General features: G+C 35.6%; 3 protein-coding genes across 9 annotated transcripts in view; 2 read left to right on the top strand and 1 right to left on the bottom strand.

The window, feature by feature from the left end:
* The window catches only part of LOC136026411 (calcitonin gene-related peptide type 1 receptor-like), a 213497-nt gene extending 209828 nt beyond the window's left edge, over window positions 1–3669 (top strand). For both annotated transcript variants that reach the window (XM_065702979.1, XM_065702978.1), the window contains 2 exons: window positions 615–701; window positions 3306–3669. In XM_065702979.1, coding sequence (XP_065559051.1) covers window positions 615–701; window positions 3306–3362 — 144 coding nt within the window. In that variant the 3' untranslated portion in view covers window positions 3363–3669. The remainder of the gene's footprint in view (window positions 1–614; window positions 702–3305) is intronic.
* Window positions 3670–24701: 21032 nt separating this feature from the next.
* LOC136026402 (breast cancer type 2 susceptibility protein-like) lies at window positions 24702–101787 on the top strand. 6 transcript variants are annotated; one of them, XM_065702963.1, is made up of 16 exons: window positions 24702–24825; window positions 33039–33229; window positions 35514–36207; window positions 39600–39710; window positions 43990–47355; window positions 48854–49142; window positions 52581–52796; window positions 54284–54434; window positions 59371–59532; window positions 61744–62025; window positions 69639–69830; window positions 72002–72120; window positions 74276–74505; window positions 76943–77187; window positions 90490–90652; window positions 101622–101787. In XM_065702963.1, the coding sequence occupies exons 2-15, from the start codon at window positions 33044–33046 to the stop codon at window positions 90649–90651; spliced, it is 6405 nt and encodes a 2134-aa protein (XP_065559035.1). In that variant the 5' UTR covers window positions 24702–24825; window positions 33039–33043; the 3' UTR covers window position 90652; window positions 101622–101787. The 6 variants fall into 6 exon arrangements, with proteins under 6 accessions (XP_065559035.1, XP_065559032.1, XP_065559037.1 ...); XM_065702960.1 differs by having other exon boundaries at window positions 35514–36306; XM_065702965.1 differs by having other exon boundaries at window positions 24709–24804.
* On the bottom strand, window positions 99677–122534 carry LOC136026403 (uncharacterized). The gene is made up of 5 exons (XM_065702967.1): window positions 121994–122534; window positions 113574–113831; window positions 103175–103414; window positions 101290–101659; window positions 99677–99937 (listed from the first exon to the last, which is right to left on the bottom strand). Exons 1-5 carry the CDS (start codon window positions 122486–122488, stop codon window positions 99762–99764), a joined length of 1539 nt encoding a protein of 512 aa, XP_065559039.1. The 5' UTR covers window positions 122489–122534; the 3' UTR covers window positions 99677–99761.
* Between the last annotated feature and the right edge of the window lie 21645 nt (window positions 122535–144179).

The raw sequence follows: 144179 nt of genomic DNA, 5'->3' as shown, positions 1-144179 counted from the left end.
AGTAGCAATGTGCAGAAATTGCCTTTTGGTCAGTTGAGCACCCCCCTCGTCATGCCCTGAAAGTTCCAAATTTATACCTTATGCCATTCGTGAGATATTACTGATTCGCTCTTTTGACAAACTGCATCACATAGCGTTTTTTTTTTTTATTTAATTGAACATTCCCCTCAACATTCCCCTGGAAGCCTCGCCATAGCATCCCATCCAAGAGTCATATTATAGAACTTTAAACTACACTGAAAAATGGCCGTCTCAAAGTTTTGATCAGATGTCATTAGTGGGAGAGTAGCAAAAAGGATATTGGGAGGGGGCTGCTTGCCCTTCAAATCACTCTTTGAATCTTAAAAAGGACAATAGAACTTTGAACTAGCAATCGAATGAGCCTTTTTTTTTTATTTCTGTGAAAACTCCTTCCACAGAAAGTGCCTTGGTGAAAATAAATTAGGTAAATCATGGAGCCTTCTTGAATATGTCAATGTCTGCCAGACGACTGACATTGACAAAAATGACACCCCAGGTGTAATTTTGCCGCTATTTAAGAAAAGAATCGACCAATATCTTATACAGTTTCAAAATTTACTTAAAATAGGATATAAGCAAATACTCTTTTTTAGGTTATTCAAGCTTTTAAGAAGAAGTGGACACAGACCGTAAGAAAAAGGAAAGAATCTTCAGTCTCTGGTAGATCCTTCAGCATGAAAGTATGTTTTTTTTTCTTCTTAAATAAATTATCTGAATTTACGCTTTAGGTTGTTTTTTTCTTTTGTGCACATATTGTTTGTGCCTGACACCCAGAAATGACTCGCTATTACTGAGAAAAAAAAATAAGGAAATACAGATTGGGAAATTTCCGCAAAACTTTACATTCGCTTGTTGACTAAAATGTAAATAAAAATGAACTTATTTTTCACATATATTTTCTAAACTGTGAAATCCAATTTACATCATTTTGGGCACCTAAACCAGTTTTTTTCTAAAATAATTCTCATTTGCGTCATAAATCACCGAAAACAGAAATATATTTCAATTCAGAAACAAGTCCAAAACTTAACACAAAGGCAAATTATCAATGAATTCAAAAACTGAGGCAACACTTCAAGTGCTTATGATTTCGTGGCCAAAGGAGATTTTCCTACTTATTCCACTTTATGTTAGCAATAAGTCGATATCAGTGGAATTTTTACGCGAGACTCTTACTTGAATGTTCGGCATTTTTATCTTGCTTGTATTTAACTATTTTACTCAGTCAATATTCCAGCCCACTGGATTATCACACTACCTTGAATACAATGGAAGGTTCGACCCCAGACGTCGAAAATGAAAAATACTCTGTTCAAAACACAAGTCTTGCAAAATTTGTCGCGGAGAATAGGCTATCGGAGAAAACAATAATATCATTAGTGAACAAGTGGTACTTATGTGTAGATTTCACCATGAAAATTTCAATATGACCCTGAAAAATTAATCACAGGTGATGAAATCACATCTGCAGCAGAGAATCGTTCAGCATTGTAGATTTATTACTGGATGAATGCTTTGCCAACTCCAGCTTCAACTCTCAAATATGCCAAGTATGCTCGGAGTGCTTATTCTTTCGGAGTCCAAGTCATATACCCTTGTTTTCAATACTTTTAGTAATAAAGTCAAATGCAAAATTCGACTCCGATTCTGCTGCACAGATTGCAATATTTGTCTATTTCTTCTTTTTCTTCTACATTTAACTGTTGCCCTTGGCCTATGTGATAACAACTTAATTTGTTTATTTGTGTAGTTCAAACACTATAGGAATCAAGTAGAAGGCATGCATTATCATGCACCAACAAGTTTACAAAAGTAGCAGAAGAAGTGTAGTAAGAGCAGAAATACATTCAAAAGTTAACTGAAAGGGTTCACAAATTGGGGGAGGGAAAAATTATTTAAAGTTATAAGAAATCATATGGAATAAGAGGATTAAACATAAGAAAAACATGTAGAAACTCATAATAAATTTTGACTCTTTTCTGGATAGAGCCAGGTTCAGAACCCCACTCTATCGTGTGTGCCTGATGAACAGCTCTTACTTATGTTATTCTCATAAGAAGTTGTATGGCCTCGTAATTAAAATGGGTCAGGTAAAATTACTTGCCAAGCCCTTTTCAGGCCCAAATTAATTAGATGCTTGTTCACATTTTGACATATACGCTAGCTTCTTGTCGTTGCTCTCTTACGAAGTGTATATCATGCATCAACTCAATTTGCTCTTAAATTATTTTTGACATTTTTCGGGACTCCCTTCTCCTTTCAACAATAAATTATTGATCATTATTGGAATCAACAGGCTTTCAAATTAGTCTTTCCACCTCGTGTTTCTTAAATATTTTTTCTTCAAAAGAGATTTGACTCTTGCGCTTTTGTTTCAAAATACGTGTCCTTGTGTAGGCGGATACAAGTCTTAGAGGCATCGAAAAGGATCTAGATAACTGACTATTGTTTACTCCCGAGAGTCTTAAAACTATGGATTTTTCTTTACGAGCTATGAATATTTGAAAATAAGGCCTTTTCAACTTAAGCTATGGAAAAACTGCTTGATTTATAAATGTTTAATAGGTTTTGAAGTTATTAAGAATTTATCAGAATAAGATTTTCATTTTACTGACAGAAAAATCATTTTACTAACAGTATTTAGAAACCTAATAATTCTAATTTCGGACATAAATGAGCTCGATGGTAAAACAGCACCTCTTTTATTAATAAGAAACTTTCTTGGTAGTTTTGATGAACAAGTGTTATAAAGCTGCGTAAAAAAGAAAAATTACATAAGTCAGTAATGTGATTTTGACTTTTTTGTGCACAGTAAACATGCCCTCATGTTCTGTCTACAATAACGGTTTCCACCTCAATCATTAATCAAAAGTTTTAATTTTAAGCCAGTTAACAGTGCTAGATCAGTGGAGTAATTTTATCAAAATCCTGGGAGGGGGAGGGAGGCAAAGCTGGGGCCAATTTTCCTAAATCAAATGAAAATTATACTGAAAACTAAAAAATGAATCTTATAGTACCATAAAGGTAAAGATACAGTCTACTATAGAAAACTGACCCGTTTCTGTAGATGCTTGAAAAATACATGCTTATCTTAGTTTTAACAAGATTTTAGAAGAAACTAAATTTCAGCTGGGGGGTAAACCAGGGTCGTTTTAGGGAACCGAGGTCGGGGAGAGGCTGTTTCCCCCTGCCCTGTGGCAAGTTACGCCCATGTCCTAGATATTTACCTTTTAGTACAAAAAGTAAATTTGGATTTGTTTATTTATTGTTGTTGTTTCTTTTAGGTTACGCAGCGACCTGGAAACTCAACTAGAACATCATGGGACCAGGCAGTAGATTGAGAACATGGCAAGACATTTTTTTGTAAGATGTTTACAGCAGAGGCCTTTTCAGCAATTCGTGAACAAATTCCTCAGGGATTATATAAATGCTTGACAGTCTTTTACCCCTAATTGCCTACGATCATAAGTGGAATGAAAAAGCGGCAAGAATAAGCCCAATTATATTCTGTACTAAGTCAGTATTTACTTTAATAATGAAGTCATTTCATTTTTGTTGCTACAGACTGTATTATAATGTTTTTAAATGTAAAATTTATATTCTATAGCCCAAGTCTCAATACTTTTCGTGTGTTTACAGCTTTATATGTGAAAGCATTGCATTTTTAATTTTTGAATAAAAAAATGCTACAATTTGAATAAAAAAACATCGCATTTTTAATAAAGAGGCGAAATGGTGTGTTTTCCAGTAAAAAATATGGTGTCTCTGATAGTCAGGGACACCATAATAAGAATTAAGAAGTAATGCTTAGAAAGAAAAAAGAAAATCATAATCAGGGACCAAAATTTAACATAGTATGGGAAGTATGGGGCCTAGAAGTGGCAAATTCATTAGAAACTCTACAGCTACAATATTATAAACGAATGCTAGGTCTGCACGCCACAACTCACACACTTTTCATCAAGGGAGATTTGGGACTTTTCTCAATGAGAAAACATAGACAGATCCAACTAATTAAGTTTTGGCTGAAAATACTGCAATGTCCCTCCTTAAGACTCATCAGAGCAGCGTATGATGAATTACTTACCCTGGGACAAAAATCGTCATGGCCCTTCCATGTCAAAAAACTACTGGACAGCACAGGTCTATCGTATACATGGAATGGAGGAGAGGGCCCAATCTCAGATCAAAAAGCCTTTCTGTCAGAGTTCCAAATAAGGCTGGAAGACCAAGAAATTCAGAAATGGTGGAATGACCTTAGCCAGTCGGAAAGCTTAAGATCTTACTATAAGGTGAAATAAAGTTATGGTGAAGAGTTATATTTTAAATTAGGGATTCCAAAAGAATCCCTGAGGTCTTGGATGCAGGTGCGAGCAAACTGTCTCCCTCTTCACAGTTGGAAAAATTTGGAAAAATAGGTGTCCCCCGGAAATGCGGTATACTTGTCCAATTTGCGGTGATCTTGATGGGCTAGACCATTTTCTTTTCAGGTGTCAGGGGTTAAATGAGCTAAGAGGGAGCTTTCTTGGGATGGATAGTCGTGAGCACCTTCTTGGAACTTTGAAGTCGACGTCGAAAATAAATATAGTAGCAGTGGCAAATTTTGTCCGGAAGGGTCTTGTTATTCGAAAGTCGATTGTTACATAATTTAGTTTGTTTGTTGTTATATATGTATGTATACGGCCTGAAAAATTGCTTTAAATACAGTCATTCATTCATTCATTCATTCATAAAATGAAACCCAGTCCTAGTGATTAATATAATATAGAAAATATCTATCAACTACCAATTCTAAGAAAATGTAAGACAAGGAAAAAAACAAAAAAAAATCCAATAGAGCAATAACAAAGAAGTTTCATAACCTTACCATAGACGTTAGATCCTCCTGTGCCTCTGGAGGCACACAGGGCATCAACGAAGAGACACCAGTCGTCCCTCAAATGGGCTGCTGCCATAATGTCTACCCAATGGGGTTTTATGGACGTATTCGCGTTGAGAAGGTCCTTCTGGTATATTCAGCGTAATGTGTTCGTTACTGGTGGATGGAATTCTGTGTTTGGTCGTCTTTCATTCATATAACATGTCCCAAGTATTTCGATCTTCGTGTCCAGAGCATGTCGATGACCAGAGGCTACCCAATAATTTGGCTTCCTGTCTGGTTCGAAACGCGTTGGGTCCAGTTTATGTTGACGGTTTTTCGAAGACAATTGTTCTAAAAGGCTTGGAGTTTCTTCTGTTGCTGCTGATTTAGCTTCCAGCATTTGCTTCCATACGCCAAAACTTGGAGGACTGTTGAAGACTCGAAGTTTTAGCCGGTTTGACAACTTCTATGAGCAACGAGTCCGTCTGAGCCTGGTAAACGAGCCACTAGCCTGTCCAATACGAGAGTGGGTCTATTTTTCAATTGCCCCTGTGTTCTCAACTGTGTTTCCCATTTATTTAAACTGAGCAACCTGTTCTACATACTCTTTGGCATACTTCATGTTGAGGGGGGTTCCGTGACAGCCATAATTTTAGTTTTTGATACATTTATCTTGAAACCAAACCGTAGTGAATTTTCTGTTACAACATCTAAGAACTGTTAGAGTTTCTGCTTGCCTGACTCGAAGAGACTAATGTCGTCTGCGAAGTCTATATCTGCAATCCTCTTTTCGTTTCTGATTGAGATTCTGTAAATTTTGCATCCGCGGAGGATGTAATATATCACCAGTACTAAGAGAAAAGGGTCAGAAAACATCCATTTTTAATCCAATGATGATCCTGAAATATCTCTATTAGCCTTCACTCAGCTGTGCGCAACACTCCGTGCTCTGGTACAGGGCCATAATAAGCCTTACGAGTTTTTTCAAGGACATCGTAGTACTTGAGGATCTGCCAGTGTGTATCTCGATGGACATAATCGACTACTTTCTCGAAGTCTATGAAAATTAGGTGTAGCTTCTGTCTCTTCTAACGTCATTCATAATGCAAAAATGAGATCTGCACAGGAGCAGCTTGGACGGAAATCGTGTTGTTAGTCCCTTAAATGCTTGTCAATCATTGCCTGGATGTGGTGTAGAATTATGAGGACAAGAAGCTTTTCCAGAATAGAGAGTAAACTGATTCCTCTCCAGTCTTCGCACAGCATGACATCACTTCTTTTGAATAGTTTCACAAGGATACTGTACATCCACTCTTTTGGGACAACCTCAGCGACCCATATCGTACTAAAAAGTAGAATACAGGTTTTGACACAGGATCTAACCCAAGTTTTGGCATTTCAGCGGAAATTCTATCGTTTCCTAGAACTCTTTCGTTCTTCAGCTTCTTTGACACTGAAGTAATTTTAGTTTATGTAGGAGGATCTGTGTTGATTTCAAGAATAGGCAGAGGAGTCTCCGGTATATCGGAGGGATTTATTGTATCAGGATGGTTTAAGACACTTTGTAAATGGTTGGCCCAGACTTCTTCTATCTCTTTCTCTTCTGTGACTTTTCTTGCATTTCCGTCCTTGACAGGACCATCAGTTTTTCACCACTTGCCGATCATCTCATTGGTGATCCTGTTGACCGTCTTGGAATCTCCCTTTTTGCTGCCGTCTCTGCTTCTGCTGACTTGCTCAATTAAAATAATTTTCTCCTGACATCTGGTTCAGCAAGCTTATCAGAGTCACATAGGGGTGTCAAGGGCTATATCTTCTTTTTCGGGGTCTTTGTTTTGAGCACAATCTTAGCGATACAGAGACTGTGGTCTGAGTCAGCATCAGCTTTTATGAGTGTCCTTACGTCTCGGAAACTTGAGCACCATTTTCTGTTTATAATTAAGTGGCCGATCTGATTTTTTGTTGTACTCTCAGAGGAGGTCCAAGTGTGAATGTGGATATTCTTGTGACGAAACTGTGTTCCACCAATCAGGAGACCATTTGTGGAAGCGGAATATATATGTAGGGCTCCATTTTCATTCCGGTCGCCAAGACCATGTGAGAAAAGCACTTACGGGTAGTAAATCTATCGTTGCCTACTCTATCGTTGAAGTCTCCGGCAAATATGACAATTTCATGACACGGTAAAAGTTCCTAGACAGCCAAAATTAAACACGATAATACGCTTAAGATAAATAAAGAGCATCATGACAAGTTTCAATATAATATTTATTTCTAGTTTGATGTTCCAGAACCATTCTGATTTCTTAGAAAGTTTTATTTGGTTAAACGCAACAATCAATGTAAGATTAGAACAAAACCACTAAATGAGTAAAAACTAAAGTTTTCAAGATATTTATCATAAGTTTATTTTGACATAGGTATCCAAACATATTCCAAGGCTGTTCAAAATGAGCCCTTTTACAAAAAATCTCTGTTCAAAAGACCGAAAAATTAGAAAATTGTGTTTTTTTTGTCGCTAAGAAAAAGCTGGAGTTCTATTACAAGGAAGATAGTCTGATGATAATATGATTATTTACTAATCAGTCACGCGATGAATTGCTTTTGCTGATGATTAATTTCGTCAACTTTCTTTAAATAGAGGAACCTTCACTGGAAATATCATGAAGAATATCTAATACCCAGTTTTTTTTTATTTTATTTTTTATTTATTTTTTTTAAACCTAGAGCAGTAACGGATATTAAAAAAATTTCATTTGTAGGACAGACATTTGCACATGTCTTCAATGATACCAAGAAAAAATAGTGGGTCAATTAAAGATTCCAGCGTTATGCCACAAAACTAGTAGAATATTATAATATTTATTTTGGAATTTGACACACCTAACTCAGTTAGACAGATATAATGCAACAATTTTTTCAAGGAAAAGAATAATGCAAAACTGGTTAAAGTTCTATCAATATGTGTTACGAACAACCAGTTAAAGTATTATGATCAAACAGTTCGTGGTAACGAACTGTAGTAAGGAGCGACCCGGCTCAATAGTAACCGAAACTCTGAGAGGCGGAATTTTAATATCAATAGTCAAGGAGGCACACTCGTGCCTCTATAAAGAGGCGACCCACGACAATGTTAAGCGATCTTCGGTTCCAGTGGTCGCAGAGGGATGGGGAGGGATGCATTTCGTAGCCCGAGCTCCAACTAAGAAACCTGCCAAATTTCATCCCCCTCCAGCTTTTCCTTCATGGGGAAAATCTGGCCGAAAGTTTCGACCCGTCAACCCCAGCCCCCCTTTAACGTTGTCTGATCGGGCTGAAATTCACAAGTTAAAGTCCCCTAGGGCCCAGGAGCTTATCCGCGAAATTTCAGCTCGATCCGATAACTCCTTCCCTGTTTTCCAGAAACCACGCATAGCCACTTAATGTTCATTTTCTTTTTTTTCCTAGACGCCTACAGGTCACAGCCGACATCGGATCTGGGTGTAAGAAGACTCATTCGATGCGGAATTCTCCGAGTAATTTTCCTGGAAAGTTTCGTAGGAAAATCTTAACCCCCCGAAAGTTTCGACCCCCCAACCCCACCCCCCTTTTAACGTTGTCCGATCGGGCTGAAATTCACAAGTTAAGGTCCCCTACGGCCCAGGAGCTTATCCGCGAAATTTCAGCTCGATCCGATAACTCCTTCCCTGTTTTCCAGAAACCACGCATTAGCTACTTAATTAACGCATTTCTCTCCATAAGAGCCCATGTTAATTTGAAATTTTTAAAACTTATTTAGAAGTTATATTTACACACATGCAAGTGATTAGCTCAGTCGGTAGAGCGTGGGACTTTTAATCCTATGGTCAAGGGTTCAAGTCCCTTACGGGCGGTTTTTTTTAACAACATCAAAATAAAAGTGTATAATTTTGATAACACCTGGACAGCTTATCAATTGGGAGATAACAGAATATTAGCTTCTTATGAGCAAAAGAAACATTTCGGTCATTCTATCTAAATTTTTTTTCTATTTTATACAATGATTTAAAAGCGGGGGGGGGCGGCAGCCACCCAAGTTCCTCTCCTAATTCCTGTACGAGGAGTACCGGAATTATTAAATTACATCCACCATGGATTGTAGAAAAACGTACAGAAATAATATGAAAAAAACTTCGTTTTCTTAAAGAGTTAAAGAGGCTGCGTCCCAAAGTCGAACCTTAAAACGTACAGGAATTAGAAGAGGCAGTTGGGGGGCTGCCGCCCCCCAAACCCCCAGCTTTTAAAGACTCTTTTGTACAGGTTTTTGTTTTTTTGCTAACCCCCCGCTCTTGGCTTCGGAAAGGCCCTCTTTTAATTAACAAAAAATTGAAATGAATGAATAATGGAATAACTTCGAAAAATGTTAAACACAAGAGGACAGAAGAACCATTGCGCCGAAACTAGTAATTAGCAACAATGAAGTCCCCCCACAAAAAAAACCTGTACAAAAGAGTCTTTAAAAGCTGGGGGTTTCGGGGGCGGCAGCCCCCCAACTGCCTCTTCTAATTCCTGTACGTTTTAAGGTTCGAGTTTGGGACGCAGCCTCTTTAACTCTTTAAGAAAACGAAGTTTTTTTCATATTATTACATCAAAAGAATTGCGTTTTAATGCTGATTTTGAATACATAAGTTTCATCAAGTTTAGTCGTACCGATCAAAAGCTACGAGCCTGAGAAAATTTACCTTAATTAGAAAATAGGGGCAAATACCCCCTAAAAGTCATATAATCTTAACGAAAATCACACCATTAGATTCAGCGTATCAGAAAACCCTACTGTAAAAGTGATAAGCTCCTATCTACAAATAATATGAAAAAAACTTCGTTTTCTTAAAGAGTTAAAGAGGCTGCGTCCGATCGGACAACGTTAAAGGGGGGCTGGGGTTGACGGGTCGAAACTTTCGGCCAGATTTTCCCCGTGAAGGAAAAGTTGGAGGGGGATGAAATTTGGCAGGTTTCTTAGTTGGAGCTCGGGCTACGAAATGCATCCCTCTCTATCCCTCTGCGACCACTGGAACCGAAGATCGCATAACATTGTCGTGGGTCGCCTCTTTATAGAGGCACGAGTGTGCCTCCTTGAAATGTGGAATTTTGTTGTTTTTTTGCCAGAAGCAAGATCGGGGATGCGTATTTCTTTTTTGTTTTTTTTGTTTTTTTTCTTTTTTTTTTCCGGGGGTAATCGTATCGACCCAGTGGTCATAGAATGTCGCAAGAGGGCAAATTCTAACGGAAATTGAAAGTTCTAGTGCCGTTTTTAAGTGACCAAAAACTTGGAGTGCACCTAGGCCTTCTCCCACGTCCATTTTTTCCGAAGTCCCCAGATCAAAATTTCGCGATAGCCATTCTGTGCATTATAGTCAAAAAAACGTAATAACTAATTCTTGAGGGGACGACTTAATCCCCCACAATCCCCAGGGGAGGGGTTGCAAGCTTCAAAGTTTAGCCATTGTTTACATATAGGTATGGTTATTGGGAAGTGTGGAGACGTTTCCAGGGGGACTTTTTCGCGGTGGGGAAGGGGGTCAGAGACAGGGGGTATGTGGGAGGATCTTTCCATGGAGGAATTTATCATGAGGGAAGAGGATTTCCATGAAGGGGGTGCAGAATTTTCTAGCATTATTTAAAAAAACAATAAATGAGAAAATAAATAAATAAAATGTGTTTTCAACTGGAAGCATGGAGCAGTATTAAAACGAACAGAAATTATTACGTATATAAGGGGTTTTGGCTCCTCCTCACTACCTCGATTCTTACGCTAAAGTATTTTTAGTAATTTCAACTATTTATTCTACGGCCTTTGTGATTCAGGGGTTGGTCTTAAAGAATTGGTACGAAATTCAAGCTTTAGTGTAAAGAGCAAGGTATTGGCGAGGGGCGAAACCCCTCATATTCTTAATAAAAATACATAAATATAGAAGTTCACTACATAAATTAATTCCTAAGTTATGTATATTTATTATTGATAAAAACGTTCGTAAAAAAAGTTCTAGTTGCCTTTTTAAGTAACCAAAATATGTCCGATCAAAACTAAGAAAAAGCCATTTAGCCAAAAAAAAGTTAATATGCGAATTTCGTTTTAATTATTCATATACGGTGAGCCAAAATCAAAACATGGATAAATTAAAAACGCTCAGAATTGAAATAAAAAACAAGTTTATTTCAGCTGAAAGTAAGGAGGACATTAAAACTTAAAACAAACAGAAATTATTCCGCATATGGAAGGGGTTGTCCCCTCCTTGACGCCTCGCTTTTTACGCTATTGTTTTAAAAAGTAGAGTTGTTAGAAAGAGTCAAACTTTAGCGTAAAGAGCGAGGCGTCGAGGATATAGCAAGTAAAAAGATGGATGTATATAGTCTCTTTGATTTAGTTTGACATGCCAGCAACATACCCTGAGGGTTCCACCATAGTAAATATAACTATTCTCGGGATACCCCAGGACGTCAGGGACATCCCCCTCAGTTTACCCTATTAGTTTTAACTTAATACTTTGTTCCTTTCCTGAAATATTGTTTATATGTCATTTTAATGGCCTATATGCACTTAAACTCTTGATTTAGTTCAACTTCCCTGTCAACATTCCCTGAAATTTGCAACTTGATGTCCCTAGCCATAACTCTTAGCAGTAATAGTAGTCTTAGTAGTAGCAGCAGTAGTAGTAGCAGCAGTAGTAATAGCAGTGGTTGCGACAGTAGAAGTAGTAGTAGTGGCAGTTGTAATAGTAGTAGTAGTAGTAGTAGTAGTAGTAGTAGTAGTATTAGCATTAGTATTAGTATTAGTATTAGAATTAGTAGTAGTAGTAGTAGTAGTAGTAGTAGTAGTAGTAGTAGTAGTAGTAGTAGTAGTAGTAGTAGTAGTAGTAGCAGAAATAGTAGGAGTGGTAGTGGTAATAATAGTAGTAGTAGCAGCCGTAATAGCAGTAAATAGCGACGAAGACCATACTGCCTTTCCATTATAAGAAAAACAACAAGTAAAACCATAAGGAATTTTTTAAGACAGAACTTCCTCAAACCTCAAATGAATATTTCAACCACATAGTCAAGGGATGTCTTCAGCAAAACAAATGTAAATATAAAAAATGACTTACAGAAAAATATTTTCTTTAAAATTAAACTTTGAGAATTCAGAGCGCCCCAGGATTATTGTTTCGAAACAGTGAATAAGTCTTTGAGACAGAATCAACCAGATCAAAATAAATTTGAAAATAAGTACTGGAGGTAATTTCAATGCGTTGTAAGGATTTTTTTAAGGCAAGAGAAGCTATCAAGATTTTGCATGGTTTCGGGAAGGGAATTCCAAAGTATGCTATGTGCGAAATTTGGAGAGCAGAGCTCGTGTTGAGGTTAAGTTTGAGAGGTTATTGAGTAAAAATCTGAGACGGGAAGTTTTTTTTTTAATTATGATGGTGTTCCAATATTTCTAGAAATATTGCGTGTGCATTTTGAACCTCTACTCCGCTTGAAAACCCCAATGACGGTCCCCCACATCACATCTTGTTGATAAATATGAGAGTAAAATATTTCAAATAATTTACTATTAACAGAACAAATGGTTATAGATCTATACGATTAACAATGTGAATGATCCTTGCCCTTTTTGCGCATACAAACAACACTACCTTCACCAATCAAAGAAGGGACATAATGATGGGTTACAATTACTCAACATAATAACGTAAGATGCTCTAGTAATTTTGTTGTACCACATAGAAGGTGCTCTGGCAACAAACGGTCTGAACTTGGGGTCTTCTCACACTTAACTGATCTAATTTGAATCAAAACCGAAGACGGAGAAAAATAAACAACGTTTGTATATAAGTTCAGCTGAGAAAAATGCTTGTATAACAATTCATGATAACTCAATTCAGTTGATGACGGGCTGGACAAAAAATTGAAGTAAAGTATTGATATTTTTGTTTTTGCGGGATTTGGTCTGATAAATCAGCTGATGACTGTGTTAATCTATTAACCTCATTATAAAGTGGCTTTGGATTATTCCTAATCTTGGTTGATATATCTTTTACTTGTTGTTTCCTCCATGTTGTTAGAAACTTTATATATATATTTTTTTTGTTGGTTTAACTATCTGGAAAAAAGGGTCATTTCTCGGTTTGTCACACTGATCCCAAACATGATACCAGAGCCGTACAAGTATGGTATTTGATACAAATAGCTAAAAGAAATCACCAATGCGACAGCACAAACATAGAAACGAACATACACCACAAAAAAAAATACAAATTATAAAAATATTAAATAATAATATATAATAAATAATATACAAAATACAATAAACAATATATAAAAGACAGAAGGAGAAAGGAAGACTGATTTCCTACTTTAGTAATTAATATGTATAAGTACTTGAACGAGGTCTTCACCCTACTCATCCGTTCAATTACATAGGTCAAGCAGTAAAGCCATGCACAATCAACCGAAAAGAATAGTCAATGGACAGTCAGTCGTGTCGTAAGTAAATATTTCATCATATACCGAATATTTAAAAGTATAAATCAAAAAAAATAATTCAAAGGTGATCACCCAACAGAAGGACCCAATAGGAGAAAACACACTATCCTATAGGTTTTCGACACTTTAATATTTGACAGCCGTATACGGGCTGTCAAAAATACCTAACCCATGAATGACTGAGTAAATTAATTTGGAACTTTAAGGAAATGATAAGGGAGATGATCAGTTTCACCTAAAAGGTAATATTTTTACGTCGCTACTACTACTACTACTACAACTACCACTACTACTACTGCTTCCACTACTACTTCTACAACAACAGTAGTATATTAGATATTGTGGGGAAATTTGAACTAAATAAAACGACACTAAGCGAATGAAAATTCTCAAAAGAGTGTATCTCAGAGATGTATTTGATGGCTAAGTTTGAGCTTTCAGGAAATCCTTAAAGGGGAAGATTAATTGACCAAAGTTTAATATGTGCATGCTATTACTAATGGTACTACTGTTGAAACATTTACTAATACTCCTATTGTTGTTACGTAAACTACTAGCTCGATTACAGCTAATTGTGAAACTAAGAGCATTAAGATGAAAATCCAAAACGTATTTAAATATACAGGTTATATATAGGATATATCAGCAATGTCATAGAAACGGCTGATTATATTAAATTCAAATTTCAGGACTTGATGTGAATGGTGTTCAAATCATCAAAAGGCAGTGCATGTACTAATAATGCTTCCACTGTAGTTACTGTAACTAATAACACTAAGGGTATCAAGGTGAAATGTTAGTGAACGTTCAGGGGAAGTTTCAACAAAACAAAAGAATTATACGAATGCAGGTTCTCAAACGGGCATATAAGCAATATTATAGGCAGTGCTGCTAGAGATATCATTAAAGGTTTTAAAGAAGCTAATTCAACTCAAGGTTAAAAGTTCAAAACCCATTTTTAAGAGTGGAAAGAGATTGGAGGGCAATCAGCCCTCCTCAAAAGTCCAATCATTTCCCAAGAACATTCGATCAAAATTTTGAGGCAGCCATTTTGTCCATCATAGTAGAACAAATCCAGCTTCTTCTTTTCTAGGGATATAGAGTATGTCAACTCCCCACTGTCCATATTGCCTTAAAGCAAAATTTTGCCTTGAAAAGAAATCAAAAGGCACTGTGTTTATGGTTGCCAATAAGAAACCTCAGCAATAAATCGAGAACGACTGAAGGTGTTAATTTGAAACTTTCAGGAGTACTACTATTAATATTTCTGCTCTTACAATTCAAATAAATCAAAAGAGTGCAATAATATCTAGTTCGTGAAAGAATATGGATAGCGTTTCTTGGGAATGATATTAAGTTTAGTTCTACGGGTCAACTTGAGGATGTATAAAATAAAGTTAAATAATACTTTCTGCGTCAGGATTAAAAGTTCTCGAACAAGATTCTTCAGCATACAAATAGCAAGCCAAACTATGGTCTCCTATAGAAAAAACCGAAAAGAGATTATTTTTTGCCATGAAAAAGACTATGTCAATAAAAAACAAACAGAAATTAATTTAATAAGCCTTTTCCACAAAATCAGTTTCTTAAAGAAATTAAAGAGCTCTATTAATAGAGAAATGAGCAGAAATAAGGTCAAATAACCTTTTGAGTGTAAAACTACTATAACTCACCATCAAGAAAAACTAAACTCTAAACAAACAGAAATTACAATAAATAACCGATTGAAACTCAAAACGAGCAAAAACTGATATGAGTAGGACTGACAACCCCCCAGCCCTTCTCAAGACCAGAAGATAATTTACACTTTACTGAAAACAATATTCTACTAACACTGGAAGAAATTATATAAGTTTTGAAGAGATCTCATTCGATTTGAAATCGAAATTCTTGTTTTTTTTAGGGCCATATCAAGAAAACTGCGTTCGACTTTTCACCAGTGCGTTTTCCAGTCGAGCCAGTTTCCTGGATATGACCTCTGTGGAAAATATACCTTTCCCTCATTGATTTCTCTTAAAATAAGTGCTGATCCACGTCGGTAACCATATTTATCTCTTCTTTACTGTTTTTAAGAGTTAAATTCATCACCGAATAAGAAATTGGAAAATAATGTCCCAAATCTAACCCAAATTTATTATCTGTTTTTTTTACATACAATATCCAACAACGTCAATACATCTCTTGCCAGGTACATTTTACAATAATCCTCTCCATTTTTGCACCCTCCGTTGGCCAAACCTATCATAAAAAATTCACTGTCGGCAGTGGTGCATTGACAGTCTTGAAGTGAATCATAAAACGTTTCGATGGGCGGTATTTTTTCCTCTCATAGTCTCGAGGTGGAGTTGCAGTACTCATACGGATATATACCCTTACACGTAATCAAATTTTTCATCATCTGGAAATCGCTGTTTAAGGAAGAGAAAACTATTAAAATCTTCGCTTTTTAGTACTTGATTTAACTGACTTAGTGATTTGGGAAAAAACTATATAAATCTAGGAACATATCTTATTCAACCACGTATTACTATTATTTATTGCTTTCCATTTGAAATCTTAGACTACCAGTTTCGCATGTGATTTGGGTATGATGTTTAAGAAAAAGAACCATCTACCCATGTGCCATCTACAAATTCACATTTCTGTAAACGTGCCAACGCTGGTACTATGCATTTCAAATCATAGTTGAAACTATGGATATAAGCCGGTTAAACCTATTGCTGCTTAACGTTTGATTTACAAGATTTATTTGCCAGTCCACGAAAGCTGCTCATCCTAATAAAACTAGATTTTTTAAATGATTTAGGTTGCAGACTGGCGTTTCCCCACTACCCTCAACAGATTTCTCCTTACAGACCCATCACATTTCCTTATTTTTAATAGCCAACTCGACCTCTAGTGATAGAACCATTGGGCATATACATTGTCCAGCCGTGACATGGACTTATTTTTAATTTTAGTAAGTGCAGCTATGGCGTACGACCACAGTAAATGCTACGACCACACAATGTTCTCCCCGATGTTTCAAAAACCTCTACAAATTGTTTTGTATTACTAGAATTTTTTTTTGTGCATGCGCATAGGAGATTACAATGGCTTCATGTTCTTTAAAACGGTTCAAGTACTATGGATTATATACATCCGTGAGTTTAGCTACTATGTCCGGGGCCACCTTATCGCTCTGCAAGAGCAAATTCTGAAAATTCTCAAAACGTAAGATAGCATTTTCATCCGAAATCGTCTTCCAAGATTGGTACCCCTTTCGCTTATGGTGCCTTAAAAGTTGCTTTAATTTTAAATCAGTGTGAAATCTGGACAGAAATATTGGAAAATAATGACGTGAACTTTCTTTCTTCCCTTGTCATAAAACCTGACTAACATTTGCTATTGGAAAAAATGTCCAACTGAATCAGGATCTGTGGCAGGCTCATAGAAGAGCCATACCCAGTGCTTCACTAATTCAATGCACAGAGCCCTCACTGAATGAATTACACCTTTTTTATCTTTATGTTCGCCCTCTTAAAATTCTGTGTCGTAGTGTAACACTGTAACACCAATCTTTAGATGTTCACTAGCCCTCTCAAAAATTTCTATTCCATTAAGCATTACGGAATGTTAACCCTTTAAACATTTAAGATCTACTTTAGGAAATTTTGCCCCCTCTCCACCCCCATCAATTGCCAATGTGTCCAAAACTGTCTGATTAGCGTCTCTTTGCAGGGGCTTATGGCCTGCGACAAGGACTGCCTACTTAAAGCACTTTAGGCCCGTCTCGAAACAAAAGCGTTGTACACACTTGACAACCCTTCAAATTTGCATTATAGTTTTTTAATTCTTCTTCCCCCTTCCACCTCTTAAAACAAATTCCTTTTTAAATTTTGTTATATTTACATCTAATTTCTCGATAAATAAAACCACTGATTCACTCCCCATTTTAATATAATTGTCTACTTAATTGAAAATGCTGCCTACAAAGTCCAAAAAACACCCTCCAGATTGTGTAAGTCCGGATGAAGTGTCTATATTTCCGTTCATATATATAATCTGGGTCCACCTCTCCAGACTTTTCATTTAGATAAAAAATTGCGCTACGGATATCTTAACACTATCTCTCCCTCCCACCTCCCGAATTTGTATTTCAGGAAGGGCTCGAATCTTGGACCGCTAGTAGTGGACTAGGCTAATTGGATTTGTCATAATACTACCAGGTGCAAGAGGAGTGAAGAGGTCTCAAAACTCAGCCCGAAACATTACGTAAGTTAGAATTAGCTGTGTAAACTTCGGGCAATACATGGCGTGAATGAACTCCGCTTTGTACTACTCCTCCTTTTCTCCTCCTCAGGGTCATTGTGGGGGTTGAGCACCTCTTTGGTCCTTTAGGAGTCTCTCAAGAGCGTTTGGCTTAAGATGTTCTTGCGTGTGATTCAAAACTTCCGTGTCAAGGCCAGGATCTCTCAAAAGGGCGTCTAGATGAAAAATGGAGGAACTACATTATCAGGTTTCACCCCCTCCCTAATAAATTTACACCATCCAGAAATGTGTTGGTGTTAATGTGACAAGAGTCTCCATGCCATCATTGTACGGTCCTTGAGTTGTTTGCGGTGATCGTAGAGTGGTGATAACTAGGTGAACCTAAAAATTAATAGCAATTGGTTTCCCCTTTGAAACATTTATGGTTTCGTTCTGAAAAAGAATATAGCAGGCTGAATTATAATATATTATTAATCTGTAAATTGAATATGTTATTAAGCTGAAAACAAAACCTATGGCCCTAATTTTGAAGACCAGCAGAGTCCTTTGTTATTAAGCTAAACAAAAACTATTGCCCTACTTCAAGGAGCAAACTCCATCGCAGAACAATTGAAGTTTCCTGATTATTAGAATAAAAACAAGACCTAAATCCCAATTTTCGCGGGCCAAACCCCTCCCTTTCACCGGCATCGGACAAGGTGTAAAACAGTTCCTCATTATTAACCCTTTGGAAATTCGTCTCAAATAATTAAACTTGTGGGAGGTATGGGGCGTTGATTTGTTCTTCTTTAAAGAAATCGGTTATTGAATGGTTAATCTCTTCCTTGTCGTTCTGGGTAAACTTTGCTACCATTTTAAGGGAGACCCGTAAAAATAATAACAACTTATTTTCCCTTGAACAACTTAACATTTCATCTCGTAAAAAGAGTATTATTATTAAGCTGAGGGCATAGGGATCTCACCCTTGAGTTGTCAAAAATATTAACACCATATTTTCATTTGAATGTATAGATAACCGCTAAAAGCATATATTATTTTTGTTGTGGTGGAAAAATAATTTCTTTGAGCACCAGGGGCACCAACAATAGGATCAAAATATGGGCTTTGTTTAATTGTCTGTAACTTTAGTTGGTTCATAGAACATCGAACGAGGGCCCTTTGAAACCCTATTATCCAAACAAATTTACTAATTTTTACCCCTCTTGTCTTGCGTAAAAACTAAAACCTTCTTGCCAAAACACAAAATAAGCCGTCAATTCTTTCGAAAATTATCGCTATCTATTATTTGTCATGTAATTTTACTTACAACAGGGTTTGCAATATTGGTGTCGCCTTTCACAGTTGTCAGTAAAGGCCCGGCAGCTTCGTCACTTTTGTTGAGGAAGAGTTTCTTTCATGTTTGCCACTTTGGAATCGGTCCAGTCAAGTTTCTGCATCATGGCTTCGTAGGGCAGAGGGCGTGGTATTCTCACCATGGGCTACATCATCGCACAGCCTGGGAGGGACCCATTGCTTAGGGTTTTTCAGAAATAGAAAATTTTAGTTTTCCAAATAAATAATTCCCTTTGCCCTCATACCCCCCCCAGGACTGCTTACCCTATCCCCTTTTTTACATCATTGTCTAATATTTAAGCTTGGGAACCGTATTGTTAAACTTCTCGTAATAAGTTCGTATACTTTTTCTAATAAGTTGAAGCTAGTTTCATCCTATTCCCCCTATTGAATTCGTCTTTAATACGATTTACATAGCCAAAAATATGGTACTTTATGGCTTCAAAAATGAGTACATATCCCCTCTTACGTACATTATGTAGGATGGAGGGGCCTTACGCAATAATTTATTATTATACACAAAATGACCCTTTTTCCCTATGTATATTTACCATAAGAAAAAAAATGTATTCAACCCTTCATTTAACACATTAATAAGCTACATTTTTTGTAAGCAGTTCACACAAGATTCAGCTTGTTAAAAGCATCTAATTTACCTCACAAAACAGAAAGGACCCTTTTGTTCAAATTAGCTAACGCCAGGGCAGATATGTAAAATTTTGACAGGGTACCATTTGCGATAATTAAGCTTGAAACATATACCTGTTAGTGAAATTTGAACGATATTTTCGCTGGATGCATGTACTTTCTGGCATGATTCATTTACTGGCTTTATCTGACATTTTAATAAGGTAATTTTTAAAGTAGAGCATATTTGGCGTGATTATTATACCCAATAATTCTTTTTATTGGGGGAAGTCTTAATTGTTTTCTTGTTGTTTACATACAGAGAATTATATCAGCTTCAATATCAGTATACTCACCCCTCATGTTTGTTGTTCTTTTTTTGGTGGGTGAAGCTTTCAAGCCCTAAGTTTTCAAGTACTTCGTGTAATTGGAAGCTTACCTGTTGATATGATTTGATAACATCCTTTTTAAAAATATTCTTCCACAAACCATCTTAAAAGCTAGACTGGTGAAATTGCATGTTTGCATGCGGGTTTTATAGGCTAAAGGGAACAATAGGAAATACCCTTTCTGTTACACGCTATAAAAATAACAAACTCTTGCATAAGGATGTTTGTTGCTGTTGAAAATTAATAAATGTCTAGCTGAGGTAACGGGACACCTTTGTTGCTGTTGAAAATCAATAGATTTTCTCGTTACGTGGTCTAGAGACCACGTAACGAGACTTCTTTGGGTCTTAGCAGAAATGAAAATAAAATTTGAAAATCAATCGATTTGTAGACCACGTAACGGCACACCCTTGTGTGTTAGGAAAATTTGGTAATTCAAACAAAGACTTGTGTAAGCTTCCGCCAAATAGCCTATTTCATCTGCATAAGTAAAAGCATTGGACTAAGATCAATTTCTTATAGGTGCAATTTCTTGAGGGGAAGACACCTCGACTGGCACTTTGCCCTGAGGGTATTCCTCCCTGACCCTGTATGTTATTACACGTTTGGATAGGTAGACAATTAACTATTGTAACAAGCACCTGTGACTTGAAGAAACTCTGCCAAATAGCCAGTTGCTTATAAAAAGTGCCGACACCTGGATTTGAAGGGATAGGGCTCTGCTTCAATAGATTGGGTTTACACTACTTTATTTAAGAAAAGAATCGACTAATATCTTAAATAGTTCTAAAATTTACTCAAGATTTGATATAAACAAATATTCTTTTTTATGTTATTTAAGCTTTTAAGAAGAAGTGGAAATTGACATAAAGGAAAAGGAAAGGATATTCAGTCTGTCTCTGATAGATCCTTCAGCATAAAACTATATATATTTTTTTTTCTCAAATTAACCATCTGAAATCACACTTAAGGTTTTTTTATGTTTTTTGAAAATATTGTTTGTGCCTCACACCCAAAAAACACTAGCAATTGCTCACCAAAAATAAGAAAATATAGAGTGGAAGATTTCACCATAACTTTACGTGAACTCGTTGGCTAAAATGTGAATAAAATGAACATTTTTTTCAACAATATTTTCTAGACTGTGAAAACCATTTTACACTGTTTTGGGCACCTAAGTGAGTTTTATTTTTCTAGAATAGTTCACGTTAATATTATAAATCACTGAAACACGGAAGCAGATCTTAATTTCCAAAAGCAAATTATCAATAAATTCAAAAACTTAGGCAATACTTCAGGTACTTATTATTTTTTCGTGGCCAAATAAGGTTTTCCTATTCATTTCACTTTACCTTAGCGATAAGCCGATATAAATGAACCTTTTATGCAAGACTCTTGCTTCTATATTCTACATTTTTTCTTGCTTGCATTTAACTATTTTACTCAGTCATTATTCCAGCCAACTGAACTATCCCAGCACCTGTAATACTCTGGTACGTTTGACCCTAGGACATACTCTCTATCGGTTTAATACTTGAATGTAACATTTGGTTTGATAACCTTCCATAGTTCATGTATTCATTTAAATGGTTGTTGCTCATGGGTAGTTAATTTCATTAAGTTTCTTTAAAGTTTTGAATGACGTGTTCTAAGACATCGAAGATCTCTCATTGCTAAACTGGTGGGCTTTAAAGCTCGATTAGACTTCAAAATGGAAAATCCTTCATTCAAAACATTGTGAAATTTGTCGCGTAGAGCAGGCTCCAGGAGAGAAAAATAAAATCATCAGTGAACAAATGATACTTGCATGTAGATTGAATATCTTTATTTACAGAATAAAGTGACTTGATAATCAAAGGTTTTGTACACTTTTAACGATTTATTTTCCGAAAAGTTTCCCTTTTCATACATCCAGAGTAGAAGAAAAGGCGTCCAATATGAAAATGTCAATTTTACCCAAAAATAGGCAAAGGTGACATAAATCACATCTGCAGCATGAAATAGTTGAGTACTTTATATTACTGGATGAATGGTTTACCAACTCCAGTCTCAACTCTTAAGTATGCCAAGTATACTGGGACTGTCTGTTCTTTTGGATTCCAAATCAATTACCCTTGTTTTCGGTGTTTTTAGCAATAAATTCAAATACACAAATCAATTTCGATTCAGCTGCACTTCTTGTAATATAAGTTTTTCTCACTTGGGGGAGGGAAAAAATTATTTAAAGTCGTAAGAAATCATATTGAAATGAGTGCATAAAGCAAAAGAAAACCATTGAGAAACTTTTAAAATTTTAATTATTTTCGGGATGGAGCCAGGTTCAGAGCCCCACTCTATCGTGCAAGCCTGATGAGCAGCTCTTATTTGTGTTATTCTCATGAGAAGCTGTATGGCCTTGTAATTAAAATGGGTCAGGTAAAATTCCTTGTCAAGGTCTTTTGAGGCTCAAATTATTTAGATGCATGTTCATATTTTGACATATACGAAAGCGACTTGTTGTTGACTTCTCTTAAGAACTGTCTATCATGTATCAACAGAATTTGTTCTTAAATTATTTTTGACATTTTTCAGGATTCCTTTCTCCTTTGAATGATAAATTATTGATCATTATTTGAATCAACAGGCTTTCAAATTAATCTCTCTACCTCATGTTTCTTAAACATTTTTTTTTCAAAAGAGATTTGATTCTTGGCACTTTTGTTGCAAAATACGTATCCTTGTAAGGGCGGATACAAGTCTTTCAGGCATTGAAAGGGATCTAGATAACAAAACTTTGTTTACCCCAGAGAGTCTTAAAACCATGGATTTTTCGTTGCGAGCCATGAGTACTTGAAAAAAGGTCATTCCAACTTAAGCTCTGGAAAAAGTGGCTGATTTGAAAATGTGTAATAGGGTTTGAGGTCAAAAAGAATCTGTTAGAATAAGAATTTCATTTTACTGACAAAAAACCGTTTGGAAAAGGACTTTTCCGACATTAGAATAGTTAAAAAAAAGTTTCGAAAAAACTTTAGCATTAGTCAAGAAACTTTCTTAATAGTTTTGATGAACAAGTGCTACAAAGCTGCGTAAGGAATTATTTTAGCAAACTACTACTAACAACTCACCGCAGTACCAGGCTGCCTGAGGCCAACACAGCTATGCACGCTCTTCCTCCATTCTAATCTAATCAAAGCCTCCCTCTTTACACCCTGCCAGGAAATTTCGATTTCCTTTATATGTTTCTTTGACATTTTCCCACCCTAGACGAGGACGACCTGCTTTCCGTTTAGCCCTAGACAGTTGTCCGAAAAGGCCAATCTTCACAGTCTGTCATCCTTCATCCACAGAACGTGCCCTAGTCATTTCAACCTTTCTTTTATTATGGCCCTAGAAAACAGGATTGGACTACATTTTTCGCACAACCAACTGTTTGAAATGCGGCCAGTCAGCCGGGCACCTAGCACAATCCATACACAATTTCTTTAAAAAACGTCTAGTAGATCTTCATCCACTTTTTAGAACGCCCATGCTGTCATCACTGTACCTTCCAATATTCTAATCCTGGTTTGCAGACTTATCTTCGTATTCTTCCAAAATTTTATAAATGTTAAAAAACCTTAAGTGTTGGCTATTCTACTTCTAACATTTTAACTGCTCCCATCGTCTATGCTAATAATACTACCAGGGTAAGTGAAGCTTCCCGCATGGTCAATCTTTTTGTTACCTAACGTCACCTTTTCATCTTCATTAAGTACTAGCTTTAGTAACTTAGTCATCTTAACACTAATTTTCAAACTATTCTAGCACCTTGAACTAGCAAAACCTCTAAAAGCTCATTCATTTTGCTCACATTTTCATATAGGCTCCAATCTCTGCTTAAATCTTCAGCATAACCTAAGTCCAGGAGAGCTTTTCCTCCCCATTAGATTCCGTGGTCTCCCATCACCTTTCCTGGGATCCTTCAGGCAAAGTCCATCAAAATGATCCATATAAAGGGGGATAGAACACAACCTCTCTTAACTCCTGATTTAATGCAAATCCAGCTCCTAACCTCATTTCCTACCTTAAACGCAGCAGTGTTATTCTCGTACACAGCGCTAATCACTTTAATGTATTTGTCAGGTATATATTACTAACTGATTTGCTACCTATAGCGACCAGACTAAGGCCAAGATAATTAAAACACTCACTCTCATCGCCATTCTTACACAGTGGTTTAATTAAGGTTTTCCTAAAACCCTTTGGTACTTCCCCTGTTTCAAAAATCATATTCATAATCTTCAGTAACTGATTTATAACCTCATAGCACCCTATTTAAGAAACTCATTTACCACACTATCAACATCTGGAGCCTTATTATTTTCAATCCTTTTATTGCTGTCGCTAATTCTTCCTCACATAACAAATCTTCCTTCACATCCAAGGTATCAAAAACTTTTTCATTTTCCTCTTTATCTTTTCCTGCAACTGTATCTCGACTTAGCACATTCTCAAAATGTTCCGCCTATCTTTCCTTAACTTTTTTATCGCTAACCGTGGCACTGTTCTTATCTTTAACTGGGACAAGTCCTCGAAAAGCCCTTTGGAAAATATTATTTTTGAATTTAATAGCTAGAATAGTAGGCTTCTGGGTAGCTTTTGAAGGTCTTTTCTTTATATTCTTTAAGTCACAGTATTTCAAAATGCAAATATTTTAAATGATAGTACCTTCGTCTTTTTCGCCAAGAAGACGCTACCTGATTTATCGATGAAGCTAGCGTTTGCTTCATGGTTAAATTCAAAAATAAGAAACATGTGATTAAATCGCAATATAAGGATTTGCTGCAATTTTCCCATCCGATGAATTCTTTTGCAAAATAATCGGTTTGCTATTTTGGTGATAATGTGATTATGTCTTTGGTTTTCTGATTAGAGTAAACAGTCAGGTTTTAGAAAAAGTTCCTTGTTGTTATAGCAAACACAAGCCAGGGCCTGAAGAGAAATAGGCTAAGTAACTTGAACTTTAAGTATTCAGCTCAAAGGTTAGTTCTAGAAGATAGGCTGGCAAAGGGCTATCTACAAGGGTAAATCTTAAGAAAACAAATCTTAGCCTACTTCATAATTTAGAAAAAACTGTAGGCCTAGCTAACACAGTTTGCATCTACCCTTGCTATACTTTACCTCTCCCCCCTAATGTGTAAATACAGAGCACAAATTGTGTATTTCCAATAGCTTCTGCCACCCATCACTCTTGTTTTTCTGCTTATTGTGTTGTCACAAGTGATTCAATTTACTATTTATTCAATTTGCTAGCCTAAGGAACAATAAATAAAAACTTATGTATTGCTATATAATGTATTTATGGAAATATAAAGGGTAAAATTCTAGTTTAGTGACTTCTTGCTATCTTGGAAAGGGGTTTGGTTAGGATAAATGAAACTTTCAGGGATGGGTCTACAGGCTAAAGTATATCCCAGGAAGGTATTTTAAAGTACTCACCTCCACTCCTTCTCCCTCTAGAGCGCCCTGAAATTTGCCTATATGACAGGTCTATTACCTATTGAAATTTTTACAAAATAACATTTTACCATAAATTTTCAGTTACCAGTTGCTTTTTCTCTGCCTTTAGTTCTAAAAGTGCAATCCCTGCTATTTGAGTAGAATTCTGAGCCATATCAATTTTTTTTTCAAAATGTAGAAAATGTATTTGCAATCTTTAAAACCTTATATATTGGAATTGAGCAAAGTTGTGAAGCTGAAAACAATATTGTTATACTTCATTAAAGCAGAAGATCTATTTTGCAAGGTTTTACCTTTCTAACACACATATTTTTAAAGGTCTTCAAAGGTCAGGACCCTCTAGAGGGAGAGGGAGTAGAGGTAGGTACTTCAAAATACCTTCCTGGGACATACTTTAGCCTGTAGACCCATCCCTGAAAGTTTCATTTTCCTAACATAACCCCTTTCCCAGATAGCAAGAAGTCACTAAACTAGAATTTTACCAATGCAATCTTAAGCCTTATGCTACTCATGGTCCAAATTCTAGGATTATGGTTCAGTTTCTAGTTTCAGAAGTGCTAGTTCCAAAAACTTGATTTCAAAATCACTGGTACTATACAGAAGAAACCCTTATCTTACAGACAATTAGTTTTAATGCACTTGCTGCTACTGAACTTCTGGCCAGGCAATTGCTAGCCTAAAGAACAATCCAAGCAAAGACTCATGGATTTCTATATAACATATACATAAAAATATAAAGAACTGACAGACAAAAGTAAGAAATTGTAAGCCGGGGCTTATTTACCTCCTACCCTCTCCAAAAAATCAATGTTTCATGTGACTTGTAGTTCAAATTTTGAAATTGTGGTTCAAGTTCTTTTTTTTAGGACTACAGGTTATTTAAACAGAACCATAAAATTGCTGGTACAGTGAAGAAGAATTGTAAGTAACCTAGGCCTACCCTTTTGGTGAATCAAGGAAAGTCCAACACCAACCTCTAATTTGTCTATGTTCTGTTGTATCTTTGGGAGGCTTTCATTTTCTTCCATATTAGTAGCAGTAGACAACAGTACTGTACAATTATATCAGATCATTAATTTATTGAACCCAGGCACCTATAACAAAAGCATAATAAAGCAACTACAAGCAAGCATACAAGCATTAATATAAGAGCAAAAGCAAGCTGGCATTAGCATAACCTACATGCATGATATTAAATCCTCCTTCTTCTGTATTGGAACACTGTCACTTATTATTACTAATTATGAAAGAACCCACAAAGAAGGTGCTAGGCTTGCTTCTTGACATTCTATAATATATCATTGACACATAGCCAATAACATGTGTATGATGGGCTCCACTACTGCTTGAGCATAGAACTGAAAGAAACTAGGGGTACTATTTACACAATTTTAGAAGCTCACAGGCTTAGCTTATTTGGTGGATTGATTGACCCTGTATCTGGTTTTGGTTACTGACTTTTCTTCTGACTTGATGTCTTCATCTGGGAGTGGGCTGCTGCTATCAGGGGTACTGGTGATGGATTTGTTTGGCAAGGGTGTACTGAATGATGTGGTAAGCAGTGATGCATCTGCATTGGGTGTGATAGACTTTGGATTGTTTTTAGGTGTCATGAATATATCATGTTCCCTGTGCTGTCTGTTCTGTACAAGTGTTGAGAGTAATGCATTTGATAAGTGCTTTCTATTTCTTTGTAGTATAGTTCCATCTTCAGTTGTGATATGGAATAATCTTGGGTGACCTGCTGATGCTATCATGTCTTCAATGCCCCACTGAATCTGGTTGGTTCTGATAATACATGGTGTCACCTGCATGGAGTGTGGTATGAGGCTTAGCATGCTTGTTGAAGTAGTGTTTCTGTATTGACTGGGCCTCTGTTTGTGTTTGCAGATATGTATTAGTTGGGACAACCTGCTTTTGCAGATATTTTCGTGTGCAAGGTAGGGCAGAATATAATTGGCGGCTCATTAGCAGTAGAGTAGGTGTATTCCTATATTCCAGAAGACTCAGATATGGGTCATCCCTATTCTCACTTGGTTTGGTGAAAATATTCTTGTATGTTTGCATAGCCTTTTCTATCAATCCATTGGATTTGGGGTATATTGGACTGGATGTCTTGTGGCTTATTCCCCACCACCAACTGTTTGAACTCAGACAACGAGTATTGTGTCCCATTTTATGACATAATGGTGTTAGGAATGCCATGCCAAGCAAAGTGTGCTTTCAGTTTCCCAATTATTTCTTTGGATGTTAGGTTTCTTCACTTGTCAACTTCAAAATAGTGGCTGTGGTAGTGAACTGTTATGGGATATTTTCCTTCATTTCAGTCAAAGATATCTGAAACCACCTGCTGCCATGGAAGTAAGGGAATATAGTAGTTGATAAGAGGCTCTTTCTGGTTATTTTGGCTGAATTTTTGGCAGGTGGGGCAGTTTGTGATAAGATCTTTAATATCACTGTTCATACTTGGCCAGTAGATGAGCATCCTGAAGCATTGTTTGATTTTCCCATGCCAAGGTGAGAGACATGGAGTTGTTTTAGAACTTTTGATTGCACTTTTGAGGGGATAACTATCCTTTAACCCTTAACCCTTAAAATGATGCCATTCTGATGTGACAGTTCATGCTGAAAATTCCAGTATGTCAGGAGATCAGTATCACATTGCTTTCTAGTGTTAGGCCATCCACTTTGGATGACTTCATTAAAGAGGGCCAGTTGTTCATCTTTCTCTATATAGAGTTTTGTTTCATCAAGTCTTTTGTCACTTAGGGGAATAATTTGTGTAACTTGGTGGACATATACTTCAATCTCTCTATGGAGATTCTCATCAACTTCAGGGAGGTGTAGTCTTGATAGCGCATCAGCCACTGCAATTTCTGTCCCTGGTCTGTAGACAAACTACAGATCATATGGTTCAATTTGTAGCATTGTTTGTTGCACTCTAGCAGGTTTTTTAAGCAGATTCTGAAGGAAAGTCTCAAGTCAATGGCAGTCTGTGGTTACTCTTACATGCCTGCCATATATGAAGTGATGGAAGTATTTGCACCCAAAAACTATTGCATATAGCTCCTTTTCCAGTTTCAAGTATTTCTGTTCTGCTTGCCTGAGGGAACATGAGGTGTAAGTAATTACATTACATTGTGATGAGATAAATGCTCCTAAGCCATGTGATGATGCACCAATGGTGAGATTGATGGACTTGTATAATAGGCTAGATTTGTGACTTTTGAGTTTTTGATGCTTCTCAGGGCTCCATCATGTTCCTTGGCCCACTTGAAGTCTATAGATTTACTGAGGCCATGCAAGACTTTGTTTTTTGTTGATATGTTTGGAATGTATTTTTCAAGGTAATTTAGCATCCCCAACAGAGTTGCAAGCTCTCCAGGGTTTAATGGAGTGGGTATCTTGTTTAGATTTTTTCAGGATGCGGTTTCAGTCCTTGTTCACTTATGACATGTCCAAAATAAGTAATGCTGGTGACACAGAAGTGACATTTTGCTTTGTTGAATCTAATGCCCTCTTCTCTTGCTCTCTGCAATACAGCTTTCATTCTCTTGTTATGTTCTTCAAGGGATGATCCAAAAACGAGAAGATTATCAATGATGACTGCAAATCTGTCTAATCCTTCAAGGGCCTCTTACATTTGTCTTTGAAATTCATCATGGGCTGATATGATACCAAATGGCATCCATTGAAAATGGTATCTACCAAAAATTGTGTTGAATGTTTTTAGATCTGCAGATTCATCATCCAGGACCAATGACCAATACCCAGATCTTGCATCCAATTTGCTCAGAAACTTTGCTACTTGGAGTTTTGATGTTACATCTTCAAGGGAAGGGATTGGGTAGAAGGGTCTTTTGATGGATTTGTTCAAATTGACAGGGTCTATGCATATTTGGAAACTACTGTCCTTGTCTCTACTGCTACCATTAAATTGACCCAGTCGATTGGTCTGGAGATCTTTTCAATTATTCCCTTGACTTTCATGCAATATAGTTTGGCTTCCAATCTGTCTTGGAGTGATGATGGGATTCTTCTTGCTGGGTATGCACTAGGAGTTGCACCATCCTTCATGTATCCTCCATCAAGCTTTCCTATTCCTTGAAACACGTCTTTGTAGCTGTTGACTGTTTTGTTCACTTCTGTCTTGTTGACTGTATGGAATTTCATCTGCCTTTCTGAACTAGTTTCAAGTCTATACTTGACTGAATCTGAGAATTGGCATCAAGTCAGTTTCAATAATGAAAAAGAGCAAGGTTTCAGCTTTGTTGGAGTGGTGCTTACACTTAAGCTGGCACACACCTGGGTACTTTGTGTTAGTGGTGGTTTATGCGGCAAGGCATCAAAGTATTTAGCAGGTAAGATGCTAGCTTGTGCTCCAGTGTCTTCCTTGAATTTTATAGACAAGGAGTTGTTTACTTTTAATGTCATAAGAGCTTTGTCCTTGTCATTATGGATTTTGCTTTCTATAAAATATAAAAATACATTGTCATCTTGGTCACTGTTGTTGGTTGGGTTATCCTCAAACTCCATTACTACATTGACAGATTTGCTGCATTTGCACACATGTGCAGAGTGGTTTAGCTTTTTACACTCTGGGCAGGTTTTGCCTTTTGCAGGATTAACGCGGCTGTCTGAGTACATTCTCTACAAAAATAGCACTCCTTAGGTTTCCTAGGTGTTGCTGTGCCTTCTGACTTTTAGAATGGATGTTTGTATTTGTGGATAGCATCTACCTCTGTCTTTATTTGTTGGGCTTCTTTCCCTTCAAGTGTTCTTAGCTGTGCCTGGGCTGTTTGGTAGGTTTGACACTCTTCAACAGCTGATGCAAGTGTTAGAGCATCACCCTCTAGACGAAGTCTTTCTCTAATTTTTTGTCTCTGATGCCACTTATAGAAATAGAAAAACGGGAGAAAATTGCAAGAGATGCAGAAGTGATAACATCAAAAGAACATCTAGTGATGCTTGAGAGGGAAGAAAATCTGAAAGCAAAAGGCAAAGAGAAGAAGAAAAGTTCAGGTGGGAAGAATGTGAATTGAACAAAAATTTTCTTCCTAAGACGAAAGCAAATAGCAACTCAATTGATAGCAAATCAGACATTTGCCTTGAACTTGGCTCTGATGAGGATGATCAGAATATTCAAGATATTATTGAAGAAAGTGACAGTGATGGCAAGGAGACACCCAGTAAGCAAAAGATTGTTTCCAAGCTAAGTATGTACTATGCAGTTAGATACAATGCCAGGAATGATAAACAAGTTGGCACATATAAAGGGTTCTAGACTTTCCTGGCAAGGGAAAAGTTAAGCTCAAGTTTCTTCATTGCTTGAGCCTTGCCATATACTCGTTCAATTGGCCAAAGAAAGATAACATTGACACTGTGGACAACAAAAACATTTTTGCAGGACCAGTTAAGCTAGTGGAAACTGGATCATTTGAAATACCCCAAATCCATCAGGTTATTGTGCCATATAAGGCAGTCACTGGCAAGCGTCAGTAGATCTTTGTTTTATGCCCATACACGTAAGCTACAACAGCTATGATTCACTTTTTGTATCTGAAATCAAACCATTATTTGTGTCATATGTTTTTCTTTTTCAAAATACAAGCAATCATTTGCATTCAGTGATGTGTACATCTTGGCTAAGCTACTTATAATGTTCACCTGTTGGGTAAGTCTGATACTGTCAGAGTTGCCCTCACAGTAGCAGAAAAAAAGTGTGGTCTAGCCTTTTGATATCAGTCAGTTTGACATAAAAATTGTTAGCTTATGGGCTTATAATGATTCCTTGATACTCTTTAAAATGGCAAAATGATATTATTTTGACATATTGTTGAAAAAAGCTAGTAGGGTATGTTGCACTTCCCCCAAAGCTGGGACAAGTCCAATATAGCAGACAGTGCCAACTTCGAGACCTGGTGATGGGTTACATGCACAGTATATGTGAAAATCAGAAAATGCATGATGTGGGAAACTGCTGTAAAAAAGGTTGATAGAAGATGATATGAGATACTTGTAAAAAAAAAAATGTTGGGAGTCAATCTAAAAGAAAAAAAAAACATGTTATAATGTTGAACTTTCCCCAATTCACCCTACCCTATCTTACCAGAATACAAGTTTCAGTCTTCTTGTTGCTGCTGACCTTCTGTCTTGGCTATTGGTAGCCTAGAGATCAATCAGGAAGCACTTGTGTTTTGATATGTAACACAAATATAAAAATGTAAAGAAATGGCAGAAAAAAGTAAGAAAGGCTAGGCCTAGACTATACCTGCGAAAATTTAAATTTTTTGTCAGACACATGGTTCAAATTTAAGAGTTATAATCCTATTTCGGGTTTTAGCAACTATTAGTTGCAGAAACTGGCCTACCAGTCTCAAATTTAAACTGCAACCTTCAGTCTCATTATTTGTCATCTTGTACAGAAAAATATGTTTTATTTTGTCAAAAATCGTATTTTGTAACAATATTGTCTTCTTTTCATTAGAAAAGGCATTAGATATTTCATCTTCCGTACAAGTTTATCCCATAAACAATTCTATATGTTGTTCCACTGCCCTGTTTGCAGTGCAGAAAAAAGAAGACACATCAGTGCTGCAGTAGGCCTACTCATGGTAAAATGGGATTTTCTTTGTTTTTCATTGTGGGTGGGTGGCTGTAGCTTCCTGTAAGGGATTTTTACTATGATGACTCCAATGGTGTAGTTCTTGTTTTGATCTAGTGCCATTTTCGAGGGCTTTTAGGCTTTCATTGTACCCATATATATATATTTTTGCAATTAATTTTCATGCCTAAGATTAATTGAAAATCATATTTACCATTCCTGAATTAGTTTCAAACAAAAAAAATTTTTCGCTTGACAGTTTTTTTTCAAAAAGCATTTTAAATTTCTTGATTATTATGGGCCATGGTTTACTCTTTCCTAGGCTGCACTTATTTCTGCGACCATGGAAAGTAACTCCTGTTTCACTATATTCATTTGATGCTAGGGTTTCTATTTTGGCCACTTTTTAGAAGTTAAGGGGCCCAGTCCATATTCAGTTTAAGTAAAAATGTGGTAGGAAGAGATTAGAGCTAGAATGAATGTAAAAAGCAATTCCGAAAAAAAGTAGAGCCACATATTGAAAAAAACTCACATTTTGCATCTAAATATACTCCATTCAACATATCCTGAACAGAACATTAAGTTCTGGCCATTGTCATTTTGGACAAATCAGGACTTCTTGTAAATGGGGAAGGAAATTTTGATTACTAGACAGTGATCATGCATAGATACTGATGTCTAGGTAAGCAAGTATCTGAAATAGACTTTAGAAAGGCTCTGGAATACCTTCACAAAGGAGAGTATCTTCTCAAAAGGGAGTGTGATAATATTTGGCTGAATTTCAGAGAGGGGTGGGGGTTAAACATAAAAAAGGGTATTAATTGACCATGATTGTTCACCTTTTCTTTGGGGATTCTACCTTCCTCTTTAGAGAAGATTGTTCACTAATTGTTTTCCCAGTAAAGGAGTGATTAAATGGCTATATAAAAAGCACAGACCCTAAAATTGCATTTTTGACTTAATTGAACTAACAGAAATACATCTTACATTACAGAAATTATGGATGGCTGCGGTCTTTCTCCTTTTACAAGGATGATTATATCTGGTGAAGAAGTAAAGTTCCCTTCCAGTTGTGAAGAAGCAAGGACTCCTAGAATTCAATCAAGCTTGGGTCTGGAGCCAAAGTCTGATGGGTCATGGACAAGCTCCATCATTAGTCCACTAGGAGAGAAAAAGGACAATGAGGTAATACAATCTAGGTCATCAAGTTTCTTCTGAAATCCTTCAAAGTCTACTTTCAAACTATTTGTGATATTGTAATACATGAGGGGATAACCTGTGTTATAATAGCAACCAAAGCTCTAAAAAATGAATTTTAATAACTATATATACATCAAAAGAATATGCTTTCCATAGTGGTTTCAAACATATCAATAGGTTATGTTTAAAGTGGCACACTGGATGTTTCTAGCCTGAGAAACTTTGCATTAATTTAGAAACAAGGGGTAAAGAACCCAAAATGGAAAATGAGCTTCATGAAGATTGCTTTATTTCAGAAGTTATTAGATCCAACAATGGTCCTACAATACCAGGAGAAGGCTCATTTGAATGGAACTGAAAGTGTTATTGTTAAGTATCAAAAGAGGTTGTACCACAATGCAGTGGCATTAGTTTTGCGGAATATCAACTTCGGCCTGAAGAGTCGCAAAATGTTAGTAGGAGAAAATTCTGAGATTGCCTATTGGTTTTGCAAAAATTTAACTATTTGAACTTCTAGCTTTAAAGGTCATAATACTGCGTGATGGTGCATTTTCTCCTAAAAAACATTGCAGTCTATACAAAATAAATAGTTAATCTAGTTTCTATAAATCACAGGTAATATTATATATTATAGTCAATTGTTTGTAAGTTTTATTTGACTGAGTTGGTTCAGGCTTCATAGAATTTTATACCTTGGCAAATAGTTTTGTAACAACTATTAGGGAGGAAAATTAGTAGAGCCTTCTGTGAGTAGGAAGGGGGAGTGCAAGAAGCCCCAGATATTCCGCTTTTAGGCCCAATTATCTAATCATCAGTGAAGAGTCCGTCAATAAAAGTAAATAGTATGGAAAGATGAATTTACCCCTAACATCTCTTCATTCTGAGAAATTTTTTTTTGAAAAACCATTGAAACTATTTTCTTGAAACCATGGGAACTGAAGACTTGATTCCTATCAGTATTTTTTTTTTATCCACTCTGGAAACTGTTTTAAGTGTAATGTAAAATACTTGATTCATGTGCTTACTGGCACATAAGGCAGAGAGTTGGAAGGGTCTCTGATTAAAAAAAGTTGTCCTCTAGTTTCAGAGGGAATATGTACTGTTAGCAAAATTAATTGTGAAACATTAAATAAGGAAAGTCTTGCAATGGTGTTTTATGATGAAGCTTCAATTACTTCAAAAGTGTTCTGTCTCTTCAAGAAGAAATGCATAAAAGGCTACAAAACAAAGAATTGGTAGTGAAAAATTATATTTTGTCCTGTTCCTACTAATCACAAATTTGTCATTTAATTAAGCATGGTTTATTTCTCTTGTCTATTTTCTTATGTATAAAATTTCTTAGCTATTTAACTCATTGCCTATAATGAATAAAAAAAATCAATGGAATAATTAAATAACTTAGCTGCTAGATTAATGTGTGACATTTTCCCTGTTTTGTGCAAATAATATATTTTTTTTATCAAACTATAAAATATCATAGCAGGTGGAAACAATTTTGCTAAGCCTTTTAGGAATTTTTTTTTCAAATGGAAATATCTTTAGTAATTAAGTTTTCTTTTGAAGAACATCCGAAATATTAACCTAATACATATTGGTAGAAATAGTCAGGTTTAAGATGGAAAAAAAAATTATGATTCGTAAATTGACGTAAACTTCCAGTAGACTACAGACATAAATTTTTCATGTACATTTCATAAATCACCCTTAGAGTGATTTATATCATTCGAGTACTCAATGTATGCTTGGGTTGTTAAACCTCTTTACATAATTTATATTATACATTGTTTGACAAATAAATGAATGAAAATTAACATTTTAAAACTTCAGTGTTTAAGTCCTACAACTCTCCAATTTCAAATGTCTTGATCGTAACCTTTATTTCAGTGATTTATTGTATTGCTGCTTATAGGTATTTACCTTTGTATTCTAGCTGGAATGTCTTCCTCTTTGTTGTTCTACTGTACACTGTTTCTTCTGTTTATTTGAAGGGTCGTTTCTTGCTTGAATCAAGTGGAAGTATAGTCTTCTTTCTATTAGGCTGCTTGTTTCTTAGGTGGGTTGGATGTTCCTTTGCTCAAGCTGCGGCTTGGTCGCCTAAAAAAAAACTTTTGCACCTTTCTTGGATATATCCAAGAAACATTTTAAGATCTGCCTTATGTAGAGTATTTTACTGTCCTTTGCCGTTTAGCAGAAAAGAATTGTTTGAAAATATTTGTTTGAGTTTTTGTTAAAAAAAAATCGTAATCTTATAGCTTTGCTCATCTTTTAGACACTTGAAGAGATGTCGTTGTCAGAAAGTTCCAGAAGCCCAGACAGTCCCTCTCCTATTCTTGCCCACAGAAAAAAAGTGAGCAACTTGAATTTAAAGCGAAGACGCCTCAGTCCTTATTTGAAATCAGAATCCATTGCTGAATTAGATCAAAATAATCCAAATATTTCTCAGGAATTTCCTTATTGTGATATTTCAAGTAAACCATACCTGGATAAACCGACTGAATCAGTCATGGCTCTACCTCGTGATGAAAATGATAGTCCAATAGTTGAGTCTTACAAAGTTTCTACTAGAAGAAGGACTAGTAGTCTAAAGAGCATTGTTCCTTGTGAAATGAAAAATGATGAACTATCTAGTTCAGCTTTAAATGTAAAAATTGATACTCTGCCAGATTCAAAAAATTTACTTGATAATTTTGATGAAAATTTTGAGCCTGTAGAAGATGAACGAGGAAGTCCAATTTTAAATGCAGATGTGAATGAAGTGCGGCTGAAACGCCATTATAGTATGAAAATGAAGGGGAAAGACGTCATTATGCACGGCAAAGAATCTAAGGTGCTTTCGGTGTGTTCTTTCAGTCCTGCTGTGCACAACGAAGCAAAAGATCAAGTCTTGGAATATCAAGAAAAAGAAGCTGAGATGAAATCCGATTTGGAAGAGATATCAGTAATGCAGAGCAGGAAATTTGAGGGTATTGAATCAGTTTCTTGCGTGGAATTTAACACAAAAATTTATAGACATCCATATATTATTGAATTGTTATTGAAGTATCAATTATGGAAGAATCTTAGTGAGTCTTTCAAAATGTTTACAAAAGTATTTTTATTAGAAATTTTGTTGATGGTGAAACCACTTAATCAGTTAATTTAAATTTTTCTAAAACTTTGAATATGTGACCTAGGATGTGTTTACAATATTCCTATATCTAACAAAAAAACTAGGATGAATGATATCAATGGTAAAAATGTTTAAATTTTTGAAAGGTAGAGTTACACTAGTATAGTCTATGCAATATTTTTTTTTCCAAATTCCACTTGAAGATATCTGGTAATGTTGAAAACTCATCATTTGAAAAGATCCCTCATAAATTATATTATAATTATATCAATCGATTAATAACCTATCTTTTGTATTGATTTATGGTTTGGAATATATATTTATGTTAATTATTTCGAAAAAAGAATTGTTTGAGCTGGGCCAAGTGACAGGACTAATTGACAATCACAAATGACAGCTAAAAAGTATAAAACAGAGAAGGAATAGGAAAGTTAAATGCATTAAACGAACACGTTAGTTATGTTAGTTGTTAATTATATTGGAAAAGAAAAGGATTGATTGAGCAGGTAAAGAGACGTAATAAATGACTAGTTGACAATAACAAATGGCGATGAAAAGGGAAAAAACCTGAAAAGAAATGGAAATTACGAACAGAAAGGCTAAAAAAGATGAAAGGAACACTTAAAGGTGATGAGGCTTGCTTGACACTAGTCGACCAATTTTACTCTTGTTTACATTGAATAATGATAAGCGTGTTTTTTTTATCTATTTCAAATTTACTTTGCATTGCTCCATGGGTTATTGAGGTGGTGTAAACTTTTCCTTTTATTACAGTTTAGCTTTTTAATAAGTTTTGGGTACATCAGAGTTTAAACTTAAGTTCAACTGCTTAGTCCTGTTTTTATTGCAATGATTAATAAAAAGCAACCACATTTTTTCTTGCACCGACATTGTGTCTCTGTTTTATAATATAAGAGAATATCATATAGAGAAGTATTCCTACAAAACATCTGAATTTCAGATGCCATGTGAGAAGAAAACGCCAGACCCTGCTGTAATTACAAGTAAGTATTGAAAAAAAAGAAGCAAGTGGTATTCTCAAATCCTGGGAAATAAAGAAACTGTAACGCATAAATCATGATTGATGGTAGAACGGTGGTTAGCATTAAAGTTAAAGAAAAAACTCCAATAATATGAAGGTTTCTTTTTATATTGCTAAGAAAAAATTAGTTTGACTAATTTAAATAAAGGCATATTGTAAAAAAGTGTCACCTTTCACTAAAAACTAGATCGTTAATAAAATAATTAGAATAAAAAAATTTAAGAGAATAAATTTTCGTTTTGTTTTTGAATTTATTTCTTGTAAGTCCAGAATGCCAAGTTTTGCTAAATAAAGAAACCATCACGCAAAAACGGAGAGTGAGGACCAAGCAGCGGTCAACTTCAAATGTTTTCTTTTTAGCAATTGAGAAAATTAAATAGCTTGTTAAATTTATCATGAAAAATCCGTCAGAAGTCAAAAAAATTTATTTTGTGCCTATAAAAAGTGTCAGTTGTCCCTATCATTATTAAAGATAATGAGAATAGAAAAAACTTATGAACAAGAAAATGTTGAAAAATATCCCAAGCAGTCAGGTTTTATTCCTTATTCGAAGTCCAAAACGTCAAACTCTATAAAAAAAAGAAACAAATATACAATAAAAACGATGGGTGAGGAGTTGTGATTTAATTTTTCTGAATCAGAAGCCGAAATTACTGAAGGAAAGTAGTACAGTAGTTTGACTCTCAACTAAATCATTAATGATTAGTTTAATCTACTAAATGTGTTTTCGCTTTTTTTTATTTTGTGCGAAGAGGATGGGGGGAGGGTCTCAGATAGAAATACTTTTTAAAAAAAACTGTAGTTGAGTTTACAGATTAATCGACTTTACGTTGACAGATACAGGGGAATTAAGAGGTAACTCAGTTTTTTTTCAAGCCCATGAAATCTTAGAAAGTTATTGGTCTCAGTCAGTTATTATTAGCAATCTTATTAATATTTTGCTTTATTCTACTGAAATCACCATTAAATAGAAAACTAAAGAAAAAAAAGTGCAGTATTTTCTTGTGCTCTGTTGCAAATATAAACGATTCTGTATTTTATTAGTATAATAACTATGTAATAATTTTTAACTATAAATAAAGTAAGATTTAGATAAAAAAAAAAACTAAATATTTTAAACTATTAAAAAAATACGCCAATTTTCAAAAAATGGTTACCAAAGGTTGGTTTGACCCAGCTTTAAAAAGATATTTTTAAAAGTCAGTAATTCTTATGGATCTGGTCATTAGTAAGAACAATAAGAATGAAAGAAAAGAACATCAATACAAAAATAAAATTGTTTTGAAATTGATATTGCACACCATATGCGACTTGTAAACCTTTTTCCATGTATTTTGGAAGTAAGATTGGCTGTATATACAAATATTTAGCCTACAGGGTTAAAAAAAAACTTTTGAACAAGCTATAATGAATACTTGCCCTCATGAAATTTCTGTCAACTTGAACAGCAACAGTTGAATAGTTTCAACCCCGCTCATGTGTGAAATACATCGAAAAAATAATGTTTTTGATTGTTTTCTTATTATATGTATTTTTGAATAGACCATAAAATAAAATTTTATGAGATCATTAGTACTCTTGCTGAGTTTTTTTTTTATTTGAAATCACCTTACTTGGGCACACCTCGGTTCCAAAAGAAATGATTGAATTATTGTTAGCCATCAATGATAGCACTTAAGTCAATGTCTCCTAATTTGTACAAATTCATTCTGAAAATCCAAATTTAAAAGGAAAGCCAAAAACAAATTTGACGCCCCTTTTCTCTGGGTCATAATGGTATAGTCAAATGAGCGAAAATAAATTCAATAGAAAGAAAAAAAATATAAAAAAATACTACATAATGCTCAGAGTATATCTTTCCAGAAGGGAGGGAGAAGATTCATATGTGTTTTTGGTCATGCCGTTTTTGTTAAATTTATTTCTGAGTGCTCTTGACTAATCTTGGGGTGATCCAACTGTCCCTTCATGCGTTAAGGCATTCTTGTGCAAAGGTCTGGCTGCTAGCTTAGATTTAAATTTTTGACGTGGATTCTTTTTGTGTATCACATCCAATTTGGTTGTTATGCAGAATTCTCTTAGATTGTTAAGTATATTAAGTTGGGGTGTCTTTTGCTTTTGATTATCAGTTTCTAAGCATCTTCAGTTTAATACCACATAGATGCCTTATTGTTAAAATTGAAAGTCTTCAATCATATTTTTTCCAGGTAAACATGAAAAAGTCAAGACTGTAGTGACACCATTTAAGCAAGAAGACTATTCTATGGAGAAATTGAATGAACAACTTATTGATTTACGCAGAAAGGGACCCTCTCTTGGTAACTTTTATAGACCTAATTCACCATTCTTTCTCACTTTCTCTTTCCTCTTTCACCTGCTATCTTTGACTTAGTAACAGTGTTGATTTTCAATGATGACGAATATGTGTATCTTTATTATTATTTATCGCAAGGCAGTGCACTAAAGGATTTTGGTTCATTACTTTCATTTTTTTTAAAGATGTGTTGTTTTTTAGGACTAAAATAATGAAAGCTATGGTTATTGTTTTCTAAAAACTTGATTCTGCTATAGAAAGAGAGCTATCGGAACGTTCTGAATCGTTGCTGAACCTTGTTTTTAATATATTTATCCACTGCACGACGATTTTGGTTGTTTGTCGATCAATTCCCAGTTTCTTTTAGATCGATACATTTCTTGAAGCAGAAATTTTCCAAATTGACTCAGTGAAAAACACAAAAAGTGGTTCCGTAAAATTTATTTCAGTTTGAAAGCAGAGCCAAGGTTTTCAAATGAGCCTTTACACAGGTATATAAGTTGCTTTTTCATACGAAATCACTAAAGTCAATTGTGTAGTTTTTTCCTATCCCGTTTGTTGATAAGCGAATGTCCCACCTATAAAAGTTTTCAAAACAAACATTGATCTTTGTTCTAGCAAATTAGGTATAAAATATTAGCTCATAGTCATAGAAATACAAAGCCTACGATAATATTTGCTTTTCACTATGTTCTACTACTCTTAGAACAATGTCGGCCATTTGTCGGTATCCACTAACCCCACTAATAAGGGTTGCTATGTTTTGAATCCTCACCTCTGCTATCTGCTTCTCAATGTAAAAATCAGAGAAACGTTGGAAATACCTATTTCCTATCGAAAAGGGTTAAATAAGGCCACAGAACAGACCAAAACTAAGCAGTAAGTGTATTCATTCTTAAAAAAAGTAACTTGCAGGAAACCACGACCGGTCGTTTTTATTGTCGTTTTTCTTTATTTTTAGAAGTAAGTTTCCTTTTGATTCTCTCCAGGAAGAGAACTGACGAACTGACAATGAGTTGAGACAGAAAAGGGGGTAAAAATGGGTTTTGATTTTTTTTCTAGAATGTTATAGCAAAATTAAGAAGACTGTGATATTTGTTTCCTCTCAGAAATGTATAACTGAATGCATTTTCTTTTTGTTTTTTAATCTATTTGTTCTCACATATTTTTTTCATCATAATATGGTCGAAAAACATCAATTAAAAAACAGAAGCTGCTATTCGTTTGTTTGTATTGCATTTTTATTGTTGACTTTTGTCATTTTGACCTGTTTGCCTCCTTTTTCTCTAAAATACCTGATAATTTTCTGCTATAATTTTCTGCAAAACTCTTACCTTTCCTGATAGGAATTTCCGAAAAAGTTTTCTCCAGAATTCTATAGAATTCCTCGAATGTCTCGGAATACTATCAGATAAATAATGAAAGGATATATAATGCATAAAGAGATCTCGTGGGTAAAAAAATGTGACAAGAGTCAATGATATATCCTTATGCCCCATTATATGAACTCAGCTTTTGCTAGTAATGTAAACAAGTTTTCTTTTTTTTTCAACAAGCTGATTGGACATGAATAAAGAGTTGTTAAGCTGACTCAAGAACATACTAAAAATTAATTTACTATCTAAATTTATGATAAAACTAATATTTACTTGATTAGCCAAGCTTCAACTTTGCTTAAAAGCAATCAAAAAATGCCTTTTTCGTGGCATTTAGTGGAAAGTTACCAGGAAACTCCTATTACTGGAATTGAAACTATATTTCCTCTGTTCTATGTGTGAGGAAATTTTAAAAACTGATAGTATGATACGTAGGTGTAATCTCATATGAAAATGAAAGAAAGGTGCAATATTTCAGGAGCGTAAAATGAATGCCCTGTGCCTAAATTGTTGACTTGATCACGGGGCGTTTTGGTTTTCTCTCTGCGGAAAGCAGTAATTTTAGTTGTGACACGTTAATAGAAATTTGCAGAGCCTTGAATCCACCCTGTGAGTGGAAACACAATTTTTCTAGCACCGTCTTGTCTTAAGATCCAGGCTAACGAGGAAGAGGTAGTCATGGGGAGGTACTAGCGAGAGCTGAGAACTTGATCAGGGATAGGACTCATCGTTCTCTTTTTCTTTGCCGTCGTATATTGGGACGTAACAGAAGGTGATGGTGATTTTCCATGGTTTCCATCAAGCTTTCAGGAGCCTGGATGTTACAGGTGCAGACGTCAAGACGACCTTGCTTTTGGTGCTATTCAGTATAATGCCAACGCCTCCACTTTTCTGACTACCGTCAGAACAGAGCAGTGGGTTCCCTTCGCCAATGTCCTCTTCACCATTACCAGGGAGATATATCTCAGATACTATAGCTATTGTCGGTATATTTTTTTAACTTCTTTGGCTAAAAAAAAGTTTAGGTCCAGATTGGTTCGGATCAGAACGTTCCAGGGGGCCACATTAATGCCATGTGGGCTGACGATATTCAGAGGGAAACGTTCTTGGGTGATCCGGGATTGAAGAAGAGTTTGAAATTATATATTTGAGGTTGAATTTCTGGTTCTATTTGTGAAAATAGGATTTTCGGTGGGAGGGTTGTCAACCCGACCGTCCTTTAGTGCATTTGGTTCTCCGATGGCTAGCCGGATATCCAGAGGTTGTTCTTGGTTATGGAGGATGTTCTTCCTGTGCCAATTTGCATGGGAACTAACTTCGGACAAGCACCGTTGCCTTGCTGAGGCTATTGGACATAAGTTAGGATCCGCCGCCCTCACGCAGATGTCCTCCTTTAAAAAATCCTCTCGCGGTGGAGTTCTGATTCGCCTTGGAATTTAACCCATTAGTGGGAGAAGATTTGCAACTCACTGGACGTATTTTACACGTGGATGTGCCCTGCTGAATGTACTATCGAGGGGCCTTCTTACTCTTCCACCTGTATTTACGGCCCCTGGGTGAGGTTACCCTAGTTTTATTATGAACCCCGAGGGACTAGACCCTTCCTTTTGTCTTTGGCTCCTACCCAGTGCAGATAACCTACATGTTTGTAGGACATTCCTTTATCCGCAACCTGGGGACGTTCTGAGTGACCTGGGGAGGCCCCTGCTGAGATGTAGGCTCAGTACGTGATATATGCGTTAATTTATTTTGTGCAGGGAGGTTGAAAAAAGAAAACTAACTCAAAGCTAGGTGAATTATGAAAAAGTTTATGAAACTCGAGTGAAACCTAAAAAATAGTTAATTTTTGAGGGATGGGGTATAGACTTGAAGCCCCTCTTCGTACTTAGCTCGTCGTAGGCTAACTATTATTGTCAAAATTTAAAGAAATTAAAACAGTCTTTTTACGGCTAGTTCTTATTTGTCACGGTCACAGTATTCAACTTCTTTTTGGCTATACTTCCAGTCGATGCCTCTATGCTTTCCGGTTCAAATCGGTTACAAATCTATTAAGATTTTTTTTTGTTTTTTTTTTTCATAACTATTTTGTTGACCAACGACGATATTCAAATGCTGAACTAGGATAAGTACCTCCTATGAGGCTTTTGACGCTTGGTTGGGAAAATCTTCCAGAGAGTGGTTGAACCTTCTTGCTTCACCACAAGAACAAGGCAGGTTTAAGAAAAAGAAGAAATTATGTTGTAATGATAGACTTGGTTCCATTTGGACCAGATAAAATTCTTAATTTTCTCTCTGAAATTTCGTTTGTGCATGTCATTTTGTTTATATAGCTTGTTTCTCATTGAAGAAATCTAGTTTTTATTCATAAACGAACAAAATGAAAGCCTTGTAGAAATCTAGTTTTATTTTTCTCTCGATTTTATACCGGAAAATATCATGTAATTAATGGCCACCCTCATTTTTTTAAGCTCCACAGAAAAACTTGGATACCTGACTTGGAGGGGGTTATCAATATTTTTCTAATGAGCTTAATTCTTATTAGGCTAAACTAACCTATGCTCTCTATTTTACTGGAGAAAAAAAAAACTATTACGTTCCGAACAATACGGAAAAAAAAACTACAGTCAGTGACTCAATGCACAAATGAATTCTTAAAGGAAAACAGGAAGGAAAGGCCAAAGGCTACTAAAAGCGTGTACCTATGCTTGTCAAAACGCTCGGGTAGTGCAATTTGGATAATTTCAAACGTTGATTTTTGGATAAATTCAAACGTTGATTTTTCTAATTAATTTAGAAAAATATTGTTCTAATTATACTTTTTCAACAATATTTTTATAACTAAAATATTGTTCATTTGTGATGAAAAAGCGGTGAACCTTTTTTAGTTTTTTTATTTATTTATTTCAGGCATGAGAAGAAAAGGGCTTGATCGGACCCTAAGTGGCTTGCAATTGAAGTCCTCGAAGCCTTTTGTTTCTCCATGTGGTGCTAATTCCTCAGCCGAATCTATATTGCACAGGCCTACCAAAAATATAGGACTCTCTAAAGCGTCCTCGTCTTTTATTTGTGTAAGCAAACCCAAAAGTGAAGGAAATTTGAATAGCCCAGTCCTTAGTCTCCCAAGGAGACAAATTGTACCTGTGAAGCCTGAAAGAAGCAGACACATTTTCCCTATTTCAAAGCCAGAGTCTTTAGATAAAGCGAAAAGTATTTTTGGTGATGATTTTGACAGTTTTATTAATGAAATGGCAATAAAAGGTGGATCAGATTTTTCGTTAAACCCAAATATAAAGCAGACTGATCCAATAATAAGAGCCAAAAATATTTTTGGCAAGGATTTTGAAAGTATTGCTCGTGAATTTCCTAATATATATCAAGGTGAAGAAGAGAAAATAACAAACCAGGATTTAAATTCATCTGCAAAGACTGAACCAACAACCACGACCAATTCTCGACATCATCAACATGGAACTGCCCAGGGGTTTCAGGGCTTAAGTGGGTTCAAGACTGGCTTAGGGAAACCAGTTCCAGTATCTGAAGAGCGACTTCGTAAAGCTCAATCACTATTTAGCTCCTTAACGGAAATCAACACGAAAGATATAACTGTTGACTCATTACATGAAAATTTGTCTAGCAATAACAAAGAATTTCAAACTAGCAAAGGTGAGGTGGCAAAACTTGCTGACGAAGAGTCAAAACTATCTGTGAGCAGTGCTAGACAAGCAAAAATAGGTGATAATCTTACAACTAATGAAGGTTCTACCGTGAAAGGTTTAGGGTTTTCCATGAAAGAAGAGAGATCAGGAGGCTATAGTGAAACAGTGGCAGAGAGCATCAATAGAGCCCCAAATAAAGATGAATTCATGATTCCTTTTGAGGTAGATCAAAACAGAAAAAGTAATGAAAATGAAGAACACACACATAATTTCGGTGTTGATTGTGAAGGATCAGAATATGACGAAGAACTGAAAATGAGCTTTTCTGGTATGGAAGAAAAAGCAAAAATGGAAGATGACTGTTCGAATCACCGCGTATTAATGAATTATCAGACCAGAATAACACAAGAGAAGCGATTATTTACTTCGTCTTATCAAGAAACTGCTAAATCTTTACCTCTAGAAGAAATTGGAGGAAGTGTAGAAAAATCTTTTCCTTTTAGCTCCGAAGGCTCTGAAGGATTGCTTACATTACCTGGATTAGGGTTTCGAACTGGATCTGGTAAATCTATATACATTTCAAAAATTGGACAAGAAAAAATGAAATTTTTGTTTGGTGTTGTTGACAAAGAAAATGATAACAACTTGCAAATAAAGGACTCTTCGACACGCTTATCACTGTCTATACCAAATGTTGAATCAACTGCTGGTAGGCCTGTTGGTGCTTCTGCAGAATGTAGCGGTAAAGCAGAGTTCTGCGGAGGATTTCCTTCTGGATCCAAAAGACCAGTGCTAGCGTCTGATTCTCTTGATATGACAACAGAGGCTGTTTTATTGGACGAAATTTATAACGATAACTTTAAGGAATTACTAACAAAGAAAGATCCTGTTATGTCTGGTCGAAAGCAGAAAAATGAGCTAAACGCTTTTATTAGTCCTTCTTTTGCTTTTGGCAAGCAAAATTTTTCACCAGATGCTGTTGTCAGTAAAGCCAATACAGTTCTAGCTAGTGGATATTATAAAAATGGTGTCGAATTATCCTTGTGTAAAGAAAGTGATGTCCAAGGTTATTCAGAATATTTAACTGACAAGCCTACAGCCTTTAGTGGATTATCGACAAGCTCTGGTAAACCAATGCTTGTATCAGAGGCCAGTATTATGAGAGCAAAAGCAGTTTTAACGGATAATACATATGATCATAACACAGACAAAACTTTGAAGAAGAAGTATAATATGGAATCTGATTTAAAACTTGAAGGTAAATCAAAGGGTTATAGTGGTTTATCTACTGCATGCGAGAAGTGGGCTATTGTGCCCGATGCCAATATTAATAAAGCCAAGTCGTTTGTAGCTGATAAAGACTTTAAAAAGAGTTCGAAAAATTCTGTATGGGAGGAAACTGTTGTGACGCAATGCAATCCGAAATATTTGAATGAAAAACTCTCAGCTGATAATGGATTTCCAGTGGCCTTTGGAAAACCTGTGTTTGTGTCTGAGGCCACTGATATGAAAGTAGATACGACTTTAGATGGCCAAGACCTCGAAAATAAAATCCCCTGCGACATGAGCACCAATAGCAGAATACAAACAGATTCAAAATTATTGAATAACCCACGGCCTAAGGCCTTTTCAGGATTTGCTACTGCGTCTGGTAAACCTGTTTTCATATCAGATGCTAGTATTCATAAAGCAAAAGAAATGTTAGCTGATAAAGAGTGTAAGAATAACACGGATGAAGACTCATCTAGAAACAGATCTGTGCAAGTTCATCCTAAACCCTTGACAAACAAATCCAAAGCTTTTAGCGGATTTTCTACTGCATCGGGGAAACATGTTTTTGTATCTGATGTTAGTATTAAGAAAGCAAAGGCTATTTTAGATTTTCAAAGTCCTGAAAATAGCATTTACCAGGATCTGAGCAATGATGACCGTGTACAAACATATTCGGATAATCCATTGAACGCTGAGCCTTTGAAGGTCATAACTGGATTTGCTGCTGCTGACCAAAAATCAGTCTTTGTATCTGATTACGGCATTAATGAAGCCGAGACGATTTTTGATGATAAGAATTCGGAATCGTCATTGAAAGTGAAATCGAATAAAGCAGAGACTACTCCACTTAATAATGAAAGGTCAATGGGTATTAGTGGATTCGCCACTGCTTCTGGAAGACAGATTTATATATCCGATTCAAGTATTAGTAAGGCTAATAAAGTTTTTGCAGATACAGACGCAGGAATTTTGCCGAAAGTAGATAATTTTCATGACGCAGCTTCACACGAAACGCCGCAACTTAGAAATGGTGTAAATGTGAGTCAATCTTTTAACTCTAAATCTTTGGCTGCTACATCTAAAACCATTCCATCCAAATGCACAGTATTACCAATCTCCGTGACAAACAATGTACAGAAGTCGGAGATTACTCCTACCCGAAGAATTAGTGTAAAGAATCCTCAAATCACCCCTTTAGGAATAAAGAAATCGTTTTCGCTTGTAAGGAAAAGTATTTTCGGGAAAGTTAGTCAGCATAGTAGCACAGGAACAATTAGTGATGAAAAAGACGGTGGTCAAAACCATGGAGAATGTGATGAATTTGGCGATGATAGTCAAGACCTTGGTAGGCTCTTATTTACTTTAATACTGACTTTTTCTTTTATTCTCTTTTTCCTCGCTCTTCCTTAAGACGACTTCTCGTATCGTAAAATGTCGTTTTTTTAAATGACAAAAGAGTCTTTAGCGTGGAAAAAAACCGGTATTACCGCGCTTTGGATTGATGTTCAAAAACATTTCTACGCATGCAATATTTTATTTTTTTATTTATTTTCATGAAGCTTAAAAAAGAATAAGTTAAAGACCCCCTAGCTTAAAATAGAATAAAACTATCGTGTTGACTGATGATTTGTTTTTGTTTGACTGATTTTCATTAGTGCCCTGTCAGAACCAAGCTTTACTTTAGTGTGAAATAAAAAGGTAAATAGTTTTCCCCACTAGAAATGTCAGTTGCTTACCAAAAATTGTATAATCGAAAGAATTATGTAAATACCGGTCCTTTTTTGTGTCCTCCTTAAGTGCCGGTGGTGGGGCAACGCCTCGAAGGAATTATAAAGACGTTACAAAATGTGTATAAGTAGGAAAATAACACAATTTCCCATTTAAATCACAGTGAGAAAGCCTTTTTTGCTTCTTAACACGGGAGTAATTCTTAGTTGTAGCTTCTTTCAGATTTTAAGAATATTTTTGGTACATGTCATGGTTATTTTTATTGTCGAATTTATGTTTCCAGATCAAAAGAAAAAAGGTGAGTCTGATGTATTCATATTTATTTACTAGCTTGAAAACCTGATGTGATGTGTAAGAACAAATGTATCCTGGGACTTTGGGAACTTCGTGAGATTTTTTTCTGGGGAACGTTAGGCCCAAGTACCAGGGGGTAGACTTGGGAGGTTCAGTTATTACAACAGTAGAAACGAGGCAAACAATTATAATTTAATAAAATTATTTATAAGGATGTTGGGAACCGGATACAGCCTCCTCCTTACTCTGTGTATATTCAAACTAAGACTGGGTAGCATACTTTCCTTTCAGGGAGGAGTGGAAGAGCCCTGTTGTGGAGTTTAGATAAAGTTACATATTGAGCTGGCGAGTAATTATTTCAAAGAGCGATTTGGGAACCGTTTGGAATATTCTTATGTGTTTATCGTTCTCAAGGTGCATTTTGTGACAGAGCAAAAGATTTCAAATTTTTTTTTATTTCTCTTATTATTAATTAAGCCATACTGAATCTTAAAACTTTCAAAATTAGAAATCAAATAGTAATGAAAATGTTGTGTTTTCACAATTAAGTTTAATAGAGACTTATGTCAAAGTCTGCATTATATATTATATACTAACTATGTATATATAACTATTTATATATTATATACTAACTACGTAACAATTTATAGTGCTTTTATTAGTAATCATTTTTTCATAGTTAAATTAGTATTTTTTATTAACTTATTTTTGGATTATCTGCCAGGATAGATTAATAGTTACAATCTTTTATATTCTGGATTGATTCTCTGAAAGATTGATCTTGGTGTTTTAGCCAAAAGAACCTGATTTTTTTTTTTTAGAATTTATAGAAGCTTTTGCAAAGAGTGATCCAACTTCGACGCCTGTTGATATATTAACTAGAAGAAGAATAGCAAGGGAAGAAGTACTGAAATCAATAAAAGACAAAAAAGAAGTCACTCAAGTCGCTGGAAAGCTGTATAAAGCAAAATGTTATTGCAAGGAAAAAACACAGCTGGAAGACTTAACAGTTCAGAAAGAAGTCGGAAATCAGAAAAAATACTATAGCTGTCGCATTCTAAGACCAGACGATGCTCTACAATTTATCTTCCGTGCTTGGGATATTTGGGAGTAAGATTATGTTTAATTATCTATTATTTTTAATTGATTTTTTTATGTTTTATTTTGTTTGTATATTTTAGTTTATTTTATAGCTATAATAAATCAATTTCCAGCTTCTGCTGAAAAAACATAAGTAAAAAGTGTATAAATTCACTTTCTGATGGTTCTACACTGATAATGTAGAATGAGCAGGACCAACCAGCCACCTAGAAAGGTATAAGACCAAATTACCCTTTGTATAAATACCTTTTTTAAGGTCTATTCTTTTATGGCATCACTCTAGGCTGATAACAACCCAAGTCTATTTAGACTGATTAAATTATGATTGGAACCGTTTGGGTTTTTAGTGTTGTATAACTTTTTGAAAGTGAACATGGAAAATAAAATAAGACAGTTCACAACTATTGAAAGATGTTGGTTGCATGAACGAAATAAATTGGGTTAAAAAATTTTAAATAGATATTTTGAGGGCAGTTAAATAACAGGGAAAGATAATTTAATAGTTTTAGCTTTTTTTTGTATGCAGGTGTATTTTTTATGATGGTTCCCAGACTTTGTTTAAGTATTTTTACGTTTTCCCTCCTCCTTTATAAAAATACCTCGCCTTCAAAATGAATAAGCTTAACTCTAGGCTGATGAGAAAATGGAATTTGACAAAAATTGATTTTATTTCCTAACACCTATCGTATTGCCAGTTTTTAGATAAGTTTTTTTTTTTAATGTTGACTTGATGTCACCTTCAAAATTTTCCCATTTGTCCCTACTTAGAAGGATTTTTGGCGTTTTATTGGTTACTATTCAACTAGAGAAGGATCTTCTTCGTTTGTCCTTCAATTTATTGAAACTTCTGGGCTTAATCAGGAGAAGAATGTTGTTCTAGGTTGTGACAAAGCACCATCAGTGAGCGGCCATATCATGGGTGTTCAGGCCGTTATTTGTCAATAGTAGCTTAGGCCTACGGCTTGTTACGTACTTTGTACCACACACAGTCTGAACCTTGTCATTTCTTCATTTTGTCCAGTTCCAGTTTGTAAGCATTTTTGGAACTTGTACCACACATATTCTGAACCTTGTCATTTCTTCATCTAGTCCAATTCCAGTTTGTAAGCATTTTTTGGAACTTTTTTTTGCAACTCTGCAACTTCGCCATTCAGAGTGTAAAATGAGAAAGAAAAAAAAATCAAAAAACTTTTGTCGGGTTCGCAAAACAGAATCTGACTGTATTTGTTATGTGACGTTGCATGTAAATATTGCCACTGAAGAAAGAAGCTCCTCTACACTTACAAGGCTAAAAAATTAACACAAAAATTATACAGAACAATGAAGGTTGAGACATTTAGCCGTTCTCGCCATCATAAAACATAAAATCGCGAAGAAAGGAAGAAAACGAGAACAATAAATAGCCAGTGAAAAGTTGAAAATTATGCAAATATTTCGGTCAAGACCTCCGATTAACCGTCCTCACTGCAGAATAAAACAGATAAAAAAATATATAAAACCAAACACAAAACTAAAATAGGATTACGAAAGTATAACAGTTCAAAATAGGGATGAAACCTTTTAATAGACAGTGAACAGTGATATAAAATTTTTAACTGGATATTTTAAACACATATACAGTGTTCATTATCAGCAGTAATGAACTGCTGATGATGAACACTGTGTTCGAAATATCCCGTTAGAAATTTTATATCTGTTCACTGTCTATTAAAAGGTTTCATCCCCATTTTGAACTGTTATACTTTCGTCATGGAAAGGCAGTGTAGTCTTCGAAGTTATATAAATAGAATTATCCTTTCTTAGTAACGGTGAAAGGGTCGGTGAAAGAGTTGCCCTTTCACCGTTACTAAGAAAGGATCTTTTTTCCCGATCTTCGCGATTTTATGTTTTATCATGATTAGCCAGTGTGGTCTCGGAAATTATTTACTCGCCGTCCATACCGATATTGATGTCTACACCACAAGAGGATTAGACATTTTTCCTGGGAATGAAAATCGTCTTGTAGATATATTTTTATTGAATTTTATTGTAGGCTACTGATCGTGAAAAAACTTCTTGGGCGATTTTTTGAACTTGTCATCTATGTATACTTGGCCTTTATTAAGAGACTTTAGAGGCTAATTAAGCGGTTGTCTACCCGTTTTGACTGACTCTTGAAGTCTTGAATGGTATAAATAAAGTATTGAAAATGGTGTCTTTCTTGTCTAGAGACCACTAGTTTCCAGTGTGAGAGGATTTTTGGTCAATCTAAAAGCTTGCAGAAGGGGGATATAAGTTCCATGATGTGGTGTAGATAGCTCACCGAGATCGCCCAAATCTCTTCAAGGAGTTTAAACAATCAGTCACGTAATGTTGTTTCAAATTACCACAATCAACTATAACCTAATAAGCAGGGATGAGGAGTCTAATGTTATATTATACGTATTTACATTAACATATTAAGGACATAGCTTACTCCTTCTATAGTTCACATGCTTAGACTCAGTGTTTAATGAATCCCGACACGGAGGAATAGAAAATAATATAGTAAACGTAATGTAGAGTTGTCAATGCTTTTGATAAAATCCTGAAAGCTCTGTTCCTGTCCAGTTTGTCCGTTCATTGCCAAAATGATAGTGGATTACTGGAATTTATGCTTACTTCTGACAAGATTTTTTTTTTAACCTGGCACATTTTCAAAGTCGGGTTAACATATTAGACGGGTTTTTCATGATGCTCCAATGTCTGTTGGCCCAAAGAACGAAAACCTGCGGGAGACCGTGGTCATGCCTCATTTTTCCATTATTTAGTTTCTTATTCCCGAGAACCACAGAAAGAAAGATCAGAGTTTCTTGGACAATTGATTAGTATAATGAAAACTACTGAGAATTTTCATTTTGAAACGGATTTTGTAATAATGCTTTGTTTCTGAACACTATTCTTGCTTCTGAGTAACTGAATAATTTATGCTTTAAATATTTTCTGGCTCTAACCTTAAGGGACGGGATGCAATAAATTAAAAATAAAAAAAAAAGCAAAATTCAAACGAGAGTGAACCGAAGGGCATTATTTTTCTACCTCAATTGTTCACTATAAAAAACTAATTTTTTTTGAAAAATTGGGGAGAGAGGAGGGAAATTTAAAATATCTACGTCACGATGTTTTATTTTGATATTTTTAATTGAAGGATACATTCTGTTCAAAACTACGAAGTCGGACTTATAAATTATCTTATTCTCATGAGATTCTTGTGATCTGTAAACTTTGAAAGGTGGGTGTCTCTTTTAGATATTTACGTATTATTAATTTTATGTTCACACACAAAATGCCCAGAGTTTGTTCATATTAGTCAAATATTAATCGTGCAAATTGAAATATTAATTGTATGAAACAAATAGTTGTAGCTTAGATATGGTTTCATATATATTTGTACTTTAATTTTGATCATTTATTGAAGAATTCTTTCAGGGACTCGAGTAAAAATATTGAAGGATATTTTTTAGCTGATGGTGGCTGCTTAATTCTATCTGACCACAATACCGTTGGACTAAACGAAATTATGAACGCTTTTTACTCGACGCCTGGTGTTGATCCCAGCCTTTGTCCAGCCAACTGGGTGTCTAACCATTACAAGTGGATAGTTCAAAAGTTGCATTGGATGGATTCGATTTTCGAAGGTGACAAGTAAGTTTCCATAGATTTGTTAAAAAGATAAAATTATCCTAATTGCCAATAGGAGATTTAGAGGCTGACTGACTGAGGGCACTGTAGTTAAATTTAGACAATATATTCTTTCGCTATCTCAATCATTATCAAGAGCTGGACAAGAGAGACACAGATAACTTCGAAGACCACACTGCCTTTCCATGACGAAAGTAAAACAGTTAATCATCAGCAGTAAAAAGTTTTACTGCTGAAGATGAACACTGTATATGTGTTCGAAATATCCAGTTAAATAATTTTAATCTATTCACTGTCAATAAAAAGGTTTCATCCCTATTTTGAACTGTTTTACTTTCGTCAAGAGAGACACCTGCTTCGGAGACCATATAAAAGGAGAACATAAGCCATATTAGATTTTCTTCATGGTTAGGCACGCGTGCGTCTTCGATATTCAAAGCGAGGAAAAGAAAAGAAGAATGGGATAGGTAGAATGCAATGCGTTGGTTGTAATAATGCAAAAGGTAAAGATAAGATGGGTTTAAGAATGGAAAGAAAAAACAAAGAATGACTTTGTTATGTTTTTTCTTCGACATGGCTATTCAACCAGTTATTAGAAGAAAAACAAAGATCCTACATCAAATTCTGAAGGACGTTTTATGGCCAAAAAGAAGAGTATAAAAGAGGAAAAATTCAAGGGAATATTTTCATGACCTTCCCGATTCAGTTAAAGTATAAGACAGCCAAGAAACTATCTGATGAGTTGTCCTTCTGCTTTATAACATCAGTTGTTGTTAATTCAACTTAATTGATTTTATTCAGAAAAATTAAAAGGGATGTCAAATTAGTAAAGTATAAAATAGAATTTATGATAAGCTGCTACTACTTCCAAAATTGATACTTTCTAAAATTCAGGATATTTTTCTCTCTCCCACCTCCCAAACTTCTAGAAAATATCGAGAGAAATTGAATTCGAATTTTTTTTTTTGTGTTTTGACAAATTGAACTCCTTTCTCTCATTTTCGGTTGTGCTGGCATTTATTTTTATTCTTTTGTTGGGTAAGCGGGTCCAAATTACTTTGAATTGCCATCATCCCTACTGCAATCTGGCCTAGTAGTGATTTTCTGAACGAATTTTTGTGCTAACTCTTTCAAATTTTACAATAGCTCACTCGCCAAGTATTGTCACTAAATTTTCTGCGGGAAAATGTGCTATGAAATTCCTGTAGTAAGAATATGCCTCAAACATACTACTACTTTTGTATTCTTTCTCTTCTTTACGGTTAAAAGGGGCACAGCTGTGCAACCTCAAGTCGGTGTCGAAGTTGAGTTGCAATCTCCCTAATTCGGAGAAAGTATAAAAAAAGGCTAAGCTAAATAAGCCCTTTTATTTATTTATTTTTGGAATTATTTAAAACTAATACATTTTGAATTGTGTAAGATCGTACTGTAAGTAGCAAAACATAACTTAAATTTTTCCTTTAATTTTATAACTTTTACTTTTGTTGCAGATTTCTAAGTCCTGAAAATGTGTTATTGCAGCTGAAATACAGGTATGACAGAGAAATAGATCGGGCACAACGTTCATGCTTAAAGAAAATTTTTGAGCAAGACGATAGCCCTTCAAAACCCTTATCACTTTTTGTGACAGATGTCTTCAGTGTAAGTTTCTTTACTTCTTGTTTAGTTGACTTGCCGAAAGATAAATTCTTCATCTAGGTCACGGAGTTGGAGCCTATATCCAGGTCAAAAGGATAGTCAATACGATTTTCGCTAAAATACCACTTTATAAGTGATTACTCTTACAAAATTAACCCCAGAACTCCTGTCTATCGCCCTAAGAACTCTTGTTCGTAGTTTTAGTGGTGCACTTTCATTTGGGATCTCTTAAAATAGACTCAGTATCTTCTGCTGAAGTAACTATAAAAATATATTTCAGAAGTTAAAACTTTTAATTCCTTTATTTGTTTCAAATGTTTAGTTATTTTTATGAAAAAAATTGCAATTGTATATATTCCAAATTATATAGCCAAGATATATCATTCTGTGAGTAAAAATTGCCATCCTAGAAAAATGCATGATCAGAATTTTGCATGATTTGAGTGAGTCAAAAGCTCATTCTTTAACTGCAGCTAACCATGCACTTCTGACTTTAGGTTAATGTCACCGTTTCATACTGACAGCCTCTTAGATGACAATGTCACAGTACAGACACTGTAGGTTCCACTTTAGATTCTTTTTTTCTAATTCCTGGGACTTAAATCAGAAAAAATAAACAGGCCAAATTATAGATCCTATTTCAAAAATCACTTGTGCAAAAATTTATTTTGCTGACATGTTGGGTCAGAAAGCAAGATCTCTTTTCATAGCATAGGAAAGTTAACATTGTAATTAATTTAGAGACTTTCACCTTAAGACCGACGACGCTACTTTTGCACCCACAGTTATTGAAAAACAAAATAACAAGTTCGAAATAAAAGTTGGAGTAAATAGGGTTTCTATGCTACTTTATTATAGTTGAATTGTTAAGGCGTTATAAAGTTGTCTTCTGAGATATCTTTGGGTGTCTAATTGAGAACATGTCGTCATCTGACAGGTCCACCGAGTGTCTATATTTTATATCCATCATGACTATAGGGATCTCTAGACTATGGGATGGTAGTTTTCGGTAGTTAGTCTTAGCAACTGCAACTCTTCGTTTTATACCAGGACTATGAGAGTTGTTAGAAGAGAGTAAGAGACCTAGTTACAAGAAATAGTCCACCAGTTTGACTCGTCGTCAACCTATGGTGATAACTGGGGGTGGAGGGGGGTTATCTAGTCCATGTCTCGTAGTCACCATAACTTTGGCTTTTATGGTATTGACCTTCATTCTAAATGGGCTTGGTGGCAACGTAGAGTTTATTAACTTGTGACTGCAGTTTCTGTGAAGAGTTAGCTATCACATCTATACCTTCAGTGCGGTCAAGATTGACTGTTACCAGCCCTCCTATTTTAGCGTTTTATGCCCATAAAATCAGTAACAGGACAACATTTAGAAAAAGATTCTAGAGGTATGGTAATAAGATGTAACCTTGTAGTACTTTTTACGAAAATATAAACTTCTTATAACCCAGTAGCGGTTAATACTTGACCTCTGAACTGGTCATACAGGCTCTTGATAATTCTGACTGTTTTATCAGGAGTTTCATACTGAATTCGGGTATGCCGTTATCGAGTTGAATGAGTCCTTCGCTTCATATCGGGTCGAATTCATGTCTGAAATGGACGAATCGCCGGTAGAGTTCTCGGTTAAATTTAATGAACCGTTCCATGATTTGTCGAATGACGTATATCCAGTCGATTGTCTATCTTCCAGGGTGATAGTTGGTCTTATATTCTGTGACGGCAAAGCAGTAATTACTTTTATCTGTCGCTGTACGAATTTCCTCAGGACGTGTGACTGGTGGCTTGGGGATTTTCCGCGTTGTAGTATCCATATTCCTTCCCTTTTTTACTTTTGCAAAAGGGATAGTGGCGATGGTTATGCGCGATGGAAGGGACAAGCTATTATGGTCAGACTTACTATAGAAAATTCACTTATCCTCGCGTACAAAAAGAACACGGCATTGGCTTTACGGTCCCCACCGGCGGTGCTGATCTCCGTTTCTTTGCCTTTCAGTCAGGAAGTACAATGGTGGGTCGGGCGCACACCAACCTGTGCTTTCGCACACCCTTCCTGTTTACCTTCCCCAGATTTCTCCTGATACCCGTTTAGAGCTGGGTCAACTCTGGCTGATCTTACAGAGTCACGCCGCTGACCCTCGTCCCAAACTAGATAATTAAGTGCATTAAGATTCGAAGTCTCGCCCTCTTGGACAAAGAATCCTAAATCCAGCGCACCAATCCACTCGGCCCGGACGGCTCAATCCTCGCGTAGCCTTTTGATATTATCTGTGATTCATGACGTTTTATTTATTTATTTACTTCATGCCAAGAACTTTATTCATCGTCTTGTTGATCAGGTGACGTGGCCTGATCGGATTGGGAGTCCATCTTGTTAACAGTGGTCAAGGGATAGTGGCGGCAAATAGCCCAGCTGTTTTTCAGGATACCGCAGTAGGTCCAGCCGGGATCTTGGATTTTTTTTGGTTTGACAATTTTTTCATTCTTAGTTCTAGTCTCGATGGATTACCTTACGTTGATGGCGGTATTTGCACTCAGCGTTCGTTGCGATTGTTTTCCCAACAAAAGTCGAGCAATTCTTCTCCGCTTGCACTGAGTACCCGTGACCAAAAGCCCCATTAGATTGGATCGATCGTTATTACCATTACTGACTATAGTGCTGAAGTCCTCCATAACAGTCAGTATGTCTTTCCAGATTGCTCTGGAGTGCAATATATATTTCATGGCTTTATTTTTCATTACTACTGGAGTTTGAAAACTGCACGAATGAATATACCTTGACAACTGAGACATTGGCGACAAAATATCAGAAAAAAAGTAGTTTTAGCCACTCCTAAAAGCAGTTTTAGAGAAGAGGCAGTTTTAGCCACTCTACCTAAACTTAATTTGAACTCTCCCCCCCCCCCCCCCACACGCACACACAAACACACACTTCCTGAAATTTTGAGCTGTGTTTCCTAAGCCGCTCATAAAATATTGCAGATATGCTATTTTAAAAGTCTGAATTCTCATAGTGTCGTTAGAGTTACTTCTGACTCCTCCCCCATTTCAGATTCTGAGATCCACTTGACCTTCTAAAATCTTTTAAAATTTCAGTTCGATATCTGAAGCCCTTCCTGAGATATCATGGATACCCTGTTTCGTTAATCAGCGTACATGTAATGTCTTTTGATTAACATCGCTATTTCACTCTGAATCGATTCTATTGCCACTTGAATTTAAAGTGCCAAAGCTTAAGACAGACTTCAGATAAAATGTGTTAATCCTCTTTCTACACCCTCTCTTTCGAGTTCTAATACGAGGTCCAAATTTCTCCACCCTCCCTCCTACAAAAATAACTCCTATGTGGTATAGGCTATTGATAAACCGGATTCTCATAGTGTCTGTCGATATAGCTCTGTTCTTTCTCCTAAGTTATAATTCGACGCGCACTTAATTGTTTCCTGAAAGTCCTAACTTTCTTTTTTTTTTTTTTTGGCGGATCTAGCTATCCGCTTGAGATCCATATATCCGTAATCGATCAAAAAGTACTCAAAGTTAACAAATTGTCAACTTACTTCCATTTTTAACAAGTGTGTTTTTTTGCTGCCTTTCTATGTATCGTGTTTTTAAACATACATTTTTTTTCTGACTCCTAAAATAAATTCTCCTTGTGACCTAAGTGACTTTAGGCCAATTTTCTAAAACCCGAGCTTTCTTCAGGGTTTTGAAAGTTGTCTTTACAATTTTATTTACCAAGATATAAATTGTAATATTGCCCAAATTAGTTTGGTTTCAGACCAGAAATTAGCAAGACCCAAAATATTGTATTGATGTAAGATACTATCTTAGAGTAGTTAAAGACTAAACTTCTGCTGTAGCCATTTTTGTCGATATTTCAATAGTCTTTCACAATATATTCCATTTAATTGTCCTTGATGAAGCTCAAAAACTCGATATACAAAACACCTGTAAGCATGCTATGCAGTATTCTGTCTGATCGGGAGTATTGTGTTCTTCTTCCAGATGAGGCTAGGTCTAACTGTATCGACGTTTCTTGTCTGTCTGCCCAGGACGCTAAATTGAATCCATTGTCCGTTCTGGTTGTTTTTATTAGTGTTATGAGAAATCAGCAAATTTTTCTCAAGTTTTCCGATCAGGGATGTGCAATTGACAGGCTACTTGAATTGATTAATTAAGTAATAAAACCTGTCATTTTCAAACAAATACTATTCAATTTTTGGCTTTCATCAATTTGATTACACCAATTTTGTATTCGATTACAGATATATTTCAATTCAAAGAGGTAAAAGTAAAATAAAACACATAGAAAACATTTCAAAAAATCTAATTCAAAAACACAAGATTTAAAGAGTTTTTTGTCCTTATTGTGTCCTTTGTAGAACCATGATCATTGCTATACGAAAGGTTCTAATCATATGATTTTCACTTTTCTATTTTCTTTTAATGGCTAAGTGAATTTTTTGGCGTGATCGAAGAAATGAATGCTAATCATGCAGTTTATACGAAAAATAGCATTGTCAGTAATAGTGATACTAAATTGATTGTAGGATTATCGAAAAAAAAAAAACTCTACCGTCAGGCTTACCAGCGAAATCATATTTTGAATGATTTTGCAATCGAATTTTTATGAGCGGACTTTTTGGCTCCAATTGGAAGTACCCTCGGAAATCATTTGATATCTTAACTGATTGTGAAATGCCTTATCTAGTAAAAACTTTAAACACTATTATGATAACTTGCATTTTAATAGTTTCTTGACAAAACAGTTAGTTTCCTTCTTAAGTATATTGACTCTTCTTTTGTAATCAATCTGTTGTTGCAGAATCTCCTTAGTGTTTTAATAAAGAAGCGAAAACGTAAGTTTTCTTTTGGGGAAATTTATTTTGGGTGGAATTCGGCAACATCATTGATATTGCTGTTGTTTTATTAGCCGTCACGTTTGGAACTATCGGATGGATGGTATTCAATTATTGGTTTGTTGGATTCAGTTTTAGAAGAAGCAGTCAAGTCAAATAAAATTCGAATTGGTACAAAGCTAATGGTTTTTGGTGCTACCCTTGTTGGGGCCCAAGAGCCGTGTGATCCATTACAGGTAAAAGCATTATCTTTTGCTTCGCTTTTTTGTATGTTAATTTTTTTGGTATATTACTTACGATGTTCTTCTGTTGATCAAAAAGATAATATAATCTTGTCATGGTGCGTTTTCGTGTATTTGGATCTTTCAAAAATGCAGTTGAAGGAATTTTTTTATAGTAAATGGACCGATAATCGGAAACAAAATATTTCATAAACTGCATCAATAAAAAAAATTTGTTTTGCCATTGAACTTTCTAATTTACACATGTTTTTGTCATTTATTTTTATTATGGGTGTTTTAGCTTATAATCCCTCTAGAGTTTTAAACTGGGATTAGTAGTGCCAATTCACTGAACATAATTTTGGGCTTAATAGTGTTTACAGTATGGAAATAAAAGCTCGAGGCTTAGTTAAATTACTTAGAATTTTAAAGAGATACATAATTGAAAAATATTGATGGTGTTCAAATGAATATATGATCCAACAAATGAAAAAGAAAATCTGTCGATTCCATTTTCTTATGACTATGTCAGATCTCTTAGTTGATTTAGTCAAGTTCTTGATCATTCAAGTTTATCTTCAATTCATAATATAGTCAATACATGCGATTTGAGTTACGAGATGATGCCGTGAAAATAATAACAACAAAAAACAGAGTGCAAAATTATTAGTTAAAAGAGATATATGAGGAACTTTTTTAGACTAAACTTTTGAAACATGCCAAACCAAGGCTGCAAAACTTCTCCACCCATGAGTCACCTCGTGGTTCATGTTCTCTATACTATTTGCGTTCGATTCATTACTCAAAATCTAAAAAGCGAGTTTTTCCTATTTTCTATCATTAGTTATGGTTTGTAGCATATCCTATGACTCTTTTTTTACACCAATATAATTAATAGTGAATGTAGTAGTCTGGATAAGGCTTGCCTATCCAAAAATAGTTTGAAGAGATTAATTTATAGACGTTACGAGCAGCCACGGGGTGTGTAATTTCTAATCCTGGGTGGTGGAAAATTCTGGGTATTTGCTGTTACTTTCTCCATCTCTCAGTTTTTCCATCTGTATCTCTCTTTCTCTTTGTCTTTTTTTCTATCCTCTCCCCCTCTCTCTCTCTCTCAATTAACCTCTTTAACACACTTTTCATCCTTTATGAATTTGCTTGACCCTTGAAAAGAAAGAAACAATTCATTGGCAATATTTAACACAATAACCGTTCGTTCAGATCATTCTATATAATATAGTAACCAATTTTACTGTCACTTTGTCAAGCATACATTTTGGGTCATTGAGTTTACAGGCGTACAGTTTATGATTGTAAATTTGGATTGTTCACGAAGTCACACTACATAGTGAATAATCTCTGTCTTAACAAAGGGAAACTTATCGTTATGGAACCCTGTTAACCTGGTTTCTTCAATACCTATAATAAAAAACACATTTTGTATGTTCAGTAATGTGTTTTTAATCCTAGCTATGAGTATTTATCCCTCAAGTATTGAATTTGCGTATTTATGAATCGAATATTAGATAACAAACACAATAAGATTAAAACTGACAAAAATGCCGACTCTGATTCATCATATCCATGATTTTGCATGATTGGCTAAAGGGTCCATGGCCTGGAAACACTTTACTCAATTAATTTCTTAAATAGGAGGGTGCTTCAAACCCCTTTTCAAAAATCAACGGATCCAAAACAGTATATACAAATATTTGCTTTTATGATTATGTAATGGTTATAAAGAAACCTATTCCAAGATTATGAGACTTCGCTTGCTTTCGAGCAAAGAAGGATTTCATTGGCTACGAATGTATTTAAGCTGTCCTGTAGATCCTGGTTATGAAGTGCACCGAAGACCAGATCAATGTGTTGAGGGAGAAGCGATGTCTAGACATTGTTCATTTTTCGTCCATATTTTTCAAGAGTACTTGGGTGGACTCTAAGTACCCCCTCCCTCATACATAGATATGGATAGAAAGAACTTCGAAGCTGGATGCTTCTTTTTTTACATAATAAATCTATGTGCCTATTTACCCGGTTCCTTCATTCACTTCTCGGACTGCATATTTTTATTTCCATTTTTATTATCTTCATTTTTCCCTTTTGGAAAACTCCATCTCACCACTCGACTCTCCTCCCACCACTTGGACAAGCACTACTTTTTCACATGTTCTGTTGATTAAAATACATCCATATGTTTTTATATAATAAATATATATATTCTAGAAAACTGGCACAGAAGCACTGAGATTAAGTGCTAACGGTTGTCGTAGAATTCATTGGTCCCAGAAACTTGGCTATCAGCCATTTCGAGAATCTCCTTCCATTCCTCTCCACTGCATAAGAAAAGACGGTGGTCAAGTTCCTCGAATTAAATGCCTCATAAGTAGAGTTTATCCAGTACTTTACTTCATAAAAAAAGAAGGTGGATCTTTGATTCTAAACCAAAGGATGTATGAATCGTTTCTAAACGACAGCGAATGTGTGAGGAGACTCAACTATGAAAAGGTAACATGTTTTCTTACGAGTGACTCTCTAAATACGCCTAGGTAAGGTTAAGGGAAATACTTTGAAACTGTAGGGGCATGTTGAAGGGTAAGGTTGACTAATATTAGTCTAAATTCAATGTTATAACATGATGGAGGTGAGAATTCCCACATGAATATGGAACCCGATAAGTTATGATTATTTTCAACCCATTTATTTGGACAACATTCCCTGTGCCCATCAAAAGTGAAAGGTACTTTACTCTTGATTGGCTGCAATTGAGAAAAGACAGCATTGCCATTGCAGTTGTACACCAAAACTTTCTACCATTATTTGGCTTAGTAGAAAACAGAATCCTTGATTTTATATTTTTAGTATGAAGAAGCAGATTTACATTTCTTTTTTTAAAGGCTTATGCATCAAGTTAGCTTGAGATGTTGACAGGGAATGTCTGATGAGACTCAACTATGAAACGGTAACATGTTTTTCTTACGAGTGACTCTAAAGACACCTATGCACTTAGTCTGCTCCGAAGTACCCGAAGAAGCAAACGTGTAGGAAACAGCACGTTCACACAGCTTTGTTCAGTTCTTCGTATCAATATGGAATAAACCCACTGATAAGGCTTTTCTATTAAAACTATTAAAACTAGGCCACGTTCTACGGATGAAGGATGACAGATTACCGAAGATTGTCCTTTTTGGCCAACCGTCTGGGGCTACACGGAAAGCAGGTCGTCCTTGTCTGGGTTGGGAGGATGTCATAAATAAAGATTTAAAGGAAATGGGAACTTCCGGGGAGAGTGTAAAGAGTGAGGCTTTAAATAGATCAGATTGGAGGAGGAGCGTGCGTAGCTGTGTTGGCCTCAGGCGGCTTGGTGCTGCAGTGAGTTATTAGTAGTAGTAGTAGGAGCTAATTCGTTCAATCAAAATATTAACTGATGCGTAAAACTCGAGAATTAAGCTGATTAAAGGAGCAGTGACGTCGGGCACTTTATTTGCCTATTGCCTAGAAAAGCAATATTTCTGTTAGTCTAGAAGACCCATTTCTTTTTAGATAAGTTACAAAGGATATCTAGAAACTCTGTTTTGTTATGATGTTTAATTACTATTTTCTGATAAAGCTGTTGTTCCCTATTCTTTCTTAGGTTTTTGTTTACCTTAAGAGATGATAATGATACAAAATGCCATGTGAAGGAGCTATGATAACAATGTGTGCCGAAAGGATTGGCATTTTATGGTGATTCTAAATATGTAAACTTAACAAAGTTTAAAAATACCTATCAAAAGTTCCGAGTCTAAGAAAATTTATCTGATTTCCGAAAAGGGGAAAATACCCTCAAAATGGGAATTGGTCTTGATGAAAATTATATCACCAAATTTAGCGTATCGGAAAACCCTACAGCAGGAGGTGTTTCAATACGTTACCTATGAATATATACTTTTTTTTTCCAGAAAGCTGATCATGGATGCGTGTTTATTTGTTTTGTTTGTTTGTTTTTTTTCGCGTGTCATCGCACCCAACCAATGGTCCTAGAAAATAGGGAGAGAACTCATTTAAAGTGAAATTGAAAATTTTATTGCTATTTTTAAGTAGCAAAGGGTACTTTGCCGCAGATATGTAATGTTTTCTACCATTTTATTTCGCAAAACAACAATTTTATCCATAGCGAGCTAAAACGCTATCAAACGAAAATCCTGAAACTGTCAATCAATTTATCTGAAAATTACACATCGAGCTTCCTATTTTCAGAGGCAGTAATGGGGCGCTGTAGCGCATTCGTTAATGATGGATGCAATTCGTGCAAAATAAACGATTAATATATGCATTTACTGTAAAGCTTCATTTAATTAAGTCGATTCAGTCGATGCTTGACACAATTAGGTACAATTGTTTATAATTGTCCATTAGCTAAAAAGTGCATAAGCGTCAAAAATGGGTTTTATTTCCAAATTTTCTAATTATAAGTAAGAATTAAGATAAATGTAGAAGCTGATTTTTGGAGGAGGAGAATTGCCCTTCTTTTGGGATCGCCCTCCTTGTATCCCTGTCGCGGTGTCTGTTCTGTAATTCTTATAAAAAAAAGATTGGCTCGAAGATCATGCTGAAAAACTGCAGAAACAATGACCTAAAGATTCACTTTTAATCCTTAAGACCCCCCATACCTCTCCTGAGAAATATTGAACGGGACGCACTTTTTCAGGTATGATTACCACCTGTATCGTTAAAACGAACAAAAGGCTGTTCTCTCCTTAACCCATGTTGACTTTTACACACACTTGTTTAAGAATGATTGCTCACTCACAAGAGCAATTGGGTTGGGGAAAGGAGTATTTTTACAATGCCAGGGAGAGCATTTTGATTTGTATGTTCATTAAACAGTAAAATTTTCAGTTCAAACGTTATAAGAGACAATCGGCAAGTAGAAAACTTGCTATCGCCTATTAATTATATTTCTTTCACCCATAAACGCTATAAGTAAAGTATTATGAAGCTTTAGTGTAAAGAGTGGGAGTTAAGCTGGAGACTGCCCCCCTCATAGACGGAATGATTTCTGTTTGATTTAGGTGTTAATGTTACTGTTTAGTGTCATTTGTGATAGTACTATTGAAGACGCCTCTTTACTGTCACTTGAGTTTTTTCTCTGTGCAATTAAAATATGCAAGGATAAAAATAACTAAAAAAATGTGTAAGATCAAATAAAAGTTCTCTTGCTTAATAGCAAGTCAACAAAAGTAAACATTAGTTAACTAAACTAATATTTCAGTGCTTAACATCCAGGTAATGTAATGGGATACTCAAATTGTGACGTTCAGGGATGGAGGGGCAAATTTACCTTGGAGGTAAGAAATTAACAAGCTGTGTTATGCCCGCTTTTTCTGCTAGAATATTTCTGTATGGAAGGGGTGGTCGAAAAAACTTTGAAGAGGGCTCAGTCGATTGGAAATCGAATGTTCTAGTGTTATTTCTAAGACTCGAAGATGATCGGAGGGCAAATAGCACCCTAACGCCCTTTTTTATCCGAAGGTAAAATAACGAAGGTAACCAGCCCCCCCCCTCACGCCCCTTTTTCCCCACATGTATCCGATCAAAATTTTGAAATAACTTTTATTCAAAATAGTCCAAAAGTCAACTAACTATAACTCAAGGGCTGACAAATCCCTAACCGTCCCAAAGCAAGGGCTGCAACTTCTGGAACTTTTGCATTGTTAACATATAAAGTTTCTGTGTAAGAAGCGATAATATAAAACTTTGGAAGGGGTTCATTCGATCGAAAATTGAAGTCTCTAGTTCCTTTTTAAGAATAAAAAGTGATGAAAGAGCAACCATCCGGTACCACACCCGCTCCCCAAATGCATCTGATCAAATTTTTTAGATAGCCATTTTATTCAAAATAGACCAAATGCCAAATAACTATGCTTTCAGGATTGAACCCCTCTCCAGCCCGTGGGACAAGGGCTGTAAGGTATGCAAGTTGCTTATTGTTCCTTTGATACTTTGTTTACTTCGATACATTGATGGTTCGATGGAATGTTGATGTTAAAAAAAATTAAATATATTTCGAAATGGAGAATATTGAAAAACTCGAAACCTTGGCAATCGAAAACGAACAAAAATTAAAAAAAAATTTTAATAAAAAAAAAATTAAATAAAAAAAAAGAAGTTTGCCCTAGAAAAGTAAAGGCCGTCTTAAATGTAAGACCAGCGGAAATATATTGTTTATATGTTAATAATGGGGAACTAGCATAACTTTTAACCCGAGGGCTTAAGGGGGGGGGAGGTTGTAGCGAAACCGGAAACGCAGCTATTTGATATTTAGACTATTTTAAAGAAAGTGGCAATTTCAAAATCTTTATTGGAACTATTTGGGTAAAAAGGGTGGTGAACTAGCCCCCCCCCCTGATCACTCTTGACTCTTAAAAATGAAACTGTAAATTTCGATTGAAAGTCGAATGAGCTTTCTCCGAAGTATATACGACCACCCCTTCCTTAACAGTCGTATATATTAACAATGGACAGCTTGCATTGCTTATAGCCCTCGCTCTGTTGACTGTAGGTGACGCGTCAACCATGGAGGCATATTCATTTGATCTTCGAACCATTTTGAACAAAATGGCTATCTCAAAATTTTGATCGAATGCATTTGGGGAAAATAGGGCTTGGGGGGGGGTATTAGCCCTCTGATCACTTTTGACCATTAAAAAGGGCACTAGAACTTCCAATTTCAATCGAAATGAGCTCTCTCGAAAGATCATGTGACCATCCCTTCCAAATGAAGTGCCTCTGTAAAAAATAATAAGTAATAATAAAGGATTGAAGCTACGGTTTTAAAGATTTATTTATTCGTCTGTGTTTGCACCTGTTATCTTTATGTTTGATATGATCGCCAATTTCAATTTCTGTTAGTTTCAGGTTTCATTTGTTTTTTATTTATATTTTTTTTTTTTTTTTTTTTTTTTAGCGAACTATAATAGGAATTAATTTCAGATGGTCTTAAATTTAATAAGATTCTTTTCTTTTCTTTAAATTGCTACTTTGTGTGCAAAGTTTTTTTTAATTTATTTCTGTTCGTTTCTACTACGAAAGTTTTATTGGTTTATAAAAGGAATATCTATACTGTTTTTTACGCCTTAGACTTGAGAATTAAAAAGTACGATTATAATTTGTTAGTTACCTGTTGAATTGTTGGATTGAGTTATGGAGACCGGTTATAATTGGGATATTAAACTTTTTAGTGTCTTAATGTTCCGTAAACAATCTGGAAATTCAACTGAAAAACTGCCATCTAGTAGCCAATATTTGATTGGAGTTTAGTCAGTATGACTGAAATTTTTCTTCAACAAGTTTGAAAAAGTGAGTTTTTATGGTTGTTTTGTAATTCTTTTCTGAATTCTCAATACTTGACCTGTCCTGAACGTCTGAAAGTAGGAAATGCATACTATTTTCAGGTGGTAGTGTATTTATCATGGTTTAGAAGTTGCTAAGAGTCTGTAAGTTTACTAGCGCTATCTCTGATATATATATATATATATATATATATATATATATATATATATATATATATATATATATATATATATATATATATATATATATATATATATATATATATATTATTTTCTATATTTCTATTATTATATTTCTATTATTATATTATATAATTTCTATTATATTATAGAAAATATATTATTTTCAGGAAGAATTGAGTGAATTTTTTCCATAGTTCCACCGAAAGAGTCTTTCAGTAATGTCTTTTAAGAATATCTAACTGAATGTCGCTGTTTTATAAAGTTTTTGAATATTGCTTATTTTTATACGTTTATATCCGAAAGTTCAGTAAAAAAAGTAAGAAAATATACGCTTACCTTTCAGATAACATTATGTCCCAAATTACCCCGTCATTATGTCCCAGTTATGGAGGGTATAGTGATAACTGGGACAAAATAACTGACTCTAAACTTTTGCCAGTTTAAAGGAAAAAAAATAGCAGCGCTGAAAATTGGTAAATATTTCTAGAGAAACTAGAATGTTTAGGCTTTCGGTTGGTCTTCGAAGTGTTTAAATAGCTTCATCAGGACTCGAGCACTACCTAATTAAAGATTTTTGTCCCAGTTATGGGCGGTCTCTCCTATAATAGGAACTTATTTCTGCTGTCAACCCTGGAGGTATTGTCATATGATCCTTGGACTATTTTGAAATAAAGAGCTATCTGAAAATACTGATCGGATCGACTTTGGAAAAAATGATTTAATGAGCGGGGCTGGTTGTCCTTATTTTTTACTCTTAAAAAGGCAATAAAAACTTTCCGTTTTCAATCAAGTGAGCCTCTTCCAAGGTTTATACGACCATCTCTTCATAAAAACCTTCTATGTCCCCGAGGCATAACTTATAACCCTTGCCCTTGGGCTCTGGGGAGTTCTATCAACCCCGAAGGCATTGTTATGTGATATTTGAACTATTTTGAATAAAATGACTGTCTCAAAATTTTGATCGACTGCATTTGGAGAAAAGAGAGCGTGGGGAGAGGCTAGTTGACCTCCGACCACTTTTGACTCTTAAAAATGGAACTAGAACATTCAGTTTTCAATCAATTGAGCGCCCTCGAAAGTTTATCCGACCACCCCTTCATAAAAACCTTATTTTTCTCCAGAGCATTACTTACAATCATTGCTCTCGAGTTCTGGGGTATTGTGTGAACCCCGGTGGCATTATTATATGATCTTTGGAGTATTTTGTACAAAACAATCATCTCAAAATTTCCATGAAATACATTTGGGGGAAGAGGCATGGGGGGATAATAGTTGCCCTGCGATCACATTTGACTCTTTAAAAGAGAACTAAAACTTTCAATTTCTAATTAAATGAGCCTTCTTCAAAGTCTGTGTGGCCACTCCTTTTAAAAAAACCTTACATACCCTTGGGGGATAACTTATAACCATTACCGTGGGCTCTAGGGGGCTGTCTCGACCCCGAAAACATTTTTTATGGTCTTTGGAAAATGTTGGACAAAATGAATGTCTCAAAATTTTGATCGGATGCATTTGGGGAAAAGAGGGCTCTGGGGGTAATTGCTTTTCGATCAGTTTCGACTCTTAAAAACGACACTAGAACTTCGGTTATCTGTAACTGAGCCCCCTCTAAAGTTTATATGGCTACTTCTTCCATAAAAACCTTATATGCCCTCGAGTTATAACTTACAGCCCTTGTCTCCAGGCTCGGGGGGTATTGTCAATCCGGAGGCATTTTTATATGATCTTTGGACTTTTTTGAAACAAATGGCAATCTCAAATTTCAGTTGGATGCATTTGGAGAAAAGGGGGTGTGAGGGGGGGGGATTGTTGACTCTCGATTACTCTTGACTTCTAAAAAGGGAATTAGAACTTTCAATTCCCTGTTCAATGAGCCTCCTCCAAAGTATATACAACCACCCCTTCAATAAAATCATATATGGCTCCTTGACATAATTTATAATACTAACCCCTGGACTCTGGGAGGTGTGTCAATCCCGCAGGCATTGTTATTTGACTTTCAGAGTATTTTGAACAAAATGGCTATCTAAAAATTTCGATCGTACGTAATTGGGGAAAAGAGGGTTTGGGGGGCTCATTTGATCTCTAATCAAGCCAGCCATCTCCAAAGTTTATACGACCATCCTTTCCATATAAAAATCCTTGTAAGCCCTCAGGGCATAACTTATAACACTTGCCTTGGGGCTTTGGGTGGTTGTGTTGACTCAGGAGTTTTTATTATTTAATCCTTTGGCTATTTTGAACAAAATGGCTATCTAAAAAAATTGATCGGTGGCATTTAGTGAGAAGAGAGCAGGGGAAGGGGGCTAGTTGTCCTCCAATCACTTTTGAATCTGGAAAAGGGCACTAGAACTTTTTGATTTCCAATCGAGCGAGCCCCTTCCAAAGTATATGCAACCACCCATTCTATATGAGGCAGTGCTATAGTATTGCCTCCGAATAATTATGTTTCTTTTTCCTTCGTCTTTCTCACCGGGCTAAAAATCCTTTTTATTCCAATATCATTTTTATTTCAATACCTTTTTTGGTCGGTTTTTTACTGCTCTTGCATGCATATTTTTGCTATTTTTCAAAATCCTTTGTTGACAGATGTTCTCTTATTAGATACTTGAAGAAGTTGAAAAAGAAGTAGAGGCTGAAACTGACGAGGAACCGGATAAAAAGAGACGGCGAACTTTAATTGATGAAGAAGAGGGTATTAGCTTCAAAAGTACCAAACAAGAGGATATTGAAAGAGAAGTTTACAAGCGAATGGAGGAATGCAATAACTCAACGAATGCGGTACCGATAATACGAGTATGTTTTCCTTATTCATAAATTTTGAGGTCGCAAAACGCAAAGAAAAAAGAAAGAGAGCAACTTGGTATTATAGGCTTATAATTCTTTTTTGTTCTGCTTTTTTAGGACACCTGAATCTATGATTTTGACCTGAAAAAGTTTTTTTTTATGTAAAAATCTTTTATCTTGTATAATCGAGGAACAGTTTCAAACTAATTGAATTTCGCAAAACGCCAAGAAAAAAGAAAGAGAGCAACTTGGTATTATAGGCTTATAATTCTTTTTTGTTCTGCTTTTTTAGGCCACCTGAATCTATGATTTTGACCTGAAAAAGTTTTTTTTTTAAGTAAAAATCTTTTATCTTGTATAATCGAGGAACAGCTTCAAACTAACTGAATTTCGCAAAACGCAAAGAAAAAAGAAAGAGAGCAACTTGGTATTATAGGCTTATAATTCTTTTTTGTTCTGCTTTTTTAGGACACCTGAAGCTATGATTTTGACCTGAAAAAGTTTTTTTTATGTAAAAATCTTTTATCTTGTATAATTGAGGAACAGCTTCAAACTAATTGAATTTTGCAAAACGCAAAGAAAAAAGAAAGAGAGCAACTTGGTATTATAGGCTTATAATTTTGTTTTTGTTCTGCTTTTTTAGGACACCTGAATCTATGATTTTGACCTGAAAATTTTTTTTTCTATGTAAAAATCTTTTATCTTGTATAATCGAGGAACAGCTTCAAACTAATTGAATTTCGCAAAACGCAAAGAAAAAAGAAAGACAGCAACTTGGTATTATAGGCTTATAATTCTTTTTTGTTCTGCTTTTTTAGGACACCTGAATCTATGCTTTTGACCTGAAAAAGTTTTTTTTTATGTAAAAATCTTTTATCTTGTATAATCGAGGAACAGCTTCAAAGTAATTGAATTTAGCAAAACGCAAAGAAAAAAGAAAGAGAGCAACTTGGTATTATAGGCTTATAATTCTTTATTGTTCTGCTTTTTTAGGACACCTGAATCTATGATTTTGACCTGAAAAAGTTTTTTTTTATGTAAAAATCTTTTATCTTGTATAATCGAGGAACAGCTTCAAACTAATTGAATTTCGCAAAACGCAAAGAAAAAAGAAAGAGAGCAACTTGGTATTATAGGCTTATAATTCTTTTTTGTTCTGCTTTTTTAGGACACCTGAATCTATGCTTTTGACCTGAAAAAGTTTTTTTTATGTAAAAATCTTTTATCTTGTATAATCGAGGAACAGCTTCAAAGTAATTGAATTTAGCAAAACGCAAAGAAAAAAGAAAGAGAGCAACTTGGTATTATAGGCTTATAATTCTTTTTTGTTCTGCTTTTTTAGGACACCTGAATCTATGATTTTGACCTGAAAAAGTTTTTTTTTATGTAAAAATCTTTTATCTTGTATAATCGAGGAACAGCTTCAAACTAATTGAATTTCGCAAAACGCAAAGAAAAAAGAAAGAGAGCAACTTGGTATTATAGGCTTATAATTCTTTTTTGTTCTGCTTTTTAGGACACCTGAATCTATGATTTTGACCTGAAAAAGTTTTTTTTTATGTAAAAATCTTTTATCTTGTATAATCGAGGAACAGCTTCAAACTAATTGAACTTCGTAAAACGCAAAGAAAAAAGAAAGAGAGCAACTTGGTATTATAGGCTTATAGTTCTTTTTTGTTCTGCTTTTTTAGGACACCTGAATCTATGATTTTGACCTGAAAAAGTTTCTTTTTATGTAAAAATCTTTTATCTTGTATAATCGAGGAACAGCTTCAAACTAATTGAATTTCGCAAAACGCAAAGAAAAAAGAAAGAGAGCAACTTGGTATTATAGGCTTATAATTTTTTTTTGGTTCTGCTTTTTTAGGACACCTGAATCTATGATTTTGACCTGAAAAAGTTTTTTTTTTTCATGTAAAAATTTTTTATCTTGCATAATCGAGGAACAGCTTCAAACTAATTGAATTTTTTTAGTCTTTTAATTTCTTTTATCCCTTTAGACACTTTAACCTTGATAAAGATTGTTGACTAATTTAATGTAAAATATTTTTATTTTGTTATCATCACCAAGTTTTAAACACTCCTATATAAAGTTAGTAAACCTACTTTATTTCGATTATATATGTCACTCGTAAAAAAAAAAATAGAGTCTTGTCACTGGGAACATCTTTTATTTTTAGATGAGAATTGTTGACGCGATGACACCTGACAGTCTCTTTTCGGTTATGCTAACATTCTGGAGACCTTCTCCTGACAGCTTTTTGGCCTTGAGAGAGGGTGCTGCTTTTGACATGTTCAGGTAACTCGTTTAGATAAAGATGATTGATTTTTCAGTTTCATTATGTTCAGATTAATATTTACTTCTGGTCTTTGTAGCTATTGATATTGATTCTCTTTACCTAGCGCTATTATTCCTTTAAAATAAGATTGGATTTACTAGTCAAAATAGCCTGTTAGACGATGCGCATAAAACAAATGCATAGCCTATACTTGTTATTAGGATCAGATAAAGACTATTTTCCCCTTCGCCCAAACACAAAATTAAAGCCTCCTTACCTCCCCCCTTCCCCATAAAAAAATTCGAAAGTGTCAATTTGATCACCCAGCAGCCATACACGATCCCTTGCCAAACTTTGTGTAAAATTAATCCAAACCTCTTATATTTTTGATTCTATCTAAACCTACTAGCTATGAAAGGGATTGGGTATCTTATTGAAAATCAAGTATTCACTAATCATTACAGGGGACATATTCATTCCAAAACATTCCGAAGAATAGGCAAGTGAAGGGGAACGGGGACAGCTAGAATTAGCTTACTATAGAAATACTATTGGACTATTGGACACTACATTATTGGACTGAATATCAAAATTCTAATTGAAAGATTCAATCTCTAATTTTACAAATATTTAATGTAGTAAAAAAAAGATGAAAGATTTATGTTTCTGAAATAAATTGAAGCCATGTTTTGTGACGAAGGGAACTATCCATTATTTTTATAGGATTGTTTTGTTTTGCTTCTCGAAACTGGTTTCGAGATGCCATTAGATTTTTTCTATACCATTAGACAAAGAAGAGAGAATAGTAAGCCCATAAGTGATCAGGCTATTTTTCAAAATTCCCATAAATTTGTTGTCCAAAAAACATTTTACGATTAATATCAGGCTAATCGATATAACAGTTACCATTATTGAATCAGCTACAAATGACGATTTTCTCACTAGACGCCTTTCTTTTTTAAAAAAAAAGGTGTTCTTGAATTTTTGGTTACATGGGGCCATGGTTTGTTTCTTTCTAGTTGCAGCTGGAAATAGCTTCTTTTTTTTACCAGCCTTTTTTTTAAGCGTCTTTTAAAAGCCATGGCTCTTTTTTTCCTATTTTGCAGCTACTGCTGCAACCATCATATCTTACCGATAGTTATATCTACTGAGTGCAATTTTTTCGCTGTTTTTCTTTTTTGCTGTTTTTTTTTATATTCTAATTTTTGTGTGTGTCATTAGGGATCAGTAATGAAAAAAAACTCAAATATGAAATCACTCTTGAAATCAATCGAAGCTTTCTGGCAGGAACTATTCCAAGAGCTGGAAATTAGTTTGATTCTTTTGAAGGAAAAAAATTATGATTAAACTGCCTGTGAAAATAATCCCATTTACCATGTAAGCAAATTTTTTTGTACAGAGCTATCCCATAATGTCACACTCACTGGGGTGTATAGCTAATCTTTACCAGAAACCGTCAAATAAAGGAGGTTTATCTTGAAAACTATTTTTTTTTTTTTTTTACGATGGGATGTTTTGCAATTAGGATAGTACTACCTCCTAAAGTGTTCAAAATATAAACATCCTTTACCAAGCTAAACAGAACAATTTTAAGGGTATGGAATGACAGTATTTAAGCCGAGAAATAAGGCAAATAACATAAATTTAGAAGATTTTTATTTTACTTTCGTTATTACGGCTCTAGACGAAAAGCACTAAAAGTCTTAAAATTACTCAGGACGTCAATTTTTTTATCTTAGTTTTTATTTTTTTAGATTTAACGAAGAATTTGAAAACATTAACACAATTAATTTTTCGTCTATAATTATATGAGTAGGCCTACGTCTAAGGGAAAGTTTATGTGCCGGAGAACTCTCGTTTATCACAAAATGGTATGATATTCGTAAGGTATCATGATATTCCTAATTCTTTCATTTCTGACTAAACAGTTCCAATGACCGGGAACAATGCATAACTTATTCCAAATTTCATGGGAAATAAAATAAATGCATAGACTACATCTGCTGGGGTGTTTCTAGCTGAATAAAAATAAATAATCATTTTACTTTTTCTTACCCTTTCAAGTCAAATAGGGCTTGTCAAGTCCGATTCGCTCTCGAATCTCGCTTCAATAAAAAGGAAGTGTAGCAAGTTCATTTTAAAGTGCAAAGAATTGCCAAGAGCCTTTTCTTTTAGATTGAATCCTAGTTCATCATCTGGAAACAAATCGTGGGAAATAAGTTTAAATACAGGTCGGGGCACAATTTTACGCCCTGTCAGCAAACCATCGCAAACTTACCGGGAACGAAGATGTATAAAGATTTCAGACTTGTATGACGCTGGTTTTTTACCAGACTTTTTTGAATTCGACATCGTTGCTCAAGTTGTTTATGTGGAGGATGGAGTATCTGATAACCAAATTGTTGGTAAGCCATATTTTCCTTAGTAATATCAAGACTCTGTGCCAATTTCAGGTGGGAAAGCATTGCCCCCTCCCCCGCCCCTAGATGTTTTACCTTCCATCCCATAGATTTAACAAAAAACTATTTTTGGTAATATCCTTGAACAATATCCTTATTTTCATTAAACAAAATCTAAAAAATTCAAAATTGCTCCCCCTCCTATATTTTGAAACTGCGTTCTACCCCTCCCCTTAGGTTTAAAAAAGTTCATTTTACAAAATGAATTGAATTTTTTAGTTCCCTGAAAAACAGAGGGTGGTGTCATTTAAACCTATAGTGAAAGGGGGGGCACTACCCTCTTTACTACCTTAGGGGATAAAGGGAGTGGTGCCTAAGTCCACGTAATGCCAGATTACTAATACTCAGAGTAAAATAAAGCTTTAATCGGTTTTATATATCCCTGCCCTCGGAACAAATTGTTAGAGCCCCGTCCATTACTTCAGAAAAGTCTAACCTGGGCTCTTGGCTCACCGTATTCAAACTTTTTCTTTTCCTTATAAAAAATCATTATCTGGATGGCCATGAAGTAAGGACCCCAAAGTTGTATTTGGCGCTGGTAATTTAAGGTAGTACATTCTTGCAAATCCTGTTCACCAGACACGTACGTAGGTATCCATTTTGGGGCCTGGAAAGGGGGCCAAATTAAAAAAGAGCCATTAATTATGTAAAGAACCATGTCTTATTTCTACTGAGAAAATTTTTAGAAATGAATTTGAACATAGAAACAGAATATATATTAATACAGGAAAAATTAATGCAAAACCCTTAGGGACTGTGTCAACCCCGTAACTAGAAATTCCTTTAAGGGCGGGGATTTGTTTTTATTTATTTTTTGCGGTGGGTGCGGGGTAATATAACATACAAAATAGGCAAATTAAGCGAGAAAATTGGATATTTGTGAACATACATCTATTGGAATAAGCAGTAATAATAATGAAGATCAGGATATTTCGGAGTTGAAGGTTGTGTCATGTCTCCCTCCGCTATTTACATTGCTGCCTGCAATCATGGATGACAACTTCTTAGAAATTGTAGCATTTGTAATGACAAAAAAAGGAAGAAGTAATAGCCTGGAGAAACTAAGACTTCGTGCTATTCAAGCTAATCATATTGGAATTACCAAATTTGCTTGTGAAATATGGTCTTTGTATCTTTCTTGGATTTCTTCCTGTATTCAAGAACAGGACAACAATCGACCATGTTTAATTGATCGGGTCTTCTGCCGAATTAATAATGTATCCTGAATAATTGTTTTTTTTTTCATGACAGTTTTAGTTGTGTCAACATTCACCCGAAACTAATCGGTTATCTCTGCCCAAAATGTGATTCTGGGTTAAGTTGTATATCAACTCTACACAGACATAATCTCTTCGTCCTCCCTATGTAACTGGTTAGTGTTCGTAACTCCCAGGCAGTCATAAATCTTCAGCTATTAAAATAAGGTTGTTGTCTTATACAGTGAATACATGAAGCCTCGATCCAAGCGAGTATTTCCCATTCTACATATAGCCACTGCGTCTAATTACTAAAATACGTAATTTTTTTGTAGTTTTGGTTAGTCAACCGTATTTTTTCTCGTGGCTGTTGGGCTGATTTAAAACTTTAAGGGTTTTTGGGGAGGATGGGGAGGGAAGTTCTAATTTCGTGTTAAGGAAAGTGGTACATATAAAAAATATACTCAAAGTTTCTTTTCTTTTTATGGTTGTCATTCACATTCTGTCACCCTGGTTTCACAGGAACAGCTCTTGTATAATATAGAACTATCAATTCTGAACGCTAACGGGGTACTAAGACTGCACAGTTGTTACAAATGTATGTATACGTGTTTAAAGGCAGTCTCGTATGTGATAAGATTTAGTTCAGGCCCCAGTATTGCTTTACTCTTTCAAGCCTCGTCGTATGGTGTAACTCAGAAAATCAATCTAGCATTGTATTAGAAATAACTCCCAGTTTTTGATGTCTGCAGCTTCCATCCTGTCTCAACATTCTTTTTGGAAACTCATCTAGAGAACCAATGAATGATTTTGTATACTGTAAAGCCATATAATATAAGTGCTACTAAAAAACTTAACAGCGTTTATATAGATAAAGTGAACTGTATAAACATAAACAACCTGACCTAAGTAAAGGTTTAATTCGATGAAATATAAATAAAATGATGGGTGCTAATCGACAAGACCATATCCAGAGAAGGGAGGGGATTTGAACTCTTCCCCCCCCCTGAAATGTTTGTCTGACTTGTAAAAACGTAACAATTACTATTTTACAATTATTTTATTTGAGTACATGAGACAAGAGAAATAAAAACACACTTTGACAACTACAAACAAATCTACTTGAAGCGACTTCACTTTGTTTTAAAACTAATGAAAACTTAAATTCTAACTTTGTTTTTTTCCAGTACTTAGAGATACAAGCGAACACTATCTTTACCTGAAATGCTGGAAAGGAGTGAAACATTATGGCTGGAATAAAATAGTTCAAAATGGAGCTGTATTGGCGATATCCAATATTCAGTGGAAACTCAAAGGCAGTGTTTTGAAGTCCTTTCGATGTGGATATTGTACGGAATTAACTATGTTTTCTGAGTCTTCGTGTGCTAAACATCTATCTCAACCACTTTTAGAACTACAAAGACGAATTAAGGTATGAAAGTTGAAACATTTACTTTTTTTACGACTTTTTTCATGACCAGCGGCCGAACAAACACGAAGGTAACTGGTCTTTATTCGTTGGTTAATTCTTTTATACCGCTTTGATGTAAAACTATTCCCTCCATCTAAAAAACTAAAATTATCCTTCTATTCTTATATTTGAAATATTTAAATTATTCTGTTCTATATATTTGAAAATTACCAGAGTTCTTCATGCCTAGAGCCCGAACACACTCAAAGGTTATGGTGACAGCAATAGCTGTAATCTAGTACAGAGAAGCCCATAGCTGCCAAAATCTGACAGACACATTAAAAAACACTATTTTATAAGAAAAGCTTCTCTTTACTGCTGATTCGAAATGAAGGCTTAAAAGTTAATTTCGGAAAAAATTTCTGTGAACTTGTAAAATGAACCGGAAAAACTGATAAGTCTCCCTTTTTCTCTTCAGCACTGATAGAGCACTAGAATATCGCAGAGATCCGTTTAATGTTAATTGGAATCTAACATTTGCTGTAACACGTTTTTTAAATTTCCTAATGACAAAACCATCATAATATGCCTTATGATGCTGAAATTCAATTTTAGCATCATTTGCGGAGTATAAAGCCTTGAAACAATAAGAACGTCTACTACTGAAATCTCCATGATCGAAAATCCTCTAGCTGGTGTTTAATATCCCCCTCTTAATTACTTCCCCCCTACCCAGTCACCTTTGTAAGTGGAAAGCAAAGTTTAAAAAACACCAAGTGAAAACAAATTCATCCGAATACAAAGCTGATTTGTCAATGATAGAAGCTATTTATTTCCAAAAAACTAAAATTAATTAAGAAACAAATTCGCTGGAGTTACGAAAAAGTGCTTGGGAGAAAGATGGGTTTATTAATATAAATGAACAAAACAAAACAACCAAAGGGCTTGATACCCGAATGTGTCTTCTTCTTTTTTTCTCTCTTTCCCGAGCACTAGCCAGTCACTGGACCGTCGTAGGGGCACTGAAATGGAAAATCCTCTAAGGTTCTCGGAATTAGTATTTTATTTTCCTCCCCCATAAAGGTGTGCATTAGTTGGTGACTGGTTTGGTGTCACATAGCATACTTCATCCGAAATTTCCAAATAAAAAGGCAATTTGTTCACTATTCAAACCTACTTACAAGTATGATAGTCGCTACCGTCACAACATTCTTTTAAATTTTTTTTTTCAGTAGAAATTTTTTTAGCCTGTGAAGTATTGGTTTCTTCCCAATACCTTTCAATTTTTCTTCAAATTCTTCCTGAATTTTGTGTATTCCTAGACAAGGGAATACCTCGTATTAAATTTAACTCGGAATGAAACAAAAACTATTTCTAGTTTTAGGGCTGAAGCCCATATTGAACGACGCTCCATACCCCCCCCCTCCCCCCCCCCATGTACACATTAAGAAAAAATGTTATATTTGACCAAGCACGGGGAAAGAAATCAACATCATGGAAACTGTATAAAGGCTCACTTAAATGTACTAATTATTGACTGCTTCATGTACGAAAAGATGCATGGAAGCAGCATCCCGAAAGAGAAGCGTTTTCGTTTCATGCCAGTGACAGAAGTTAGTTGCAGTCGCGGCTCTTTTGGTTATTTGTCTGCGGTCCGAACTAGTTTAGCCTGCTCGAATGGTTAATGTAGGTTAGAAACTCAAAACCAAGTGAGACGCATATTTTAAGCTTATAATCATAACTATTTCAAACTTATTCTTAGGCCTTGGGTTGATTTCAGTGAAACAAGGCTTAATTTAAATATGGATGAGTTACATAAGGGTCTAAGTCACAAGAGAATTGATTTAAATAGGGGTCCAGTGGAACGAGCGTTTTGATAAAAGGGGGTTGAGTTATACGGGGGCTCAGTCAAACGAGGGTTCAGTTAAATGGGGCTTAGTTCCATGGGGACTTAGGGGCAAAAGGCCCAGTTAAGCGAGGGTTAAGTTGCACGATGTTTCAGTCAAATAGGGCTTAACTGTACAGGAATCTAGTTGCACGAGGGTTCAGTTAAATAGGACTAAGTTGCAGGGAAGGTCAGTAACATTGATTTAGTTACGCCCACACCCCTTATATACAATACATAACGTCATTGTAAAAATATAATTTTTTTGTGCTATTTAAATGCATTTGAATTCGAGGCCTTTCACAAGAAAAATGTTTTTTTGTTGTTTTTTTTTTAATAAAGGCTTAAAGTAAAGTCAGCCGAAGGGTGCATGTCCTGTCCATGACTCACCGAAACATTGTCATGCCACACTTGTGAGACATGTGCCCCACGTTGGGAACCACGGATCTAGACGGACCCGATCATTATATTACCATTATCAATAAGTATTATGTTTAAAACATACCATAGTACAACAGAAAACTACTTTTCCCTTAGAAGACGTATTATTTACATGCTCAAACGCTTTTTTGAAATTCTATCAGTATTTATGCACTTTTGAAAATTATTTCAAATTGTCTAAATGTATTTCTTTTGAAGCATTTATAAATCTTTTTTTTCTGGGATTTGTTTACAACACTGCTGTTGTGCAAAATTGTTCCTAAGCATCTGGAAACCTGTTTTAACTTGAAAAATTGGCTGAAAAGATAAAGATTCTTTCCTAACCCAATAAAATGACAGAAAAACAACTTTCAAACCAAAGTTCTGCAGGAGGATAAGCCGTTAACCAATGTGCTAAGCTCTTCTATGTAATAAAAATGTACAATGTCAGGCCCGGAACAAATAAAATTGTCTTCCTATTAAGTTTTGAAAAAGTTGTCTTCCGATTATAGCACAGCTACTCTTTTCAACTAACAGATACATGGACGTAAGGTTTTGTGGTTTAATATCATTTCTTCGATGTTCTTTTTTTGTTTAACTTAGGGAGAAACTGATAGACAAGTTGAATATTTTTGTTAGAAAACAATTGTTATCATAGGCAGTGTAGTAGCGCTGCCTAAGCAAAGAGCACAGTCGCCTCCATATATTTCTTTTTTGACCACTTAGTATAGAAGGTGTGATCTTAGAATTTTCGGAAGGGCTTCATTCGATTGGAAATCAAAAGTTTTAGTACCCACTCCCATGGCTTTTTTATGTGCTCTTAAAGTCCTGGAGCAAGGGCTGTAGATTATACCGGTTTTCCATTCCTTATATAAAGGTTGTATAATTTGGAAAGGATTTTATGTTTGATGCCGAGTGTCCCGAAAAGCAGTGTGTTATGGTGAAAGTTTTAGGGAACGTTGAAAAGGGAAGTGACAATAGCTTGAGTTACTGCAACACATCTCCCTATTAGTGGTAAAGAGGATATTGGTGAAGGGTCAGAAAAGAGGAGGTGTTAGTATAATGCTGATTAGCGTCGCATGCAAGGCTGTCCTGTCGTTCGTATTGGTAACTTCCAGGCTCCTCAGAGCAAGGCTCGATGGGAAGCAAGGAATAACAGCCATCCTCACATGTTATGCCCCCACATATCAAGGTGAGACAAAGAAAGGTATGAGCTGTATACCACATTAAATTCTGAGCTCTTGTTGGTACCTCCCCATGACTACCTTGTTCTCCTAGGAGATATGAGTGCTAGCATTTAAAGTGATTCTGGTCTGTGAGATTTCACCGTTGGACCCGTAACAGTGGATAGCCTAAATGACAGTTGAGAGAGATTGCTGGACTGTTGTCTGGCCCACAATCTTACTATTACTAGCACTTGGTTCCAGAGATCTGAAATTGCTAAGTATACCTGGTATAAAAATGAGGGGTCAACAAAGAAGTAGTTCGACTATATCATCATGTGTCAGTGATGGCTGTTTGTCTGTGCAGGATTGTCGCACCTATCGATTTGTAAACCTACTGCATCCAGCAAGACCATGCTCAGGCCGAGTGGCATTAGTTGGAAACATCTGACAGATTCGAGATCTTTGATTAGTCTGATGAAGTGAATGTGCATGGAAGTTCTCCAAAGAGAATAGTTTCGCAGCGGAAACTAGTGTTGCTAAAATGAAGCAACGTAAGGAAAAAGACTGGATCAGCAACGTATCCCTCGCCATCAATGATCGGAGATGATAAGCTTGCCTTCGCGGGGCATGACAATTAAACAAAGTGCATAAGTTCATGTTTCACGAAGACCGCAAAATCTTTCTTTACCGCAAGGCGTGCGAGCTTCAAGAGGTCACGAAAAAAAGGACATAGCAGCCACAATCAAGATCTTTCGTGAGTTCTGAGGTCAACACAATCAGATTATAACGAATCTGCGAAACGCAAGCTGCGAGGAAATTTATGACCAATCATAGTGCCTCCACCAATGGGAAGATCACTGCGAGAAACTACTAAACTCAGAGTCATCAGATCGAATCGACGACCATCTTACTGCTGCTGTGACCAATGCTAAAGCTGCCGCCGATGGGAATTCACGGCAGACGAAATTAAAGCTGCAATCCGAAAGTTAATGAACAACAAAGCGCCAGGAATATGTGGACTGACATCAGATATCCTGAAGAATGGTGGTACACTGATGATCCTCTGGCTGCAAATGATGTTTCAATATTTGGTGGTGTTCTAAAATGATCCCATCAGACTGGATAACTGATGGGCCTTGACCGTCAGCCAGATCCGTTGAATTCATGGTTCTGGCGTCCCTCCGTGGCCCCCAATAGGCTAGGCTCATGTTGGGGTGGTCCACTACCGAGCAAATCCATAGAATTCGACAGCTGGTAAAAAAAAACTAATTGAATATATGTTCGAGGACCACTACAGTAACACCGAAAGATTCGTCATTATAAATAGTTAGTCCTCCTCGCGTTTTGAAATTCAGAATGGTGTTCGGCAAGGCTGCACAGCTGCACACGAACTCTTCAACTGCGCCATAGACCATGTTTTAAATAAAACACTGCTGACGCGGCCATTTGGCATCGATTTTGATTGAAGAGCTCTATCAGATCTCGACTTTTCTGGTGATGTGGCACCAGTATGTGTCAGAGCCGGATCTAGGGTTGCTAGAGGGGTCTAGTGCCCTAGATGGCACGCCTAGGGGCGGCAAAACAGGCTAAAGATCAAATTAAAAAGAAAAACTACACAAAAAAGAACTAATTCAACGTTTGAAATGATAAAATTACAACTCTCGAGTGTTTTTTTTCAAGTATAATTACACGATTTTAGTTGCCTGTTGTCTTTCCTTCCAGTTTTGTTTTAACGGTTAATTTTATGCGTTGGGATGACAGAGCGATGTAATTGGTGTGGGTGACGCTTCGACGGTTGTTAAAATTATCCCAATGTGAGGGGGACTATTCCTCCTTATTCCCTTACTTTTCACGTCGATTTTTGTAGTGCTTTAAGAAAGCTTCATATTTCAATCAAAGGTTTGTTCTTAAAGAATTCAGACACAAATTCAAACTTGAGCATAAAAAGTGAGGGATTAATGAGGGAGCAGCCTCCCTCATATACAGAACAATTTCTCTCCGTTGCTCCTTACTTTTACTTTAAAATAAAATTGTTTTTTGATTTAATTTCTGATTGTTTTTCAAATGATGTCGGGAAATCCATCTCCTCCCTCCGTGGAAACCCTCCCATGCAAAAAATTCCTCCATGAAACATTCATGCCGCGTAAAACCACCTCTCCCCCGAGGAACTCTGGACAATTTCATCCTCGCTGAAAATTTTCCCAGGAAAACTTCCAGCAGACGATTCCTCCTGGAAGATTAACCTTAGTTTCATTTGGAAAAATACTTTTATATTAATTTCCGATTGTTTTTCAAATCGTGCCTGAAATGCCCCATGCATCCATGAAATTAACCTGGAAAAATTTGCTGTAAACTTTCCTCCAAACGGAAAATTTCCCCCGTTTAAAATTGCCCCCTCCCCCCGCTGATTATCTTCTCCCTAAAAAATGTCTACACATTTCCCAGTAACAATACTATATATAAACAAGAGGCAAATTTCATTATACCTTTCTTCAGGGACTGATGGGGGGAGTTCATATCATCCCCAGAGGCATAACTGTTGGATTTGTCAACTATACTGAACACCATATCTCTCTCAAAACTTTGATCGGATGTCTCTGGGGGAAAAGCGCCCAGTGGGGCGCATTGGTGGGGGCGAAGCGCCCCCACCAACTAGGTGTTGGGGTGCTATTGGGCGCCTAGGTGTTGGTGTTGGGGTACCCACCAACTAGGTATCGGGGTGCTAGGTGTTGGGCGCGAAGCGCCCTACAGCTAGTATATATATATATATATATATATATACTAGCTGTTGGGGTGGCGCTTCGCGCCACCCCAACACCTAGTTGGTGGGGGCGCTTAAGTAAGTCGTTACGCGCCATATTAGTTACGCGCCATTGTAGTTGTGTCCCTATGTCCCACCTGTGAATATAGATATATATATATATATATATATATATATATATATATATATATATGTTTTTAACTACGTAAAACTTGCGAATATACAACATTCTTTGCTGTCCCATCGTCTGTGCATATAAATAGATTGTCAGGTTTCCCGACTCTTGAACATGCAACGCATAATGGTCCATGGGAAAACAATCCGTATTCAGATCTATACCTAATGATTCTATTGATTGCCCTTGAGCTTTGTTGATGGTGATTGCTAATCGACCATTTCCTTTGTTGCCGTCGTCATTTATATATCCCCCTGTGCCCCCCGGCGTCCCCGTTGTAGTTGTGTCCCTGTGTCCGGGTCGTCATTTATATTCCCTGTGTCCCCGTCGTCATTTGTGTCCCGGTGTCCCAGTCTGTGATTTCTATTTGAGTGTCCTGGGCGTCATTTATATTCGTCAGGATATTGTAGGGCATCGTAGCATCGATGAGTTTAAGCAATTTTTGTCAACTGATTGTTTCGCCTATAAAGAATATTATCTCGAGGTAAGAACTGATCACCGACCACAACGATTGCCACTTTGTTGATAGTTGCGTATCAGGAGGCATCAATTCGATTGCTGTTTTTAAGCAGAAGCACTAAATTATTATTTTTGTGGAAAAGATAATATATACAAATATATATATATATATATAAATATATATATATATATATATATATATATATATATATATATATATATATATATATATATATATATATATATATGTTTTTAACTACGTAAAACTTGCGAATATACAACATTCTTTGCTGTCCCATCGTCTGTGCATATAAATAGATTGTCAGGTTTACCGACTCTTGAACATGCAACGCATAATGGTCCATGGGAAAACAATCCGTATTCAGATCTATACCTCATGATTCTATTGATTGCCCTTGAGCTTTGTTGATGGTGATTGCTAATCGACCATTTCCTTTGTTGCCGTCGTCATTTATATATCCCCCTGTGCCCCCCGGCGTCCCCGTTGTAGTTGTGTCCCTGTGTCCGGGTCGTCATTTATATTCCGTGTCCCCGTCGTCATTTGTGTCCCGGTGTCCCAGTCTGTGATTTCTATTTGAGTGTCCCGGGTGTCATTTATATTCGTCAGGATATCGTAGGGCATCGTAGCATCGATGAGTTTAAGCAATTCTTGTCAACTGATTGTTTCGCCTATAAAGAATATTATCTCGAGGTAAGAACTGATCACCGACCACAACGATTGCCACTTTGTTGATAGTTGCGTATCAGGAGGCATCAATTCGATTGCTGTTTTTAAGCAGGAGCACTAAATTATTATTTTTGTGGAAAAGATGATATATATAAATATATATATATATATTTTCTTTTTAGTTTTTTTGTATTTTTTACCTTTTTTAGTTTTTTTCTTCTTTTGTATTAATGCTAAAGCCAAGGTTCAAACCTGGAGCCTCTCGGACCTAGAATCTGAAACATAACGTTTTACCAACTCAGCTACTTCGGCGTGAATACATTCGTTTTGAGCAGCTTCCTCGGGTGTTGCCATTGTAGGTTCTTCAGTCATTTTACAATTAGAAATTTCTCTTTCAACGGTCTTCTTACAATTAAAAATTTGTCTTTGAACGATATTCTTAAATACCTGTGTCCTGGTCGTCATTTATATTGCCTGTGTCCCGGTCGTCATTTGTGTCCCGGTATCCCAGTCTGTAATTTCTCCTTGAGTGTCCCGGTCGTTATTTATATTCCCTCTGTCCCGGTCGTCATTTGTGTCCCGGTCTGTAATTTCTCTTTGAGTATTTTTTCTTTTTAGTATTTTTTAGTTTTTTACATTTTTTCTTTTTTCAGTTTTATTTTTCTTCTTTATTTTTCAGCTTTACTATGAAATACATATCGCCGAACCTTTGTTTTTTTAACTAAAATCTGGTAGGCATTGATGACCTTATCCAAGTCAAGATCCCAAACCCAATCATCATCGCTATCATTTTCAGTTTTGATATGTTTTGACTCTCGCTGTCCAGGTGGATCTTCATCTAACTGCGCGGTTTTGCGTTCTTTAGCCTCAAGCCTGTTTCCTTGCTGTTCTTTTGATTCCTCGGCACGCTTTCTTTTCTGACTTTCTCTATCAGCAGCAAGTTTTTTGGCAAGAACAGCAAGAAATCAGGCTTGCTGCTGATAGGGAAAGTAAGAAAAGAAAGCGTGCCGAGGAATCAGAGCAACCTGAAAGCTATCGCCTGGCATTCAGGTACAGCCCAGTCGATGATTATAGCTTGAGTAGATGTGTTCAAATCGGGACAATGTCTAAACTTTGTCCCTATTGCAAGGCCTTGAAATTCAATGGTGAAACAATGGGAATGTGTTGCGCCTCAGGAAAAGTTAAACTTCCTCTATTGGCTGCACCACCAGAGCCATTGAAGACTTTCCTTACTGGAACTACGTCAGAATCTAAGCGTTTTTTGTCAAAAATCAGAAAATACAACTCATGTTTCCAAATGACGTCGTTTGGAGCCCAAATCGAAAATCCAGATCAATTTATGTCTACTTTCAAAGTAAAAGGGCAAATTTATAAACAGGGTAAGTCAGTCGACGGCCAACCTACCATCTTCAAAGATACCACGATAGGAAGACTCTACACCGTTCACCCCAATCAACATGAATGCTTCTTTCTACGCCTGCTTTTGGTGAATGTACCCGGTCCGACATCCTTTGAGTATTTGAGAACTGTAAACGGTACTATACATGACACTTACCGTAGTGCATGCCAAGCTCTGAATTTATTGGAGAATGACCAACACTGGGATAACTGCATCAATGACGCGTGCGAAACGTCAACCCCAAGTCAAATTCGTGCATTGTTTGGCATCATTTTAACAACTTGCTCTCCATCAGCTCCTAGAGAGTTATGGGAAAAATATAAGTCAAAAATGTCCGAAGGTATACTCCATCGAAAACAGTTAGAGACGTCAGATATGACTTTTGATTTTACATCAGAAATTTATAACTACACTTTAGTTATTATAGAAGATTTGTGCGTACGTATGGCAAACAAACCTCTTCAGGATTTGGGAATGCCTTCACCTAACCGTATCGCTGCTGTTTCGACATGTGTAGAATTGGATCGTGAACAAAGTTACAGTACGAGTGATCTATTGTCGTATGTACAAAATAACATTTCCAAGTTAACGTCGGAACAAAAAGACATTTATGATACGATAATGCATTGTGTCGATAACAACGTTGGAGAAATTTTCTTTTTGGATGCGCCAGGAGGTACTGGTAAAACGTTTGTGATAAAACTGATTCTGGCATCAATTCGATCAAAAAATGATATAGCGTTGGCAATTGCGTCGTCCGGAATAGCCGCAACACGAGGCTCTGGATCAATGCTTGAAAGATTTGAGAGGGAAGTCGAAACCCTTTGGCAGCACATTAATATTGCTTGCGGGAGATTTCAGGCAAACATTACCTATAATACCTAGATCAACTCCTGCAGACGAAATGAATGCTTGCCTGAAAAATTCTAATTTATGGGCACACGTAAAAATATTAAAATTAACTACAAATATGCGTGTCCGATTGCAAAACGATGACTCTGGTCAAACATTTTCAGATCAATTGCTGGCAATTGGAAACGGAAAGCTCCCAGTAGACTCAATTTCAGGACGTATACAACTACCTGCTGATTTCTGTAATTTAGTGACGTCCAAAAATGAATTGATTGAAAAAGTATTTCCGAATATTCTAAGAAATTATAAAAATAATAAATGGCTAAGTGAAAGAGCGATTCTCGCACCCAAAAATATAGACGTCCACGAAATCAACAATATTGTTTTGACCAAGATTCGAGACCAGGCAGTCCTTTACAAGTCAGTCGACACAGTTTTGGAACCAAATGAAGCGGTTAATTATCCATCTGAATTTTTAAATTCCATAGATCTTTCAGGGTTTCCACCACACGTGCTACAACTAAAAATAGGCGTACCAATAATACTTTTAAGAAATATCAACCCACCAAAGCTTTGCAATGGCACGCGACTTGCCGTAAAAAAACAATGGAAAACCTAATAGAGGCCACAATCTTGACAGGGCCTTTTGAGGGTGAGGCTGTTCTTATTCCTCGCATTCCCATGATTCCAACGGATCTGCCTTTTCAATTTAAAAGATTGCAATTCCCAATTCGATTAGCATTTGCAATCACCATTAACAAAGCTCAAGGTCAATCATTAGAAAAATGTGGTATAGATCTTAATACTGATTGTTTTTCCCATGGATAATTGTACGTTGCACGTTCGAGGGTCGGTAAACCTGACAATCTATTTATATGCAGCGACAATTGGACAGCGAAGAATGTTGTATATTCGCAAGTTTTACGCAGTTAATTTGTATTGTATCTATCTATCTATCTATCTATATAAAAACGAGTTGTGTGTATGCATGTTTGTTTGTTTGTAAAAAGAGCGTTTGCATATGACGTCATTATTAGTACATACGGCTTTGTATATGCACAGACAATGGGAAAGCCAAGAATGTTGTATATTCGCAATTTTTACGTAGTTTGAAACACATATATAAATCTATCTATATTCACAGGTAGGACACAGGGACACAACTACAATGGCGCGTAACGACTTACGCGCGCGGGGGGGCTTAGGGGGGCGCGAAGCGCCCCACCAACTAGGTGTTGGGGTGCCGCGAAGCGCCACCCCAACAGCTAGTATATATATATATATGTATATATATATATACAATTTCAAATAATTACTCAGGCTATCTAATTCTATAGAATTAGATACCCTGAGTCAATTGGGCTATCTAATTCGATATAGCCCATTCTTATTTAATGCGCTTCTCTTCATCATCTTGATTATTCATCTTCAAAAAATGCCTTTTTAATCGGCGCTTAAACTGTGGAATATCCATGTTGGATATCCAGGTATATCCATGTTGTCAAAATCGCATATTCGCAATATCTCAGGTCTGGCTATGCATATTAAATTGAGACTTTCAGAGAATGCTAAGGGTGATTTCAAACTAAACCAACATTATGTGCCTACATGTGCTCAAAACGGCGCACCCACTATATTTCATTAATGGCTGATATTTGAAGCTCTCTTGGCATATCTGCAATATCTCCAAAACGAAAACACGTCATTGAAATGAAATATGAAAAGTTCCACTGCCCTTTCTAAGAGTTACAAAAGTGATCAGAAATCTCCCATCTTCTGGTTTTTTTGTCTTTTTTTCCTACCCGGTCCCTACAGCCCTAAAGACATCCAGTGAAAATTTTAAGATTGCCAATTTGTTCAGAATAGTTGAAAGATTGAACAAATAAGTGTACTTCTCAAAGGATGATATAATCTCCACAACCCCTTTTTCAAGTATGGTAAGTTACGCATTATTTACACATTAATGTTATAGTGAGAAAGGGGAAGAAGTTTGATTGTTGGTGTCAGATTGGATTGAAGCCTTAAAAACCGTTCTTTGGGTAAAGAAAATCATGTATATTGTCGGGAGTGGGATAATATTGGCCGTTGGTGTCAAAATTGGCCAAAAAACTCTTTGTTCCTAATTTGTTGTTTATCGAGTAAGCTTTTGCGGATCATTTGCTAGAATAAGATTACCAGAGTTTTTCAAAAGTGTACTATAGAATCAACACGTGTATCGGAGTAAAACAAAAGACGCTATGGTCATCTGATTTTTGAATTATTTTCAACATCTTGGGAACGGCCTAAGAGAGCAAGTTGAAACTTTGAAGGAGTATTTGAGGGTCAAGGGAATTCATAATTTTTCTTAAGGGCGAGGAGGTAAATAGAAAGACACCAGGCCTATGTGTATTCTAGTCTTTGGATTAACATATTCAACTCTAGTCTGGAGGAGGGAAAAAGGGCTAAAATATCTTTGCTTCAGTGACGTTTATGCACCATAAGCTCCTATGAGACTCTTAAGCATGATAAAGTAACTAGATCAATCGGAAGAGACTATGTACCGCCAGGTTGTCAGTAGCTAGTTTCTCAGTAACGACTTAAAGCACTGAAATGAAATTGTCAGGGAATGTTGGTAGGAAAGGGCAAGTGGATGTCAAATTTTGGCTTGGGTGAAATTTAGAACGAAATCGAAATATGCTCCTTGCACCCAGGCTATCAGCATGCCATACCTGCGATATCTCAGGGAGAGAAATTAAAGGCTTAAAGGAAGTAAGGGAAACTAAGAGGAAATATCGGACGGGGAGGCCATCAGACCGATTCAAAATTTCGACCTAGGGACCAAGGGAAATTCTTGAATTCAAGGATAAATTCTTGAAAGTAAATGTGGTTCTATTGATTCTTAATGTGAAATATTCAATTTTTTTATGCTAATCCACTTTTAAATCGTCAGGGCATAGATACACATGAGTTAGAATTTTAAAACCAAGGTAACCTATACCAGGAAACAAATGTCGTTGCATTGATTTTTTACGTCCTTTATGTATTTTCGATTTTTGTAATTTTATTATTATTATGCATTTTTGAAGACACCAAAGAACTCTAATAAAATAGCTCAAAATGCATTTATTTAAGGGAACTTGTACTTTAAACAAGATGTAATCCAATAAGATTATATATCCCGGATAGCTTGAATAAAATATACCAGCTCACGTCGAGATTTAGCGTGTAGGATAGACAATAGCTCTTTGAAAGCTGAAACCATGAAAAAACATAACAGATATATTTTGGAATTGTATCTCTTCTTGTGTTTAACAATTTGAGGGAAAGCCATGACAAATTTAAACTGAGTTAGTTAGGTTTAAACTTAGATTTATATCATTTTTTGTGTTCTAAACATTAATACTGTTCAATAAATTTGGAAGAGCCAGTCGACGCTGGTGGAAAAAAGTATAAAAAAAAATGGTGGAAAGAGGGCTAATGATTTAATACGCTTCCACACTGAATGTCGTACAAAATAATTAGTATTATCCTAATTTCAGGGACTTCCCCTGGATGATGTATCAGTTTACAAAGGAAAAGTGGTGGAACTCCAAATGATAGATAGAAAGATGAGACTTGGTTCTTCCTATAGAACCCCTGGTGGGTGTACCTTTGTTAAGGATTATAGGACGCCTGGATCGGCTGCGACAATATCTCGATAAGGTAAAGCCCAACTTTTGTATGGTATTTTATTTTATGAATTCAGGATCTGATTATAATTGAGTACAGTACCCTTTTTTCCTTTTTATGGGACTTGGTATTTAGCAAGTGACATATAGTGATCGCGAATTTTGTCGGTCTGTCTGTCTGTTTGTCGGTCTGTCGGTCCCGGTTTTGCTAGTTTAGGCACTTCCAGATAGGCTAGGACGATGAAATTTGGCAGGCGTATCAGGGACCATACCAGAATAAATTTGAAATAATCTTTCCTCGATTAGACCTTCTGGAGGCGGGGGGCGTGGGGGGACGGTTAATTTTGAAAAATTAGAAAAAATGAGGTATTTTTAACTTTCGAACGGGTGATTGGATCTTAGTGAAATTTGATATTTAGAAGGATATTGTTTCTCAGAGTTCTTATTTTAAATCCCGATTGAATCCGGTGATATTGAGGGGAGTTGGAGGGGTAAACCTATCATCTTGAAAACGCTTAGAGTGGAGGGATCGGGATGAAACTTGGTGGAAAAAATAATCACAAGTCCTAGATACGTGATTGATATAACTGGAACCGATCTGCTCTCTTTGGGGGAGTTGGGGGAGGGTTAGTTCTGAAAAATTCGAAAAAATGAGGTATTTTTAACTTACGAAGGAGTGATCGGATCTTAATAAAATTCCATATGTAGAAGGACCTTGTAACTCAGATCTCTTGTTATAAATCACGACCGGATCCAGTGTCATTGAGGTGAGTTGGGGTAGGGGACCGGAAATCTTGGAAAACGCTTAGAGTGGAGAGATCAGGATGAAAATTGATGGGAAAAACAAGCACAAGTCCTAGATACGTGATTGACATAACCGGACTGAATCTGCTCTCTTGGGGGAGTTTGAGGGGGTGTTAGTTCGGAAAAATTAGAAAAATGGAGGTATTTCTAACTTAAGAACGGGTGACCAGACCTTAATGAAATTTGATATTTAGAAGGAACTCATGTCTCAAAGCTCGTATTTTAAATCCCGACCATATCTGATGACATTGGGGGGAGTTGAAGGGGGAAACCAGAAATCTTGGGAAACGCTTAGAGTAGAGAGATCGGGATGAAACCTGGTGGGTAGAATAAGCAAATGTCGTAGATACGTGATTGACGTAACCAGACTAGATCCACTCTCTTTGGGGGAGCTAGGGGGTCCAGTGCTTTGGTGAGTTCGGTGCTTCTGGCCATGCTAGGACGATTAAAATTGGTAGGCGTGTCAGGGACCTGCACAAATTGACTTGATAAGGTCGTTTTCCCCGATTCGACTATCTGAGGGGCTGAAGGGAGAGAAAAATTTGAAAAAAGAGGTGTTTTTAACTTACGAGTGGGTGATCGGATCTTAATGAATGTTGATATTTAGAAGGACCTCGTTTCTCAGAGCTCTTATTTTAAATCCCGACCGGCATTAAGCCTCTGAATATTCCTCTAAATTAACCTAATGATTCTTAGAATTTTGCTAGAGCTCATGCCATATGAGCTCTTGGTTCTTGACTTTTCCGATTTCGTCACAAGTGCCATATGAGCTCTTATTTCTTTTGTTTACTGTTTACGTGTATGTTATTAGGTTTTTTTGGGTTCTTAGATTTTGTTTTAGTATTATTCCTGAGAAGTGTTTCCTTTAGCTAAAAAAGATACCGATCGGTATAATAAGAATTTCTCCTTCCCCCCTTTTTTATACTAAATTCTTACGAGAGATTGCTAGGGTTGTTATACGTCCGATTTTATTGTTTGTCCGTTTTTGTCTTTTGTTTGGTGGTGTTTTACGCGAGAAATCCCTCTTGGGGCAGTGTGATGGGATGTTAATGTTGGCTCTACAGGGATGGTGAATATACGTTGGATGTTATGATGCACACGACTCCAAGTCGCATTGATTTTGTTCGCTCCATTGTTGAGCGTGCGAGACGAATGATTCAGATTAAATCAGAAGAATAATTATGTAGCTAATCCGCATTTAATAATTTTGCAAAATCATTCTGTTTTTTTTTTTGTGTGTGTGTGAAAGGCTTTTCAAACAGAGAATAAAAAAGGAGCATTTTTCTATCTTTTCAATACTCAAAATCCAAATGAAAATAGATCTTTTCCATTAATGTTTTTGTCAGCTGGCTCTCAAATTTTTCGCGTTAATATAAACATTTACCGTCGCTATCGAAGTAAATTCTGTTCGTCAAGATTTTATTTGGAAAATCGCTTCGTACACATGTTTTTAATTGTTCATTCAGATGCTTTAAAAGCAAAGTATTTAAAAAAATCGAGTTTCTAATAAACATAAAGTAAGATTCAGCTTGTCATTAAAAATAAGTAATTAGCAGTATTAGACCATCATATTTTTGTTACGCTACATTTGTTGCGTCAGTTGTGTCGTTCGTTCCTTTCACTTTTTGGGCATTGTTTTTTTTTTCAATAACCGTGCAGCAGCAATTTCTTGCTTCGAACTTAGTTGTTTCTAGTGCTACAAACATGTCTCAGCCTTGAGCACTCTTCGGCTTTCACACCAATGGAAATTATTCCTTTGTTGGAGTCACAAATTCTGTTTTGACCTCATCCCAAGAAACCCTTGGAGATTCGGCTTATTCGTTTCAAGTGATCTGTCGACAGAACAGAGATGGGCATTTTGTTCAAATCTATGTCGTCAGTGCAGTACTTGACTCATTTTCTTCCGACATAAATTACCTCTGTTGGTGAAATAAAGAATGTCAGTGCTCTTTTTCTGTAGTCGTTCTTGTCTTTCGAGCGAAGCTTATTGTGTCATTCCAGTCTTATATGAAGTTCCCAGAATTTATCTTTTCTCTTGCTAGCTATTATGTAAAATTATGATAGGGATCTCCAATTTATATCCTGATTCTCCTATTACTTCACTCATTTTAAGCTTGCTATAATATAAATTTGTAGTAGAATAATTAGTTTATTACGCTTAGAAATGCCGCGCCACTGAAAGTGCACTTTCACGTACTGAGTAGGCTTCTGATACGCGTCCTGGGTACGATCAAACCATTTCGTTCGTACAGAATAGGGTTTGTTGCTTTATAGGACTGTAGTGAAAACAGGGTTAAGACTGTTGGATTGTATTATAAGGATGATAGATTGCCATAAATTCTGTTTTTTTTCCATCCATCTGGGGTCAAGCGAACAGCAGGAAATCATCAAGAGCTCTCGTCAATCTCATTTCAAATACCTTAGGATACGACCTTATTTTAACATTTTACTGTCTCGAACGTTCCAAGTTGACTGAAAAAGCCTTTCATTTTACTGTTTCACTTTTCATGCCTTCATTGCATTATTTGTGCAATATTTTAACACTAGCCTAGTACGGAAACTGTTCCACCTCACCAGTTATTCCATCTCCTACCTTCATATCACCTTGCGTGATAGCTCCTATTAAAAAATTCTCTGTCATTTTAAACTCTGCTGAAATCTAAAATCATGAAAAGTCAAAGTGTTTTAAAAATGAAAATTACTTAATTGGTCCTTGAACTTGGTATTTGTCAAGCGCCAATGAAGTTACTTCGAAATTTCACGTCTAATAGCAGTGAAAGTGGGTTAATTTTCAGCAACATATGGTGGAATTCTGTCAGAAGGTTCTTTATTCATCTATTAAATTGGACCAGGGAGCTTTAAACTCGGCTTCTTTTCTTTTGATTACATCTTCATTTGAAAGTTTGATTAGAAACTCGTTTGACTGGGTTAATTGTTCCTTGTTTTTCTGTGTGTAGAGATTATTTATATCCAACGATGCGGAGTTAATTACCCACTCTGCTTTACAAATGGCCGGCTCCAGTTTATTTAATGGTTTTTCTCCTTGCCTTTTTTTCGTAGCCATAATTTTTTTTTATGCTTTTTCAGACGTGTGTATTTTGCAAAGTACAACAAACATTGCACATACACACAGGGCCGCCGACTAAGCCCAGGGCAAAACGCTCTTTTTTCCCACCCTTTAAGGCATCTTCTAATCGATTTAAAATGGTTTGAAAAAATGTTTTACTAACTTTTATTGCTGGTAGTTTCTGAAAAAAAAATGCAGTTTATCCACATATCTGAACCAAACACAACATTAACATAATTATTAATTCATTACATCCAGGAAATGTATATTTTTTAGACTTTCTTTGAGAGAGGATTTATCAACAAACACATAGAGGCTTCAAGGGAAACTGCGTCTCGGCCCCTCTCCTCAGTACCTCCTGGATTTACTCCAGGGCTATGGATAAAAGTTTGATATTTTGTAGTTGTTTTTTGTTTTTTTTTATGGCACTTGGTATTCACCAAATGACATATAGCGATCACAAATTCTGTTGGTCTGTCTGTCCCGGTTTTGCTAGTTTAGGCACTTCCAGATGAGCTAGAACGATGAAATTTGGCTGGCTTATCAGGAACCAGACCGTATTAAATTAAAAATAGTCGTTTCTCTGATTCGACCATCTGGGAGGGGGGAGTAGGGGGACGGTTAATTCAGAAAAATTAGAAAAATGAACTATTTTTAACTTACGAACAGGTGATCGGATCTTAATGAAATTTGATATATAGATTGATATTGTGTCTCAGAGCTCTTATGTTAAATCCCGACTGGATTTGGTGACATTAGGGGGAGTTGAGGAGGGGGGAACCTAAAATATTGGAAAACGCTTAGAGCGGAGGGATCGGGATAAAACTTGGTGGGGAAAATAAGCACAAGTCCTAGATACGTGACTGACATAACCGGGATGGACCTGCTCGCTTTGGGGGAGGGGGAGGGTTAATTCTTGAAAATTAGAAAAAAGACGTATTTTTAGCTTACGAAGGAGCGATCGGATCTTAACGACACTTCGTATTTAGAAGGACCTCGTATCTCGGATCTCTTATTTTAAATCCCTACCGGGTCCGGTGTCATTGGGGGGGGGGAGTTAGGGGGACCGGAAATTTCGGAAAACGCTTAAAGCGGAAAGATCATGAAGAAACTTGGTAGGAAGAATAAGCACAAGTCCAAGATACGTGACTGACATAACCGGACCGGATCCGCTCTCTTTGGGGTAGTTGGGGTGGGGGAATTCGGATAAATTAGAAGAAATAAGGTATTTTCAACTTACGAACGGGTGATCAGATCTTAATGAAATTTGATATTTAGAAGGATCTCGTGCTTTAGAGTTCTCATTTTAAATCCCGACCAGATCTGGTGACAGTGGATGGAGTTGAAGGGGAAAACAGGAAATCTTGGAAAACACGAAAATTGAGGCATCTTTATCTTACGAATGGGTGATCAGATCTTTATGAAACTTGATATATAGAAAGATCTTATGTCTTAGATGCTCCATTTTCAATTCGAATCGGATCTGGGGACATAGGGGGTTAGAAGGGGGGAAACAGAAATCTTGGAAAACGCTTAGAGTGGAGAGATTGGGATGAAACTTGGTGGGAAGAATAAGCACAAGTTTTAGATACGTAATTGACATAATCAGACTGAATTCGCTCTCTTTGGGGGATTCGGGGGGGGGGGTGTTAATTCGGAAATATTAGAAAAATTGAGGTATTTTTAACTTTAGAACGGGTGACCGGATCTTAATGAAATTTGATATTCAGAAGTAATTCATGTCTAAGAGGTGTTATTTCAAATCCCGACCAGATCTGGTGACATTGGGGGGAGTCCGAAGGGGAAACCTGAAATCATGGAAAACGCTTAGAGTGGAGACATCGGGATGAAACTTGGTGGGTAGAATAAGCAAATGTCGTAGATACGTGATTGACGCAACCGGACTGAATCCGCTCTCTTTGGGGGGGGGTCCAGTGCTTTGGTGAGTTTGGTGCTTCTGGACGTGCTAGGACGATGTCAATTGGTAGGCGTGTCAGGGACCTGGCAAATTGACTTGATAAAGTTGTTTTCTCTGATTCGACCATCTGGGGGGCTGTTGGGAGAGGAAAAATTAGAAAAAATGATGTAGTTTAACTTACGAGTGGGTTATCGGATCTTAATTAATTTTTATACTTAGGAGGACCTAGTGTCTCAGAGCTCTTATTTTAAATCCCGACCGCCATTAAGCCTCTGATTTTATTTTTAAATCAATCTGTTGATTCTTAGGATTTTTCTAGAGCTCATGCCATATGAGCTCTTGGCTCTTCCGACCTCATCACAAGTGCCATATGAGCTCTTAGCTCTTGTTTTAAATTGATATTATGAACCAACCGCTGGAGAGAAATAAGTTCAATAAACCATGTAAACCAAGAAAATCAAGTAAAAAAAAAATAAAGAGAATATAAACAAACAAAATTTAGACATCAAGGAGAGGGGGCCGGCGTGGATGTTTCTTACGCCGCGTGGTAGATGTTTTCTTAATGTAATAAAGCACAAATTTAGTTTTTAAAGTCCATCTTTCAGAAAAGGGATAAAGTTCATTGTTACTACAAAATTATCAGGATATAGAGGCTCTTTAGTCTCAAATCATTGGCCACAAGAAGGTAAAGCGTTTTTTTTGCGTCGGGCAAACTAAGTCAAAACTACTGCTTTTAAATTTGTTTTTTATCTGTTATGCGTATCAGGTAGGCTCCGCGTGCAGAATTTTATTTTAGAGGGCCGAAATTCAAAAAAAGTGTAGGTAAAACAGGAAGAAAAGCAGAGTAATCACATGGATAACAAAATAAATTACGGAAAATAGTATTTTTTTTTTTTAGATTTAGGGTAGGACCAATTTGTGGGAAGGCTATATTTTAAGTGAAACATTTTTAATTAAATACAAACAATTGGCAATTTAAATGAAAGATATGATATATAATATTAAAAAACCAAAAAAGTAATCAAAACCGCATGACCCAAGGAACATACCTTTTAACCTAGGGTATGTTTTTTAATATACCGAGGGGAACCGTATACCAAACCTAGTCAGGAGTAAGATATAACATTTTTTTTTTTGGAGATACGGGCTTTTGATCGTAGATGGTAAAAAAAACATGCCTATGTTACTTACCATGTTCTGTAAGATACATATACCAAAAACACGATGATTAGTCAAGTCCCCCTTTATTTATTCATGCTCCCAGTTGTTTACTAGGGCTGACCTCAAATGCTGATATTTGTGTTATAAATTAAGATGTTGAAATTTCAAAATACTACAACTGGACGATCATTGTCGTGTATTTTACTAACAAACTACAATACTTAAATTTCGTTGAAAGATATATAAGTTAGTAGAATTTAGCAAAGTTAATAAATACGTATATGCATCATACGAATATGTATGCGTGGGCTATGATGTCAAACATTGATAGCGGCGTTAAAGATGAAGGGTATATTCCAGAATTCAATTCCCGTTAATTGTAGTTTATAATTGGGAAACTTGTAATTAAAAAAAAGTGAGTTCTAATTAATTTTTTGTTATTATTTTGTTTCCAAGACAGTTGATAACAAAAAACTGCATACAAATTGTTATAGTATAAGTGCAGAACGGACTACAATCACATCCATTGTAAAAACATATTAAAAGCTATATTTGTTTTTATTTGCCGTTTTAGGCTGAAGGTAATAACAAATCATTAATAGTCATTTACGATAATTGAGTTCTTGGAAGATGTTGAATCCTAAGATGTTGAAATCTAGAAAAAAATTATTTTTCAAAATTTAATTTATGCAATCCATGGATTTACAGGAGCAAACATGATTTTTTTTTCTTTAATTATTTCATGTTGGAACCGTAAAAATAGAATTCTGCATAAGATAAAATCGAGAACCTGAGTCGAACATTCTCGACTTGGTGAATGGAACCGCAGAATTTGGGAACGAAATGCAGAAACGGGCTAATTCCAGATTCAGTGCAAAAATGAGCATAGTCCCGGTTTAGTGCAAACACGAGTTAAATTTTAATTTTCTACAAAAAATAGCTTAGTCTTGACTCAGTGAAAAAAGATGTAGTGTTTTGGTGATTTCTTTCAAAAATAAGCCAGGCTCGGATAAATTACAAAATTCAGCTGAATCCTGACTCAGTGACATCCACATGTAGCTCTAAGCTTCTGAATGTTCGGTAAATTGATGCAAAAGCCAAGTCATAATTTAGTATCCAAGCTGCGGACTGACTCATTGAAAAACCAGCTAAGCCCTGGTTCGATGCTAATACGAGCTAACTTCTGATTTACTGCGCGGAGCTGTGGAATTTTGTTGACTTGTGGTAAATACGAGGTAAGTTCATACTCGGGGGAAAATGGAGCCAACTGCTGACTCGTTGTGAAATTGAGCCAAATTTAAAGAATTTACTAAGTCTTTGAAGTCAAAGAATTTAGGTGGTGCGGTGCAAAAACAAGCTAAGTTTGAGATAAACGCGCGGACAAAAAATTAGTCTAGAGAATCAAGTCCTTGCAGTCAAAGAATTTACGCGGTGCGTTGCAAAGACAATCAAAATTCGATTAAAAACTGGTGAACAAAAATTAAATCTAGAGAATTAGCTAAGTCTTAATAAGTTGAAGAATTTAGGCGTTGTGGTGCGAAACAAACTAAATCTGGTGGATAACGGGTGGATAAAAATCAATGAATTCACAGCTGTGGTGATCTATCCTTTTAAACATAAGCCTTGCAAAGATTACGAGGAGTTGCCTATTCTTCACTTCCTGGTGTACATCTCGACTGGCCACTTGTTCTTCAACGCGGCACACTTCGGCTATGCATGCCACACTTCACGCTGAACTTGGCCCGTACTACCTAGTTCACACCATTTTTGAATGAGGGCAATCCCTTGACGACTGGCTAAAATGTTCAGCATTTGCTTTTCTCAGTATACTTAGAGATTATTACCTGGTAAGATACTCTGAGGAGACCCAAGTACTTCAGTCACGTCACCAGCAGATTATTAATAAATATTATTGCAAATTGTATGATTTTGAAAATATGGTTTATACGACACCGTACAATTGAATCAAATATTATCAGTTTCTCTCATTTTTTTTTTTTTTTTTTATTGGCATGCATGTACACTAAACCTGTTGTCACCCTATAAGTCTTACTCTAATCTGTTTTTCTATAATACTATTCTTGCTCTCACTTAAATTCTTGAAACAATTATATAAATTCAAATCCGTGTAATAAATCACAAAGACTATTTACAAGATTGGTTAAGTAAATAAATAGTATGAGTATCATCACATTAATCATCATATTCTTCAGATTCTTCTTCTAGAGGTGCTGGTCGCTTCTCTGAAGCTTTGTCAGCTCGCTTATCAGCGTATTGTGGCTTGTACACTGGAACGAAGGCATCGTTCTTTGGAGGGGGGACTCTTATTTCAGGACGCTGTTGAGATGATGGAACTCGAGGATTTATTCCTAAAAAGAAATAAATATGTAATTTTACATTGGTGACATATTTCATTATATGGCACTAAACTATTGTAGTTAAATCATTTTGTCTGAAAATTAGACTGACGGCTGTAGAATATGAGAGCATACAGTGTAGTCTTGTGAATATTCATATTTAAATAAACTGTTAATTCTTTCATTCATTATGTTTGTAGAACGCATAATTGGGCAGTTTTAGCGTTTTAGAAACTGCCCGTGGTGACAATCCTGGTTGGACGTGGCGCTAGCGCTAAAGGCGTATCCACCATCTTTATTTGGGGGGAAGGGGTTAAAAAGGCTGTAAAAACGAACAAAAATTGACTTCTTTTTTTAATAGTTTTTGCGAGCCGAAAAAATTTCATTGGGGGGAGGGTCAAACCCTGAACCCCCCTGGATGTGGCCTTGCCATGCAAAGATTCTGGCGACCGACAAAGGTGGTGTTAATTCAGTCGTTTTTACTTCACGTAATATGTGTATAAAAAGTAGAATGCAAGAGTTCAGTTTACTGTTTTGCCTTGTAAGATTGAGCTTAGCGCGTCTATTACATTTGAAAAAGGCTTTAGAAAGGGTGGAGTTACTTTACCTTCACTGTTTAACTACAGTGTCGCTGAGCCGCAGGGGGTTTTATCTACTTAACTATTTAGGGCTATTGATGTCTCTCTTGTGAATTTTGCGGATGATATGATTAACATTAGGGGAATAGTGTCGGAATTGAAGAAATTTTTTGTATAGTAATATTTATTTTTCTTTCTCTACATTGAGCTGCAAATCGTTGGAAAAAAAGAAATAAGAGGTGCTTCTGTTTGTTGGTTTCTTGTTGTTCAAATAACAGCCAAAGTAGGATATATAGAGGAAATTTGAATGGTAAGTTTAGAATTGTCTTAGAATTTTACTTAGAAAACTTTTTTGAAAATTTTTTTCTTAGAGTTTTTTTTTAAGGTTGATTGTGCTTGTTTTTTTTACCTTTAATTTTTATTTTCTATCAATATTGTGCTTTTACATTTATGGTGGGCAATAGATCTATTCATGCAATTGCGGAGGATTTTATTTCGAAAAAAGTGCGATAGGTGATAAAATAGGTGAATCGTATTGAAAATATAAGTTGTGAGAAACCATAATAATATCAAAATTTTGGGGAAGACGTGGGTAAAAATGCCCCCTCATCCCATAGTTTACTTACATGCCTACAAATGTAGACTTTAATGCAAATTTACTGCTCAAAGAGTCGCCTTTCATGGGATCCTAGTCCTGTGGTGACACGCCAGCCTGGTATACAGGAGGCTCGGGTTTTGTTCCACTGACGAGTCTTTCAGTATAAAGTTTTTTATCAGTTGTCATACCTTCTAGTCTCAAGGGCCTTTCATCTGGCCTTCTCTGTTTTTCTTCCGGTCTTTGTTGCCTCTCAAAAGCATCTATGTTTCTGAAATCAAAGTCATCATTAAAGAAAGACTCCTGAGGTGAGAATGGTTTCTTCTGTTGAGATCTTCGAGGAGGCTGGCTGTTATACCTTTGCTGCTGCTTTGGAGGTCCGGGTTTATCTTTATCAAGGTTCATAGGGTGACCTGGCTCGTAATCGTCTGGGAAGTACCGTTCAGCGTAAGTTGAGTTATCGTCGCTTGTTGGCTTATAAAGATAATCGTTGACAAAATGATAATCTGATGATTTTTTGCAGACGTGGTCGTTGGATGCCGGCATACACAGAAGATGGACCTGAAATATGATTTTTATCTTATTTAATGTGTTTTATTTTCCTTGTTTTTTTTAGTTTATGTGGCTTTTTGCGTTTTGTTAATAAATTTTGAAATTAAACGGATTCAAGTGTGGACGCTTGAAATTTATCTCTTGGTATTTTACTTTTTATGATTTGTCTGAAACTGATTTAAATCAAATGAAATCAAATTTCATCTTCATTTCGGTGAAAATTAGTTAAAACATCACGGACACTTCTCTTTCAATCCAGCTCGGAAATAATACGAGAACAAAGATTTAAAAATCAAAACTGCATACCCTATCCCGATTGGGATGGAGGAGGAGCGTACATAGCCTTGTTACTTAGGCAGCTTGGTGCTGCAGTGAGTTGTTGATAGTAGTAGTAGTAGTAATAGTTCTGTTGACTGTCTAAAATAATTTTTAGTAGTAATTTTTCTCTGTTGACTCTCTAAAATAGAGATAGCATTTTTTCGCCCCATCCAACCCAATTACTGTGTCTGAATTACTGGCTTTGTGCCAATATGAAAAAATAAAGGATTGAATGATGAAAGTAGACGTCTTTCCCGGATTATGCCGTCTTCAAGGAGATTTTATTGACCTAAAAAAAGTATTCTAAACGGAGGTTACTGACAATTTCGAAAGACATTAATTGTTGCATCCAATGAATTCAATTCTATAGTGATTTTGCAATCGGCTGGTAATTTTTCACTGATTGTATTTCATCTCATACAGTACCCTAAAAGATTTTCCTTAATTTCAATTGGGCTTCAAATATGCATAGAGCTCGATGCTTTAAAGAGAATCAGAAGATTAATTTCAGCTAAAATGAGGTTCTAAAACAATCCACTTCTTAAAAGAAACTTTCCCTCCAAAGGCTGCTTTTGTAAGACACACTTGCCTGCATTTATCAACTCAGGATATGGCTAAGTTCTTATGAGTTTAGCATTCCTTTCGGGAAGTGAAAAATAGACAAAGTTTATGAGAAAATACAGTAACCCGACTGGAGTTATTATTTTGTACTCTGGATAAGGCGGTAATTAGCTGACATTGATCAGTTTATAAATACGCCAAGCGATAGTATAACTTACGTTGGCGTTTAAAATCTGTTGGTTTATGCTGATCATCGGTAACAGGCAACATAACTGTCGGGGATATAAAAAAAAAAATATCATAACCTTCTTTAACCTTGCCTCCACTAAGCATCCTTATAATGTTATAATTGCCCTCTTCTTTATTACATACACGTATTTTATATTAAAATTTAATCTCTGTGAGCTAAATTTCAAATGCTAAACAATGTCAGTAATTTTTCTAAAAGAAACGTAAGTTTCACTATCCCATTGAAATTGTCAACAATAAGACATTAAGAAACGTATAAAAAGTAGGAGGCGGATAGACTTATGATTTCAAAAAAAGTCTTTAAATCTATACCAATAAATATGCAGACTTTAGTTCATAGATAATTAAGCTTATGATTTTGGCTGAGAATTAATTGCAATTATAATTTTAACTAACCTGGTGGAAAGCCGCTCCTTCAGGGCAGAGCCATGAGTGTTTGACTTTGTCCATACAATAATGGAATATCTCGCAGTTGAGCCCCTCATCAGCATAATAGCCATCTTTTTTGTCGAAACAAGTAAACTTGCTGTCCTGTAACAAAACAGTGAGGCGATCTATTGGTTCCTCTTCGTCTTCTTCGGATAGCTCTATATCCTGTTGTGGGATTGGACGGCGTTTTTGCTGAGCTGGGTATTCCTTAAGCGAATATAAATAATGTTAAGCAAATAGATCTGTAAGTCTTGTTTTAGTGTCAGACAAATATTTTTAATGGATGCGTGGAGGCCAATGGCTGAGGGTAAGATCTAGTTTTATCATAATTTGAAAATACTGTTGTGGTTAGGTTTGCTTATTTTCAGCTAATCCAGTGCTTAATCTTTGCCTTTGCCTAATAGCGCGATTGGTTTTCATTTTCTTTTTTAGGGGCCTCATTTGACCTATCATTCCACAATCCCATAACTTTTCACCGACAACTACTTTGAGAAATCACTCCCCTATCATTTATGTTTTCATCACCCTTTTTTTAACCTGGTATAGCCAACCGCATAATTACTTAATTTCAGTGGTTTATCAGTTATAATTTGTGGTAAGACCTAGTCATCGATTTGAAAAAATGGCAATTTCCAATTTACGTACTGTCGTGTCAGGAAGTTCTTGCAAGCACTTTCACTCGATATTATATAATGTTTCTATTTCTTGACAGCACTTGTATCCGCACTTTCTTAATTTGTCTGTTTCCAGAGAAAGAAAAATTAGTAGGAAAATTCAAGGATGAACAACAAGGCCGTATTCAGGAGAGGGCTCTGGATTTGACCCCCCCCCCCCTCGAAATTTTGGTCCAGCAGAAAAATGTAACAAAAATCATATAAATAAATTTTGATGTTTTTTTTAAATATATTTTTGCAAATCCCCATCCCTGAGCAAAAATGCTGGATACACCATTGATGGTCTTTGACAATTGTTTGTCAGTGCGGTGAATTTGTAAATTATTACTGAGTATTCGAATACCAAGAAGCTTGGGATATGAGTGTATGGTATTTCACAAGATGTCTAAAATGCCTAAAGCGCCTTAAATAATGCGGTAGTGCGCATGTCTTAAATCTTTATAATCATAGCTTAAGAGGATATTGTGCCTTGATGACTTTAAGCTACAGCATCCTATTAAGCTATACTACTGAGTGACTCATTTCCAGTTTTCCGCAGACATTTTTTCTATATGATTTGGTTGGAGTAAAAGAAGTAAAATATTTGATGTTGTAAATATTTTTTTAAACTTACACTAAGCAGCAAGTTCAAAACTTAAAGTGAGTTGAAATTATTCCGTATATAAGAGGCACTGCTACCTCCTCAAAACCCCACTCATTAAAAAAAAGTTTTCTAGTGCTTTGAAAAACTTCATTTTTCCAATTCGATGGCCCTTGTTTTTTCGTAAATGTTTTTAAAGGATTTGGACAAAAAGCCAAACTTCAGAGCAAGGAAGTAAGGAGGAGACAGCCCCCTTCATATAAAAAAAAATAATCAGTTCGTTTAGGCTGCAAATCTGTTCCTTTGCTTTCAGTTGAAAAAAAAAACGTCTTTTTTAATTTAATTTCTAATCGTTTTCCAAATCATACCCAGACCTAACCATAATATAATCTGGGGTGCCGGCCCCGTAAACCCCTGGTTAAATGCTTTTAAAATGTATATATCGTCAATTATAAGTTGATTAATACCGCCCTACGTTTTAAGTTTTTCTACTTAAAAATTGTAATCTTGGATAGCAATTTAAATCTTGTCAAAATTTAAATATGCTTCAAAATTTGAGATGAGCAGTATTTGTAGTAAAAAATGTCGTTGTTAATATTTCCCCTGCTGATTTTTGGTTGGATGAAATTAAGTTTATTTAAGTTCATATGGATTGAAATTCTGGGAACTTTTGAACTTTTACATAACTGAAGTCGTTACAACCTCATAAATAGGATTTTTCGATCGATAAACACATTACATACATATATTTAAATGTGCTGGAATATTTCTTGTAAATAGAAAAAGAGAAATATTACCATTTAAAATTGCCATCCCCAAAGAGGCTTCCCAGCAGGGCTCATAATTGCCTGCCTCGCCTTTTTCACATCAGTTTTGGTAGACAAAGGAATGTAATATTTTAGCTGCATAGAGAAATATTTTAATTAATTTCTATCCCCTCCCCCACCTCTTTCAACATTTATCTGAAGGATCATTATGAGTAAACAGTATGGCCATTAGAATATGTCATCATAGGCAGCTATCCCTACCACCTTCACAATGACTCAGCTCCCTCATTATAGCTGATACGCAATTAACCATTTCCAAATGTAACTTCATTGAAAATAATGTGGTTTAAGCCGGTACTCCCACCATGCTGCATTACTTCCTTTGCAAATGGGAAGCCCAAAATACAGTTCATTGATACTTTTAATTCAATTAGCTTCTCGTAATTTTAAATTGATTCCAAATTTGTTCTCTTTTGGACAAAGTCGTAGTTTGGTGCCCTAAAATTGCTTAAAACAACACTTTCCCCTGGCATAATTTGCATGGTGACTAAAAGAAACTTTAAATTTACGTTCATACGAGTTCTCACCCAATTATAGAGGACCTTCGGTTTGATGCGATCATCCCTTGGAAAAAACATGCATCAACGTTCTTTCTTCTGAAAAAAAATGCGAAATTCCAAAAATGTAGATACAAAATATGTCACATTTATAGAGGAGCTTGAAATATCTACTCTAGGGTTCTGTGATATGATGTATCTAATAAAGAGATTTTCACTAAGATCGCTTGCTTTTTTGGGGATGTTTCTCCATCGTTTTTCGAAAATCAGGTAATTTTTTTCAGATTCGTGGTTTTTGGTGGAAACAATAAACTGAATTTAGAATCAGGATAAAAAGCCAATTCTGTTGGTGTACCGATTGTCATAAAAATTCCGTTTTTAGTTTTGGTGAATATTGGCCCAAGTTACTTTTTACTTAAAATTTGTTATCACAAACTATTTGATAACATTCACTTGTGACAAACAATTTTTTTAACCTGTTCGTTTTATTCAATGTAATTGGGCAATCAAAAGAAAAGAGGGTTGATGTGACAGCTAGATTGTAAGTTTAAATTTAGTTTTTCATTCGTTATTCTGTAACTCTTTTAAATGTATGAAGACCTAAGGGATTTCTGCTCGAGCGGGAGAATTGCCTTGTTATTAAAGAGGTACATTTTACATTGCCGTTATAAAATTCAAACATGGTATCTATGCATGTAGGGTAATTCTTTAGCCTCTCTACTCCTTCTATAATCCTATTCTAAGGCTTGAAAAATTGCGTAATGACAAATCTACAATTTTTTTAATCTACAGAAGCAAAAAATGTTTCTGTAATTTTGGTTTGAATCTGATTTCTTTTTAAGATTAAATGCATAAAAACTACATATGTTACTGATCCCTTTGCAAGGAATCCTCGTCGTTTTAAATTTACTTTTTGTTTCATTTTGCATGCAAGTTTAGTTGTTGTTTTTGTTTAAGAATTTTTTCTTAGGTGTATTTAAAGTTAACCTATTCCCTAAAAATGATAACCTAAAATATATTAACGAAAGTTCGAATTGGAATAGATCCTTTTATTAGACAGTTGATCATATGTACAGTGACCATCATCAGCAGAAATAATAGTATTTCTGCTGATGATGGTCAATGTACATGAGTTCAAAACATCCAGTAATTTTTTTAACATGTTCTTATCACTGTCAAATCAAAGGATTTTTCCCTGTTCGAACTTTTATTTATCGCGTGGAAAGGTTGTGTGGTCTTGGAAAATTACCTACCTAAAATATGCTCCCTATCCCCCCACCAATGTTATTCTTCCATCTGCCCCCTCCGCTCCCTGGAAAATTTTCTGCCAGTGCTCTTGCTTAAAGAATCGCACTATCTTGTCCCTTACAAGTTTTTTTTTTTTATTTATGTGGCCAAACTATGTAAAATTGATTCGATGGTATTCCAGTAGTCTATAGAGCTTGGATAAGAAATCCGAATCAACGACAGAAAACAAATGGCAGACTCCCAATTTCCCGGAAATCTTAGAAAAATTATTTAGCTTCGCATGTTGTAAAGATAGAGATATTCAGATTTAATGAAAGTCATATCATTTGAAAACTTGAGGCTCTTTTTTATTTAATGGAGGAGACTTTTGCAATTCAGGGAAAGGGCAGTGCATGAGATAATTCTAACATACCTGCTTAGAAACCTTTTAAAATCAGATCGAAGGAAGCATCATTTAAGAGATTTTAAAGCTATGGGAGCTCCCTGCTGTGCTACCTGCCTTGATTGAAAACCTTGCCAAGGAAGGACACTTAGTATTTATAGTTTATCTTCATTGGCTGAAATGAGCTTTGCTTAACCATTAGTTAAGATCACCGTTAAGATCCCCTGTATTGTTTTTCCAAAATTTCCTTGGGAGTTATCTCTGCTACTGTGAAAATTCACAAATGGTCTCATTGTATTTGACACGGTCAGTTGACGCTGAAATGATAGTTAAGGTGTCGTAGGACCATGCACGTTTATCGGGTAAATTTGAGTTGTTTTTCAAAGGAAATGACTGTAAGTATTTGCTTTGTTATGAGAGAGATCAGTAATGTTTATTTTCAGTATATTGCTATGTCTTTGTTGTTTTCATAGTTTTTTATTTATTAGTTTTTATGGCACTTGGTATTAACCAAGTGACATATAGCAATCGCCAATTCTGTCGGTCTGTCTGTCTGTCGGTCCCGGTTTTGCTACTTTAGGCACTTCCAGGTAAGCTAGGACGATGAAATTTGGCAAGCGTATCAGGGACCGGACAAGATTAAATTAAAAATAGTCGTTTTTCCGATTTGACAATCTGGGGGGGAGTGGGGGCCGGTTAATTCGGAAAAAATAGAAAAAATGAAGTATTTTTAACTTATGAGCGGGTGATTGGATCTTAATGAAATTTGATGTTTGGAATGATATTGTGTCTCAGAGCTCTTATTTTAAATCCCGACCGGATCTGATGACATTGGGGGAGTTGGAGGGGGGAACCTAAAATCTTGGAAAACACTTAGAGTGGAGGGATCGGGATGAAACTTGATGGGAAAAATAAGCGCAAGTCCCAGATACATGGTTGACATAATCGGAACTGATTCGCTCTCTTTGGGGTAGTTGGGGGGGGGGGAGTAATTCTTAAAAATTAGAAAAAATGAGGTATTTTCAACTTACGCACGGGTGATCGGATCTCAATGAAATTTGATGTTTAGAAGGATATTGTGTCTTAGAGCTCTTATTTTAAATCCCGACCGGATCTGGTGACGGGGGCGGGGAGTTGGGAGGGGGAAACCTAAAACTTGGAAAACACTTAGAGTGGAGGGATCGGGATGAAACATGGTGGGAAAATAAACACAAGTCCTAGATAGTTGATTGACATAAACGGAACGGATCCGCTCTCTTTGGGGTAGTTGGGGGGGTTAATTCTGAAAAATTAGAAAAAATGAGGTATTTTTAACTTACGAACGGGTGATTGGATCTCCATGAAATTTGACATTCAGAAGGATATCGTGTCTCAAAGCTCTTATTTTAAATCCTGAAAGGATCTGGTGACATTGGGGGAAGTTTGGGGTGGGGAAACCTAAAATGATGGAAAATGCTTAGATTGGGGGGATTGGGATGAAACTTGGTTGGAAAAATAAGCAGAAGTCTTGCATACGTGATTTACATAATTGGAACGGACCTGCTCAATTGGGGGGGGGGGAATTCTGAAAAATAAGAAAAAATGACGTATTTTTAACTTACGAAGGAGTGATCGGATCTTCATGAAACTTCATATTTAGAAGGACCTCGTAACTCAGATATCTTATTTTTAATCTCAACCGGATCAAGGGTAATTGGGGGGGGGCAGTTGGGGGGACCGGAAATCTTAGAAAATACTTAAAGCGGTGAGATCAGGATGAAACAAGATGGGAAGAATAGAAACCTGTCTAAGATACGTGACTGACATAACTGGACCGGATCTGCTCTCTTTGGTGGAATTGGGGGGAGGGGGTAATTTTGAAAATTGAGGTATTTGTAGCTTACGAAAGGGTGACCAGATCTTAATGAAATTTGATATTTAGAAGGATCATGTGCTTTAAAGTTCTAATTTCAAATTCCGACCAGATCCTGTGATATTCGGGGGAGTTGGAGGGGGAAACCGGAATTCTTGGAAAACATGAAAATTGGGGTATTTTCATCTTACAGATATATGATCGGATCGTAATGAAATTTGATTTTTAGAAGGAATTCATGTCTCAAAGCTCTTATTTCAAATCCCGACCAGATCTTTTGACATTGGGGGAAGGTGGAGGGGGAAATCTTGGAAAAACACTTGGAGTGGAGGAATCGGGATGAAGCTTGGTGGATAGAATAAATAAATGTCCTTGATACGTGATTGACAGAATCGTACTGGATTCGCTCTCTCTGGGGGAGTTGGGGGGAGGGGTTCAGTGATTTGGCGAGTTCGGTGCTTCTGGACGTGCTAGGGCGATGAAAATTGGTAGGCGTGTCAGGGAGCTGCACAATTTGACTTTATAAAGTCTTTTTCCCAGATTCAACGATCTGGGGGGCAAAAGGGAGAGGAAAAATTAGAAAAAATTAGGTATTTATAACTTACGAGTGGGTGATCTTAATGAATTTTGATATTTAGAAGGACTTTGTGACTCAGAGCTCTTATTTTAAATCTTGACCGGCATTAAGCCTCTTATTTTCCTTTTTAAATCAATCTATTGATTCATAGAATTTTGTTAGAGCTCATACCATATGATCTCTTGGCTCTTAGCTCTTCTCGCCTCGTCACAAGTGCCATATGAGCTCTTAGCTCTTGTTCTTTCTTCTTTTTTTCCTTGGCTTGGAAGCAAATTCTGTAAACCGGTTTCTTCTTTTGTTTTTAGAGAAAATTATGTATATACCTCACTGTTACTAAACCTGGAGTCTTCAGTAAGATGTCTTGCATTTCTTGTCTCATTTATGGAAAACATGGTCCTTAAATTATTAAAAGGTCATATATAATATTTTTTTAATGAAAATCCTGCTTTCTTCTTTATTAGTAACTCTTTATAAAGTAACTTTTAAACCTCCACTTATTGTCTGATTCCTCTGTAATGGTGATTTGAGCTATAAAATGCAAGTTTTGATTAGTCATCAAACAGTTCGTGGTAACGAAGTGTAGTAAGGAGCGACCCGGCTCAGTAGTAACCAAAACCCTAAAAAAATGGAATTTTATACCAATAGTTACATCAAAAGAATCGCATTTTAATGCTGATTTTAAATATATAAGTTTTTTCAAGTTTAGTCTTACCCATCAAAAGTTACGAGCCTGAGAAAATTTGCAATATTTTAGAAAATAGGGGGAAACACCCCCTAAAAGTCATAGAATCTTAACGAAAGTTACACTATCAGATTCAGAGTATCAGATAACCCAACTGTACAAGTTTCAAGCTCCTATCTACAAAAATGTGGAATTTTGTATTTTTTGCCAGAAGGCAGATCACGGATGCGTGTTTATTTGTTAGTTTTTTTTTTTTTTTCAGGGGTGATCGTATTGACCCAGTTGTCCTAGAATGTTGCGAGAGGGCTCATTCTAACGGAAATGAAAAGTTCTAGTGGCCTTTTTAAGTGACCGAAAAATTGGAGGGCACCTAGGCCCCCTCCCACGCTAGTTATTTTCCCAAAGTCAACGGATCAAAATTCTGAGATAGCCATTTTATTCAGCGTAGTCGAACTGTAGTAAGGAGCGACCAGGCTCAATAGTAACCGAAACTCTAAAAAATTGAATTTTGATACCAATAATTACATCAAAAGAATGACATTTTAATGCTGATTTTAAATATATGAGTTTCATCAAGATTAGTCTTACCCATCAAAAGTTACGAGTTAAAAGTTACAAACTTACAAAAGTTGCCTCATTTTAGAAAATAGGGGGAAACACCTCCTAAAAGTCATACGATCTTAACGAAAATCACAACATCAGATTCAGCGTATCAGAGAACTCTGTTGTAGAAGTTTCAAGCCCCTATCTACAAAAATGTGGAATTTCGCATTTTTTGCCAGAAGACAAATCACGGATGCGTGTTTATTTGTTTTTTTTTGTTTTTTTTGTTTTGTTTTTTTTTCCAGGGATGATCGTATCGACTCAGTGGTCCTAGAATGTCGTGAAATGGCTCTTTCTAATGGAAATTAAAAGTTTTAGTGCCCTTTTTAAGTGACCAAAAGAATTGGAGGGCACCTAGGTCGCCTCCCACGCTCATTTTTTCCCCAAAGTCACCGGATCAAAATTTCGAGATAGCCATTTTATTCACCATAGTCGAAAAACCCAATAACTATGTCTTTGGGGACGACTTACTCCCCCGCAGTCCCTGTGGGAGGGGCTGCAAGTTAGAAACCTTGACCTGTGTTTACATATAGTAATGGTTACTGGGAAGTGTACAGACGTTTTTAGGGGGATTTTTTGGTTGGGGGGGGAATATTTGAGGGGGAAGGGTTACCGAGGAGGATCTTTCCATGGAGGAACTTCTCATGGGGGAAGAGACTTTCAATGGAGGGGGCGCAGGATTTTGTAGCATTATTTAAAAAAAAAACAATGAAAAAATAAATATGAAAAGTTTTTTCTACTGAAAGTGAGAAGCAGCATTAAAACTTAAAACGAACAGAAATTATTACGCATATGAGGGGTTTACCTCCTCGTAATACCTCGTTCTTTACGCTAAAGTATTTTTAGTAATTTCAACTATTTATTCTACGGCCTTTGTGATTCAGGGATCATTCTTAAGGAATTGGGACCAAATTTAAGCTTTAATGTACAGAGCGAGATATCGACGAGGGGTGAGCCCCCTCATATACGCAATAAAAACATACGAATATAGAAGTTCGCTACGTAACTTAATTCGTAAGTTACGTATATTTTTTACTTATGAAAACGTTCGTAAAAAATTATAAGTTATAGTTGCCATCTTAAGTAATCAAAAATTGTAGGGCAACTAGGCCTCCTCCCTCGCTCCTTTTTTCTCAAAATCTTCCGATTAAAACTATGAAAAATCCATTTAGCCCATAAAATTAATATGCAAATTTCGTTTTAATTATTTATGTGCGGAGAGCCAATATCAAACCATGTATTAATCAAAAACGTCCAGAAATTAAACAAAAAAACTATTTTTTTAAATGAAAGTAAGGAGCGACATTAGTACTTAAAACGAACAGAAATTACTCCGTATTTTAAAGGGGCTTTTCCTCCTCAACGCCCCGCTCTTTACGCTAAAGTTTTTTACTGTTTTGAAATGTAGAGTTAAGAAAAAGAGTCAAACTTTAGCGTAAAGAGCGGGGCGTTGAGGAGGAAAAGCCCCTTTCAAATACGGAGTAATTTCTGTTCGTTTTAAGTTTTAATGTCGCTCCTTACTTTCGTTTAAAAAAACTTGTTTTTTTTTTGTTTAATAAAAAAAAATTTGTTTAACAAAATTAATTTTGTTATTTGTTTAAAGGAGACACCTCTAGTGCTTCCCATGTAAAAAAAAAAGTAGTTGTCTTTGTAGTTCAAGATGGGGCCTGCAATTCTCTTATACGGGATCTTGATCATGTTGGTTCTAACGGCGTTACTTTAATTTAAAACTGACTCCTTTTGTGAGAGCTTTCAGGCTATTTCATTTTGAGATTTCCAGAAATTTGTTTTTGCGATAAGGTTTTACTATTAAGATTGACTGAAATAGAAGTTACCATTCCAGAATTTCAGTTTTCTTTTCTTTCTTACTACACAATTTTTTTGACGCATTTTAAACTTCTGGTTACTACGGGCCGTGGTTCATTCCTTACTAGGTTGCAGCTATAACTGATAAGATTTGCATGGGCCATTGTCCAATATCCTTCAGGTCCTCAAGATTTGACGGTCCTTTGCTTCTTTCAACTTTGGATTCGGGAATGGTATTGGGATTGGCAGGTGGTTTTAAGTTTTCCGTTGGATTTTTTTTTTGCAACAAAGCTTGGTCAGGAGAGTTTGAGTTTTCACATTAGCAAATTCGATTTTAGTACCGAAAATCTCCACTTCTGACTTCAGACCAAGCTCTATCGCAACGTTTCATCCCCCTTCAGCTTCCTTGTTCGGAATATACTATAAAAGTGCCCCTCCCACTCAAATCCCACCTAAAAAAAAAAAAAGAACTTGTGCAATTTCATTTCAATTTCATTTTGGTGCTGACCTGATGGACGCCTTGAAAGCCTAGTATTTATCCTAATTGTATTTCAACGGTGGTGGTAGCTGGAGACAAAACTGAAAATTGGAGAATAATACTGGCTTTTAATTTAAGGTCGATTCAGCATAGCACCTACCTGTTCTTTGTATTTTTTATCTGATTGAGGTCTTCTGACTACAACCGGTGACTGAATATTAGCAGCTTCGTCCCCATCTTCGTACAGAGGTTTTTTGTATTGCCCTCGAGGAGGCCCTTGGTTCGTTGATACAGATCTTCTTGGTGCAACTGGTTTTGGTTTTTGTGTAGGTTCTGGCATATCATATTCATAGTCTTCATAGGAGTCTTCAAACCTGTCGAATGGTTGAAGGACAGGTCTTTGTGATCTTTCTTTATTCTAAAATAATAGAACAATTAAGCATCATTTCGTTAATAAGATATCAAATGGTTTCAATACTTGGTTTTTGTGAAAATTAAAAGTTTTGCTCAGTACATACTATATATATTAGATAATGTAAAAATCTGGCACTTAAAATCATATATATATATATATATATATATATATATATATATATATATATATATATATATATATATATATATATATATATATATATATATATATATATATATATATATATATATATATATATATATATATATATATATATATATATATATATATACATATATATATATATATATATATATATATATATATATATATATACTAGCTGTTGGTGGGGCGCTTCGCGCCTCCCCAAGCCCCCCCCGCGCGCGTAAGTAGTTACGCGCCATATTAGTTACGCGCCATTGTAGTTGTGTCCCTGTGTTCCACCTGTGAATAGAGATATATATATATATATATATATATATATATATATATATATATATATATATATATATATATATATATATATATATATATATATATATATATATATATATATATATATATGTTTTTAACTACGTAAAACATGCGAATATACAGCATTCTTCGCTGTCCCATTGTCTGTGCATATAAATAGATTGTCAGGTTTACTGACTCTTGAACATGCAACATTTGTGTCCCGGTGTCCCGGTCTGTAATTTCTATTCAAACAATCCCTGTGTCCCGGTCGTCATTTATATATCCCGCCTGTGCCCCCGGCGTCCCCGTTGTAGTTGTGTCCCTGTGTCCCGGTCGTCATTTATATTCTCTGTGTCCCGGTCGTGATTTGTGTCTGGGTGTCCCAGTCTGTAATTTCTCTTTGAGGTTCCCGGTCGTCATTTATATTCCCTGTGTCCCGGTTGTCATTTGTGTCCCGGTATGTAATTTCATTAGTTGACAAACATGACGTCAGTCAACAAACAACTTCATGACGCATACAGCTCAATCCTTATAATGACGTCAGTCGACAAACATGACGTCAGTCGACACACAAACCTGACGTCATTCGACACACACACACACACAGACAACTTATTTATATATATATAGAACATATATATATATATATATATATATATATATATATATATATATATATATATATATATATATATATATATATATATATATATATGCAGGTGATGTCAGGCTATTTCTTTTTTTCTCGTGTTTATAGCTCGAGCCTGTTTTTTCGCAATGGTCGTAATGAGTTCTAGTCGAGTGGTAATATCAACGGGTACCTGAAATCAGTACGTTTCTTAAGTACTTTTTCAAGCAGAATCTGTTCTTTTTAATCATCACAAGAGTATATCCAAGAGTATATATATATATATATATATATATATATATATATATATATATATATATATATATATATATATATATATATGCAGGTGATGTCAGGCTATTTTTTTTTCTCGTGTTTATAGCTCGAGCCTGTTTTTTCGCAATGGTCGTAATGAATTCTAGTCGAGTGGTAATATCAACGGGTACCTGAAATCAGTACGTTTCTTAAGTACTTTTTCAAGCAGAATCTGTTCTTTTTAATCATCACAAGAGTATATCCCGTTTCGTCTCACGGCTGGGAGGATTGATTTGAAATTTTCCTAAAACAATATCTTTGAGAGGGGAGAGTGGGGGGGGGGGGGGTAAGAGCACTTGTAATTTTGTGTTTTGGGAAAGGGAAGCAAATATTTCTAATGACAAAGACTACGATGCCTTTCCGTCATGCAATATGAAATAAGAGAAGAAGGTGGGGACTGGACAATGAATAGCACAGTATCACAATCTATGCGAATATTTCGACCATATATTCAACAGTCTTCAACCAAAATCATAATATAATTTGCTTTTAAAGAATAAGGTTCCTCACTTTACATAGGTTCAGTCAAGACTCAGAGTATTCGCTGAACCTGTGTAAGATGAGGAAGCCCAGACTCTTAAAAAAAATCTTTTATGAATTTAGTTTAAAAGAATTTGTTTTATTCACATGATTTCTGAGTACTTCTGAGTTCTCTTTATTTGCTGTATGTTGTATTTTGCTGACGACAGCTGTTGAATATGTGGCCGAAATACACGCTTAGATTGTATTACCGTTATTCATCGTTTTCACAAATGCACTCATCTTCTCTTGTAATGTCTTGTCATGATGGAAAGATATTGCGGTCTTCGTCATTAGAAACGATCGTTATGACCACTTTCTCTTTTCTTCATTTTAGGACTTTTATCATATCAACATTTGCTTGCTCAGGGTTCCAAAAATCTTTAAAAGCTGCTCAACATTTTGATAAAAGGAAAGTTTCAATGTTTCACTCACCTATTAAATTAATTGAAGATCAAAGGGAAATGAGATAATCCAGAAAAAATTAGACCCTAGATAAAGAAGGGAAAATGACGAGAAAAATAAAAGAAGACATTGGAATCAGAATAATTTAGCAGCATCGCTTTCAGTGATTCTTTAATTTGATGGCACTATCACCGTTATTTCCACTATACGCATATGAATGCCTCGCATTCCTCCCTTCTGAAGTGCGATGTCTCTGTGCACCTTTCTGTATATGCCAACTTGTATACCAGGGCTTGTGGCCCTCAAACAGATGGCAACTGATCTGGCAATATTTGTTACCATAATAGCTATTTAAGTTTTGAATTTGCTAGTTCTTTTTTTAGTGAGATATGAGATATGAGATACATTTATCAAGAAAAGAAAACAAACACTATTCGCCATTCGCCTGCCAAGAAAGGCAATAAGCATATAAGTAGATTCAACTTACAGACTGGAAATTTTATTGTCAGTTTAATATCACAGAAAACCCTTTTAAACAAATATTATTATGATTGCAAATGTAGTACAATTATAAATTATATTTCTCGGTAAACCTTTAGTTGTATGTCTTTGTCAAAAAAAAGAGAAAGTCAAATCTTCAATCTTGAATCGAAAAAATGCGTGCATACGAATTAAAATGAAATATGTAGGCGATGATTTCTCCACGTGTGCACATTTTCATATTTATAATTATGCCTGCATTTTTTGCCATAGAAAGTGGGGAAACTGAATAGAAACAAATCTCAGTCCTTATCATGGGCACAATATGAAAGGAAAACTCCTTGGGTCACAGCAGGTATAACGTTACTCTGCTGAACTAAAAAAAAGCAGAGGCGCCAACTGCTGCTACCGATGCATATTCAAGTTAAAAAAAATAGACGGCTGAGAGTTTTCCTGGGTAACCTTAGATGGTTTTGATCGCTGTTGTTGCCGTTTTGTGTTTCTTTTTTTCTTCTGGGAGACCAACTTCCGTTTCCACTATGTTTTCAATCGTCAGTTTTCCATACTATTTGCGCATAGCCTTAAACATTGCCAATTTCGCAAATTTATTGTCGATACACGAAGTGAGTAACTTTTTTTAGTAAATTTTCAAATTGCTGAACAAATTTGACTTTTCAAAGTCGAAAATAATGAAAAAATAATTTTACAAGATAAACAGTTTATAAAAAAATTTGTATTTTTCTGTTACAATATCATTCTTGAAGGTAGTTAAACATAACAGTCTTATGCATGGCCTCTTCTGAACTAAACATCATAATAGCAATATTCTCACCTCTTTATGCTAAAAAAAAAAAATATATATATATATTGAATCAGTGTTGAGAATCACTTCCAGTTTAATTCAGCCCCCTTTCTTTAATTGCAATCAGCTATTGAATATTGCAATCATTATACACTATTGAACGCCGTTTGGACGGTAGAATTAATTTAATGTGAGCAATTTGAAACTGGAGTTATCGCCAGAAGTCTAATGGTCTAATTTTCCCTCTCTCAAGGCCGAATACAAGAGGAATCCCCGAAATGTTGTCCAATTCTTAAAACATAACGAAAATGCATATAAACAAATTTGATGCTTTTTTAATTTTTTTTTTCTTAAGTTCTGTAGGCTTTGTGTGGAAAATTGCTGATTTGGTTGTTCATTTTTTTAAGATTGACCTTATCCAGCCTTATGAACCAAGTGTTGATAAGAAATCGGTACAAACAAAACAAATCATACAAAATTTAGCGTATAAAAGTAGCCTAGGTTATATACAGTCATTAGGGGGAAGGCTGAAGGGTTGGGAAGGAGTTAAACTGAAGCGACCCTGATAATCTCACAAATAGACATTTCTTAAGAAGAAAATCTAATGAGATAAGAATTTGGTTATTATAGTGTTTAGTTCAGGCGAGACCGTGCACAAGACTGTTACCCAACTAATAGTAAAATTAAACACGAACATATTATAATTACAGTGATGACTAACTACCAAAAAAAGAGGGAACTCGGGTTAGTAAAATTCTTCTTCATGTTTGCCTATTAAAAGAGAAATAGTGAAGCCATTCACTACCAGCTACTAATGTTGTAGCTCATGCAACATATCCCCGCTCGACATTTTCGTGAATCACTTTCACAGTCATATAGTTATTCTTTGGAAAGATGGTTCATCAAAGATGCAATGGCAGATTATAAAGCAAAGAATTTAGTTGTCAATGTGGAAAAAATTAAGTAGGTATACAAGTATAGTACAGTTCAACAAGCTCAACTGACTTTCTTTTTGTGAGAACGTTAGCAAACCTGAAAAAAGAGATGCGATATCATTAGCACCAATTCACGAAAATGTATGGGAAGGAGGAGATTTATTTTATAAAATCAAATAAGGGAAGGCAATTTTTTTGGTATTTGTGTATTATTCAGAACACACTCAATAAGCGAAGTTATGTTCTTTCGTGAAACAAACTACGATGCAGGTGCATTTTATTGAAATATTTGATACTCGTTCATTATTCAATTGATTCAATTCAGAACACAGACAAGAATTTTGCTGAGAAAATCCGGTTTCAGAGCCACAAAGACAAAACTCAATTTAGTTTGCTACGCATAATGATAGAAGACAGTGTCTGAACATGGATTTTGAAATGAAGATTTGGGATTTGTCGAAGACTGAAAAAGAGGCAATTATACTTTTGGCAATAACATTTTTCCTAATAAAGTATTATTTTCATCACATTTTGTATCAAAAGTTTGGGCTATATATTTGCATATTAAGGGGGGGCTGCATTATATCAAATACTTAGCCTAACCTAACTCCCTCTATATATAAAATATTTCATCAAAATGTACCTGCATCATAGTTTGTTTCACGAAAGAACCTAATTTCACTTACTATGTGTGTTCTGAATAATACACAAGTACCTGAAAAACAAAAATGCCAACTAAAATTTTATTCAGAATCTAGAGGGAATCTAAAGACGGGGGTAAAATCCCTGTCCTCAAGTGGCACTACAGAGTGAAATGGTTATCTCATGGGATTGGTTCTCGTAAAAAAACAAACATTTAATTTGCGATTTCGATTATGATGGTCTTTTGTCATTATTCGTTAATGATTTTTTCATGTACAATCTTAATGCTACAATTTAATTCTCTGATTTCTTTTAAGTCAATAGCCTTGCAAATGATATACAAATTATCCCTGTTAAAGCCGTTATGAAACCTTTATCAAACAGTTCGTGGTAACGAACTGTAGTAAGGAGCTACCCTCATTTTGCCTCATTTTAGAAAATAGGGGAAAACACCTCCTAAAAGTCATACAATCTTAACGAAAACCACACCATCAGATTCAGCGTATCAGAGAACCTTATTGTATAAGTTTCAAGCTCCTATCTACAAAAATGTGGAATTCCGCATTTTTTGCCAGAAGACAAATAACGGATGCGTGTTTATTTGTTTGTTTTTATTCCGGGGGTGATTGTATCGACCCAGCGGTCCTAGACTGTCGCAAGAGGGCTCATTATAACGGAAATTAAAAGTTCTAGTGCTCTTTTTACGTAACTGAAAAATTGGAGGGCACCTAAGCCCCCTCCCACGCTCATTTCCCCTCAAAGTCATCGAATCAAAATTCTGAGATAGCCATTTTATTCACCATAGTCGAAAAACCTAATAACTATGTCTTTGGGGACGACGTACTCCCCCGCAGTCCCCGTGGGAGGGGTTGCAAGTTACAAACTTTGACGTGTGTTTACATATAGTAATGGTTACTGGGAAGTGTACGGACATTTTCAGGGGGATTTTTTTGGTTTGGGAGGGATAGTTGAGGCGGGGGAGTTACGTTGGAGGATCTTTCCATGGAAAAACTTCTCATGGGGGAAGAGAATTTCAATGAAGGGGGCGCAGGATATTTTAGCATTATTTTAAAAAAGCAGGATATTTTAGCATTATTTAAAAAAAAAAACATTGAAAAAATAAATATGAAAAGTTTATTTCTACTGAAAGTGAGGAGCAGCATTAAAATTTAAACCGAGCAGAAGTTATTGCGCATATGAGGGGCTTACCTCCTCGTAATATGTCCCTCTTTACGTTAAAGTATTTTTAGTAATTTCAACTATTTATTCTACGGTCTTTGTGATTCAAGGGTCATTCTTAAGGAATTGGGAAAGAATTTAAGCTTTAGTGTAAAGAGCGAGGTATCGACGAGGGGTGAACTCCCTCATATACACAATAAAAATATACGAATTTAGAAGTTTGTTGCGTAAGTTATTTCGTAAATTACGTATATTTTTTACCAATGAAAATGTTCGTAAAAAAATTAAAAGTTCTAGTTGCCTTTATAAGTAGTAAAAAAATTGGAGGGCAACTAGGCTTCCTTCCTCTCTCCTTTTTTCTCAAAATCTTCCGATTAAAACTATGAGAAAGCCATTTAGCCAAAAAAAAATTGATATGCAAATTTCGTTTTAATTATTTATTTGCGGAGAGCCAAGATCAAAACATGTATTAATTAAAAAACGTCCAGAAATTAAATAAAAAAACAAGTTTTTTTAAATGAAAATAAGGAGTGACATTAAAACTTAAAACGAACAGAAATTACTCCGTATATGATAGGGGCTTTTCCTCCTCAACGCCCCGCTCTTTACGCTAAAGTTTTTTACTGTTTTAAGAAGTAGAGTTAAGAGAAAGAGTCAAACTTTAGCGTAAAGAGCGAGGCGTTGAGGAGGAAAAGCTTCTTTCATATACGGAGTAATTTCTGTTCGTTTTAAGTTTTAATGTCGCTCCTTACTTTCATTTAAAAAAAACTTTTTTTTATTTAATCATTTAAAAAACGATACTTATCTGTTAGCCAGTACATACAACAATCAGTTTATAGATATTTGTATACGGAGGCAATTAGCTTCGGCTCATAGCAAAACAACATTATAGCTATATCTTAAGAAATATTTAGCTGGTATTTTGGTTCGGTTAGGTTACATTTACATGCCTCCCTGCTATAGCTAACCCCCAACCACCGCAGTGTACAAATATATAGCCCATATTATATATATACATATATATATATATATATATATATATATATATATATATATATATATATATATATATATATATATATATATATATATATATATATATGTATATATATGTATATATATTCCATCTGTATCTAAAGTGTCTCAGTTGTTTCAACCCCTGTCCTTGGAGATCCAAATTCTTTAGAGTGTGCTGGCTAACAGATAAGTACCTGAGAGTGTAGACTAGGCCAAAAATCTATTCAAAAATAAGGCCAATTGACACTTTTAAAATCTAACCAAGACCAGCGGCCACAGCATTTATAAGACAGATTGGTCCCCTAATAGATTAAAACGAGGTAGTAGTTGACTCCATTATAAGTACATAAGCCCCTCCCCTTCAAATATTATATATATATATATATATATATATATATATATATATATATATATATATATATATATATATATATATATATATATATATATATATATATATATATATATATATATATATATATATATATATATATATATATACATATATATATATATATATATATATATATATATATATATATATATATATATATATATATATATATATATATATATATATATATATAGTGAATTGTCAACCTGCAACAGCTATTTATGATAAAAAGGATCAACTACTAATCTGTGAAGGGTTTGCAAAAGATGGGCCTTACCACGAGATTTTCAAGTGTAGAATTTGTGAAAATTCAAAAATAATTTTCCAATTTCTTGTAATATTTAAGATGGTTTAAGTGCGCGATATGACCCCAAATAAGATGAGGATACTTACTTGTACTTTTGGTTTCATTCTTTGTTCGACCTCTTTTTTCATATCTGGACTCTTAGGTAGTGTTCTAGTTGTCGGTTTTTCTGTTGGCCTTGGTGTTGGATCTGCCCTGGCTGGTGACTGGGAAGGGGATCTTGGTCGAAACAAGTCTTCAGTTTCTTCTGAATCTGGCCCAAAAACCGCCGGTCTTTTAAACTCAGGTCGTTGAAAGCTTGGATTGAATGGTTTCAGCTCTTGAGGTCTCTCTGCAGGGCTACTTTGACGTTGTTGTTCAGCTGCTTGTCTGTTTGGGTTATACCTCTGGGGTGGTTTAAGTCCAGGTCGACGTGCAATATCCGCATTTCTTCTATTTTGTGTTTGTTCTCTTTTTTCTTGTGCTGCAGCCTTGTTAGAAGCACTTGCTCTTGGTCCGGGAAATGCAAGTCCAGAAATTGAAAGAATTTGAGAATTCACACATCCAATTACAGTCACAATCAAACCTACGACCACTATTTTCATTTTTCAGCGTTTGTCTCCGCATAAACAAAAGTACTGATAGCAATCTGTCTGGATGATCATTTATATACTGCAAACTGATCTTCATTGCCTTTAGGAGCAAAAAGTGTGTGATCAGTACCCGTGAAACATGACAGACTTCTTTATTAAAAGAAACGATATCATCAAAATCGTTTTCTTTTGTAATGTGGACTTGCGTTTGTCCGTATCTCCTTTCTCCTGATATATATATATATATATATATATATATATATATATATATATATATATATATATATATATATATATATATATATATATATATACTAACTGTTGGGGTGGCGCTTCGCACCACCCCAATACCTAGTTGGTGGGGGTGCTTCGTGCCCCCCAAGCCCCCCCCGCGCGTAAGTTGTTACGCGCCATATTAGTTACGGGCCATTGTAGTTGTATCTTTGTGTCCCACCTGTGAATATAGATAGATATATATATATGTTTTCAACTACGTAAAACTTGCGAATATACAACATTCTTCGCTGTCCACTTGTCTGTGCATATAAATAGATTGTCAGGTTTACCGATTCTTGAACATGCAATATATAATTGTCCATCGGAAAAACAATCCGTATTCAGATCTACACCTCATTATTCTAATGATTGCCCTTGAGCTTTGTTGATGCTGATTGCTAATCGAACATTCCCTGTGTCCCCGTCGTTATTTATATATCCCCCTGTGCCCCCCGGCGTCCCCGTTGTATTTGTGTCCCTTTGTCCCAGTTGTTATTTATATTTCCTGTGTCCCGGTCGTCATTTGTGTCCCGGTGTTTTTTTCTTTTTAGTTTTTTTCCTTTTTTTTAAGTTTTTTTCCTTTTAGTTTTTTTTCTTTTTTTACCTTTTTTCGCGCCATATTAGTTACGCGCCATTGCAGTTGTGTCACTATGTCCCACCTGTGAATATAGATTGATATATATATATATGTTTTAATTACGTAAAACTTGCAAATATACAACATTCTTCGCTGTCCCATTGTCTGTGCATATAAATAGATTGTCAGGTTTACCGACTCTTGAACATGCAACATATAATTGTCCATTGGAAAAACAATCCGTATTCAGATCTATACCTCATTATTATAATGATTGCCCTTGAGCTTTGTTGATGGTGATTGCTAATCGAACATTCCCTGTGTCCCGGTCATCTTTTATACATCCCTCCTGTGCCCCTCGGTGTCCCCGTGTAGTTGTGTATTTGTGTCCCGGTGTCCCAATCAGTTATTTCTCTTTGAGTGTCCCGGTCGTCATTTGTGTCCCGGTGTCCCGGTCTGTAATTTCGTCAGTTGACAAACATGACGTCAGTCGACAAACAACTTAATGACGGCATAATGCTCAATCCTTATAATGACGTCAGTCAACAGACACACAAACAAACAACTTATTTATATATATATATACTAGCTGTTGGGGTGGCGCTTCGCGCCACCCCAACACCTAGTTGGTGGGGCGCTTCGCGCCCCCCCGCGCGCGTAAGTCGTTACGCGCCATATTAGTTACGCGCCATTGTAGTTGTGTCCCTGTGTCCCACCTGTGAATATAGATAGATTTATATATGTGTTTCAAACTACGTAAAATTTGCGAATATACAACATTCTTGGCTTTCCCATTGTCTGTCCATATACAAAGCCGTATGTACTAATAATGACGTCATATGCAAACGCTCTTTTTACAAACAAACAAACATGCATACACACAACTCGTTTTTATATAGATAGATAGATAGATATATACAATACAAATTAACTACGTAAAACTTGTGAATATACAACAGTCTTCGCTGTCCCATTGTCTGTGCGTATAAATAGATTGTCAGGTTTACAGACCCTCAAAGATGCAACATACAATTGTACATTGGTAAAGCAATCGGTATTAAGATCTATACCGCATTTTTCTAGTGATTGCCCTTGAGCTTTGTTGATGGTGGTTGCAAATGCTAATCGAATTGGGAATTGCAATCTTTTAAATTGAAAAAGCAGATCCGTTGGAATCATGGGAATGCGAGGAATAAGAACAGCCTCACCCTCATAAGGCCCTGTCAAGATTGTGGCCTCTATTAGGTTTTCCATTGTTTTTTTTTACGGCAAGTCGCGTGCCATTGCAAAGCTTTGGTGGGTTGATATTTCTTAAAAGTATTATTGCTACGCCTATTTTTAGTTGCAGCACGTGTGGTGGAAACCCTGAAGGATCTATGGAATTTAAAAATTCAGATGGATAATTAACCGCTTCATTTGGTTCCAAAATACAAATTAACTGCGTAAAACTTGCGAATATACAACATTCTTCGCTGTCCAATTGTCACTGCATATAAATAGATTGTCAGGTTTACCGACCCTCGAACATGCAACGTACAATTGTCCATGGGAAAAACAATCAGTATTAAGATCTATACCACATTTTTCTAATGATTGACCTTGAGCTTTGTTAATGGTGATTGCAAATGCTAATCGAATTGGGAATTGCAATCTTTTAAATTGAAAAGGCAGATCCGTTGGAATCATGGGAATGCGAGGAATATGAACAACCTCACTCTCAAAAGGCCCAGTCAAGATTGTGGCCTCTATTAGGTTTTCCATTGTTTTTTTTTACGGCAAGTCGAGTGCCATTGCAAAGCTTTGGTGGGTTTATATTTCTTAAAAGTATTATTGGTACGCCTATTTTTAGTTGTAGCACGTGTGGTGGAAACCCTGAAAGATCTATGGAATTTAAAAATTCAGATGGATAATTAACCGCTTCATTTGGTTCCAAAACTGTGTCGACTTACTTGTAAAGGACTGCCTGGTCTCGAATCTTGGTCAAAACAATATTGTTGATTTCGTGGACGTCTATATTTTTGGGTGCGAGAATCGCTTTTTCACTTAGCCATTTATTATTTTTATAATTTTTTAGAATATTCGGAAATACTTTTTCAATCAATTCATTTTTGGACGTCACTAAATTACAGAAATCACCAGGTAGTTGTATACGTCCTGAAATTGAGTCTACTGGGAGCTTTCCGTTTCCCATTGCCAGCAATTGATCTGAAAATGTTTGACCAGAGTCATCGTTTTCCAATCGGACACGCATATTTGTAGTTAATTTTAATGTTTTTACATGTGCCCATAAATTAGAATTTTTCAGGCAAGCATTCATTTCGTCTGCAGGAGTTGATCTAGGTATTATAGGTAATGTTTGCCTGAAATCTCCCGCAAGCAATATTAATGTGCTGCCAAAGGGTTTCGACTTCCCTCGCAAATCTTTCAAGCATTGATCCAGAGCCTCGAGCGATTTTTTGTGTGCCATTGTGCACTCATCCCAAATAATAAGTTTGCATTGCTGCAATACTTTACCCATCCCAGATGATTTGGAAATATTGCACGTGGGAGTTTCTGTAGAATGCAAGTTCAGAGGCAATTTCAAAGCGGAATGAGCAGTTCTTCTACCAGGCAGCAATGTTGCGGCTATTCCGGACGACGCAATTGCCAACGCTATATCATTTTTTGATCGAATTGATGCCAGAATCAGTTTTATCACAAACGTTTTACCAGTACCTCCTGGCGCATCCAAAAAGAAAATTTCTCCAACGTTGTTATCGACACAATGCATTATCGTATCATAAATGTCTTTTTGTTCCGACGTTAACTTGGAAATGTTATTTTGTACATACGACAATAGATCACTCGTACTGTAACTTTGTTCACGATCCAATTCTACACATGTCGAAACAGCAGCGATACGGTTAGGTGAAGGCATTCCCAAATCCTGAAGAGGTTTGTTTGCCATACGTACGCACAAATCTTCTATAACAACTAAAGTGTAGCTATAAATTTCTGATGTAAAATCAAAAGTCATATCTGACGTCTCTAACTTTTTTCGATGGAGTTTATCTTCGGACATTTTTGACTTATATTTTTCCCATAACTCTATAGGAGCTGATGGAGAGCAAGTTGTTAAAATGATGCCAAACAATGCACGAATTTGACTTGGGGTTGACGTTTCGCACGCGTCATTGATGCAGTTATCCCAGTGTTGGTCATTCTCCAATAAATTCAGAGCTTGGCATTCACTACGGTAAGTGTCATGTATAGTACCATTTACAGTCCTCAAATACTCAAAGGATGTCGGACCGGGTACATTCACCAAAAGTTCTTGTGATTCCTCGGCACGCTTTCTTTTCTTACTTTCTCTATCAGCAGCAAGCCTGATTTCTTGCTGTTCTTGTAATTCCTCGGCACGCCTTCTTTTTTCACTTTCTCTTTTAGCAGCAAGTCTGCTTCCGCGTTGCTCTGGTAGTTCCTCGGCACGCTTTCTGTTCTTTCTTTCTCTATCAGCCTCAAGCCTGTTTCCTTGCTGTTCTTTTGATTCCTCGGCACGCTTTCTGTTCTTTCTTTCTCTATCAGCCTCAAGCCTGTTTCCTTGCTGTTCTTTTGATTCCTCGGCACGCCTTCTTATTTCACTTTCTCTTTTAGCAGCAAGTCTGCTTTCGCGTTGCTCTGGTAGTTCCTCGGCACGCTTTCTTTTCTGACTTTCTCTATCAGCAGCAAGTTTTTTGGCATAGGCTCCTTGAGCATCTTCATCGGCTTTTGCCATGGTAAGTTCATCAGTCATTGTAAACTTAAACATTAATAGATTTCTACGTGAACATATGTCTTAAATATCTTGAATGACGTCACCGTCAAAGCAAAAATGACGACAACTAATTTCATGACGTCAGTCAACACAGAAACATGACGTCACCTGATCCACAGACAGACACACAGACAGATAACTTATTTTTATATATATAGATATATATATATATATATATATATATATATATATATATATATATATATATATATATATATATATGTCACACTTGTCACACTTATGTGGAAAAATTGTAGATTTTGTGCATGGAAAAGCTTACATTAAATTACAGCCAAAAATTGGTAATTGCAAAAATTGATAATTGATAATATTATTTAACAAGAGTACAATAATTCAAAAACCTTAAAAAAAAGTTCTAAGCTCAGTTGAAGTCGTTGTCAGAAATCGGACTTGATTTAATAATCAAATATTTTTGATAAGAAACAGTATGAAAAGACATTAAATTGCGTAGAGAAGAAAAAACTGGTAATTGCAAAACTATTTGTATATATTTTAACAAGGGATTACAATAATTAAAAAACCATAAAAAAACGAAAAGTTCGAACCTTAGTAGAAATCGTTGTTAGAAAAAAAATCATTTCCGAATTTCTTTTCTTATTATAAGTATCAGCAATGTCTTTTTAAGACATGGTCGTCTCTTACTAGGCTGCTAGCTATCGCTGGAACCCGGAAAATCGTTGTTAGAAAAACATCATTACCGAAATTATTTTGCTATAAGCATAACAATGTCTTTTTCAGACATAAAAAAAATCTGAATTTTTTTTTTTTTTATTCAGTGAAGAATCACTAAAGTTATTATGTAAACCGCCTGAAAAATACCCGAAAATTTTAAAATTAGTTGATTTTTTGTTAGATAAAATCAACTCGCTCACCCAAAATCGTCGGATCAAAATTCCGAGATAGCCATTTTATTCAACATAGTCGAAAAACCTTATAAATATGTCTTTGGGGACGGCTTACTCCCCCACAGTCCCCGTGGGAGAGGCTGCAAGTTACAAACTTTGACCAGTGTTTGCATATAGTAATGGTTATTAGAAAGTGTACAGACGTTTTCAGTGGGATTTTTTGGTTGGGAGAAGGGGTTGGGAAGAGGGGGTTATGTGGGGAAAATTTTCCATGGAGGAATTTGTCATGGGGGATGAAAATTTCCATGAAGGGGGCATAGCATTTTCTAGCGTTATTTAAAAAAACAATGAAAAAATAATTATGAAAAAGTTTTTTCAACTGAAAGTAAGGAGTAGGATTAAAACTTAAAACGAACAGAAAATATTGCGCATATAAGGAGTTCACCTCCTCCTAATATCTCACTCTTTACGCTAAAGTATTTTTAGTAATTTCAACTATTTATTCTACGGCCTTTCTGATTCAGGGGTCATTCTTAAAGAATTGGGACAAAACTTAAGATTTAGTATAAAGAGCAGGGTATTAACGAGGGGACATACGGATATACATACGGAAACATGGACGACATGACTGCCTGTCCATAGATTATTCTTTATGGTTGATTGTGTATGGCTATGCTGTTTGACCTATGTGATTGTATGGATGATTAGGGTTAAGGCCTCATTCAAGTGAAGGATGATTTGTGAAGGAGAGGAGACTACACTAATCAATTTTGGATACAAAAGCTTGTGTAAAAAGCTATTTTTGATCATAAAAGTGTTACAACTTTTCCGAACATTAAATATTTTGTACTTTCTGAATATTTTGAGCTCCCAGAGGCGAAGTGTGTATTTCTGACCCCTCTCTGTTTTTCCTACAGGCGCTCATGGGTATGGATACATATTCTCGCGGTCTTGATTTACTCCAAACAATTCTCCAGAAATAATTTTAGACCTTATAGCATGTTTTTTGAAAAAGTTTGATAATTTAGAGATAGATTTGCATCTGGCATTGGCTTTAAGCCTTATGATGGCAATTTAAAGCAGGGTTAGTGTACTATAAGGTCAACGCAAGGCTTACATTATTTCTTTCCAAGACATTTATAGACTCTTTTAGTTTCAATCTAAAGGACATTTAGGTTTATAGCAAATACACGCCATGTTCTTTAGTTTAAAGCTATAATCAAACAGTTCGTGGTAACGAACTGTAGTAAGGAAGCGACCCGGTAAACGAAACTCTAAAAAGCGGAATTTTGATACTAAAAGATACATCAAAAGAATTGGATTTTCATGCTGATTTTAAATATATACGTTTCATCAAATTTAATATTTGTCATCAACAGTTACGAGCCTGAGAAAATTTACCTTATTTTGGAAAACAGGGAGAAACACCCAATAAAAGTCATAGAATCTTAACGAAAATCACAACATCGCATTTGGCGTATAAGAAAACCCTATAGCAAAAATTTCAAGCTTCTATCTACAAAAATGGTGAATTTCATATTTTTTTCCAGAAGACAGATCATGGGTGCGTGTTTATTTATTATTTTTGTTTTCAGGGGTCATCGTATCGACCAAGTGGTCCTAGAATATCGCAAGAGGGCTCATTCTAATGGAAATGAAAGGTTCTAGTGCCCTTTTTAAGTGACCAAAAAAATTGGAGGGCATCTAGGCCCCCTCCCACGCTCATTTTTTCTCAAAGTCAACAGATCAAAATTTTGAGATAGCCATTTTGTTCGGCATAGTCGAAAACCATAATAACTATGCATTTGGGGATGATTTACTCCCCCACAGTCCCTGGAGGAGGGGCTGCAAGTTACAAACTTTGACCAGTGTTTACATACAGTAATGGTTATTGGGAAGTGTACAGACGTTTTCAGGGGGATTCTTCTGGTTTGGGGGCCTGGGTTGAGGAGAGGGGGCTATGTGGGAGTATCTTTCCTTGGAGGAATATGTCATGGGGGAAGAGAAACTCAATGAAAAGGGCGCAGGATCTAAAGTATTTTTAGTAATTTCAACTACTTATTCTACGGCCTTTCTGATTCAGGGGTCATTCTTAAAAAATTGGGACAAAACTTAAGATTTAGTATAGAGAGCAGGGTATTAACGAGGGGACATACGGATGTACATACGGAAACATGGACGACACGACTGCCTGTCCATGGATTATTCTTTATGGTTGATTGTGAATGGCTATGCTGTTTGACCTATGTGACTGTATGGATGAGTAGGGTTAAGGGCTCATTCAAGTGCTGATCTATATTAATCACTAATGTAGGAAAACAGTCTGCCTTTTCTCCTTCTGTCTTTTTTTTTTTTTTTTTTTTTTTTTTTTTTTTTTTTTTTTTTTTTTTTTTTTTTTTAATGTGTTTGTGCTGTTGCATTGGTGATTTCTCTTTTCATTATAATAAAAAAATAAGAATATAAAAGATTTTTACGCAAGTTAATTCTTAAGTTATGTATATTTTTTACTAATCAAAACGTTCGTTAAATATTAAAAGTTCTAGTTGCCTTTTTAAGTAACCGAAAAATTGGAGGTTAACTATGCCTCCTTCTCCACCCTTTATTTCTCAAAATCGTCTGATCAAAATTAAGAGAAAGCCATTTAGCCAAAAAAAAAAAGAATTAGTATGCAAATTTCATTTTAATAATTTATGTGCGGAGAGCCAAAATCAAACATGCATTAATTCAAAAACGTTCAGAAATTACAGAAAAAAAAACTGGTTTTTTAAACTGGAAGTAAGGAGGGACATGAAAACTTAAAACGATCAGAAATTACTCCGTATTTGAAATGGGTTTCCCCTCGCTCTTTACGCTAAAGTTTGACTCTTTGCCACAATTCTAATTTTTTAAACAATTAAAAACTTTAGCATAAAGAGCGAGGCGTTGCGGAGGGGAAAACCCATTTCATATACGGAGTAATTTCTGTTCGTTTTAAGTTTTAATGTCACTCCTTACTTTCATTTAAGAAAAATAGTTTTCTTTTATTTAATAAGCATGCAAAATCGTTATAGAATCACACAGAAATTTATTTAACATTCTTGAAAAAAAATGTTTCCTTTTAAAGAAAAGCTGCAATAATCCTTGTCTACCCTTGACTGAAGTGTTTTATTCCACCTCTAAATATCAATTCACAAAGATTTATGGTTTGCAGACAAATATTTTTTTCAAAATGTAGTAGTGGGGGGGGGGGGTAATTTGAGGTTTTCCAATGAAATTACTAAAAAAGGCATTTTCCAGTGAAAATATTCCGCAAGAAGTCTATTTCAAGATATAGGGGTGGGGGAGTTATCACTTTTTAATGGAAGCTACTGACTGTACATAATCTCTTTAAACTATACGGAAAACTTGTTTGCTGTAAGGCTAAAAATAAGCAATGGAACATTTACAAACTTGCTCTTAGGATTCAGCTACCCATTGTGTTAGGCAGATTTAACATTAGTTACAGACATTTACCAATTATATATAATACAAGAGATGCTGAAGTAGGCTACCACAGGATTGTCTAATGTTTGCTTTCAAATTTTAGATCACATAGAGCAAAACCATAGCAGCTCTGAGCTGGAACATCATAAAAGAGAGTTGTTGGACATTTATACATACATATATATATATATATATATATATATATATATATATATATATATATATATATATATATATATATATATATATATATATATATATATATATATATATATATATATATTTATATATATATATATATATATATATATATATATATATATATATATATATATATATATATATATATATATATATATATATATATATATATATATATATATATATGAATGTATAAATAACTGGGACTAGTCCCAGTTAAAGATGTATATCTATATGTGTATATGTATATGTGTATATTATATATATGTATATGTATATATATGTCACCATCTAGTAGTGTCTAAGGTTAATTTAAAGCTGAAATTTCGGAAGGCTAACTACCTCCCAGAAAGTTATGATGTTGGTAGACTCCAGCATGAAAATTTGAGAAAAAACTTCCAGAAACAGTTGAACACTAAACTTGAGAGTCTAAAATGTGACAGTGTGGAAGATGGATGGAATAATTTCAGAAAAACAATTTGTGAAGTTGCTGATGGTGTCTTAGGGAAGAGTGCTAAGACTGCAACTAGGAATATTAGTGAAAAAGCTTTAGGTTTAATAGAGAGTAGAAGGGTTTTGTACAAGAATTATCTGAATGATAGGTCATATGAAAACAAAAGGAATGTAAAGGAAATGGAGAAAGCATTAAAATATGAACTAAGGAGATGTGAAGTGGAGGACATGGCTAAAATTGCTGAGGATCTGGAAGATGCGGCTAGACGGCATAATAATAAAATATTATACTGGCATGTTAATAAATTGAAAGGGAGTAGCCAATCCAGACTAGTCCCAGTTAAAGATAGAAATGGGGCCACACTAGGTTAATAATTGAGAAGTCCCTTCGCTGTCAAACACCTTTGGTCCTCATTTTTATCGATTATGAGCAAGCTTTCGATTATGTTGATAGAAGAGCGTTAGCAAAGGTCTTATCCTCATACGGTCTACCAGAAAAATACATTAAAGTGATTTGTGCTATGTACGAGAATAATACTGCTGCGGTTGAATCAGGAAATGAGGTTAGCAACTGGTTTTGCATTAAATCAGGAGTTAAGCAGGGTTGTGTGCTATCCCCCTTTATATGGATCATTTTGACGGACTTCCTCTTAAGGAGCACAGGAGAGGCAATTGGAGACCATGGAATCAAATGGGGAGGAAAAACGCTCCTGGACTTAGATTATGCTGATGATTTAAGCACATTAGATGAAAGTGTGAGCAAAATAAATGAATTTTTAGAGGTTTTGCGAGTTCATGGTACTAAAATAGGCTTGAAAATTAATGTTAAGAAAACTAAGTCACTAAGGCTAGGAATAAGTGAAGATGAAAAGGTGACATTGGATAACGAAAAGATTAATCAGGTTGGGAGCTTCACATACCTTGGTAGCATAATTAGTTAAGATGGTGGGAGCAGTGAAGATATTAAAAGCAGAATAGCTAAGGCTCAGGTTTTTTTTTCACAGTTAAAAAAAGTTTGGAAGAATAGAAAGATAAGTCTGCAAACCAAGATTAGAATATTGGAAGCTACAGTGATGACAGTGGTCAATTATGGCTCTGAAGCATGGGTGCTCCGAAAAGCAGATGAAAATTTACTAGATGTTTTCCAGAGAAATTGCCTACGAGTTGTTCTGGGTACCCGGCTGACTGACCGTATTTCAAACAGTATGTTGTACGAAAAATGTGGTTCAATACCGCTTTCTAGGGCTATAATGAAAGAAAGGTTGAGATGGCTAGGTCACGTTCTGCGGATGAAGGATGACAGATTCCCGAAGATTGTCCTTTTTGGCCAACAGTCTGGGGCTACACGGAAAGCAGGTCGTCCTTGTCTGGGTTGGGAGAATGTCATAAATAAATATTTAAAGGAAATGGGAACTTCCTGGGAGGGTGTAAAGAGGGAGGCCTTGAATAGATTAGGTTGGAAGAGGAGTGTGCGTAGCTGTGTTGGCCTCAGGCGGCTTGGTGCTGCAGTGAGTTATTAGTAGTAGTAGTCGTAGTAGTAGTATATATATATATATATATATATATATATATATATATATATATATATATATATATATATATATATATATATATATATATATATAAGCATAATTCCCCCCCACCAAAAAAAATAACTTCGAAGTTTCTTTTTACAGATGAGATCTTTACGGATGATGCTCTTTTTATTAGTCAGAGTAGCTGATATCTCAGTTCTAATAACACAGTTGATATTTCAAATTCTGGCCTACGTTGAGATCCACCAAAAGACTATGAGGCAGGCCATCACGAATACAAACTGCGCAAAAAAATATTATGCCCTTCTGATGCATACGCAGAAATTTGTTTCGAGTAGGGGGCCATTTTGGGTGTATTGCAAGTGGTCTGTATTGCAAGAAAATAAAATGGTGAATAAAATAAAAATCTAGGGGAAAGCGCGAAAGTCTCAGAAATCTTAAAGGGGTCATTGTTCCTGAATCCACCCGTTTTCGTGTAGGACCGCAGCCGTTACTGACGGCTGCGGTCATTTGCAAAACAAATATTTGTTTTCTGAGTAAATTGGAAAAGTTGCATATGTTTAGTGTTTTCTGTGGTCATATTGAAAGGTACCGAAGACTGTAAATGATCAGGTAGGCCTTAGTGTGGGCATCCTTAATGTAGAACGTGTTTGTTGGTCATTTTAGAATATCAAGTAGAACAGTGACTGTGATATTGCTGTCAAAAAGATAAATTGACTGCTCATTGATGAATAGTTTACCATCTTCGAATAGAGTTGCAAATTTATGATTGATTATGTATATCTTTTCAAGGGTATATTGAACAAGTGAAAACCCAATAGGTCCATTGGAGAAAGTTGTTTCCAAAAATCAAGGAACCTAACTAATTGAAATTTAATTATTTGCCAGAGATTTCAATTTATCAGGAATATTTTTTCTGTGAGTTAGTATTCAGAGCTTTAGGTAGACAATTTCTGACACCTTTTAGTAAGGATTTATCAAAACAGACAGTTTATTTAACGACGCACTTCACTAATCATTTTGATTGATTTGTTTTATTTGGCCCTCTTTCTATTTGTCATTATTTTTATGTGGGTACTTCGTATTATAGCGACCGCGCTTTGTTTTTGGTCTATAATGAAACCGGTTTTCTCTGTCCACTCAGAGATAATCAGCTTAGCCTGAGCTATATAAACTACTATGCGGGTATATTTTAACTAAATTTTTAATATAGATGTGGTTAGGTATTGAATATAATGTGTTTTGGGCGACTAGCTTTTCATAATTCTTTGCTGTAGTTTCTATAATTTTGTTACAAAAGTATCATATTTTCTTCATGTTTTGGTATGTTTCATTATGATTAACCTGACTTCACTTCTTGAATGTGGTTGCTATAACACACAAATACCCTTATGTGTATATAAATATCAACCAGGGAGATGGGGGGGGGGGGTATGGAACACTTATCCAAGATGATTCCGTCACTCAGAAAACGTATAGTAAATACTGTAGACAAATATTATTTTGCTAATTGAAATAGTATATTCTAATATTTGACAAAATGGTGGTAAAAGTTTAAAACTTGCTGCTTTGAAATGCTGGTTTAGAAATATCATTACCTCTACTGCTTTTTCGTCATCAAGTTTTCAAACTTTAAATTGGAATTGCGTATTGGTAGTTCCAATAGTTCAACACCATATAGTTTTGCTGTCGTTTGTTTTGTTATATGTGTTGGTTATGATATTATTGTCTTTAGTTTTTACTTTCTTATTTTTCACTACTCTGCAGTGTCACTTTCAGTGTTCACTTGTGGGTTAGAAATAAGTAAAATAAGATTAATCGTCGGAAGTTTCAGAACATAGAAACAATATGCTGGGTTAAAACCGGTATGTTTTGCAGACTCTCTTCTCCCACTCGTAAGTTACTGCAAACAACCAAGTTTAGCTAGAAGTCAAGAAATGAGAAAAACTGGAGGTTAGTAGCAAATCCATTTGGTTTACATGTATAAGCAGTACCAATAAAAATCATATATCTGAAGTCATCATTAGACGACTTAGATAAAATAAAAACAAGGTTTTCAACTGGAAGTAAGGAGCAACATCAAAACTTAAAATGGATAGAAATCATTACGTATATGAGGGGGACTGCTCCTCCTCAACAACTCACTCTTTACGCTAAAGTTTTTTAGTATTACTAAAAAACAAGCTTCTTAATGTTCAAATTAAACGAACATGGTGCTTCAGGAGCCGTCCTTAAAGAATAGGGACAGAATTCAAACTTTAGCATAAAAAGCGAGATGTTGAGGAGGAGCAACCCCCTCATAAACGTAATAGTTCTGTTTGTCTTAAGCTCTAATATTGCTCTTTACTTTCAGTTGAAAAAAACTTATATTTTATTTTTGAGCGTTTTTTAAATAATGCCAGGAAATTAGACTACACCTCCACGAAAAAAATCCCTCCTCGTCACAGAATTGTTGTCTAGAAAATTCAATCTTCGTGAAAATTTACCTCGGACAATTACCATTTAAATCTCCACGTGTAGAATGGACTCGGCAAAGATAAAGCAATACATAAAAGACCTTTCGTATGAAATCCCGGGAGATTCTCACAGTGTGAAATTTCCCCTGAAAAACTCATCCCCACTAAGCTTCCCTCTCCATGGAAATTATCCCCGTGGAAATCCCACCAGCAGAAAATTCCCCCTTCCCTAACTGAAAAATGTATGCTCACTTCCCAATAATAAATACTATGCGTAAACAATAGGCAAATTTTGCAACTTAACGACCTTTTCCCAGGGGGTGTGGGGGTTATGATGTCTCCAAAGACATAGTCATTCGGCCTTTCAACTATGATGAACAAAATAGCTATATCAAAATTTTGATCGGATGATTTAAGAACAAATGGGCGTGGAAAAGGGCCTAGTTGTGTCCGATTTTTTGGTCACTTAAGGTCGTGATTAAGTGAACTGATAGAACTCGAAAATCCCATGTAAAAAAAGATACCACTTTTAATATCAGACCGTAGCTTCTTGAAGATGCTACAAAATGTTTGCTAGGATTTTGCTCTATTTCCTCTAATTGCTTAGAAATCTTAGAAAATGTCTAGCTCTTTTTCACAAGTGTACTCTATGAAGGATATTGCTTTTAGAACAAAATCAGTACTATCATGAGCAAAAGACAATAGCCTGTAAGATGATTGCAACCATTTTTCGATTTATTTTCCTGTTTTTGAACAGTCCCATAGAATATTTTCAGATACCTGAAATTTTTACAAGTTTTTTGCCAGAAAGAATCGCTTTAGATCGCCTATATCACCCCGAGAGACCAGATTGACAAGCTGGTATAATTAACCTGCTATTTCCGCCAATGAATAAGTGCTATTTGAAGGGTTTTTGACAATCGACGGCGCTCTAGAGAATTGAGAGACAGAAGGCTACCCTAATTCAATTTTGAACCTCGATGTTTTCAAGTTCACTTAATCACGGCCTTAAAAATGGCACTAGTCCTTTCAATTTTAGTTCAAATGAACCCTTTCTTGATATTTTACGACCATCGAATGGATAAGATCACCCCTGGAAAAAAAACTGAATAAACAAGGATTTGATCTTTGTTCTGACAAAAATAAAAAATCACCTAAAGGGCTAGAAACACATAGGTTTTTTTGGCGCTGATTCAAACTTGAAAAATTTTCAAGTTTAAATCCATCATCAAAACTAAACAATGATGTTTAGTCTTGAAAATCTTGCGCAAAGGCTTTTGTACTGCTATCGTTTGCCAACTGACCTGTTGAAATCGGTGCCCTGAAAAAGCTGGCACCATAAATCAAGAAACACAACCGAATAGTAAGAGAATTTGGACGCTCGCTGTGTGCGTGATCACCAGCCTCTAAGTGGTAAGGTGGATTTTGTGCAGTTGAAACTAATACTATTCTTACAAAAACATCGCGGATCTATTCCATTTGCTCATTGATAAACCAACCCTTGATCAAGCCTAAGGTTATCTGAGATGTCCCCATCAACTATTTTTAGAGTCGACAATAAAGTTTATCTGTTTTCAGGACATTCTTACCTACTTCTTCTCAGAAATAATTTAACATTGTGTTTTATTGCTGTGAGTTAGTACAACCCTAAGATTAGGACCCTCATCAAAATAGAAATTTTAGTACATACCGTTATAGTTGTTAGTGTACTTTGTTAATTTTTAATTTTTATTTTTGTTAATTTAGTTACAAAATGGGCTAGTAAACATGATACCACTAGAGATGTTAAATTGAGAGTAACTATACAATTTTAATGAAACTAATGTCTAAGAATTATCATTGAAAGTAAAAACTGTGTTGAGAACTTTTAAAATCAATATGTAGCAAAAAGTAACTATATTCCTAGTAAAAGCTTCTAATTTTAATGGAGTCATTGTGCACAAAGAAATATGTCTAATTTAAAAAAATAATATCTCTGAACAAGATTTTTCCAACTATGTGGTTAGCTCCATTAATCTTTGTTAAGTAAAACCCTTATTTAGCCATGAAATTTGTTATATGTTGCGCTCTGATTAGGAGGAAAAAGTAAAATTTGTATCTCATAGTTTTTTTTTCTGGGCATGCCTTAATCCTTATTTACTTTCATGAAGCCACAAATACATACCAATTACGGGTTTACATCTTCTAAAACTTTTTAAAAGAGAGTAACTTTATAATTTGTCAATTGATGGCTATAGATGCGTGAAAACATATTAAAACGGGAACCGCAATTGTCTAGTAAATTGCCTAAGCGATTTGTGCAATACTCCTTAATGTACTATTAAAGCTTCTGTAAATATACTTTATGTTTGCTTGCAGTAATTACAGGCAATTTCTGTTTTACGGCTCGGCAAGACGTCAATTGGGAAAAACAAAGCTTAAATTTAAAAAAAATATATAGTAAATCTTGGAATCTCTGCACGCTCTCTCTCTCTCTCTGCACAAATATATATATATATATATATATATATATATATATATATATATATATATATATATATATATATATATATATATATATATATATATATATATATATATATAGGTAGGTAGGTAGGTAAGTTTTATTTTATCCACAATACAAACATAAATAAAAAAAATGACAACACTAATAAATTATTGCAGCAAAAAGAAAGTCCTAAGGACTTGTGCTGCAATTTCATATTATGATTTACATCTTATAAATAAATATCTAAACATAACATCTTCAATAACATTTTCAATTTATTTTTAAACCCATATAAAGTGACAGACTCCCTGATGCCAGCCGGCAAACTATTCCAAACAGAAGGCCCCAGATTACGAACCACATATGATGATCGAACTGTTTTTCTTTGTTCATGGCTTAAAAGTTGTGAATTTCTTGTATCATAATTATGGTACTCCTGATTCATGGAAAAATAATCATGAAAATACTCAGGGCATATATGTTTCATGCTCTGGAACACAAAAATTGATGCCTGGTAGTCACGAATCTCACCAACATTTAAAACATTACACCGGGAAAAGCTAGCAGTAGTTTTGGATTCAACCTGCTCTTTTATGTCCGCAATCAATCGAATGCTTTTATTTTGCAAAATCTGGATCCTTTTGTAATTAGAGAAGAAATTGCTAGCCCAATGAACACAACCATAATCTATATAAGGATGAACAAGGGAAAAATAAATGATTTTTAAAATCTTGAACGGAAAAGTTTTTTTACACGTCTCAAAATTCCTAGACCCCTAGCCATTTTAGCACCAATAACACTGCAATGCTTTTTCCAACTAATATATTATTATCTAAATAAAACCCCAAATACCTAATTTCAAAAACTTGTTTAATGGGTAAATGTCCAAAAAAAATGTTATTATTATCATTAAGTAACCTACCTGTTCTACTAAATATAATGTAATTTGTTTTAGATGCATTAACTGCTAGGGAACTACCTACTGTAAAACTGCGCAAACGTTCAAGTGCCAAATTAGCCTTATGTGTAACCTGCACCAAACAACTACCAATTACTGTTATCGCAGTGTCGTCCACGAAAGAGGTCAGCGCCTCAACTCCAACATGTGAAGCCAACGAATTAACATAAATAAGATAAAGTAGAGGTCCCAGCACGGAACCTTGAGGCACTCCACACTTAACACCGAACTCTCTGCTTGATATATCTGATAAAGCAACTTTGATAGTCCGGCCATGCAAATACGATGAAAACCACTTTACACAAGTGCTACCTAACCCAAGCCCACTTAGTCTACTAAGAAGAGTATTAAAATCAACAGTGTCAAAAGCTTTACGGAAATCTACAAAAACAGTTAAAGGAACCATATTATTTTCAAACGCATTATCAACAAAACTTAAAAGATGGTGTACTGCATGACTAGTGGAATGTTTACTTCTGAAACCAAACTGTCCATTATACAAAATTTTCTTCGAATCCAAAAAATCATACAATCGTTTATAAATAGCTTTTTCATAAATTTTACTAAATAAAGGTAAAATGGAAATTGGTCGCCAATTACAGGGTTCTGAGGGGTCCCCACCTTTATGTAAAGGTATGATTTTAGATCGTTTCAGTTCCGACGGGAAATGCCCTTTAACCATTTAGAGATTAATTAAATGAACCAGTACCGGTAAAAGATACACCGACACATAATTAAAAGCCTTTAGGTTCAATCCATCTACACCAGAAGAATTTGATTTAAGGCTACAAACAATTTTTTCAACTTCTTCTACATTAAATGGTACAAATTCAAACCCATTCTGCATGCTTGAAGGATTTGCGTTAATGTTGACGGCACAACCACCTCTAGACACTTCATTCTGTATAACACTACCAATTTTCGAAAAATAATCACCCATGTAATTTGCTATTTCCAATTTATCATGAATAATTCTATTACTAGTTTTTAAATTGGTTATACACATATCTTTTTTTTCACATCCTATCACTTCACGGACAATTCCCCAAGTATCTTTTATATTACCTTCCTTAGTCTTCAAACGGTTTAAATAATACTCATTCTTTGCATTTCTTTTTGAATTATTTACATAATTTCTCAACTCTTTAAACTCATTTAAAATCATTTCAGATGGATTATCAAGATATTGACAATACAACTTATTTCTTTGTCTTATTAAACTCAAAATTTCATCATTTATCCACGGCTTTCTCGGTTTAGCTTTCTTGCAATTAATTTTATTCAATGGGAAATTTTTCTCAAACACAGGGTAAAGAATATCTGAAAAAATGTTAAAAGCTTTTGAAGCATCATACTCTTCATTGTAAACCACCTCCCAATTTTGGAGGATCTTTCCTTGGAGGAATCTGTCATGGGGGAAGAAAAATTCAAGGAAAAGAGCGCATGATTTTCTAGCATTACTATAAGAAAACAATGAAAAATAAACATGAAAACGTTTTTTCAAATGAAAGGAAGGAGTAGCATTGAAACTTAAAACGAACAGAGATTACGCATATGAGGGGTTCTAAAAATACTTTAGCATAAAGAGCGAGGTATTTAGGAGGAGATAAATACCTCGCTCTTTATGCTATCAAATAAAAAAAAAAAAAAAATTTTTTTAGCTGAAAGTAAGTAGCGACATTAAAACTTAAAACGAACAGAAATTACTCCGTATATGAAATGGGTTGTCCCCTCCGCAATCCCTCGCTCTTTACGCTAAAGCTTTTAATTGTTTTAAAAAGTAGAATTGTGGCAAAGAGTCAAACTTTTTTATAGATAGGAGCTTGAAACTTCTACAGTAGGGTTCTCTGATACGCTGAATCTGATGGTGTGTTAAGATTCTATGACTTTTAGGGGGTGTTTCCCCCTATTTTCTTAAATAAGGCAAATTTTTTCAGGCTCGTAACTTTTGATGGGTAAGGCTAAACTTGATGAAACTTATATATTTAAAATCAGCTATAAAATGCGATTCTTTTGGTGTAGCTATTGATATCGAAATTCAATTTTTTAGAGTTTTGGTTACTATTGAGCCGGGTCGCTCCTTACTACAGTTCGTTACCACGAACTGTTTGACTCGCTCGGAATCCAAACTGGATATCATGCAAAAAATATTTTGCATCCAGAAAACTAAGAAGCCTGGATAGCATAGCCTTCTCAAAAATTTTGCTGAAAACAGATAGGAGAGAAATTGGCCTATAATTAGCAGGATCACTCCGAGAACCACCTTTATACAGCACTATAACCCTAACTCCCTTGAGAGATTCAGGTAAAATTCCCTTCTTGAAAGACAGATTGACAAGCATAGTCAATGGTGACAGATTAGCAGGTAGAATGGCACGGATAACCCTTATAGGAGTTTTTTCTGGTTCTGAAGAGCATTCACGATACGAGCTACCTCAAATTCAGAAACAGAATTCAAGACCATTTACTTTAAACATGAGGGTCCAAGATAGGCTCTAAAATCACAACGAGAAGATGCAGAGCTCGCAGAGGAAGCAGTTGCCTTCCCTATATTAGCTAAATCAGAGGTAAGCCCAAGCTGAACATCTGCATCTCCTTGGATGGTTCTACCATCGAGTATCAGCATTGATGGAACTGAAGGCAGAGGAGGAGTAGGTCTAAGAACTGAATTAATCAAATACCATGTCTTCCTAATATCCTTCCCACATTCAGAAAACCTCCTATAATAATACTGAGATTTTGCCATTCGACACAGAGAATTAAATATACTCCTATAGGCTTTGAATCATTCGAGATGAGCTACAGATGATGAAGCCTTGTAAAGCTTCCACAAATAATTTTTCCTTTTCCAGCTTTTATGGAGACTCAGTGGTTTACTCAGATTCAGTGGTGCTATCTTTTTTTAAGTATGGGGCGCTGGATTCTGATTGCAAATTTCCAGGATTCCTTATTTTACTGAATCATAAAAGGAATCAAAAGAGCGGTTGAAATTTGAATCAGAAATCAAACTATCCCATGGTAGATCAGCCAGACGAGAATTAAGTAGACCTAGCTCAGCATCACCATAACGGAAAAATGGGAGATTAGATGGTGATGCTATACGCTGCACTTGATCAGCACTCTTGTATCGGGAAATAGCGGGAAAATTATCAGAAATATTACTAACCAAATTATTTAAGACAGACATCTAGTGACGAAAAAATATTATCAACAAGAGACGCAAGCTTGTCAGTAACTCGGGTTGGTATACAAACTGAAGGTAGGGTACCCGAACAGAACATCATTTACAAAAAATCAGTAGTCGAAGCAGAATTTTGATCCAGCAGGTTGAGGTTAAAATCACCCATAAGGATTAGTTCATAGGGATGTTTTTGAACTGAGTCCAAAACTTCTTCAAGAATTTTCATAAACGAAGGAATAGACCCACTGGGGGACCTATATACCAAACCCACAGCCTAATTTTTTGCATTGATTTAATCTAAAAAAAAGGGATTCGAAGTTTCCTTCCTCACTTCTGCTCAAATCACTTCGGACATTAAATATGAGACAATCAGCAATATAAAGGACAAGGCCACCTCTTGCCATCTGTTTCTGATTCAGCTTCTCAATCCTATATCCTCGAATATCTAAAAGGATATCCTTTTTTAAATCCAGGAAAGTTTTGCATAATCCTATAACATCAGGAGTTCCACCACTAATGATCCGTTTCAACTCATCATTCAATATAAAAAAAAAACAAGTTTTTTTTAACGGAAAGTAAGGAGCGACATTAAAACTTAAAACAAACAGGTATTACTTCGTATATGAAAGGTGCTGCTTCCTCATCAACGCCCCGCTCTTTACGCTAAACTTTGACTCTTTCTCTTAACTCTATTTTTTAAAACAGCAAAAAACTTTAGCGTAAAGAGCGGGGCGTTGATGAGGAAGCAGCCTTTCATGTACAAAGTAATTTCTGTTCGTCTTAAGTTTGAATGTCGTTCCTTACTTTCCGTTAAAAAAAACTTGTTTTTTTTTTATTTAATTTCTGAACGTTTTTGAATCAATGCATGTTTTGATTTTGGCTCACCACAGATGAATAACTAAAACGAAATTTACGTATTTATTTTTTTTTTTGGCTAAATGGCTTTCCCATAGTTTTGATCAAATAATTTTGAGAAAAACGAGCGGGGGAGGAGGCCTAGTTGCCCTCCGTTTTTTTGGTTACTTAAAAAGGCAACTAGAACTTTTAATTTTTTACGAACGTTTTCATTAGTAAAACATATACGTAACTTACGAATTAACTTACGTAACGAACTTCTATATTCTTATTTTTTCTTGCGTATATGAGGGGGTTCACCCCTCGTCGATACTTGGGAAAAAAGAGAGCATATGAGGGGGCCTAGGGGCCCTCCAATTTTTTTTGGTCGTTTAAAAATGGCACTATAACTTTTAATTTCCGTTAAAATGAGCCCTCTCGCGACATTCTAGGACCACTGAGCCGATACGATCACCCCTTGGAAAAAAAAATAACAAAAAAACAAATAAACACGCATCCTTGATTTGTCTTCTGGCAAGAAATTTGAAATTCAACATTTTTGTAGATAGGAGCTTGAAACTTGTACAATATGGTTCTCTGATACGCTGAATCTGATGGTGTCA

This window comes from Artemia franciscana, chromosome 4, assembly GCF_032884065.1.
Source record: "Artemia franciscana chromosome 4, ASM3288406v1, whole genome shotgun sequence".
NCBI lineage: Eukaryota > Metazoa > Arthropoda > Branchiopoda > Anostraca > Artemiidae > Artemia > Artemia franciscana.
The sequence above is the reverse complement of the archived record's forward strand: the minus strand, read 5'-3'. Positions and strand labels throughout refer to the sequence as shown.

Coding starts and splice junctions, on each gene's coding strand:
- LOC136026402 (XM_065702960.1), top strand. CDS start 33,044: ATGGATGGCTGCGGTCTTTCTCCTTTTACAAGGATGATTATATCTGGT. Junction 33,230..35,513: donor GAGAGAAAAAGGACAATGAG/GTAATACAATCT, acceptor CTCATCTTTTAG/ACACTTGAAGAGATGTCGTT. Junction 77,188..90,489: donor AACTACAAAGACGAATTAAG/GTATGAAAGTTG, acceptor TCCTAATTTCAG/GGACTTCCCCTGGATGATGT.
- LOC136026403 (XM_065702967.1), bottom strand. CDS start 122,488: ATGAAAATAGTGGTCGTAGGTTTGATTGTGACTGTAATTGGATGTGTG. Junction 101,660..103,174: donor AAGGAGCGGCTTTCCACCAG/GTTAGTTAAAAT, acceptor ATCATATTTCAG/GTCCATCTTCTGTGTATGCC. Junction 99,938..101,289: donor AAGGCCCTTGAGACTAGAAG/GTATGACAACTG, acceptor ATTTCTTTTTAG/GAATAAATCCTCGAGTTCCA.